At 42.7% G+C, this 144,179-nt stretch overlaps 3 protein-coding genes across 19 annotated transcripts; all 3 read right to left on the bottom strand.

Moving 5' to 3' along the window:
• Positions 1-43,157: 43,157 nt before the first annotated feature.
• LOC143781770 (microtubule-associated serine/threonine-protein kinase 4-like) lies at positions 43,158-105,078 on the bottom strand. Of its 9 annotated transcripts, none has more exons than XM_077268580.1 (26): positions 104,805-105,078; positions 102,980-103,081; positions 102,436-102,529; positions 101,235-101,302; positions 100,793-100,878; positions 100,124-100,332; positions 99,177-99,315; positions 98,944-99,076; positions 98,631-98,796; positions 98,369-98,470; positions 98,009-98,131; positions 97,751-97,860; positions 97,568-97,659; positions 94,252-94,337; positions 93,160-93,240; positions 92,926-93,006; positions 92,692-92,772; positions 92,458-92,538; positions 92,224-92,304; positions 91,293-91,373; positions 91,059-91,139; positions 90,835-90,912; positions 90,440-90,520; positions 44,142-44,222; positions 43,906-43,986; positions 43,158-43,675 (listed from the first exon to the last, which is right to left on the bottom strand). In XM_077268580.1, exons 1-26 carry the CDS (start codon positions 105,030-105,032, stop codon positions 43,578-43,580), a joined length of 2,724 nt encoding a protein of 907 aa, XP_077124695.1. In that variant the 5' UTR covers positions 105,033-105,078; the 3' UTR covers positions 43,158-43,577. The 9 variants fall into 9 exon arrangements, with proteins under 9 accessions (XP_077124695.1, XP_077124694.1, XP_077124698.1 ...); XM_077268579.1 differs by lacking the exon at positions 104,805-105,078 and adding an exon at positions 103,323-103,782; XM_077268581.1 differs by lacking the exons at positions 43,158-43,675; positions 43,906-43,986; positions 44,142-44,222; positions 104,805-105,078 and adding exons at positions 89,227-89,742; positions 89,973-90,053; positions 90,209-90,286; positions 103,323-103,782.
• Positions 50,672-64,065, bottom strand: LOC143783438 (microtubule-associated serine/threonine-protein kinase 3-like). The gene is made up of 11 exons (XM_077271844.1): positions 63,790-64,065; positions 63,447-63,548; positions 62,903-62,996; positions 53,781-53,848; positions 53,339-53,424; positions 52,666-52,874; positions 51,747-51,885; positions 51,514-51,646; positions 51,201-51,366; positions 50,939-51,040; positions 50,672-50,710 (listed from the first exon to the last, which is right to left on the bottom strand). The coding sequence occupies exons 1-10, from the start codon at positions 64,015-64,017 to the stop codon at positions 51,027-51,029; spliced, it is 1,239 nt and encodes a 412-aa protein (XP_077127959.1). The 5' UTR covers positions 64,018-64,065; the 3' UTR covers positions 50,672-50,710; positions 50,939-51,026.
• An 18,721-nt stretch (positions 105,079-123,799) lies between the features above and the next one.
• On the bottom strand, positions 123,800-141,814 carry LOC143781772 (microtubule-associated serine/threonine-protein kinase 4-like). Of its 9 annotated transcripts, none has more exons than XM_077268590.1 (33): positions 141,539-141,814; positions 139,714-139,815; positions 139,170-139,263; positions 137,969-138,036; positions 137,527-137,612; positions 136,858-137,066; positions 135,911-136,049; positions 135,674-135,806; positions 135,361-135,526; positions 135,099-135,200; positions 134,739-134,861; positions 134,481-134,590; positions 134,298-134,389; positions 131,308-131,393; positions 130,219-130,299; positions 129,985-130,065; positions 129,751-129,831; positions 129,517-129,597; positions 129,283-129,363; positions 128,352-128,432; positions 128,118-128,198; positions 127,894-127,971; positions 127,499-127,579; positions 127,265-127,345; positions 127,031-127,111; positions 126,797-126,877; positions 125,866-125,946; positions 125,632-125,712; positions 125,408-125,485; positions 125,013-125,093; positions 124,782-124,859; positions 124,546-124,626; positions 123,800-124,315 (listed from the first exon to the last, which is right to left on the bottom strand). In XM_077268590.1, exons 1-33 carry the CDS (start codon positions 141,764-141,766, stop codon positions 124,218-124,220), a joined length of 3,285 nt encoding a protein of 1,094 aa, XP_077124705.1. In that variant the 5' UTR covers positions 141,767-141,814; the 3' UTR covers positions 123,800-124,217. The 9 variants fall into 9 exon arrangements, with proteins under 9 accessions (XP_077124705.1, XP_077124704.1, XP_077124708.1 ...); XM_077268589.1 differs by lacking the exon at positions 141,539-141,814 and adding an exon at positions 140,057-140,516; XM_077268593.1 differs by lacking the exons at positions 129,517-129,597; positions 141,539-141,814 and adding an exon at positions 140,057-140,516.
• Between the last annotated feature and the right edge of the window lie 2,365 nt (positions 141,815-144,179).

Genomic DNA, 144,179 nt, shown 5'->3' on the forward strand with positions numbered 1-144,179 from the left:
TTACATAAAAATGAAATATTTAGGGAAGCAACAAGAATAAAATAAGAGCAAAATCTGGACACCTTTGACCTGGTGACACGTACCCTTTAAGGACATGTTCTCTAATAATACTGCTTTGTGCACCTTACAGTTGATTACCTGATGTATAGATCCAATTTAATAAAAGCCACTAAGCTGTGTCCTTGTGTGAGCAATTACAAATACATAGTGGCCAGTTGAAACTAAAAGTATAAATGACACAAGGATAGATTAGGTAAATGTTACAGTCCTAGCATTAACAAGATATAAATGGATACCAGTACTTCCTGCAATGGAACATAATTAGGCCACTGAAGAGCGAAGGAGCAATAGGAACTTGATTCAGCATGTGTACTTGTGTGTACAGGCTCATTAAAGCACTGTTCATTCCATAATTGCCAGGATTGGCAATCTAATATATAAGGAGGCAACCAAATATCACATAGAGTCTAAATTTACATAGAGTTTAGGTATGATGGATTTCAACGGTTGTGATCATTAATCCTTCGAAAGGTTAGTGGTGTCTGGCTTATCCTTATCCCTGTTGACAAAAGCATGCACTTTGGCCACGCTGAACGAGCCACATGAGTTTTCTTCTAGCAGCCTGTATATGGCCAACAGTGCTATGAACTAGTCCTGACTGCCCCCAAGTATTCCATCTTAGAATGAGAGTGTTGATTAACGGCCGGTTTTGGAGTTAAGGCCCCGTCTCACATAGCGAGATCGCTAGCGAGATCGCTGCTGAGTCACAAGTTTTGTGACGCAACAGCGACCTTAGTAGCGATCTCGCTATGTTTGACACGTACCAGCGACCAGGCCCCTGCTGTGAGATCGCTGGTCGTGACGGAATGGCCTGGACCTTTTTTTGGTCGTTGAGGTCCCGCTGACATCGCTGAATCGGTGTGTGTGACACGGATTCAGCGATGTCTTCACTGGTAACCAGGGTAAACATCGGGTTACTAAGCGCAGGGCCGCGCTTAGTAACCCGATGTTTACCCTGGTTACCATCGTAAATGTAAAAAAAACCAAACACTACATACTCACATTCTGGTGTCCGTCAGGTCCCTTGCCGTCCGCTTCCCGCACTGACTGATTGCCGGCCGTAAAGTGAAAGTACAGCACAGCGGTGACGTCACCGCTCTGCTGTTAGGGCCGGCGCTCAGTCAGTGCGGGAAGCGGACGCCGGGGGACGCGAAGGTGAGTATGTACTGTTTGTTATTTTACATTTTACACTGGTAACCAGGGTAAACATCGGGTTACTAAGCGCGACCCTGCGCTTAGCAACCCGATGTTTACCCTGGTTACCCGGGGACCTCGGCATCGTTGGTCACTGGAGAGCGGTCTGTGTGACAGCTCCCCAGCGACCACACAGCGACAAAACAGCGACGCTGCAGCGATCAGCATCGTTGTCTGTATCGCTGCAGCGTCGCTGTGTGTGACGGGGCCTTTAAATCCCATTCCCAGCACCCATCAATCAGATGACTGAAAGTGCCACAGTGGGTTGAAAGTGGCACAGCTCGGCACTTATTGTATGACCATTAATGTTACAGCAAAGACTCTCCCATTTATCGGTATGGAGGAGAGCTTTTGCACAGTACATTCATATTAACGGGATTGTCCAGTCAATGCATATTGATGATCTATCACAGGGATAGGTCATCAATGTAAGATCGATGAGGGTCAAAGCTGGTGGCCACTGAAGCAACTAAGCGCCTTCTGGATAGGTCATCAATATGTAGTGACTGGACTCCCCCTCTAAAAGCCTGATAAATGTATTTAAGGGCTTTTGCACATGGCCATATTTTCGACAAAACATCGTATCGCACTAGGACCAATTTTAGTCTAAAGGGCCGTGTACAGATCGATCTTTTTCTTCGGACAGAGCCAGTTTGTGAAAAAATCTCAGGACGTCTGAGTTTGATCCGATATTTGGATTGCACTCAGCCATGCAAGTCAGTGAGTCAGTGGAAACCATCGGATTGCATTCGCACAACATCTGAGTGCAGTCCAATTTCCACAGAATACAGAACATGTAGACATTTTTTCCCCAAGTTCTTCGAATCCGTGCGAATCGGATCACGCTACGCACACACTATGATCAAACTTTGATATATATACACTGTGTGCAGAATTATTAGGCAAGTTGTATTTTGATCACGATACTTTTTATACATGTTGTCCTACTCCAAGCTTTTCAGACTTGAGGGCCAACTACCAATTAAGTAAATCAGGTGATATGCATCTCTGTATTGAGGAGGGGTGTTGTCTAATGATATCAAAACCCTATATAAGGTGTGCTTAATTATTAGGCAACTTCCTTTCTTTTGGCAAAATGGGTCAGAAGAAAGATTTGACGGGCTCTGAAAAGTCCAAAATTGTGAGATGTCTTGAAATTGCCAAACTTTTGAAGTGTGATCACCGAACAATCAAGCGTTTCATGGCAAATAGCCAACAGGGTCGCAAGAAGCGTGTTGGGCAAAAAAGGCGCAAAATAACTGCCCATGAATTGAGGAAAATCAAGCGTGAAGCTGCCAAGATGCCATTTGCCACCAGTTTTGCCATATTTCAGAGCTGCAACGTTACTGGAGTAACAAAAAGCACAAGGTGTGCGATACTCAGGGACATGGCCAAGGTAAGGAAGGCTGAAAAATGACCACCTTGAACAAGAAACATAAGATAAAATGTCAAGACTGGGCCAAGAAATATCTTAAGACTGACTTTTCAAAGGTTTTTTGGACTGATAAAATGAGAGTGACTCTTGATGGGCGAGATGGATGGGCCAGAGGCTGGATCAGTAAAGGGCAGAGAGCTCCACTCCGACTCAGACGCCAGCAAGGTGGAGGTGGGGTACTGGTATGGGCTGGTATTATCAAAGATGAACTTGTGGGACCTTTTCGGGTTGAGGTTGGAGTGAAGCTTCTTCAAGCAGTGGTACAGGAAGAAGTCGGTATCGTTCAAGAAAAATATGATTTTCATGCAGGACAATGCTCCATCACAAGCCTCCAACTACTCCACAGCATGGCTGGCCAGTAAAGGTCTCAAAGAAGAAAAAATAATGACATGGCCCCCTTGTTCACCTGATCTGAACCCCATAGAGAACCTGTAGTCCCTCATAAAATGTGAGATCTACAGGGAAGGAAAACAGTCCACCTTTCGGAGCGGTGTCTGGGAGGCTGTGGTGGCTGCTGCACGCAATGATCGTAAACAGATCAAGCAACTGACAGAATCTATGGATGGAAGGCTGTTGAGTGTCATAAAGAAAGGTGGCTATATTGGTCACTAATTTTGGGGGGTCTTGTTTTTGCATGTCAGAAATGTTTATTTCTAAATTTTGTGCAGTTATATTGGTTTACCTGGTGAAAATAAACAAGTGAGATGGGAATATATTTGGTTTTTATTAAGTTGCCTAATAATTCTGCACAGTAATAGTTACATGTACAAACAGCTATTCTCCTAATTTAGCCAAATCTAAAAAAAAAAAACACTCCAACTTCCAAAAATATTAAGCTTTGATATTTGAGACTTTTGGGTTGATTGAGAACATAGTTGTTGATCAATAATAAAAATAATCCTCTAAAATAGAACTTGCCTAATAATTCTGCACACAGTGTATATATATCTATATATACATATATATACTGTTAAATGTAAAGTAGAATTTAAAAAAATAGACATGAATGCATACCTTCAGTTGTGTCTGAAAATCAGCTGCAGAAAATAATTCTAGATACTGTAAAAAGTGGATTACTGTATGTGCACCATAATTTTAGCTATAACACAAACACAGAACATATTTTCATATGGATACCAAAATACTTGATGATACTCCATGATCATTTCCTTTGTCTGGGGATCTTCTAGATCTAAGTTACAATTGGCAACATTTCAAAAACCCAAAACATGTGCTGGAATGTCACTCCCTAATATGTTCTTACATTATTTGTCAAGTTAACTTCAAGATTTGGGGCCTTGGGTTCAGGCCGATATGACGAATCCTTCTGAAAGGTACTTTCTGGATTCTAGACTCTTATGGCCTATATTAGCAAATCAAGACTGTCCAAATAGCTACAAGCTACATCCCATTCATAAATTGGCAATAAGAGTATGGATGGAAGCTTAAAAAAGTATATAATTACCGGGATATCACATTGGAGACCCCTCTGTGGCATGACCCAGGACTACACCATTTTGAAATACTCCAGAATTTTAAATTGTGGGGGAAGAGGGATGTATCAACAATTAATTACCTACATCAAGAAAATGTCTATCGCTCCTTTACACAATCCTACCACTTGAATCCCATCTATATGTGTCTCTGGTCCTGAATAATAAGTTAATTCAACTATATCTCTTACATCAGAGTTATCTCATATGCTTAGATTGAGGAAGATGGGTAAATCTAGGGATGTCATGTGCCCAAAGTGTGGTTCCCAAAATGCGGATTTTTGGTACATTTTATGGTATTGCCAACTATTAGATCCTTTTGGGATGAAATGCTAGAATTTTATCTCTAATTATAAATATTGATATTTTCATAGAACCTTTGTTATGTTTGTTTGGAATCTTGGATGAGGAAATATGGCCCCATCACTTTCATATGTTTCTCAGAGAGTCTTTATTCCTAGCTAGGAAAACATTAGGTATGCACTGACTGGATAAATAGACGACCTGCAAATTGTTCCATGTGGATACAAATTGTGAACACGGTGTTTTCATATGAATATTTTATACAGTAATGGCCTTTGAAATTTTTCCAGAAAATGAAGTATTTCTCCCAGAAAATTATTGAAATTATACCTGTTTTGTTATGCACACAATTATTTCCTTTGTGTGTATTGAAACAACACAAAAAAAGAGAGCAAAAAATGCACATTGGACATAATTTGACACAAACTCCGCCAAAATGGGCAGGACAAAAAATGATTGGCACCTTTCCAAATTTGTGAGTAAACAACTTTGTTTCAAGCATATGATGCTCATTTAAACTCACCTGTGGCAAGTAACAGGTGTGGGCAATATGAAAATCACACCTGAAACCAGATAAAAAGGGGAGAAGTTGACTCAATCTTTGTATTGTGTGTCTATGGGTGCCACAGTAAGCATGGAGAACAGAAAGAGAAGGGAACTGAATGAGAACTTGAGAACCAAAGTTGTTGAACAACATCAACAATCTCAAAGTTACAAGTCCACCTCCAGAGATCTTGAAGTTCCTTTGTCCATGATGAGCAACATAATCAAAACCTTTACAACTTATGGCACTGTAGCTAATCTCCCTGGATGTGGACGGCAGCGGTGGATAAGCAATCAAGTTGTAAAAATATTCCAGTTGAGTGGTCTAAGAAGTTTGTTGATGGTTATAGGAAGCAATTGATTGCAGTTATTTATTCCAAAGGATGTGCAACCAAATATTAACTTGAGGGTGCCAACAATTTTATCTAGCCCATTTTTGGGGTTTTGAGTGAAATGATGTCCAACTTGCCTTTTTTCCTCTGTTTTGTTTTTGCATTGCTCTAATACAAACAAAGGAAATAAACATGTGTATAACAAAAAATGTGTAATTACAATAATTTCCTGGGAGAAATACTTCATTTTTTGGAAGAATTTAAAAGGTGCCAACACTTTCGGTCATAACTGTATGTAAGAAGAGAAAATGCCCAGAAAAGTTGGAAAACGTGGGGGATATGTGTTAGATCTCCGCAAACTGGAGGAACCCCCCAAAACCCTTATGGCTAATGGTCGAGACCTGATCAAAATGGTGGGATGAGGTTATAACAATAATGATTAATATTAATCAAATTCTGAAATTAGACCCTGAGATAAGTCTTGTTCATGTTTAAGTTGTTTATGTGTCTGTTTTATCTAAATTTCACTCTGAGTGATGTTGTAATTGTATAACTCTTGAAATATGTAATGTATGAAACTTTATTTATCTTCAACATGTTTTTGTTATTTGTTGGAATATCCAGAATTGAATGTTATGATTTAAGATTCTATTATGTTTGTTGCTCTGTGTGATATTACCTTGTCAATAAAACGAGTTTAAAAAAAAACATGAACACAGATTAAAATTCCGTTTTGCCTGACTTGGTCTCCAATCATTGTTTTCTTCCTTTAAGCTCAGTTATAATCAGAGCTGAACAATTGTGATTTGGTTACACTTGAAATTAGATTAGCCCTAAGGAGAACACAAGAGCCACTCTATAGACCAAGCTGCCACTAATGGATTTGACTGTGAACTGTGTTCTGCAGCTTGCTATGTACTGTAAAACATAGGAGCTGCACACTCTAAATGATGCAATGTGTTTAATAAATCAATTACATAAGTGATTTTTTTTTTTTTTAATATACACATTTCATTGAAAATAGGCATTCGAGAGTGTACATAGCCTTTATGGCTCTCACTCAATATGTTATATGCAAATTGCCTCTTCAGAGAGGAAGAGGACTAGAACTCTAGTCAGGGGTGGATTAAGGGTAGCCAGGGCCCCGGGCTGTTCAGACACTGTGGGCCCCCCCTCCGGTCATGTGACGGGGTCATGTGATACCCGAACCGGATTATTCCAGAAAAATGGCCGGGGCCCTACTCTACTGTAACCTATTAAATATTTGTTAAAATCTGCAATACAATTTAGGTATATTTTGACCAATAATATCACATACAAGGAACAAATACCACCGCACCATGACCAGACCACAAATTACAACCACAGTGATCGAATAATATCACATACAAGGAACAAATACCTCTGCACCATGTCAAGACCACATATTACCACCACTTGGTGACCAAATAGCACATTCAAGGGACAAATACCACAACACCATTTCCAGACCACATATTACCACCACATAGTGACTGAATACTACAATACTGATCGGTAATTAAAAAAAAAAAAATACTATCACCATAAGTGCCAGTATTCACAGGAGATCTGTACTTAGTATGCAGTGTCTGTGTAGAGGTAATACAGAGATCACTGGTGACATTATACACAGGAGCTCTGTATATAATGTATAGGTAATACAGTGATCACCGGTGACATTATACACAGGATCTCTGTATATAGTATACAGTGTATAGTGTCAGTGTATAGGTAACACTGACTCACCAGTGACGTCTCTAGGTGAAGTCCTTCATCTTTCATCCAGCACAGACTGCCATCATTTCTTCCAGCCAGGACTCGTTTCTGCAGGAAATAACAGTTATCTCGAGCTCTGCTTGCAGAACACATTACTTAATTTTTCACAATCTCTACATTACACCACATGGAGAAAAAAAGGCGATATAGTGTCACTCTGCACAGTAACAGGACCGCCCCCCCCCATTTAAAACAGTGTCCTCAAAAAATAAAATAAATACATCACTGCAGTAATAATACCCCTTAGTTAGTCCCTATGGTGTCTCATTCCTGGCTCCAGCCATATGTTCTCGCATCCTGCCCTCATGAGTATCCATTCTACACCATATGATCTCCCCATCCTGCCCCATCTGTCTCCATCGTATCCATCCTGCCCCATGATCCAATTCTGCCCCATGTCTTTCATTCTGCCTCGTGTCTCCAATCATGCCCGTGTCTACATTCTGCCCATGCCTCCAGTCCTGCCCCCAGTGTGTCCAGCAATCTGCCCCAGTGTGTCCAGCATATTACCCCCAGTGTGTCCAGCATATTACCCCCAGTGTGTCCAGCAATCTGCCCCAGTATGTCCAGCATATTGCCCCAGTGCCCAGCAATCTGCCCCAGTGTGTCCAGCATTGCCCCAAGACAGTGTCTCCAGCAATCTGCCCCAGTGTCTGACTCCAGCATAATGCCCCCAGTGTGTCCAGCATTGCCCCCAGACAGTGTGTCCAGCAATCTGCCCCAGTGTGTCCAGCATATTACCACCAGTGTGTCCAGCAATCTGCCCCAGTATGTCCAGCATTGCCCCAGTGTGTCCAGCATATTACCACCAGTGTGTCCAGCAATCTGCCCCAGTATGTCCAATTGTCCAGCATTGCCCAGTGTATCCAGCATTGCCCCAGTGTCTCCAGCATTGCCCCAGTGTCTCCAGCATTGCCCCCAGACAGTGTGTTCAACAATCTGCCCCAGTATGTCCAGCATATTGCCCCAGAGTATCCAGCATTGCCCAGTGTCTCCAGCAATCTGCCCCAGTGTGTCCTCCAGCATTGCCCCAGTGTGTCCAGCAATCTGACCCAGTGTCTCCAGCATTGCCCCAGTGTATCCAGCAATCTGCCCCAGTGTCTCCAGCACTGCCCCAGTGTCTCCAGCATTGCCCCAGTGTCTCCAGCATTGCCCCCAGTGTCTCCACCAATCTGCCCCAGTGTCTCCAGCATTGCCCCAGTGTGTACTCCAGCATTGCCCCAGTGTGTCCAGCAATCTGCCCCAGTGTCTCCAGCATTGCCCCAGTGTCTCCATCGATCTGCCCCAGTGTTTCCTCCAGCATTGCCCCAGTGTGTCCAGCAATCTGCCCCAGTGTCTCCAGCATTGCCCCAGTGTCTCCATCAATCTGCCCCAGTGTGTCCTCCAGCATTGCCCCAGTGTGTCCAGCAATCTGCCCCAGTGTCTCCAGCATTGCCCCAGTGTCTCCATCAATCTGCCCCAGTGTGTCCTCCAGCATTGCCCCAGTGTGTCCAGCAATCTGCCCCAGTGTCTCCAGCATTGCCCCAGTGTCTCCATCAATCTGCCCCAGTGTGTCCTCCAGCATTGCCCCAGTGTGTCCAGCAATCTGCCCCAGTGTCTCCAGCATTGCCCCAGTGTCTCCATCAATCTGCCCCAGTGTGTCCTCCAGCATTGCCCCAGTGTGTCCAGCAATCTGACCCAGTGTCTCCAGCATTGCCCCAGTGTCTCCAGCAATCTGCCCCAGTGTCTCCAGCATTGCCCCAGTGTCTCCAGCAATCTGCCCCAGTGTCTCCAGCACTGCCCCAGTGTCTCCAGCAATCTGCCCGTGTCTCCAGCATTGCCCCAGTGTCTCCAGCAATCTGCCCCAGTGTCTCCAGCATTGCCCCAGTGTCTCCAGCAATCTGCCCCAGTGTCTCCAGCATTGCCCCAGTGTCTCCAGCAATCTGCCCCAGTGTCTCCAGCAATCTGCTCCAGTGTCTCAAGCATTGCCCCCAGTGTGTCCAGCAATCTGCCCCAGTGTCTCCAGCATTGCCCCAGTGTCTCCAGCATTGCCCCATTGTGTCCTCCAGCATTGCCCCCAGTGTGTCCACCGTTAGCTTATCTAAAAACAAAACAAAAAAAAACAAACAGAGTCTCCTCACCTGACCAGCGCTCCAGGCGGCGAGCTCCCTCCAGCAGCGCACACTCGCCGGCGAACGACAATGACGTCAGACGCCCTCGACGTGTGCGCTGCGGCCGACTTCAGCTGCCAGCCTCCAATTGGCTGGCGGCTGTTGTTAACTATTGACGTGCGGGCGCGCGCCCGCACGTCAATAGGAAACCGCCGCAGCGCCAGAAGGGGCCCGGTGAGCAGATGAGAAGGGGCCCGATGCGGGCCCCCTCTCTCTGCCCACCGGGTCCGGGGGTACTTAAATGCCGGCGGGCATTCACAGTCACACTCGGGCGGATTATCAGAGGGTCAATCTGTGCGGTAGCCCAGGGCCCCCCCACACCACTGGGCCCTGGGCTACCGCCCATATTGACCCTCTGATAATCCGCCCCTGACTCTAGTGCAACCTTTTGGAAGTAGCAATCCTAACAGTGAATGTCGACCCTTTAACGAGCCTTGTCACATGACTTAGGATAATAGCCAAACCAGAATCTCAATTTGCAGACACTGTGTTTCGGGGTACTGCCCCTCGTCAGTGCAAAGTGGAGATCTGGTTTGGCTATCTATCTATTTTTTTTATAATATAAAGAATTCTATGAAATATTGCATTGATATATGCGCTGTTATAACAAGTTTTCTAATCACAAAAGGGCACAAAGCCTACAAAAAAATCAAACTACACTATAGAATTAAATTTATAAGCAAAATAAGCAGAGCACTTTTGGGAACCAGAGCAAGTAATTACAGTAATTGTAGCAACCATATTAACTTTTCACAAAGACGATAGACTAACCTCTGTGAAATCATTTAATAACAGCCAATAATTGCTATCACCGAAGCAGTGTGTTAGTTTCATTTTGTGAAAAGGTGTAACAAATGGTTAGTCTGACTTGTTGCAATAGTCTTAGTACTTGGTCAATTTAAGAAATGGAGTCTTAAAATTTGAACATCATCATATTTCGCTACAATGGAAAATATGAAGTAACCAGGAAGTCAGGAAGCTATTTAATTTTTTATCTATTTTTTATTTTCCTGATGTCTACGTTTTGAAATACAGTTTAATGGAAAGGTTAATACAGTAATAATAAAGGACGGATAGGTGCTTTTATTGCTGAACATCCTAACATATTTTTTGCAGAGCTCTTAACTTAGCGAGATGGACATTAATAAGAGAGGATATCATTAAAAGAAGCCTGGAATTTAATCAACTAATTTTAAAATTATTAATTAAACCCCCAAAAAATCATTTTAGAGTTTTTAATCACCTTGTGATCTCGCGCTCGTTTTCTGCAGAAAAATTATACCATCGATATTATTTCAATGAAGTAGTACTTTATACTATAAATCCACTTCTGTTTTATTGCAGGAACTGGGTAGATACTTTTCACTTATCAGAAGCGTGTCCTTTATCACACAGCTTCCAATATCCTCACTGCGAATGACTGTACTTACTATGCCGGCACAAAACCTCCAAAGGGTGACATTTAAGGCAAATTGTGTAAGTAGCATGCTAACTGTATATTTATTTACCCGCCAAGGAAAAAATTATCTCAATCTTATATTTCTTCCAATTAAGGCCGGCCACACAAATTAGATGGCTATTGGCCGAACGATGCTTCGATCGATCATTCGGCTATCATCCATCTCAGGAACACCCCCATACACAGGAGCGCTCGGTCAGCCGAAAAAGCCACCGACTGAGGCTAAGTTCACTTCACATGTCCAGTAGTCCTCCATTTGTAACAGATCCAGTAGCAATCCATAGACAAAAAAATACTTATTTCAAGTTGATCCATTTTTTAACATTGAAGCCTATGGCAAACAGATCTGATAAATAGCCATCCAATCTTTTTTCATCTGAAAAGGATGCGTCTTTTGCTTACTAGATGTGGAAAAATAAATACGGTATTTACCATATACTTCCTGACGTGAACTGTCAAGTAATCATCTATTCGAAACTGATCCAGCAATAAAAAAAAACCAGATCCGCTTCAAAGAGAAGAAGAACAAATGGATAATTAACATATTCGTTTAGATTTTAATGTGTAAAAAAAAAAAAACGGATCCAGTAGAAATTAGTTTTTTTAGGCCTCTTTCACACTACCGTCGTGCACTGCGACGTTGCAGCATACTGACGCTAGCTGTGAAAGCGCCACACAACGGTGGCAGCGGATGCAGTTTTCCAACGCATCCGCTGCCCCATTGTGATGTGCGGGGAGGAGGGGGCGGAGTTCCGGCCGCGCATGCGCGGTCGGAAAAGACGCTCACGACGCACCAAAAAACGTTACATGTAACTTTTTTGGTGGCGACGGTCCGACGCAACCGTCGCACGACGGTTGCGACGTGTGGCACTGCGTCGCTAATACAAGTCTATGGAGAAGAAACGCATCCTGCAAGCACTTTTGCAGGATGCATTTTTTCTACAAAACAACGCATAGCGACGTGCAGTGCACGATGCTAGTGTGAAAGTAGCCTTAGCTGGACAAAATAATTGTGTCTGCACAACATTTTTGTCAATGGATTGCTGCTGGATCTGTTTCAGACAGATGATTGCTGGATGTGTAAACTTAAGGTACCTTCACACTGAACGATATCGCTAGCGATCCGTGACGTTGCAGCATCCTGGATAGCGATATTGTTGAGTTTGACAGGAAGCAGCGATCAGGATCCTGCTGTGCCATCGTTGGTCGGAGCAGAAAGGCCAGAACTTTATTTCGTCGCTGGATCACCCGTAGACATCGCTGGATCGGTGTGTGTGACGCCGATTCAGCGATGTCTTCACTGGTAACCAGGGTAAACATCGGGTTACTAAGCGCAGGGCCGCGCTTAGTAACCCGATGTTTACCCTGGTTACCAGCGTAAACGTAAAAAAAAAAAAAACACTACATACTTACATTCCGGTGTCTGTCCCCCGGCGCTGTGCTTCTCTGCACTGTGTAAGCGCCGGCCGGCCAGCAGAGCACAGCGGTGACGTCACCGCTCTGCTTTAGGGCCGGCGCTTACACAGTGCAGAGAAGCACAGCGCCGGGGGACAGACACCGGAATGTAAGTATGTAGTGTTTGGTTTTTTTTACGTTTACGCTGGTAACCAGGGTAAACATCGGGTTACTAAGCGCGGCCCTGCGCTTAGTAACCCGATGTTTACCCTGGTTACCAGGGGACTTCGCATAGTTGGTCGCTGGAGAGCTGTCTGTATGACAGCTCTCCAGCGACCACACAGCGACGCTGCAGCGATCGGCATCGTTGTCTAGATCGCTGCAGCGTCGCTAAATGTGACGGTACCTTTAGCCTCAGTCGGAGGCTTATCTCAGGGAGAACAATCGGAAGTTAGAAATAGGAGATAGCAGGCCATCAGTCAGCACGTGCCACCATAAACATTAGATCATTGGCGAAACCTGTCGATATCAGTGGGTTCACCCTAATGCCTTAAGCATTTGCTTATTTTGTTACCTCTGTGAGGCCATGTGCACACGTTCAGTATTTTTCGCGTTTTTTTCACTATAAAAACGTGATAAAAACGCAAAAAAAATGCTTACATATGCCTCCCATTATTTTCAGTGTATTCCGCATTTCTTGTGCAAATGTTGCATTTTTTTCCGCGAAAAAATCGCATCGCTGAAAAAAAAGCAACATGTTCATTAAATTTGCAGATTCCGCACACCTAGGAATGCATTGATTTGCTTACTTTCCGCATGTGGCTATGCCCACCATGCGGGAAGTAAGCAGATCATGTGCGGTTGGTACCCAGGGTGGAGGAGAGGAGACTCCCCTCCACTGACTGGGCACCATATAATTGGTAAAAAAGAAAAGAATTAAAATAAAAAATAGTCATATACTCACCTTCGATGGCCCCCAGAGTCTTCCCGCCTCTCAGCGGTGCACGCTGCCGCTTCCGTTCCTATAGATGGTGTGTGTGAAGGACCTGCGATGACGTCGCGGTCACGTGACCACGACGTCATCGAAGGTCCTGCACACACACATCATCTATAGGAACGGAAGCCGCTGAGGAGATCGGCTGTCTGCAGGTGAGTATAACCATTTTTTTTTTTTTTTTTTATTATTTTTAAACATTCTATCTTTTACTATTGATGCTGCATAGGCTGCATCTATAGTAAAAAGTTGGTCACACTTGTCAAACACTATGTTTGACAAGTGTGACCAACCTGTCAATCAGTTTTCCAAGCGATGCTACAGATCGCTTGGAAAACGTTAGCATTCTGCAAGCTAATTACGCTTGCAAAATGATAAAAAAACCAGGAAAAAAACACAAAAAAAAAATGCGGATTTCTTGCAGAAAATTTCCGGTTTTCTTCAGGAAATTTCTGCAAGAAATCCTGACGTGTGCACATACCCTAAGGCATAGTTTTATAGGAATATGTTTGGATCCAGACTAGTAGCATTTATACTGTGTTTACACATAACGATTCACGCCATTAAATAACCACTGATCTGCTATGTACAATCATTCGGTGCCCATAGAGTATGATGTTATCGGCATCATCTGTTTACACCGGACGATGTGCTGCCACTAATTACATCATCATTATGTTATATGATCATTATGTTTGTATCTCCATTTTTCTATTTTGAATATTTTTGCTAAAGTGATAACAGGAGGTGCATCTGTATTGGTTGTCAATTTTGAATGAGTTTCTCAGAATTTGATGGTAAAACTATTTCTTGATTATTGATTGAACATGGTGATAAAATGACTGATGTAGTCTCATTGTAGCTAATGCAGTTAACTCAAAAGTGCCAACCAATATGACTGCATTTCTGATCTCTAGAATTGGGTTTTCCTTCCCATTCTACTTGGCCATTCCCACATTTCCCATAGACTTTTATGGAGTGTACTGAATACATTCTTCATCTTTTACTAAAGCCCTGAATTGGTCACTTTAAATTCTTTTAAATTAGTGAGGTGACAGTGATAAGGCGTTTATTTCTTTTGATCCTACTTAGTGACTGACAGCTATCTCTATAGGCACTTTGATTATAGAAAGGCTGTCAATCACTGAGTAGGACCACCCACTGGACTCCTTACCACAGAAAAGATGAGGGCTTAAATAAATACTGTATATAAATCATTTCACTGATCTTATTACAAATATGTACAGTTTGTGAATCTGCTCATTTGATTTTGTCCTAAAATTTGGTGCCTGCAGAATAGACTGGATTTCCAATGTAACAGGTTTGTTTTGAACAAATATACTTCTTTTATGTCTGCGATGAACAGTGTAAAGAAGGAATTGTGAAACTGAGGAATTACTTTTCTTTTTTTAATTACATGCTTGTCATAACACAAAATAGGAAAAATGGAATGTGCAGAATGTCCCCTAAAAAAACCTTATTATGGCACCTCAATGTAAAAATAAAAAATGTAAGTGCTCAATCCTATATAGCACAATACATGTGCCATTATTTCACTTTATGAACCTATCAGTTATCCATATCTGTCTAACTCCAAAACATAGGGGTAGCACTCCAAGATCAGATTGTGAACAAATGGATTTTAATCAGCCCATCCCTGTTGTTACATCCACCTGCAGATCCAGATTTAGTCTGTCCGTCCACCCGGGCCCACAATAAGCTTAATCCCTTTCTGACATTAGACGTACTATCCCGTCGAGGTGGTATGGGCCCGTATGACCACCGACGGGATAGTACGTCTAACGCGATCCGCCGTGCTCACGGGGGAGCGCGGCGCGGTGACTATCACAGCTGACATCCGGCACTATGTGCCAGGAGTTGTCACGGACCACTCCTGGCACATTAACCCCCGGAACACTGCGATCAAACATGATCGCAGCGTTCCGACGGCATAGGGAAGCATCGTGCAGGGAGGGGGCTCCCTGCGTGCTTCCCTGAGATGTGATCACGTTGCTCCGAGCGTTCTCCCCCATGCAGGCCCCGGATCCAAAATGGCCACGGGGCTCCTTCCTGGTCCTGCAGGGAAGTGGCTTGCAAGCCTCCTGCAGTGCCTGTCAGATCGCTGATCTGACACAGTACATTGCAAAGTGTCAAAGTAAAAAAGTTTAAAAAAAAATATTTACATGGGTAAAAAAAAAAAAAAATCCTAAATAAATAAATAAAAAAATATTGTTCCAATAAATACATTTCTCTATGTAAATAAAAAAAACAATAAAAGTACATATATTTAGTATCGCTGCGTCCGTAACGACCCAACCTATAAAACTGTCCCACTAGTTAACCAATTCAGTGAACACCGTAAAAAAAAAAAAACGAGGCAAAAAACAACGCTTTATTATCATACCGCCGAACAAAAAGTGGAATAACACGCAATCAAAAAGACGGATATAAATAACCATGGTACCGCTGAAAACGTCATCTTGTCCCGCAAAAAATGAGCCACCATACAGCATAATCAGATTTTTTATTTTCACGGCTCTGCGTTTCAAGTCTGTATTCCAAACGGCGCTCCTTCCCTTCCGAGCTCTGCCATGCCTCCAAATGGTGGTTCCCCCCACATATGGGGTATCAGCGTACTTTGGCGTACTTTGGACAAAAATAGCAAGTAATTCTGTATATGGATTAGCCACACAGATGTAACCACTAGAACAAATACTGAATACAGCGCAAGTGGAATTAAAACGTAACTTTTACTACCATAATATAAAAGTAGAAATCAACAAAACACCACTCAAAAAAAATGATATAAAACCACATGGGGAAAGGTCTCAACAAAGGGACCTGACAAAAAACCCCTGTAAGGATTCAAAAAACACCGCCTGCAAAGGCGCTTGCGGATTGAAAAGCAGACCAATAAATGATTTATAAGTTGGCTACAAGAAACAAATGCATATGAATCATGAAGCAATAGTACATATGATTGGTTGCATGTAAAATAGAAACCTATTGCACAATGGCAAAAAAATAGCACCTATACCACGGTGTCAGTAGTTAGAGTCATGGTAAAAGAATGGAACAATCTCACCAACTCCAGGATGAATGAGCAGGAGACCCGGAACACCTCTTGTTTAGACCACGGTCCGGAGTTTGAGAAAACGGGAACTGACAATACCCTGTCATTCCCTATGGGGCTAACAGTAGTCTATCCCCAGATACTCCTGCCCTTACAAGGGCAGTCCACAGCTACCCCTGCACAAACATGCCCTGCACTCTCCCTGTAGTCAGTCCCGACGCGTTTCCTCCAAGCCAATCATCAGGGGACCTGCTTGATTATGGAGATAGTGCTCAAAAGGGAGACATAAATTACTACCACCCCCTATGCTATCCTGCAGAGGGTAGGCGGAATATGGGGCTAGTCCTTAAATAGGAAGTGGCCAACAAAAAAATAGCCAATTAATGGGATAGATATAACCTGTGTCACTGTTCCAAGTAACATGTCTGTCCATAGGCACATAAAGACCGCCCACCATCAATATCTGTATCATCATCACAAACAAATAGACAGTATAATGGGCGGTAATACTTGTACTAACCTCTACCATGGCGTCGCACGCTATAACCCACGAGGAGAACAGGCGCCGCAATCAAAAACAATGCACGCCGGCTTCAGCCGACATGCGCAAACAGAACCGGAAACTGAGCGGCTCTCCAAGCAGCGTCACTGACATGCGCACTACAGACATGTAGTTGCTAAGCAACCAGAACGCCGAGATAGTAAAAGAAACTGCGGTTATTGACAAGCATTAACCTGTAAAAGAAAATGCAGTTCTTGACAAGCATTAACGGTGCCGGAAACAATAGTTCACCAGCGCATACAAGGGCGGATGGTATGTAATATATGGTAAACAAGCAGCCATGATTACTAGGCGTATATAACGCACTCAAAGCCGCAACACAACAAACTCATCTCTCCCAAGTGACCCATGCGGAGCCAACATGCCACAATAAACCCCATTACATTATTGCGCTCAACAAGAGGGGAATCAATTACAGCACATGCCCGGCAGGGACAGCGCAGACAAATGACTCGTTATCTAATGAACAGGGGGAATAGCGCAAGGGGGGAATTAAATTAACCCTCCATCAAAAATACCCCACAACACACACAAATGGTAATCCCATGTTTTTTAAAATAACAATTTACATGCAAATCCCTAAAGGATGAGTGGCTGAAAAGGATTTAGGCAAAATTAGATATTAAATAACTGTGTAGTGATCAAAGAGGCTATAAAAAAAAGAGACCAAAAGAGACAAATTCAAATAAAACAACTATAATTAATTTGGTCATTGAGACCATTGGGGGTCACAGTGTTAAGATAAAAGATCCATTTAGCCTCTCTCTGAAGAAGCAACCGATCCCAGTCGCCTCCTCGTATGGGGTTAGTGACCTTCTCAATGGCCATAAATTTGAGGTTCCTGGATTGACCCTCATGCACCAGATTAATGTGACGGGAAATGGGAGTATCCCTCTTATGTTCCACGTCACCCAGATGTTCACCAATTCTTTTTTTAAATTCCCTGATAGTTTTACCAATATACTCAATGCCACAAGAGCATGATGCCCTATAGATAACACCTTTGGTGCTACAGTTCATGAATTGTTTGATATCATATTTCCTGCCAGTGACGTTACTCACGAAACTATTACCTACATTGATATGTTGACAAAATGTACAGTGTCCACATTTATGACACCCCGTGATGTTACTTCTGAGCCAGGTCTCATTTACTGGGCCCGTGAAATGACTGTGAACCAGTCTATCACTTAGTGAGCGTGCTTTTTTGTACGTAATAGTCGGGGTGTCACCCAAAAACCGAGAGATGTCTGAGTCCATCTGTAAGATGGACCAATATTTTTTAAAAATATCTCTTACTCGGGTAGCACCGTTGTCAAATGTGGTAATAAACCGCACCACTTCATCATCCTGTGTCTCACGAGTAGAATTTAGTAGAGAAGTTCTATCTCTACTTTTAGCATCATGGTACGCTCTTTTTAAAACTCTGGGTGGATAGCCCCTATCCTCAAAGTTCCTTCTCAATTCTCTGGCTTGGGACTCAAAGGTTGTCTCATTAGAACAATTTCTCCGGATTCTAAGGTATTGCCCCTTTGGGATCCCCCTCCTGAGATGTTCAGGATGGTGACTATCCCAATGGAGCAATGCGTTGGTGGCCGTAGGTTTTTTAAAATTGGAAGTAACCAACTCACCATCTGAGCCTTTAGAGACAAGGATGTCCAAAAAGGGCAATGACCCAGATTCAATTACAGAAGTAAAAAACAATCCGATAGAGTTGTGGTTAAGCCTATCCACAAAGGCCTTGAAATCATCCCTAGAGCCCGTCCAAATCAAAAAGACGTCATCTATGTAACGTGTCCACATTTCTGTGACACGATACATAGGACAATCTTCAGGGTCATCATTCCAAACCACAGTCTCCTCCCACCAGCCGAGGAAGAGGTTGGCGTAGGCCGGGGCACAGGGACTGCCCATAGCCGTCCCCCTCAGCTGGTGGTAGATGTGGCGGTTGAATGTGAAATAATTGTGGGTTAGACAAAACCGTAGGAGTCTGAGAATGAAATGGTTATGTGCTTGCAAATGCTGACCTCTCATTCGGAGAAAGAATAACACCGCTTCCAACCCCTTTTCGTGTGGTATTGAAGAATAAAGGGCCTCCACATCAATACTTGCAAGGTATGCCTCAGGACTCACAGTGAGGCCATCAAGTCGACGAAGCAAGTCAGGAGTGTCCTTTACAAAGGACTGCAGGGACGATACAAATGGGGACAAAACCCGATCAAGGTAGATGCCTGCGTTTTGACACAAACTCCCTACCCCTGATACAATGGGCCTGCCCTTCAGGGGGTTCAGGCCCTTATGTACCTTGGGGAGGCAGTAAAAAGTGGCTGTAACTGGATGCTGTGGGAGGATGAAATCAAATTCTGTTTTGTTAATAACACCTTCCTCCAAGCCCTCCTGTAGAATTTGTGCCAACTCCTCACGGTATTCCTTAGTTGGATTGCGTGCCAAAATTTCATAAGAGTCTCTATCAGCAAGTATCGACTCACACATCTGTTGATACTGAGTAACGTCAAGGATGACAATATTACCGCCCTTGTCAGAGGACTTGATTATGATTGTATCATCACGTTCTAGACGATTAATTGCCTCTATCTCCTTTCTAGAACAATTGAATTTACAGGGTATACGGGAATGGGACAACTCAGTAAGTTCAGACGTCACCAGATTAGAGAAGATGTCTATCGCAGACAGATCACCCGTAGGAGGAGGCATCCTATGACTTTTTTCCTTTAGTTGTGTGAAAGGACCCTTGCCTCGTTGGTTGGGATCAGTCTCCCCAATACTGTGCAATAATCTAACATCAGACAACATGTCTACTGGAATCCCCAGATCGACACATGTGCGAGAGTCCTGTTTGGAAAAAAACTTCTTCCATCTAATTTTGCGCAGGAAGAGGTTAAGGTCTTTCACAGTTCGAAAAAGATCAAAGTCACTATTAGGGACAAAAGAGAGACCCTTTTGTAATACAGACGCTTCGTCACAGTCAATACTTCTAGTAGAAAGATTGATAATTTGAATGCTTTGTTCAGTCATAGGTTCCGGGAGACAGTTGGAGGATGCCTCCCTCAAAAATCCCTCTCCCATCACTTCCTCACTGGTAACGGTCTGTTGCGTAAGGTGTACACCTGGTCTAAAAAACCAGCCCCTGAATTGTGATCTGATCTCTCAGGGGGTCCCCGTGTACCTTTCCCCCGTCCTCTACCTCGGTTACGCCCCCTAGAGGGCCGGGTTCTGCTCTCAGATTCTGAGAAATCTGTATCCGTAGAGGATAACTCAGTATCCCTATCCAAGGGGGTAGATCTAGGGGTAAGAACCAGGTAAGCCTTATTGTCCTTGAAATCCTGTATATCACGCATATACTGTCGATGCTTCCTTTCTTTTAGATGGTACTGGAACCGTTCAATGTGAGTCTGCAATTTCGTTTCTTTGGCCACAAATTCTGTTTCCGCAGAGAATTTTTTGGTAATGACAATTTGCTCCCTCAATTTATCATTCAAAATGGCCAGGGAAGCCCTCTCCTCCTCAAGCAACAGCTGCATGAAGCGGAGAGAACTCTCCGTTGCCTCCCTTTCCCACCTTTGTATAAAAGTGGGATTTCTGTGTCTATTACCCGCCGTCAGATTAATTCTCAAACCTCGTGGGACTATTTTGGCCTTTAGATAGTTTTCAAGGCTTTGAACCTCCCACCAAGAAGTAATCTGATCACGGTAAATTTGTTGGAGCTCTTTAAAGGCCACATTAAAAGTAGGGAGATATTTTTTTTGGGTAAATGTCTGATCTGAAAAAACCTCTTTAGCTTCCAATAGCCAATTATCAGTGTTAAGGCCCACAGTCAAGAAGCCAGCCATATCCTGATAAGTAAGCACAAAAATAGCAAGTAATTCTGTATATGGATTAGCCACACAGATGTAACCACTAGAACAAATACTGAATACAGCGCAAGTGGAATTAAAACGTAACTTTTACTACCATAATATAAAAGTAGAAATCAACAAAACACCACTCAAAAAAAATGATATAAAACCACATGGGGAAAGGTCTCAACAAAGGGACCTGACAAAAAACCCCTGTAAGGATTCAAAAAACACCGCCTGCAAAGGCGCTTGCGGATTGAAAAGCAGACCAATAAATGATTTATAAGTTGGCTACAAGAAACAAATGCATATGAATCATGAAGCAATAGTACATATGATTGGTTGCATGTAAAATAGAAACCTATTGCACAATGGCAAAAAAATAGCACCTATACCACGGTGTCAGTAGTTAGAGTCATGGTAAAAGAATGGAACAATCTCACCAACTCCAGGATGAATGAGCAGGAGACCCGGAACACCTCTTGTTTAGACCACGGTCCGGAGTTTGAGAAAACGGGAACTGACAATACCCTGTCATTCCCTATGGGGCTAACAGTAGTCTATCCCCAGATACTCCTGCCCTTACAAGGGCAGTCCACAGCTACCCCTGCACAAACATGCCCTGCACTCTCCCTGTAGTCAGTCCCGACGCGTTTCCTCCAAGCCAATCATCAGGGGACCTGCTTGATTATGGAGATAGTGCTCAAAAGGGAGACATAAATTACTACCACCCCCTATGCTATCCTGCAGAGGGTAGGCGGAATATGGGGCTAGTCCTTAAATAGGAAGTGGCCAACAAAAAAATAGCCAATTAATGGGATAGATATAACCTGTGTCACTGTTCCAAGTAACATGTCTGTCCATAGGCACATAAAGACCGCCCACCATCAATATCTGTATCATCATCACAAACAAATAGACAGTATAATGGGCGGTAATACTTGTACTAACCTCTACCATGGCGTCGCACGCCATAACCCACGAGGAGAACAGGCGCCGCAATCAAAAACAATGCACGCCGGCTTCAGCCGACATGCGCAAACAGAACCGGAAACTGAGCGGCTCTCCAAGCAGCGTCACTGACATGCGCACTACAGACATGTAGTTGCTAAGCAACCAGAACGCCGAGATAGTAAAAGAAACTGCGGTTATTGACAAGCATTAACCTGTAAAAGAAAATGCAGTTCTTGACAAGCATTAACGGTGCCGGAAACAATAGTTCACCAGCGCATACAAGGGCGGATGGTATGTAATATATGGTAAACAAGCAGCCATGATTACTAGGCGTATATAACGCACTCAAAGCCGCAACACAACAAACTCATCTCTCCCAAGTGACCCATGCGGAGCCAACATGCCACAATAAACCCCATTACATTATTGCGCTCAACAAGAGGGGAATCAATTACAGCACATGCCCGGCAGGGACAGCGCAGACAAATGACTCGTTATCTAATGAACAGGGGGAATAGCGCAAGGGGGGAATTAAATTAACCCTCCATCAAAAATACCCCACAACACACACAAATGGTAATCCCATGTTTTTTAAAATAACAATTTACATGCAAATCCCTAAAGGATGAGTGGCTGAAAAGGATTTAGGCAAAATTAGATATTAAATAACTGTGTAGTGATCAAAGAGGCTATAAAAAAAAACTTACTTTGGACAACAACTTTTGGGGTCCAGTTTCTTCTGTTACCCTTGGGAAAATACAAAACTGGAGGCTAAAAAATAATTTTTGTGGAAATTTTTTTTTTTATTTTCATCGCTCTGCGTTATAAACTGTAGTGAAACACTTGGGGGTTCAAAGTTCTCACAACACATCTAGATAAGTTCCTTAGGGGATCTTCTTTCCAAAATGGTGTCACTTGTGGGGGGTTTCAATGTTTAGGCCCATCAGGGGCTCTCCAAATGCGACATGGTGTCCTATCTCAATTCCAGTCAATTTTGCATTGAAAAGTCAAACGGCACTTCTTCCATTCCGAGCTCTGCCATGCGCCCTAACAGTGTTTTACCCCCACATATGGGGTATCAGCCTACTCACGACAAATTGAATGACAAATTTTAGGGTCCAATTTCTTCTCTTACCCTTGGGAAAATAAAAAATTGGGGGCGAAAAAATCATTTTGGTGAAACAATATGATTTTTTATTTTTACGGCTCTACATTATAAACTTCTGTGAAGCACTTGGTGGGTCAAAGTGCTCACCACACATCTAGATAAGTTCCATGGGGGGTCTACTTTCCAAAATGGTGTCACTTGTGGGGGGTTTCAATGTTTAGGCACATCAGGGGCTCTCCAAACGCAACATGGTGTCCCATCTCAATTCCAGTCAATTTTGCATTGAAAAGTCAAACAGCGCTCCTTCCCTTCCGAGCTCTGCCATGCGCCCAAACTGTTGTTTACCCCCCACATATGGAGTATCAGCGTACTCAGGACAAATTATACAACAACTTTTGGGGCCCAATTTCTCCTGTTACCCTTGGTAAAATAAAACAAATATGAGCTGAAGTAAATTTTTTGTGAAAAAAAGTTAAATGTTCATTTTTTTTTTTAAACGTTCCAAAAATTCCTGTGAAATACCTGAAGGGTTATTAAATGGTTATTTTCTATCATATAGACCCCTCAAAGTGACTTCAAATGTGATGTTGTAAAAATGAGAAATTGCTGGTCAACTTTTAATCCTTATAACTCCCTAACAAAAAAAAAATGTTCCAAAATTGTGCTGATGTAAAGTAGACGTGGGAAATGTTACTTATTAAGTATTTTGTTTGACATATCTCTGTGATTTAAGGGCATAAAAATTCAAAGTTGGAAAATTGTGATATTTTCAAATTTTTCACCAAATTTCCATTTTTTTCATAAATAAATGCAGGTAATATCAAATAAATTTGACCACTATCATGAAGTACAATATGTCACGAGAAAACAATGTCAGAATCATCAGGATCCGTTCCGGAGTTATAACCTCTTAAAGGGACAGTGGTCAGAATTGTAAAAATTGGCCCGGTCATTAACGTGCAAACCACCCTTGGGGGTAAAGGGGTTAAAGGGTACCTGGAATATGCTAAAATTCTATTAGGGTTAATATATAGATATAGGATTAATTTGAACATAAATTGTTATAAAATGCAAATGAACTTATTTCCTCCTGGTAGCTGCTCTCTTTGAGTTATAGCGGCATGCATGGAGAGTTCTCAGTCACCACTCACTCTACTGTTAGCCATGGCTTGAATCACTACACACACACACACACTGCAGAGTGAGCAGTCAATCAAAATTATCCCAGTGGTTACAGCTGCCACTCAATATATTGTGATTGTAACTCCTGCATGCATCGAGCCAATGAATAAAAGTGAGCGACTCCTGGTAGAATATAAGGTCATTTTCTCCCAGCTACCGTGGTTTCAGTAAAGCAGTTGGGCAGCATTTTAATGCTGCTTACATACAGCTTAACCCCATATCTATAGATTGTAGAGAATTAGGGGGTTTAAACATTTCTCATTTCATAAAGCAGGAATATGCATTGGAACTTTTTTTTATTCTTATTTTATTCCCGCTGTTCCCAAGTATTCCATTTTTTTTAAGTTCCGTCATACGGTTCCAGAGATAAAGGCCTTTTTATTTAATGATAATTTTCATGGACTTTATAAGGGGACATAGTCCACACGATACAACATTGATAGCAACAAACGTAGATGGAATGAAGGCCTTATTACGGAGAGTCAAGATGGAAAGTTCGAACATGGGACTTCTACTCAATACAAAGACAAAAATATTGATTACAGCCAGGTATGAGAATAGCTATAGGCAAATCAAAAATGAAGTCACAAGGTCTTCAAATCGAGGAACATTTCCCTGGCAACAAAGAATTCTCTCAGTGGGAAAAACAAGATAATCTTGTAATCTTGAAACAAGATAGAAGAAGAATCAGTGCCTTCGAAATGTGGTGCTGAAGATGGATGTTATCAATAACATGGATAGCAAGAAGAACAAACAAATCAGTTTTGGAACAAATTATATAAGCGGAAAACACGGCACTTATGAAATTATGGTGGTGCACAAGTAGATAACTAAATACGTCAACTGTAATGTAGAAACACTTGGCACTCATACAGGTGTATTCAAAAGAAATGTATTGAATGTAGAAAATCCAGAAAAAATAAAAGACGTTTCAGTCAAAAAATTACCTTTATGAATCATCTGGATAGAGAAAAACCATGTGAAGTCACACTATGCGAAGGTCTGCGATGTCCACCACTCGGACTGGAAGCAAATCAAGCCAGACTTGTCACTCGAAGCAAGGATCACCAAGTAACGACTTAGCTACTTTGGACACATCATGAGAAGAGAGCAATCAGTGGAGAAGTACATTATGGTCAGAATAGAAGGAACAAGGCGAAGAGGAAAACCAGCAACCCAAAGGCTTGATACAACCAAGACAACAAACAGAAGACCCTGGCGGACCTATTTAGGCTTGCACAAGATCGATCTTCCTACAGTGTTCATCCATCAAGTCGCCATGGCTCAAGATTTAGCCAAAGCTGTTAAATAATAATAAGTTCATAGAGTAAAAATAAAGAACATCCTAAAGACACTCCCCCAGATAACTGTGTGAGCTACTCCCCCTTTGTAAAGTTCTTAAAAATTTGCACTAAATGAAAAGGCTGGAACCATATGGCAGTTTAAAAATAAACTAATAGTGGTGCAATGAGAATACAATAAGAGAAAAAACTGGACATTTTTGGCCTGTTGATAGGTCCTATTTAGACTGAAGGCTGAAGACATAAAATCAGAAGGCATGTAACTGTACATAGAGCATGTACAAAAACATATGAAAGCCACATTAAGTATTCTTTAAAAAAATAAGAATATATTGTGTTAAAGTGCTTCATTTAACAACATTGAATGAGTACTATATCAGAAAAAAATATTAGATTCAGCTATGGAAGCCTGTATAATACAAACTTGAACAAAGTGCAAAAATCAACAATACACAGCCATTGTAAAACAATTATAACAATATTGATGTTAAGCGGGAGATTATTACAAGCCAAAAATTACAATTGCAATGGAGCACCAAAAGAAGAATATCACATCGCTTCCACAACTTGTTCATGCGATGTCTGCATCATTCACTTCAGGAAGGCATCGGGCCCAAAAGCGCAGACTGTCAGCCCACTGATTAAAGTGTCCAGTCTGGCAGTGTGGGTGTGTGATGTCAGCTGAAGTAATCAGCTCCCTACCTTGGCCAATTGAACAGCGCCACACCCCACAAAAGCTCCCAGCTTAATGTTGGAAGCTGTCAGATATATTTCTGCTTGTTTGGTTCACACACCCTGATTTTCTGATGTATTTTCCTGCTTTTAACCTCCTCTTGTTTACTGATCATTCTCTTGCCTTACATTTTTGTACCTTGTCTGCCATCCTGATTTTAACCTGGCTACATGACCATTCCTGCCAGCCCAAGAGTTCCTGTGTAAGACCAGACTCCCATAAAGGGGTTAGAGGTTATAGTCAGGGCAACCCCTGGGATCTGGTATATGAATTGGCTTGCTTTAAACCTGTTCATGCTAGCCATTTTCAGAGCTGCCAGGTGACTACAAACAGTGCCCCCTGTGATAGTATTTATGGATCCTCTCCAAATGGTGGTGGATCAGATGCAAGACCTGGCTCATTTAGTCCAGAATCTTGCAGAGACATTTCAGTATCATGAAACAGGCCCAAGCTCCTCCAGCACCTCCCTTTTCTGGACCCAAGGTTAATCTGCCTGACCGATTTTCAGTTCAATGTAAAATAATTTTTACTTTAAGGAAAGCTGTTGCTGGTATTTCATGCTCTGTCCGCTTTCGGCAAGTTCTGAGTGCCAATATGTGGGGCTCATCATCATTCCCCTGCTGCAGGATGACCTCAAGGCTTGAGCTTTTTCACTTCCTGCTGACTCTCCAGAACCATTCAGAGTCCGCTTGTTTTTGGAGGCCTTAAGATCTTATATGACGACCCTGAATGTGTAGCTTTCGCAGAAAGTGAATTACAGCCCTCCACCAAAGACTGCTTACTGCTGAGGATTCTTCTTCTACGACTAAGGGCTATGGCCAGAAAAGCGTTAGAATGTTGGATTCTTTGTAATCTGTCTGGACAACACCTTTTTCCTTTTTAATGGAATAAAATAAAAAACACATTTTTTTTATATCCAACCTATGGATCCTTTTTTTTCTCTCCTTTTTTCTATCTGTATCCGATGGTCAACGGACTTGGATTCTATCTGCACTATTGAGAAGCAACCAACTATACATCACATGGTGAGGCTTATTTCCTAATTTCTATTTTTTTTCTCTTCCTTTACTGCTGAGGATTACTGTACTGAGTTTCGGTGCTGGGTCATAGACTCACAGTGGAAAGACTAGGCCCCTCGCATTGGTTTTCGAAATACTGAGCACATCAAGGACATGTTAGTACATCTCCTGACTTCCTTCACGCAAATGCAGAGAGGACCGCACTGCTTACTGTACATCTCCACCTAAGCCATGCGTACATATCCCCCTACTGAGGAGCCTATGCAGATTGGGATGACTAAAGGTACCGTCTCACTATACGATTTACCAACGATCACGACCTGCGATACGACCTGGCCGTGATCGTTGGTAAGTCGTTGTGTGGTCGCTGGGGAGCTGTCACACAGACCGCTCTCCAGCGACCAACGATGCCGAGGTTCGCTGGTAACCAGGGTAAACATCGGGTTACTAAGCGCAGGGCCGCGCTTAGTAACCCGATGTTTACCGTGGTTACCAGCGTAAAAGGAAAAAAAAACAAACCGTACATACTCACCATCTGATGTCCGTCAGGTCCCTTGCAGTCTGCTTCCCGCTCTGACTGAGTGCCGCCGTACAGTGAGAGCAGAGTGCAGCGGTGACGTCACCGCTGTGATCTGCTCTCACTTTCCGGCCGGCAATTCGGCTGTAGTGTTGAACAAGCCTTGGTTACATAAACATAACACCGTTACTGACTAGCACCAAGGGGATATTGTAGGCTAGAGCTCTGGGTGTCAGAACAAATGCATTTCTTTATCTGTGAATTTGTCTAAAGCTGCACCCAGTGGTTTACCTAAAATATTTGAAAATTTTGCTGGTGTATTTTCTGTGTCCGAATCAGAAAAATTACCTCAACACAGAGGCAATCCACAACTTCACTGAATTAAAATAACTTTTTTCGCCTGACCCAATATTGAAAAAATGGTGTCACTTGTGGGGGGTTTCAATGTTTAGGCACATCAGGGGCTCTCCAAACGCAACATGGTGTCCCATCTCAATTCCAGTCAATTTTGCATTGAAAAGTCAAACAGCGCTCCTTCCCTTCCGAGCTCTGCCATGCGCCCAAACTGTTGTTTACCCCCCACATATGGAGTATCAGCGTACTCAGGACAAATTATACAACAACTTTTGGGGCCCAATTTCTCCTGTTACCCTTGGTAAAATAAAACAAATATGAGCTGAAGTAAATTTTTTGTGAAAAAAAGTTAAATGTTCATTTTTTTTTTTAAACGTTCCAAAAATTCCTGTGAAATACCTGAAGGGTTATTAAATGGTTATTTTCTATCATATAGACCCCTCAAAGTGACTTCAAATGTGATGTTGTAAAAATGAGAAATTGCTGGTCAACTTTTAATCCTTATAACTCCCTAACAAAAAAAAAATGTTCCAAAATTGTGCTGATGTAAAGTAGACGTGGGAAATGTTACTTATTAAGTATTTTGTTTGACATATCTCTGTGATTTAAGGGCATAAAAATTCAAAGTTGGAAAATTGTGATATTTTCAAATTTTTCACCAAATTTCCATTTTTTTTCATAAATAAATGCAGGTAATATCAAATAAATTTGACCACTATCATGAAGTACAATATGTCACGAGAAAACAATGTCAGAATCATCAGGATCCGTTCCGGAGTTATAACCTCTTAAAGGGACAGTGGTCAGAATTGTAAAAATTGGCCCGGTCATTAACGTGCAAACCACCCTTGGGGGTAAAGGGGTTAAAGGGTACCTGGAATATGCTAAAATTCTATTAGGGTTAATATATAGATATAGGATTAATTTGAACATAAATTGTTATAAAATGCAAATGAACTTATTTCCTCCTGGTAGCTGCTCTCTTTGAGTTATAGCGGCATGCATGGAGAGTTCTCAGTCACCACTCACTCTACTGTTAGCCATGGCTTGAATCACTACACACACACACACACTGCAGAGTGAGCAGTCAATCAAAATTATCCCAGTGGTTACAGCTGCCACTCAATATATTGTGATTGTAACTCCTGCATGCATCGAGCCAATGAATAAAAGTGAGCGACTCCTGGTAGAATATAAGGTCATTTTCTCCCAGCTACCGTGGTTTCAGTAAAGCAGTTGGGCAGCATTTTAATGCTGCTTACATACAGCTTAACCCCATATCTATAGATTGTAGAGAATTAGGGGGTTTAAACATTTCTCATTTCATAAAGCAGGAATATGCATTGGAACTTTTTTTTATTCTTATTTTATTCCCGCTGTTCCCAAGTATTCCATTTTTTTTTAGTTCCGTCATACGGTTCCAGAGATAAAGGCCTTTTTATTTAATGATAATTTTCATGGACTTTATAAGGGGACATAGTCCACACGATACAACATTGATAGCAACAAACGTAGATGGAATGAAGGCCTTATTACGGAGAGTCAAGATGGAAAGTTCGAACATGGGACTTCTACTCAATACAAAGACAAAAATATTGATTACAGCCAGGTATGAGAATAGCTATAGGCAAATCAAAAATGAAGTCACAAGGTCTTCAAATCGAGGAACATTTCCCTGGCAACAAAGAATTCTCTCAGTGGGAAAAACAAGATAATCTTGTAATCTTGTAATCTTGAAACAAGATAGAAGAAGAATCAGTGCCTTCGAAATGTGGTGCTGAAGATGGATGTTATCAATAACATGGATAGCAAGAAGAACAAACAAATCAGTTTTGGAACAAATTATATAAGCGGAAAACACGGCACTTATGAAATTATGGTGGTGCACAAGTAGATAACTAAATACGTCAACTGTAATGTAGAAACACTTGGCACTCATACAGGTGTATTCAAAAGAAATGTATTGAATGTAGAAAATCCAGAAAAAATAAAAGACGTTTCAGTCAAAAAATTACCTTTATGAATCATCTGGATAGAGAAAAACCATGTGAAGTCACACTATGCGAAGGTCTGCGATGTCCACCACTCGGACTGGAAGCAAATCAAGCCAGACTTGTCACTCGAAGCAAGGATCACCAAGTAACGACTTAGCTACTTTGGACACATCATGAGAAGAGAGCAATCAGTGGAGAAGTACATTATGGTCAGAATAGAAGGAACAAGGCGAAGAGGAAAACCAGCAACCCAAAGGCTTGATACAACCAAGACAACAAACAGAAGACCCTGGCGGACCTATTTAGGCTTGCACAAGATCGATCTTCCTACAGTGTTCATCCATCAAGTCGCCATGGCTCAAGATTTAGCCAAAGCTGTTAAATAATAATAAGTTCATAGAGTAAAAATAAAGAACATCCTAAAGACACTCCCCCAGATAACTGTGTGAGCTACTCCCCCTTTGTAAAGTTCTTAAAAATTTGCACTAAATGAAAAGGCTGGAACCATATGGCAGTTTAAAAATAAACTAATAGTGGTGCAATGAGAATACAATAAGAGAAAAAACTGGACATTTTTGGCCTGTTGATAGGTCCTATTTAGACTGAAGGCTGAAGACATAAAATCAGAAGGCATGTAACTGTACATAGAGCATGTACAAAAACATATGAAAGCCACATTAAGTATTCTTTAAAAAAATAAGAATATATTGTGTTAAAGTGCTTCATTTAACAACATTGAATGAGTACTATATCAGAAAAAAATATTAGATTCAGCTATGGAAGCCTGTATAATACAAACTTGAACAAAGTGCAAAAATCAACAATACACAGCCATTGTAAAACAATTATAACAATATTGATGTTAAGCGGGAGATTATTACAAGCCAAAAATTACAATTGCAATGGAGCACCAAAAGAAGAATATCACATCGCTTCCACAACTTGTTCATGCGATGTCTGCATCATTCACTTCAGGAAGGCATCGGGCCCAAAAGCGCAGACTGTCAGCCCACTGATTAAAGTGTCCAGTCTGGCAGTGTGGGTGTGTGATGTCAGCTGAAGTAATCAGCTCCCTACCTTGGCCAATTGAACAGCGCCACACCCCACAAAAGCTCCCAGCTTAATGTTGGAAGCTGTCAGATATATTTCTGCTTGTTTGGTTCACACACCCTGATTTTCTGATGTATTTTCCTGCTTTTAACCTCCTCTTGTTTACTGATCATTCTCTTGCCTTACATTTTTGTACCTTGTCTGCCATCCTGATTTTAACCTGGCTACATGACCATTCCTGCCAGCCCAAGAGTTCCTGTGTAAGACCAGACTCCCATAAAGGGGTTAGAGGTTATAGTCAGGGCAACCCCTGGGATCTGGTATATGAATTGGCTTGCTTTAAACCTGTTCATGCTAGCCATTTTCAGAGCTGCCAGGTGACTACAAACAGTGCCCCCTGTGATAGTATTTATGGATCCTCTCCAAATGGTGGTGGATCAGATGCAAGACCTGGCTCATTTAGTCCAGAATCTTGCAGAGACATTTCAGTATCATGAAACAGGCCCAAGCTCCTCCAGCACCTCCCTTTTCTGGACCCAAGGTTAATCTGCCTGACCGATTTTCAGTTCAATGTAAAATAATTTTTACTTTAAGGAAAGCTGTTGCTGGTATTTCATGCTCTGTCCGCTTTCGGCAAGTTCTGAGTGCCAATATGTGGGGCTCATCATCATTCCCCTGCTGCAGGATGACCTCAAGGCTTGAGCTTTTTCACTTCCTGCTGACTCTCCAGAACCATTCAGAGTCCGCTTGTTTTTGGAGGCCTTAAGATCTTATATGACGACCCTGAATGTGTAGCTTTCGCAGAAAGTGAATTACAGCCCTCCACCAAAGACTGCTTACTGCTGAGGATTCTTCTTCTACGACTAAGGGCTATGGCCAGAAAAGCGTTAGAATGTTGGATTCTTTGTAATCTGTCTGGACAACACCTTTTTCCTTTTTAATGGAATAAAATAAAAAACACATTTTTTTTATATCCAACCTATGGATCCTTTTTTTTCTCTCCTTTTTTCTATCTGTATCCGATGGTCAACGGACTTGGATTCTATCTGCACTATTGAGAAGCAACCAACTATACATCACATGGTGAGGCTTATTTCCTAATTTCTATTTTTTTTCTCTTCCTTTACTGCTGAGGATTACTGTACTGAGTTTCGGTGCTGGGTCATAGACTCACAGTGGAAAGACTAGGCCCCTCGCATTGGTTTTCGAAATACTGAGCACATCAAGGACATGTTAGTACATCTCCTGACTTCCTTCACGCAAATGCAGAGAGGACCGCACTGCTTACTGTACATCTCCACCTAAGCCATGCGTACATATCCCCCTACTGAGGAGCCTATGCAGATTGGGATGACTAAAGGTACCGTCTCACTATACGATTTACCAACGATCACGACCTGCGATACGACCTGGCCGTGATCGTTGGTAAGTCGTTGTGTGGTCGCTGGGGAGCTGTCACACAGACCGCTCTCCAGCGACCAACGATGCCGAGGTTCGCTGGTAACCAGGGTAAACATCGGGTTACTAAGCGCAGGGCCGCGCTTAGTAACCCGATGTTTACCGTGGTTACCAGCGTAAAAGGAAAAAAAAACAAACCGTACATACTCACCATCTGATGTCCGTCAGGTCCCTTGCAGTCTGCTTCCCGCTCTGACTGAGTGCCGCCGTACAGTGAGAGCAGAGTGCAGCGGTGACGTCACCGCTGTGATCTGCTCTCACTTTCCGGCCGGCAATTCGGCTGTAGTGTTGAACAAGCCTTGGTTACATAAACATAACACCGTTACTGACTAGCACCAAGGGGATATTGTAGGCTAGAGCTCTGGGTGTCAGAACAAATGCATTTCTTTATCTGTGAATTTGTCTAAAGCTGCACCCAGTGGTTTACCTAAAATATTTGAAAATTTTGCTGGTGTATTTTCTGTGTCCGAATCAGAAAAATTACCTCAACACAGAGGCAATCCACAACTTCACTGAATTAAAATAACTTTTTTCGCCTGACCCAATATTGATCCAACCCAATATCGAATGCCTCTGAGGTTGGAGTTGGAGCGATACTGTTGCAAGGTACCCAATCTCTCAACTTTGTCCATGCGGTTTTTATTTACGAAAATTTTCAGTTGCCGAAAGAAATTATGACATTGATAATAGTGAATTCTTGGCAATTAAGTGGACCATTGAAGAATGGCTCTACTTCCTTGAAGGTGCCCAACATAAACTCACTGTTATTATGGACCGCAAATATCTTAGTTAGTTTTGGTTAAAAGACACAACTCTATACAAGCTAGATGAGCTTTGTTGTTTTTTAGACTTGATTTTGTTGTAAAATTTCGACCAGTTACTGTCCGACACAGCCTGAGGACTTTGAACTTGTTCCTATTCTCCATGAAGATATAGATTTTTCTTCTGTCTCTTTAAATCGTGTAGATGAGATCTGTGGATCCCAAAAGTTAGCCCCTGACTCTACTACTATTCAAAAATTATTTGTCCCCAGTACTGCAGCTCAGTACCAGGGGTCAAGAGACTGGTAGTAGCAGTCCGAATATACAGGATATTCGGATCAACACAAGTTTAGACACACAGGTGGTCTCAGACACTGGTACTGGCATCGGCTGCACATGGACCATGGCGGGGACCACTCCCTGAGGTCGGGGTGGTGAGTATGCCAGTGTCCCTGCAGGGTGGGAGACTGGGATTCATGCAGGGATGCCAACAGCGGTGTTACAGTCCTCTTTAGGAGTCTCATAATTGTGTTCTTACAGGTCACCCTTGATTAATCAACACCTTCTGACTCGTAGTCAGAAGTTTTTGGTGGTCAACCATTGTTAGTAACAGTAGGGAATGTGCTCTTGCTTGTGAAATTAGTCAAGATGCCCTGTACCTGCCCGGCCAGTATTACCCAGTCCTTACCTGTTTTTATGAGTCCTTTGACTCACCTCTCCATGGACTTTATTGTTAGACTCCCATCCTCAAAAGGGAAGACTGGTATCAGGTCCTACAATATCTGGTGCACTCGAGGGATTATGATCCAGAGGAGAGATCCTGGGTTACAGCAAGTAACATTAATGCCAATAATCTTATCAGGAGACATCTGCAGCCATCACTGGGCATTGCCATATTGATTTTGCTAGCAGTGCCTGTGGAAGACCAGATGCCTATACAGAGGTTAAAAGCGGAGGACCTGGAATCTATTAAGTGAAGTGACTAGCACCAAGTCTGTCCATTGTAGCCATTTTTAGAGCTGCCAGGTGACTACAAACAATGTACCCTGTTTTAAAGAAATACACGAAAGTCCACAATCCCTTAAATGTACAATCATCTCAAATTTATGATCCTGTGGCTCACATCGTATAAACAAATGGTCACAGTCTAAATAGTGGTTTCCATTCATGACCTTTGTCTGTAAGGATGAAAAGGTCTCCAAAATGGGACAGCTCTGGGACAATTGTTGTCCAATGGTATTTAAGTTCTCCAGTTCAGGTTAATAAAAATCCAAATTTTGGTCTTGTTATACTGAGGGATATTTTACTCCTCCTAAAACATAAGCCTTCAACTTTTAGGAATAGGATCACCAAGAACAAGAATGTTCTAATCATCAACCAATGCTTGGTCAAAATTTCCCTAATATTCCTATGTGCATGATTAATGATGGTCACAAAACTGAGTCACAATCATTAGATTTTCATTTCTCAATTTCTGTTTTAACAAAATCTTCCTTTGATACATTCTTAGTCTTCTTAGATGCATCTACAGGAATGGATTTGTCATACCCTTTCTCCACTAATCTATTACATAATATATGGTCAGGGCATACATAGAAAGCATGAAGCCCCATAGCAGAAGTTCTAATTGGGCCCTCTCCCCAACAAAAGTTAAATAGAAGAAGAGCATTTTTCACAACTTTGCAGCTTTTACAAAATAATTTTACTTCTGCTGAAGTCCTAGATTTCTCTTTCATTGTCCCCATAAAGTACGATTCCAACAAAAGTGCCCCCCAAAACACAATATGATACCCCCATGGTGAAGTTCTCTACATTAGCCTCCACATGCTCAATATAATGACCATACTGTACCCCACCTCAACTCCCAAGGTAAAGTATGGTGACCCCAACACAGTATGATCCTCCAACTGTGACCCCCACACTGCCCTCCATGCATTATAATTGGCCTACATACAGTCTAATGGCCCCACACCTCTCCACACTGTCTAATGGCCCATACTAGCCCTCGTTACAATGCAATGGCCTGCACACAGCCCTCCATACAATATGATGGACTTCAGACTGTATAATTGCTTGCATAGATTATAATGGCCACCACATAGCTCTTTAACCCCTTCATGACCTTGGGATTTTCCGTTTTTCCTTGTTCGTTTTTCGCTCCCCTCCTTCCCAGAGCCATAACTTTTTTATTTTTCAATTTGGCCATGTGAGGGCTTTTTTTTTGCGGGACGAGTTGTACTTTTGAACGACATCATTGGTTTTACCATGTCATGTACTAGAAAACGGGAAAAAAATTCCAAGTGCAGTGAAATTGCAAAAAAAGTGCAGTCCCACACTTGTTTTTTGTTTGGCTTTTTTGCTAGGTTCACTAAATGCTAAAACTGACCTGCTACTATGATTCTCCAGGTCAGTACGAGTTCATAGATACCTAACATGACTAGGTTATTTTTTATCCAAGTGCTGAAAAAAATTTCCAAACTTTGCTAAAAAAAAAAAAAAATTGTGCCATTTTCCAATACTCGTAGAATCTCCATATTTCATGATCTGGGGTCAGTTGAGGGCTTATTTTTTGCGTGCCAAAATGGCCTTTTTAATTATTCCATTTCGGTGCAGATACGTTCTTTTGATCGCCCGTTATTGCATTTTAATGCAATGTCGTGGCGACCAAAAAAAACGTAATTCTGGCGTTTCGAATTTTTTGCTCGCTACGCCATTTAGCGATCAGGTTAATGCTTTTTTTTATTGATAGATCGGGCGATTCTGAACGCGGCGATACCAAATATGTGTAGGTTTGATTTTTTTTTATTGATTTATTTTGATTGGGGCGAAAGGGGGGTGATTTAAACTTTTATTTTTTTTATTTTTTTCACTTTTTTTTTTACTTTTTTTTTACTTTTGCCATGCTTCAATAGCCTCCATGGGAGGCTAGAAGCTGGCACAACGCGATCGGCTCTGCTACATAGCAGCGATCTGATGTTCGCTGCTATGTAGCAGAAATGCAGGTTTGCTGCGAGCGCCGACCACAGGGTGGTGCTCACAGCTGCCAGGGATCAGTAACCATAGAGGTCTCAAGGACCTCTATGGTTGCTATTCTGAAGCATCGCCGACCTCCGATCATGTGACGGGGTCGGCGATGCGATAATTTCCGGCCGCACGGCCGGAAGCGGTAGTTAAATGCCACTGTTTGCATTTGATAGCGGCATTTAACTAGTTAATAGGCGCGGGCAGATCGCGATTCTGCCCGCGCCTATTATGGGCACATGTCAGCTGTGCAAAACAGCTGACATGTCCCGGGTTTGATGTGGGCTCACCGCCGGAGCCCGCATCAAAGCGGGGCTTCTGACCTCGGACGTACTATCCCGTTCGAGGTCAGAAAGGAGTTAAATATTATAATGGACCCCACACAGCCCTCCGGATTTTAAATGGTCCCCATATAGTCCTCTATATAGTATAATGGTCCTTCATATAATATGGCCCTCCATAGAATATAATGCTCTCCCAATGGTCTTCCATAAAATATAATGCACTTCCGATGGTCCTCTATAAAATATGATGCTCTTCCCATGGTCCTCCATATAATATAATGCACTTCCAATGGTCCTCTATAAAATATAATGCTTTCCCCATGATCCTCCATATAATGTAATGTTCTCCCCATGATCCTTCATAGAATATAATGCTCTCCCCATGGTCCTCCATAGAATATAATGCTTTCTCCATGGTCATCCAGAGAATATAATGCACTTCCCATGGTCCTCCAAAGAATATAATACACTCCCCATGGTTATCCATAGAATATAATGCACTCCCCACGGTAATCCATAGAATATAATGCACTCCCCATGGTTCTCCATAGAATATAATGCACTCCCTATGGTTTTCCATAGAATCTAATGCACTCCCCATGGTTTTCCATAGAATAGAATGCACCCCCTATGGTTATCCATAGAATATAATGCACTCCCCATGGTTCTCCATAGAATATAATGCACTTCCCATGGTTTTCCATAGAATATAATGCACTCCCCATGGTCCTCCTTAGAATATAATGCACTCCCCGTGGTCCTCCATAAAATGTAATTCTCTCCCCGTGGTCCTCCATGCTCTATTATAGCCACTAGACACTGATTTAAAAAAAAAAACTAAATACAAATTCCAATATTCACCCCTCCTTGTTCCACCCGATGTTTCGGTCTCTTGAGCGTGTAGTTGTCATGATCTGCTTAGCTTGTGGGATTAGGTAGTTCAGAGGTTAATCTGGACGGCCTCACTCTGGGATTCTGGGGGGCTTCTTATAGCCGTATTGTGGGGTCATTCCTTGTCGCTTATACTCTGACCCTTGGCCGAGTGTGTGTGACCCTGTTGTGCCTGTGTCTGTGCTTTGTGCCTGTGCTTTGTGCCTGTGCTACTTTGTTTGTCTGGTTCTGATCTGTTCTGTCCCCGTTAAGAGTTCTGCCTGTCCCTCCTGTACTGCGCTGCTGTCTCCGTGTATGATTCCTTGCCTACGTACTGACTATTCTCTGATCGCCCCTCCTATGCCACTCCGCCCTCTCCGTGTATGACCCCCGATTGTCCGACCTGAGTTCCCCTATCCTCTACTCCCAGGTCCCTGTAGTATCCTGCACTCATCTCCAGCAGCAGGATGCTAAGCCCCGCCCCATGTGGCCACATGATCGCAGGTCCTTCTGTTTTCTGCTATCCTCAGTGTCTCCTCTCACCACGCTGCTCAGGTCCCATCTGCCTGAGCTTTCCCCGTGGCATCTGACCCCGGGCTCTCCCGCAGTGTGGGTGAGTCACCCTGCTCAGCCATGGCAGTTTCCTGATGCTGACAGGATCCTGATAGTGGTGTGAAGCGCCGCACATCTAAGCACAGAGGGAGAGCTATAATGACGTTATTGTGCCAGCTGCATTGAGACGTCAGACAGCAAGGAAGAATGATGTGGGATGAAGCGTCTGCTGACTCTCCCTGTTCCGTCATCATTGCTTGCGATGACAGATGGATGGGGGGGCAAGTGCAGGTCCCAAACCAGTTGTGTGGCCTACCGCTATAGCCACTACGCTACTGTATATGGTATTTATGAATTAAAGCTGTATATGTTCTAAGAGAAATGAAGATTAGGAGTCACAGAACTCCTTACCCATGAACTGCTCACTGTGCCAGTGATAATCCATTCAACATAAGCCTGGAGAATTTTAAAATTCATGCCTGCCAGTGGTTGTTTGCAGTGGTCACTTGCTGTGGATGTGATATCACATCTAAAAGGGAACAGTGGAGAGGCAGCGTTGTAGCAGCAGGGAGGAAATAATGATGATTTTATTATTTTCTAATAGACTAAGTCTTTGGCATATTAAAATTTAAAAGTGGTTACACCAGGGGCGTACATACCATTGGTGCATCCTGTGGAGCCGCACAGGGGCTCAAGAGGTACGAGGCCCATTTTCATCTCCAATGCAGGTGGAATTGTGCATTATGATGAGAAATTGCACTGCAAAAGGCCCTTATATTGCTCTTACACAAGGGGCCAACATCTGCCTGTGTCTGCCAGTGGGTTACACCCCTAGGACACCACTGAGGACTTCCAATATTTAAGAGTGATGTAAGCCCAATGTCCAACTATCAAGTCAAATTTATTGTGGCCCAGAAAACTCTGATATCTTACAAGTTATTCAAACCACTGAGCTGGTGCCTTGTCAGGGACTCTCCATGGTCGAAAATCAGCTTTGCATCCTGCCATATCAGCCTCCCGGGATAGAAGGAGTTTGCACAATGAGGTCAACCCCAGCTAGAACCTGATTTTTTTATTTGGAGAGTTAGGATTTTAATATATATTTTTTTCTACTCAATAAACGAGTTCGATAAACACTATTGCTTTGTTCCAGAAACAAGAACCCCACTTATTCATTGCCTGGGCTTGTGTTACAGCTCATCCCAATATGCTCCAATGGACGTTACTTTTAGCGTATACGACACATATTTTTAAGGACAGGTGGAGATGACCGTATATTCTCTTATCTGAGAGAATTGAGTCCATTATGCAAATCAAATTCTGACTAGCGTGTGAGCATAGTGTGATCCGATTCTCTCCGATGAGGAGAAAATGGAGAAAGGATGCCTTCATCTTCTCCATTCTGTCAGTCATGTCATCCGAGTGAAATCCAATGTTTTCCACTGACTCATTGACTTGCATTGCCAATCCAAATATTGGATGCAACTCGGGCATGCAACTTTTTTTTTACTCGAAACGGCTCAGTCTGAAAAAAAATGTGACATGTGCACAGCCCAACAGAACAATATTGGTTCCGGTGCGATCCGATGTTTTGTCGGATCGCACTTGTACCGAAAATAAAGCCGTGTGCATGAGCTCTAAAGCCTACTACTTACACCCATTATTTACTGCCTTTATTCAATCATCTGACTAGATGGCAGCTCACACCTAGGTCCTGCCGTGATATGTGACTCCAGAGTCATGGCTGCATCGGGACCAAAAGTTTATTTTGCCCTCTTAGCCCTGTATCTCAATACCCTGACCAAGGCAAACTGGCTTGTTGACCATCGTTTCCAAATATGCCGAGTGCCCCCTTTATATACTGCTCCATTCCATTGAGTAACCTGTATTATTAAGTGATAATACACATATCTTTTAGTAAAGGTAAAAAAAAGGTTTATTGATCTCTGAAAATGACTATAATATAATTTACTTAGAAAATGAAAACACATAAAAATCATTTTCCTGATGTAAATCCTGACAGTTTCCATGATTTACATGTTCTAATAGTTTATCTCTCAGGTCTTAGTTAAGAGCAGCACTTGAATGTGAATGCTTGATGGCTGATTTAGTACGTTATTGCTTGCTGACACATGAGTTAGGCAGTATATGGTGTAATGAAAAACGTCTGTCACACTACTGCATATAAATTAGTGTATTTCAGTGATTTCATCGTGCGGGCCTGGAGATTACACTAAACGAATCATGTTCTGCACATATTTATCTGCGATAACATAGGAATGCCCCGACAATACAGATGTTCTGCGGAGAAGCTCTATAGCAAAGTCACATATTGTTTTTTTTCTAATATAGGGTGAAGTTTTGCCAGATTCAGCTCCAGGTGAAGGGTATGTGAACATGTTGCGTTTTTGTTCGTTTTTTTTCTGTGTAGATTTGTCACAAAACCTAGAGGATTTCCTAGTACCAGCAAAGAGAATGAGATTCCTGAAGTCTCATGCGCACGTTGCTTATTCTTTCCTTGCAGATTTACATCAATTATTTCAGTTTTTGCTGCATATTTTCATACTAATGAGTGAGCAAAATTCTACAACTAAAATGCTAATATTTTAAGCAGCGTTTTTCCTGCCCAGAGATGCAGAAAATACATAACGTGTACACAGGGTTTTTCCAGGAATGCACCTAAGTTCATATGTCCATCAGTGTGACCACCATACACAATAGCGTAAACTTTATCAGAGTGGACGAGTTCATAGACATCATCACTGTCCGCATTGGGTCTCACAATTTGAATTCCCAATCAGTATGTGTTTGTGGGAGGAAACTGGAGAACCTGGAGGAAACCCACACAAACATGGGGAGAACATACAAACTCCTTCCAGATCTTTTCCTTGTTGGGATTTGAACCCAGGACCCCAGCGCTGCAAAGCAACAGTGTTAACCACTGAGCCACCGTGCTGCCCAATTATCACTTCATAATTAAACTCAGATTTTGAAGACAAAAAATATGTAGAAATAGTTTGGTACAGATACACTACAGTATTGACCACTGAGCCAGTAGATACAGGAGGAATCCAGCTCACGGACAAGCAATGTCAGGTGAATATGGTCCAGAGGATTTACGATAAAACCTTCATGTTAGCAATTTTATTTTGAAATATTATTATTGTACTGTAATTTGGGTAGAACTCTAAGTGATGCTGACTGGAGACTTTTTTGGTCAAGAGCAGCTATTATGGCATCTTGTATCACTTACAAAGAGAACCAATATAAGAGCATTTCTGGTACCATACTCCAGAGTTTATACATAAACTAGACCCAACTATTTCTCCCATGTGTTGGAGATGTGCCTCGTTGAGAGGAGGAGGAGTGGGGTGATGCTGCAGGCCTCAGAGTGGGATGAGGGGGAGTCCAGTGCTGTGGGTGTCCCCGGCATTGCTGCTGCCTGGGGAGTCTGCCGCTGCTGCTACCCAGGGTGTCTGCCGCTGCGGGGGGCTCTGCCGACATTTTGTGAAAGGCCAGAGCCCCTCGCAGGTCTGTGGTTTCCTCCTGTGAACTGCGGGGGGGCTCTGGCCTTTCACAAAATGTCGGCAGAGCCCCCGGTGGACACCGCGTCGGTCACACCATCCCCGCACGGGCTTTGCCTAGTCAGCCGTTTACAGATTAATACTCTGCATCTTCATGGAAACTATCAATTATTTGCCTACATGGGCACTCTTTTCTCCAAACCTCTGCATAGCACGTAACTGAGGAAGGTCCAGTTTGAGACCGAAACGTTTTTGTTGCTGACAATAAAATAAATCTGCAGATAAAATAAGTTGAGTGCCAGGTTTATTTATATATGGCAGAGCCCCCGCAGCAGCAGACACCCTGGGCAGCAACAATGACAGAGGCGGACACCCCAGGCAGCAACAGCGGCTGGAACTCCCTCATCCCAGCCTGCAGCAACGGTACCGGTAAGGTATATAAGCATTATAAGATGCACCCCCATTTCCACCCGAAATTTTGGGGGGAAAATATGCGTCTTATAATGCGTAAAATACGATATTTAGTATTTGTATCCACATATACATTTAGTTACTTACTTGACTAGCCATATTGTTATACCAAACTCGCAGTGTCTTTATGTAAAATTACATTTGTACCTACTTTACTATTCATATATTTTCAATACACTGTTGACAGCGTTATGCAGCACGTCTCCCTACCTAACCTTGACATACGTCACTTTTGCTAAATACAACTATGTTATGTGCCCTTTTTCTTATATTTGTGTTTCTCCCACACCTTTTATTCTTGACAAATGTAATATAATTTTTTTATTTTCATACATTGTTCTATTGACTTTTTTATCAGTTCTCTGGTGTTTTGCTCCCTTTAATGATCAGATTAGTCTTTCTTCGGAATTCATATCCTAGACGTATGCACACACATACTTCCTATATTTATACAATTACATAATTTATAACCTTGTGTACCAATGTGCATATATATTCATCTAGTCTCCTGCGACTCCTCTTAATTTATGTAATTATATATTGTATGTGCAAATCCTCTTATAACTCGTGAGGGGTTGTATAAGAAGACATGTACTTTACAGCTGAGCCCCTAATCTTTTAGGACCCTAGCAACACCTCTGGTCTGTAGTGTAGTGTGTGTTGTATATTCACCTACCACCGAGTTCTCTGATATCTAGTGCCTTTCTCTCCTCTTCTGAGTGATGTCACCGCTCACCAGACAGACCGGGTCACACTGCGCTCTAGGTAACCCGGATGTGGATTTATTAATGTAAGCCTATGGAGCGTCAGAACAAGGTCCCATAGGTTTGCATTATAGAAGAGACTTCTGGCCCACACCGAGAGCGTAGAGTGAGCCGAAGTGTCTGAAGAGCGATGACAGGAGATTCCAACAGCTAAATAGGAAAGGGTTATTTACAGTTAGAGCAGTCAGACTGTGGAATGCCCAACCACAAGAACTAGTAATGGCAGACACTACAACAGCTTTTGAAAAGGGCTGGATGATTTCCTCAATAGACATAACATTGTGGGTTAAATTTAATTTAGTGACAAAATGTACAATTGGTGTAGAAAGTTAAACTTGATGGACCTAGGTCTTTTCTCAACCTGTGTATGTAACTATGTAGCTACGACATCACACAAAAGAGGAGCGGAACAGAGCTTAATCCCAGAGAAGACGGCAGTAGGGAAGTATATTACCCCACCACACTACAGTACATACACGTTTAGTAAAAAAACAAAACTTCATGAGGGTGCTTCAAACATGTGCGACGTACAGTATTGGTATGCCTTATATTTCAGAAATATTCTATTACAAAGGAACATTAATTAATTCAGAATGTTTATTTAAATTTTTTTAAATTAGGAACTGCATGGAAGAATGATGTGATGTGCTTGAAGGTGCCTTCATATTCTGCAGATGCTTTTTGCTGGTCAGAAGGCCACAGGCAGATGTTAGAAATCTTTCCGCACAGGTATTATTTATTACGTGTATTTGTGCGCCATCATATTCCACAGAAAATTCCCTATCTGTATGTCTTTGGAGTGTGGGAGGAAACCGGAGAACCCGGAGGAAACCCACGCAAACACGGGGAGAACATACAAACTCCTTGCAGATGTTTTCCTTAGTGACATTTAAACCCAGGATCCCAGTGCTGCAAAGCAACAGTGCTAACCACTGAGCCACCGTGCTGCCCAAGTACAGCTTTAATGATGGACTTGCTGTACTTTCTTCAGGGCACTAGATGTATATGGTGCCCTAACGACAGATTGGAAAAATGCATCTTTTTCTGATGCTGCGAGCAGCCCTGGATAATCCACGCCGGCAGGATGATATAATCCGGCGGAAGATGGAACCTATGGGAAGAGATATAAAACAAATGTAAGTAATAGGACTCCATATTAGAAGATACTGCTTTGGTGTCATTATGGCAGGACAGTAGAGAAATCTTATCTGTGCAGAGGAACAGGATCATTGTCAGTCATCATACATGTGACAATCCCACCACTGACAGATAACATCTTCTTCACATGAATTATTCTCACTGGCCAACATCAAACAACATAGACCTTATGATCACACTTACGTCTTCTAGGTTCTCGGTCTGTTACTGTTTTGGCATTTTGCTCTTCAACCAGTTTTATTGCAGACTTATTATTCTTCTCAACTAGAAATTCATATAAAAAGTAAAAAAAACAAGTCAATGATCATTGTCAGTCATCATACATGTGGCAATCGTACCACTGGGAGTTAACGTCTCCTCCTCGTGAACAATTCTCAATCGCCGACATCAGACAACATAGACCTTATTGTCACACTTACCTCTGCTAGGTTCTGCCTCTGCTACTATTTCTGGGTCTTGCTCTTCTCCCAGTTTTATTGCAGATGTATTTTTTGTCTCAACTGGAAATTCATGTAAAAAAGTAAGAAAGACAAGTCAATGATCATTGTTAGTCATAGATGTGACAATCCCACCATTGACATATAATATATCCTCCTCGTGAAATATTCTCAGTCGCCGACATCAGACAACATAGACCTTATTGTCACACTTACCTCTGCTAGGCTCTGTCTCTGCTACTATTTCTGGGTCTTGATCTTCTCCCAGTTTTATTGCAGATGTATTTTTTGTCTCAACTGGAAATTCATGTAAAAATGTAAGAAAAACAAGTCAATAATCATTGTTAGTCATAGATGTGAAAATCCCACCATTGACATATAATATATTCTCCTCGTGAAATATTCTGAGTCGCCAACATCGGACAACATAGACCTTATTGTCACACTTACCTCTGCTAGGTTCAGTCTCTGCTACTATTTCTGGGTTTTGCTCTTCTCCCAGGTTCAATACAGATTTATTTTTCTTCTCAACTGGAAATTCATATAAAAAAGTAAGAAAAACAAGTCAATGATAAACTCCTGTAAGATTAGATTTATATCTTCATCTAGTAGAGTTATTTTATTTTTGTACCTTATAGTACTGGGATTCTGGCATTGCACCATAAGGCTATGGTCACTAGCAGCTTTTTGCAGTGTTTTTGCATGTAAATTGTAAGCTACTTTTTACAGTGATAGCAAAAGCTGTGAGATGTCAGAAATCTCATGCAGACATTTTTTTTTCCTAGCTAGATCTGAGAGTCTCAGTGTTTTTGAAATCTGAATCATGTCAGTTCTTTCAGCATTTTTGCAGTGTTTTTTCAACCACAGGAAGAATAAATGGGGAAGGGCCAAAGAGCGCCGGCTCATGCACACTACAGTATTTTGATCTGCCTTCAGCAGGGCACAGAGAAGTGTGCCTGCGCAGGAACATGATGGGGGAACACTATGTGGATGACATAGGACCCATCACCCACACGAAGCAGAGGAGAACGGCATCACAAGAAGAGAGGAGGCTCTGGATTAAGACCAGTGATGCCCATTTGTGAGTATAATAAAATGTCTTTTTTTTTTTTTGCATGGCGTCTTGGAGACTTATATACAGAAATACCAGAATGCTGTAGCACAGAGCTGAAAGGTGGTGGTCTTAGGTTATATGATAAAAATCTGCTGACAGGATCTCTTTAATATGACATTAGTTGCAGCAGTGTTATCATATAGTCCATTACTTAAAACATCTGTGTCACATTAATGGTACATATAGGGTTAGTTTGAGGCCTGTTCGAGCCATAGGCACAGTATTCATGATCAGTATCAGGCACCAGACTGTATGGCCCCTTATATCTTTTAATGCACAGCACGAGAGCGTGAGAATTTTATACATTGAAGTGTTGGATTGTTGATTATTTTAAAGGCACAAAAAAGCAGTGATTTTCTGAGCCCTCATGTAACATTCACATTACACTTTTTGATCATTCGCTATAACAAGATGTCGTATAGACCTGCACATACCTGACAATATCGGAGAGGGTGACTTGCTGTTAGCAGTGAAATACTCACTATCACCATCACTTGTAGTAGAAGAAGATTCTTTCTGCCTGTTTGGGAGAAGAAAAATAAATAAATCACAAGTGAAAGCAATTAAAAATAAAAAGTCTCCTTTCTGTATGGGCAATTAGGACACTTGGACAAAATGGAGGGGATACCTTGCACAGGACTGCCTTCTATCAGCAAGAATGAATAATAACTAGTGATAAAGGGCTTTAATGAACTGGAAATGAAAGGCTGGTCACAATGATCAACTGTTATCACCAGCGTTCAGGGCCGTCATCAGGGCATTACTGTCCTGACTGGCGTATGGGGCCCAGTGGCAGAGGGGGCCCGCATCAGGCCCAGTCTCTTCTGCTCATCAGGCCCGGGCCCCAGCGGCAGGCTTCTATCGGTAACAGAACCTGCGTCCAAGACGCAGGTTCAGTTACTCTATTGCAGCCTTGAGGGCCCGTGTGGGCGCTGAAACGCCGGCAGGGATCTTCGCTTCGCCGCAGGAGCGCGGCCAGGTAAGGAGACATTTTTTTCTATTTTTTTTAATAGAAAGCACCAAGCCGCAATGTGGACCATGTGTCTCCATCTAGCCCGGCACAGAAGGGAGACAGGGAGCAGAATGAAGATAAGGGGGCAGAATGGAGACAAGGGGGCAGAAAGGGGGCAGAATGGAGACAAGGGGGCAGAATGGAGACAAAGGGGGCAGAATGGAGACAAGGGTGCAGAATAGAGACAAATGGGGCAGAATGGAGACACAGGGTGAAGAATAGAGACAAAGGGGCAGAATGGAGACAAGGGGGCAGAATGGAGACACAGAAAGCAGAATGTAGACAAGGGGGCAGAATGGAGACAAAGGGGGAAGAATGGAGACAAAGAGGGTAGAATGGAGACAAGGGGGCAGAATGGAGACAAGGGGCAGAATGGAGACATGGGGCAGAATAGACAAGGGGGCAGAATGGAGACAAGGGGCAGATTGGCGACAAACGGGGGAAGAATGGAGACACGGGGTAGAATGGAGACAAGGGGCAGCATGGAGACAAAAAGGGCAGAATGGAGACAAGGGGCAGAATGGAGACAAAGGGGGCAGAATGGAGACACGGGGCAGAATGGAGACAAGGGGCAGCATGGAGACAAAGGGGGCAGAATGGAGACAAGGGGCAGAATGGAGACAAAGGGGGCAGAATGGAGACAAGGGGGCAGAATGGAGACACGGAGCAGAATGGAGACAAGGGGGCAGAATGGAGGCAAAGGGGGCAGAATGGAGACAAGGGGCAGAATGGGGACATGGGACAGAATGGAGACAAGGGGGAACAATGGTGACAAGGGGTCAGAATGGAGACAAGGGGGCAGAATGAGACAAGTGGGCAGAATGGAGACAAAGGGGGCAGAATGGAGACAAAGGGGGCAGAATGGAGCCACAGGGGGCAGAATGGAGACAAGGGGGCAGAATGGAGGCAAGGGAGCAGAATGGAGACAAGGGGCAGAATGGAGACAAGGGGGCAGAATGGAGACAAGGGGGCAGAATAGAGACAAGGGGCAGATTGGAGACACAGGGGGCAGAATGGAGACACGGGGCAGAATAAAGACAAGGGGGTAGAATGGAGGCATGGGAGCAGAATGGAGACAAGGGGGCAGAACGGAGACAAGGGGCAGAATGGAGACAAGGGGCAGAATGGAAACAAGGCAGAATGGAGACAAGGGGGCGGATGGGAGACACAAGGGCAGATGGGAGACACGGGGTGCAGGATAGAGACATGGTGCAGGATGGAACAGATGGGGCAGGATGGAGACAGATAGGTGCAGGATGATGGGGCAGGTTGGAAATAGATGGTGTAGGATCATGGGGTAGGATGGATACGATGGAGACAGATGGGGTAGAATCATGGGACAGATGGGCAGGATTATGGGACAGATGAGGCAGGATCATGGGACAGGATGGAGAGGTCATATGGGGCAGGATTGGACCTCACATGGGGCAGGATAGGAGAACATATGGCTGGACCCAAGAATGAGATACACGGGGCCAGGATGGGGGATATTGTTACCATTAAGGGATATTATTACTGCAGTGATGTTTTTGAGGATACGGTTTTAAATGGGGGGGTGGTCCTGTTACTGTGCAGCCTAACACTGTCGTTTTTTTTCTTCATCTGTTGTAGTTTAGAATTTGGGAAAAAAAATAAGTAATGTGTTCTGCAAGCGGTGCTCTAGATAACTGTTATTTCCTGCAGAAACGAGCCCTGACTGGATGAAGTGACGGCGGTATGTGCTGGATGAAGATTAATAGCAAAGATGAAAGACTTCACCTAGAGACATCACTGGTGAGTCAGCGTGTTACCTGTACACTGATGCTATACACTGTATACTATATACAGCAGTCTGGTGTACAATGTCACCAGTGATCACTGTATTACCTTTACATTGTACACTATATACAGAGCTCCTGTGTATAATGTCACCGGTGATCACTGTATTAGCTGTGCACAGACACTGCATACTAAGTACAGATCTCCTGTGTTTAACCCCTTCATGACCTTGGGATTTTCCGTTTTTCCGTGATCGTTTTTTGCTCCCCTTCTTCCCAGAGCCATAACTTTTTTATTTTTCCATCAATATGGCCATGTGAGGGCTTATTTTTTGCGAAACAAGTTCTACTTTTGAACTACATCATTGGTTTTAGCATGTCGTGTACTAGAAAACGGGAAAAAAATTCCAAGTGCGGTGAAATTGCAAAAAAAGTGCAATCCCACACTTGTTTTTTGATTGGCTTTTTTACTAGGTTCACTAAATAGTAAAAATGACCTGCCAGTATGATTCTCCAGGTCATTACGAGTTCATAGACACAAACATGTCTAGGTTCTCTTTTATCTAAGTGGTGAAAAAAAATTCCAAACTTTGCTAAAAAAAAACAATTGCGCCATTTTCTGAAACCCGTAGCGTCACTATTTTTCATGATCTGGGGTAGGGTGAGGGCTTATTTTTTGCGAGCTGAGCTGGCGGTTTTAATGATAGCATTTTGGTGCAGATACGTTCTTTTGATCGCCCGTTATTGCATTTTAATGCAATGTCGCGGCTACCAAAAAAGCGTAATTCTGTCGTTTCTAATTTTTTCTCGCTACGCCATTTAGCGATCAGGTTAATCCTTTTATTTTATCGATAGATCGGGCGATTCTGAACGCTGCGATACCAAATATGTGTAGGTTTGATTTTTTTATTGATTTATTTTGAATGGGCCGGAAGGGGGGTGATTTAAACTTTTATATTTTTTTCACATTTTTTTTTACTTTTCTTTTACTTTGCCATGGTTCAATAGCCTCCATGAGAGGCTAGAAGCTGGCACAACTCGATCGCCTCTGCTACATAGCAGCGATCATCAGATCACTGCTATGCAGCAGAAATGCAGGTGTGCTATGAGCGCTGACCACAGGGGGGCGCTCACAGCTATCCGGGATCAGTAACCATAGAGGTCTCAAGGACCTCTATGGTTACCATTCTGACGCATCGCTGACCCCCGATCATGTGACGGGGTCGGCGATGCGCTCATTTCCAGCCGCCCGGCCGGAAGCGCCGGTTAAACTAGTTTTAACTAGTTGATAGCGATGGGTGAATCACGATTTCACCCACCGCTATTATGGGCACATGTCAGCTGTACAAAACAACTGACATGTCCCGGCTTTGATGCGGGCTCACCGCCGGAGCCCTGCATCGAAGCGCGGTATCTGACCTCGGACGTACTATCCCGTCTGAGGTCAGAAAGAGGTTTATGGCACTTATGGTGATATTAGTATTGTGTTTATTTTATTACTGATCACTATTGTAGTATTCAGTCACTATGTGGTGGTAATATGTTGCCCGGCCATTGTGTGACGGTATTTGTTCCTTGTATGCGCTATTATTGGTGATCATATTGTGGTAATATGTGGTCTGGACATGTTGTGGTGGTATTTGTTCCTTGTATGTGCTATGATTTGGTCACTATGTGGTGGTAATATGGTGTCTGGTCATGGTGCCATGGTATTTGTCCCCTGAATGTGGTATTTGTCATTTTAAAAATAAATAAAAATATACCTAAATTGTATTGGATATTTTAACAAATGTTTAGTAGGGTAGGGTAGGGCCCGACCTTGTCATGGTGGCGGCTTTAAAAATCTTTTGACTGTGGACAGTTCGAGGGAAAGAGGCGGGGCTGGGGTGGAGCCTGGGTGGAGTCTCAAGGGGGACCCAAAAATTTTGCCAGTATGGGGCCCCGAAATTCCTAGTGGCAGCCCTGCCAGCGTTATCACAAGCCAGACCCCACGGTGATGATCAATCATAGGGTGGTGGGTTCTGGATTTAGTATTGTGTAGTATGTGTCTTGTATTTGGTATTCTGAAGACATGTCAGTACTATACCCCATAATAATAATCTACTCACACGTCTGAGTGTTTTGTGCTGGTCTCTAAAGAACAATCTGGAGATGGCTTGTGATCTTCATTGCTCATCATCCTGGTATTGGTTGCATATAGCTAAAATACACAGAGTAAAATTAAATATATATACAGTAGTTTAAAACTATTTTTAGTTATAGTTTTGTTGATTTACTGATCACATACCTTAGAAAGTCTTTGAGAAGATGATACATAGTTTAAGCTTTCTGGCCAGTTACTGACCTCACTTGTGTCACCCTCATCTGAATCCATATGTTTGGGTCTCCAAAAGCCAGCTACAAATTATAAGTATTATCAGAGATTATTAATATTATCACAAACAGTCACCATGTTATTACTAATAATATTGGGAACATATTGTCACATAAAATGAAAGACAAGACAAATGGCAGCTTTAACCAGATGACGTCTCATTCTACTTACTGTCAAAGTAGCGGGTGTCCTCCTCTGACTCAAGAGTTGGACGATACAGTATATACTGATTTTGAAGGTTCTCAAAATTTAACCCACTCAGGAATGGATGACTCTTGATCTCATTTGCTCCTCCTGGAAAAGGAAGACAAGAAAAAAGTGATCCAGACAATGAAAGGAAGACTGTACATGTTATTTTAATCTAAACTGAAGACATAGCAGAGCCAAAATATACTATAAGTCATAGCAAGAAGAATGGGGAATAGACAAGAAGGTAAAGCAGAGACCTCTGTGCTGATCCTTATGGATTTGTCAGGTCACAGAGGAGTTGTAAGTCATTATTAATACTACTATATACATTACCTGTCCCGAGTCTATGTTTTGGATCTTTTCTGAGCAGCTGAGTCATGAAGTCTTGAGCATCAGGATAATCAGTGGAATTTTGAATTTTCTAAGTGATTTCATCTGTTGTATAAAAAGTAAATTTTACAGAAAAGAAAGTCTCTAGATTTTCTATCATTTTAAAGAAATTATCAAAAACAGCAAGTAACTAAACCAAAGAATGAACCTAACAACTGAACCAAATTACTATGGCATCACACAGCATTCAGATTATTTTACTTACCCTTGATGATGCTCTTGAAAATATCTTTTTTGCATCTTCCGTTAAATGGCACTTGGCCGGTTAGAAATTTATATAAGATGATCCCTATTGCCCACCAGTCAATGGGTCTTCCATAGCCCTTCTTTAAGATGACTTCTGGGGCTGTATAATGATAGGTGCCAGTTATCTGGAAACCAACAGAACAATGAGAAGATGAACAATGAAAATAACTGTGACAAATAATATCAGTGGAAAAGTTTTCTATGTGAGAAAATATCAGAGAAGCAGAAATAGATCAGATCTGTAAAGAATAAGTTTTTTATGTATAGCTAACCCCATCATCACGGAACTCTCTGGTGATGTCTTTAGTTGGAGCCTTGTAAATGTCTGATGTTGGTCTCATGAGTCCGAGTCTTGAAAGCCCAAAATCGGTGACTTTGATATGTCCAGTTGATGATAGAATGAGGCTGTGAAAGAAAAGATATTGTCAGCCATAAGTAATAACCCATAGACTGTATACCAAACTATAACTGTCTTTCCCTTTATTATACTGCTGTATTCACTTACTTTAAAGGCTTCAGGTCTCGGTGAACCACACCATAGCTGTGCAGATATTCCACAGCAAGAACCGTTTCTGCAATGTATATGCGTGCCAAGGCGAGGGGAAAAGGACCATAAGACTGTATGAGCCTTTCACAGTCTCCTCCTAGATCAGAAAGCAAATATGACAGGTGAGGGTTTGTTACAATGTAAATTACACATGATGAGTGTGAATGAGAAATAAGCTGACATTGGGGCAGGGAGTCAATCATAGAGACACACTGTGTGATGTAGAGCGTATACTGTATACTGCAGAGTAGTCCTATACAGAAAGAGAGCTCAGATCTGCCCCCTGCTGGTAACCTCTTACATTGCACTGTCAATCTCGGACATTGGCATTTACAGCAGGTGACCTGGAGGCGAGCTGCTCTATGCTCTCATCGCCCCCATTCCATGTTAGTGGTTTGCTATGGCTGCTGAGTGTCTGCGGAGACTACTATCCTTGCCATTATGGTACTTCTGTGAAGGTCAGTGTGTAGCTTGGCTTCATAGGGGACCAAGATTTTCACCATATTCTGCAATACCCATGTTGCAGTACATAGTAAATATGATTATATAATTGCAAATTCAGGTCCCTTATGGAGACTAAAAAATAAAATAATAATAAAAATATTGGGGGAAAGAAAATTAAGTATAAAAATCACTTTTTTTCATTCAAAACAAATAATAATAAAAAAATAAGCTCAGATGGAATTGTAGTGTTTTTGTTGCCCCGACATCATAAAAGAATGCAGTAAGAAGCAATGAAAATGATTATCTGTCAGAAAGATGTAATCCTCCTAAACTGTTCTTATGAGCATGTAGAGTAATGAAACATAAATACATTGGGACCTTTATATATTTAAGCAGATATGGGCTGGATATAGATACAATGGATAGGTCTTACCTGCTTCAAAGTCCATGACCATACACAGATGGTGTTTAGTTGGGAAGGAACAAAACGTGGAGACAACAAAGGGACAATCGGAGAATATTGCGATATCCCTTTCCAGATAGGCCATTTCAAGATAGAATGGATGATCCAGTTCGCTCCTGGCTTGTTTCTTCATGGCGAATACCTTCTTTGTGTCTTTATGACGCACTAAGTGGACGGCCCTGTAGAGGAGAAAAATCCATAGTTTATACTGAATTCTTACTAACAGTCTGTCTATATGTCAAAAGATCTTCTGTACTAATAGTTAATAGTAGATGTACGGCCGTCACTAGAAATCAATGTCTGGAAATGCACAAAATAACTCAACATGAATGATCACTTATGGGAGGTTATCATCCATGTCACATCCTAACTGAGCTGAATAGTGTTCACTAGATGTGGACTAGATGACTAGATGTAGATTAGATCTAGTGCACAGTGGTGTCTATAACAACAACAAATCACCAAACAAAAAATAAGCCCTGACAAATCTCTAACGGACAAAAAAATGTCACAGGTCCTGGAAAACAGTAACATTGACAGTAGATGTGGACTCATATACAGGAATTTCCCTAAGGCAGGACATATAGACAGAGGCATCATCAGAAGGAATTTGGGAAGAATGTAGATTATACATAAAGCTCACCCATAAGATCCACTGCTGATCTCTTTGATCTGGGTATAGTCGCTCTTACTTGGTTTTCTCATAGGGTTCAATGATCTGATCACGGCCTAGAAGAATAAGAAATGACAATAAGACATAAAAGTTGCAGGAAAATAAAAGCTGCAGATGCAGGAACTTCTCTCCATTATGTCCCTGCTGATTACACTGCAGCAGATGTAGAGGACATGATACAAGCAGGACGCTCCCCAGACACTATTATATTATAGGGATATCCTCCATACACATATATCATTGTACTGGAGGGGATGGTAGGGGACATCACACAGAGGAGACAGGAATAATAATAATAGGTCCAATCTACATTAAGAATAGAGGTAACCCGCTGTCCTATGGGGTGTAACATGTGATGTGTAATTCATACCCCGTTATCGGATGATATACAGATGTTGTCTCTGATACTTACACTGGCAGATTCGGGGATCTCTGGTATCTCAGGTATTCCACCGTCAGCAGTTGCCGGCTCAGTTGTCTCTAAAATAATGATAAAATAATGAGACATCATGTATTAGATTATATCAATACTTAATATATAACACATCGATATAAGGAAGGAAAGACAAGTAAATGGTATAATACTAGTTATATGGATATTCTGCACATACTGCATATAATTATGGCACATCCATAGATAGATATACTCTACCATAAATGTGTGATTGTTCAGGATCTGACAAGGACTTGAATGGAGACCCTGTGAGGTTCTTTGTGCATTTTGGGGCTGAGAAGATCCCAGAAGAGAGAACCAGAGGGGTTTTCAGAATTGCATGAGCCCTCTCCATTATAGTCTATAGGAGGTCCAGGAGCCGTCTCCGGCCTCATACAGAGGGTGAAGAGTAAATTTATATATTATATAATAGCTAGGAGGATACCCCTGTATTAAAACTTAGCTTTTAATAATGACATCTAAAACAATAAATTTAACTGACGCAAACCAAAAACAAGTGCTCATGTGAACCAGTGCTCAAACAGTAAAATTGGTTGGATCTCACCAATGGTAGCAGAGCGGAATGCCTCTCCAATAGTAGTAGACGTATGGTCACCATAGATAATCTCCCAGGATCTTTAACTGGAGGTCCGTAGTCCACGTATAGGGATGGGTGTGGGGTAATATCTCTCTTCCCTGTAAAACCCGTTCAAGCTCCTGTCCTGACAAGGACAGGCCTCAAGTGGTCCCTATCTATGGACTCCACCAACACTTGGACCATAGCGTATTTCTCCCAACGCGTTTCATAACCAATAACGGAGACTCATCAGGGGAGCAGATATGCTAGTACTCAGCTGGCCAATAGTCCAATGAATGTGCAATAATAGTCTTTCTCAAAGCTGGGACCTGCAGTGGCTAGGTACCCATGGGTCCACAGTGGACCCAGATGTCAGCATGGGTACCTAGCCACTGCAGGTCCCAGCTTTGAGAAAGACTATTATTGCACATTCATTGGACTATTGGCCAGCTGAGTACTGGCATACCTGCTCTTCTGATGAGTCGCCATTATTGGTTATGAAACGCGTTGGGAGAAATACGGTACGGTCCAAGTGTTGGTGGAGTCCATAGATAGGGACCACTTGAGGCCTGTCCTTGTCAGGACAGGAGCTTGAACGGGTTTTACAGGGAAGAGAGATATTACCCCACACCCATCCCTATATGTGGACTACGGACCTCCAGTTAAAGATACTGGGAGATTATCTATGGTGACCATACGTCTACTACTATTGGTGAGGCATTCCGCTCTGCTACCATTGGTGAGATCCAACCAATTTTACTGTTTGAGCACTGGTTCACATGAGCACTTGTTTTTGGTTTGCGTAGGTTGAGTTTATTGTTTTAGATGTCATTATTAAAAGCTAAGTTTTAATACAGGGGTATCCTCCTAGCTATTATATATTGTTGACCCTGAGGGTGGAATAATAGTGGTGACTAATTCACACTATAGCTAATTATATAATAAATCTATATATTCTCTGGTGTCTCCATAATATTAACCCCTTCACCCCCAAGGGTGGTTTGCACGTTAATGACCGGGCCAATTTTTACAATTCTGACCACTGTCCCTTTATGAGGCTATAACTCTGGAACGCTTTGACGGATCTTGGCGATTCTGACATTGTTTTCTCGTGACATATTGTACTTCATGTTAAAGGTAAAATTTATTCGATATAACTTGCGTTTATTTGTGAAAAAAATGGAAATTTGGCGAAAATTTTGAAAATTTTGCAATTTTCCAACTTTGAATTTTTGTGCCCTTAAATCACAGACATATGTCACGCAAAATACTTAATAAGTAACATTTCCCACATGTCTACTTTACATCAGTACAATTTTGGAACCAAAATTTTTTTTTGTGACGGAGTTATAAGGGTTAAAAGTTGACCAGCAATTTCTCATTTTTACAACACCATTTTTTTTTAGGGACCACATCTCATTTGAAGTCATTTTGAGGGGTCTATATGATAGAAAATACCCAAGTGTGACACCATTCTAAAAACTGCACCCCTCAAGGTGCTCAAAACCACATTCAAGAAGTTTATTAACCCTTCAGGTGTTTCACAGGAATTTTTGGAATGTTTAAATAAAAATGAACATTTAACTTTTTTTCACACAAAATTTATTTCAGCTCCAATTTGTTTTATTTTACCAAGGGTAACAGGAGAAAATGGACCCCCAAAGTTGTTGTACAATTTGTCCTGAGTACGATGATACCCCATATGTGGGTGTAAACCATTGTTTAGGCGCATGGCAGAGCTTGGAAGGGAAGGAGCGCCATTTGACTTTTCAATGCAAAATTGACTGGAATTGAGATGGGACGCCATGTTGCGTTTGGAGAGCCCCTGATGTGCCTAAACATTGAAACTCCCTACAAGTGACACCATTTTGGAAAGTAGACCCCCTAAGGAACTTATCTAGATGTGTGGTGAGCACTTTGACCCACCAAGTGCTTCACAGAAGTTTATAATGCAGAGCCGTAAAAATAAAAAATCATATTTTTTCACAAAAATGATCTTTTCGCCCCCAATTTTTTATTTTCCCAAGGGTAAGAGAAGAAATTGGACCCCAAAAAATGTTGTGCAATTTATCCTGAGTACGCTGATACCCCATATGTGGGTGTAAACCATTGTTTGGGCGCATGGCAGAGCTTGGAAGGGAAGGAGCGCCATTTGACTTTTCAATGCAAAATTGACTGGAATTGAGATGGGACGCCATGTTGCGTTTGGAGAGCCCCTGATGTGCCTAAACATTGAAACTCCCTACAAGTGACACCATTTTGGAAAGTAGACCCCCTAAGGAACTTATCTAGATGTGTGGTGAGCACTTTGACCCACCAAGTGCTTCACAGAAGTTTATAATGCAGAGCCGTAAAAATAAAAAATCATATTTTTTCACAAAAATGATCTTTTCGCCCCCAATTTTTTATTTTCCCAAGGGTAAGAGAAGAAATTGGACCCCAAAAAATGTTGTGCAATTTGTCCTGAGTACGCTGATACCCCATATGTGGGTGTAAACCATTGTTTGGGCGCATGGCAGAGCTTGGAAGGGAAGGAGCGCCATTTGACTTTTCAATGCAAAATTGACTGGAATTGAGATGGGACGCCATGTTGCGTTTGGAGAGCCCCTGATGTGCCTAAACATTGAAACTCCCTACAAGTGACACCATTTTGGAAAGTAGACCCCCTAAGGAACTTATCTAGATGTGTGTTGCGCACTTTGACCCACCAAGTGCTTCACAGAAGTTTATAATGCAGAGCCGTAAAAATAAAAAATCATATTTTTTCAAAAAAATGATCTTTTTGCCCCCAATTTTTTATTTTCCCAAGGGTAAGAGAAGAAATTGGACCCCAAAAAATGTTGTGCAATTTGTCCTGAGTACGCTGATACCCCATATGTGGGTGTAAACCATTGTTTGGGCGCATGGCAGAGCTTGGAAGGGAAGGAGCGCCATTTGACTTTTCAATGCAAAATTGACTGGAATTGAGATGGGACGCCATGTTGCGTTTGGAGAGCCATAGAAAAAAGAAATATATATCGGAAAGGAATATCTAGTGACAAATATATATAAATTCCCTTAAAAGACTCAATTTATTGATTAAATATTTAAAAATACCACTTCCCAGTGAGAACAGACAAAATATATAAATATATAGGAAATATCAGTATAGGTGCACCTGCCTAGATAAATAACCCTACAATGGCCTACTGCCCCTGCCTGACAGTGGAGGTTGGCACCCTGATAGCAGTTTTGGCGCCCCCACTCCGCGACGGCTGTCCCCTGCTGGTCCTTTTAATACCCTGCCAGCTGAAAAGGGGGGAAAACAATAAGCAATAAAAAGAGATGAAGGAAGAACAAATAGGTAAGTATTCAGGTGCACACTATAACAATTAACCAGCTCCCTGTTTTTAATTTCCAATGAGGACACTCTACCAAGATGACAAAGTCACTTGTGGATCTTTAGGTACAATTGTCCTTGTGCATACTTGCAACACATCAACAAAAATCAAAGAATGTGACCTCAACAGGGAGATGGAAACAGATATAGATGACCTAATTCAGTCCGGATATAAAATTTTAGCATGCCAACACTGTCTGGCAAAGGATATTTCGATTGACCACCACTGCATATGAGATAAAGTGCATATAGTGCATATGGAGTAAAGTGCACAAGATGAACAAACACTATACAATAAATGTCTACTGGAAGCAGCGTTTCCCCGTCAGCAGGTCTGCTCCACTATTAGGGCACCTGCATCATTGACTATCGGTCCAGCATATCTGTGTCTGCTCCCTGAGGAACCGTATGACGGGGAAACGCGTCGGGGCGTTATACGGACAGCTAAGTGTCTCCCTAGTGGAGAATATTTTTTTCACTGGCTGCCTGTGCTAGTACCTTAAATGAATTGTTTGGTCTAGCACATTGTGTATTTATACCAACACTGATCAATGGCTATCAACTATGATTTGCACCTGCATGTGATTTTATATATATAGGTGTCACTACATCGCTGCTTCCAGTAGACATTTATTGTATAGTGTTTGTTCATCTTGTGCACTTTACTCCATATGCACTATATGCACTTTATCTCATATGCAGTGGTGGTCAATCGAAATATCCTTTGCCAGACAGTGTTGGCATGCTAAAATTTTATATCCGGACTGAATTAGGTCATCTATATCTGTTTCCATCTCCCTGTTGAGGTCACATTCTTTGATTTTTGTTGATGTGTTGCAAGTATGCACAAGGACAATTGTACCTAAAGATCCACAAGTGACTTTGTCATCTTGGTAGAGTGTCCTCATTGGAAATTAAAAACAGGGAGCTGGTTAATTGTTATAGTGTGCACCTGAATACTTACCTATTTGTTCTTCCTTCATCTCTTTTTATTGCTTATTGTTTTCCCCCCTTTTCAGCTGGCAGGGTATTAAAAGGGCCAGCAGGGGACAGCCGTCGCGGAGTGGGGGCGCCAAAACTGCTATCAGGGTGCCAACCTCCACTGTCAGGCAGGGGCAGTAGGCCATTGTAGGGTTATTTATCTAGGCAGGTGCACCTATACTGATATTTCCTATATATTTATATATTTTGTCTGTTCTCACTGGGAAGTGGTATTTTTAAATATTTAATCAATAAATTGAGTCTTTTAAGGGAATTTATATGCGTTTGGAGAGCCCCTGATGTGCCTAAACATTGAAACTCCCTACAAGTGACACCATTTTGGAAAGTAGACCCCCTAAGGAACTTATCTAGATGTGTTTTGAGAGCTTTGAACCCCCAAGTGTTTCACTACAGATTATAACGCAGAGCCGTGAAAATAATTTTTTTTTTTTTTCTCAAAAATGATTTTTTAGCCCCCAGCTTTGTATTTTTACAAGGGTAACAGAATAAATTGGACCCCAAAATTTGTTTTCCAATTTGTCCTGAGTACGCTGATACCCCATATGTGGGGGGGAACCACTGTTTGGGCGCATGACAGAGCTCGGAAGGGAAGGAGCGCCATTTGGAATGCAGACTTAAATGGATTGGTCAGCAGCCGTCACGTTGCATTTGCAGAGCCCCTGATGTACCCAAACAGTACAAACCCCCCACAAGTGACCCCATATTGGAAACTAGACCTCCCAAGGAACTTATCTAGATGTGTTTTGAGAACTTTGAACCCCCAAGTGTTTCACTAAAGTTTATAGCGCAAAGCCGTGAAAATAAAAATTCTTTTTTTTTTTTCACAAAAATGATTTTTTAGCCCCCAGTTTTGTATTTTCACAAGGGTAACAGGATAAATTAGACCCCAAAAGTTGTTGTCCAATTTGTCCTGAGTACGCTGATACCCCATATGTCGGGGGGAACCACTGTTTGGGCGCATGACAGAGCTCGGAAGGGAAGGAGCGCCATTTGGAATGCAGCCTTAAATGGATTGGTCTGCAGGCGTCACGTTGCATTTGCAGAGCCCCTGATGTACCCAAACAGTACAAACCCCCCACAAGTGACCCCATATTGGAAACTAGACCTCCCAAGGAACTTATCTAGATGTGTTGTGAGAACTTTGAACCCCCAAGTGTTTCACTACAGTTTATAATGCAGAGCCGTGAAAATAAAACATCTTTTTTTTCCCACAAAAATGATTTTTAGCCCCCCAAATTTTTATTTTCCTAAGGATAACAAGAGAACTTGGACCCCAGAAGTTGTTGTTCAATTTGTCCCGAGTACGCTGATAACACATATGTTGGGGTAAACCCCTTTTTGGGCGCACGGGAGAGCTCGGAAGGGAAGGAGCACTGTTTTACTTTTTCAACGCAGAATTGGCTGGAATTGAGATTGGACGCCATGTCGCGCTTGGAGAGCCCCTGATGTGCCTGGACAGTGGAAACCCCCCAATTCTACCTGAAACCCTAACCCAAACACACCCCTAACCCTAATCCCAACGGTAACCCTAACCACACCCCTAGCCCTGACACACCCATAATTCTAATCCCAACCCTAATCCAAACGTAAATGTAATCCAAACCCTAACCCTAACTTTAGCCCCAACCCTAACTTTACCTCCAACCCTAGCCCTAACCCTAACCCTACCCCTAACCCTAACCCTAAACGTGACTGAAATACGTGGCACTGAAATACGTGATACGTGGCACTGAAATACGTGATATGTGGCACTTAAATACGTGGCACTGAAATACGTGGCACTGAAATACGTGGCACTGAAATACGTGGCACTGAAATACGTGGCACTGAAATACGTGGCACTTAAATAAGTGGCACTGAAATATGTGATATGTGGCACTGAAATACGTGGCACTGAAATACGTGGCACTGAAATACGTGGCACTGAAATACGTGGCACTGAAATACGTGATACGTGGCACTTAAATACGTGGCACTGAAATACGTGGCACTGAAATACGTGGCACTGAAATACGTGGCACTGAAATACGTGGCACTTAAATAAGTGGCACTGAAATGTGTGATATGTGGCACTTAAATACGTGGCACTGAAATACGTGGCACTGAAATACGTGGCACTGAAATACGTGGCACTGAAATATGTGATACGTGGCACTTAAATACGTGGCACTGAAACACGTGGCACTGAAATACGTGATACGTGGCACTGAAATACGTGGCACTGAAATACGTGCAACTGAAATACGTGGTACTAAAATATGTGGCACTGAAATACGTGATACGTGGCACTGAAATACGTGGCACTGAAACACGTGGCACTGAAATACGTGATACGTGGCACTGAAATACATGGCACTGAAATACGTGGCACTGAAATACGTGGCACTGAAATACGTGGCACTATGACTGTCAGAAAATGTTCATTAAACGGTTAGGGGTGAGGTTAGGGGTAGAGTTAGGGTTAGGGTTTGGATCCCTTTATCACGTTGATGGTGGTGGGTGGCTTTTCAGTGTGTTTTCTGTTTTTTTCGATAAAAATGCATGCGTTTTTAACGCAAACAAACGCATGTGCTTAAAAACGCAAGAAAATACTGCAGGTTGTATTTCTGAAAATGAACGCATGCAGAAAAAAACCGCATGCGTTTGAAAACGCGACCAAACGCGTACAAAAAAACCGCATGCGTTTTCAATGTTAAATATAGGGAAAAAATGCATGCGTTTTTTGTGCAAAAAACGCTGCAGACAAAAACGGAAGTGTGAAACCAGCGACGCTTTTTATAGCAAAAAAGTTTTTGCGTCTCCACATTTTGAGACCTATAATTTTTCCACATTTGCTCCACAGAGTCATGTGAGGTCTTGTTTTTTGCGGGACGAGTTGACGTTTTTATTGGTAACATTTTCGGACACGTGACCGTTTTTGATCGCTTTTTATTCCGATTTTTGTGAGGCAGAATGACCAAAAACCTGCTATTCATGAATTTCTTTTGGGAGAGGCGTTTATACCGTTCCGGGTTTGTTAAAATTGATAAAGCAGTTTTATTCGTCGGGTCAGTACGATTACAGCGATATCTCATTTATATCATTTTTTTTATGTTTTGGCGCTTTTATACGATAAAAACTATTTTATAGAAAAAATAATTATTTTGGTATCGCTTTATTATCAGGACTATAACTTTTTTATTTTTTTGCTGATGATGCTGTATGGCGGCTTGTTTTTTGCGGGACAAGATGACGTTTTCAGCGGTACCATGGATATTTATATCAGTCTTTTTGATCGCGTGTTATTCCACTTTTTGTTCGGCGGTATGGTAATAAAGCGTTGTTTTTTGCCTCGTTTTTTTTTTTTTTTTCTTACGGTGTTTACTGAAGGGGTTAACTAGTGTGGCAGTTTTATAGGTTGGGTCGTTACGGACGTGGCGATACTAAATATGTGTACTTTTATTGTTTTGTTTTTTTAATTTAGATAAAGAAATGTATTTATGGGAATAATATTTTTTTTTTTTTTCATTATTTTGGAATATTTTTTTTTATTTTTTTTTTACACATTTGGAAATTTTTTTTTTTACTTTTTTACTTTGCCCCAGGGGGGGACAATACAGATCGGTGATCTGCCAGTTTGCATAGCACTCTGACAGATCACCGATCTGATTGAAGTACAGGCTGCTTCACAGTGCCTGCTCTGAGCAGGCGTCTGTGAAGCCACCTCCCTCCCTGCAGGACCCGGATCCGCGGCCATCTTGGATCCGGGTCTGGAGCAGGCAGGGAGGGAGGTAAGACCCTCGCAGCAACGCGATCACATCGCGTTGCTGCGGGGGGCTCAGGGAAGCCCGCAGGGAGCCCTCTCCCTGCGCGATGCTTCCCTGCATCGCCGGCACATCGCGATCATGTTTGATCGCGGTGTGCCGGGGGTTAATGTGCCGGGGGCGGTCCGTGACCGCTCCTGGCACATAGTGCCGGATGTCAGCTGCGATATGCAGCCGACACCCGGCCGCGATCGGCCGCGCTCCCCCCGTGAGCGCGGCCGATCGGCTATGACGTACTATCCCGTCGGCGGTCATACGGGCCCACCCCACCTCGACGGGATAGTACGTCAAATGTCGGGAAGGGGTTAATGTTTGTAGGAATATGAGATGATCAGCTTACCTTCAATCAGATCAGTTTTTAGCCCTGGCTCACTGGTATTGGGGTCAGCGATATTTCGGTGTTGCCCCTCTTTGGAGTCACCGTCCGGTGTTTCCTGATGGATATAATACGTACAATTAGTATAACTTTCACAAATACTAAATTACAGTACACAAAAGACAGAAAGGACTAAACCTGGATTTACATAATTGTGGAATTGCATGGACTATATACAGCCGCTCCGTCCAGTAAATCCACATTAATGTATAAGGGACTTGTATGTACAACAGTTCTCCAATAACATCTATTACCAGAACTGCAGCATTTACAAGAAGGAAGATAAAGCGAGACAGATGTGATATGAAAGGTCCGCACCATTGAGTACAGCACAGACTGTCACCACAGAGGATGGAGTAGAGACAGGCGGCCATAAAATATCCTGTACCTGCCTGGAGCGGACAAGGAGGCTTCTAAAATGAGAAATATGACAATCTGCTATATGACTAGTAATCTGGAGAAGATCAGACAAGAAAGACATGAGATATAGAAGATGACGGATTCTTACCAAATGCTTCAGTGAGCGGGCTATATACTCTAGTACACACAGGAACTTTTGGGCCAGTTGTTTAAAAAAGGCCAGATCTCCACTCTGGGATCTTTCTTCCGCCTATAAAAATGGAAAAAGACAAAAAAGGAAAATCATGAGAGAAAGTAGAGAATATAGGACACTATTTATGTCACTATTTTACTCCTGCAATCTACAGCTACAATTAATACATATATGGATATTTCGTATAAGCGATAAATTGCTCTTGGCCAAAATACATATTTCATGTAAATAAACTTGTATTTTATAAATATTATTCTTTATTATTTTATGTGCTTTGCCCAGATTGTCTGTTACTTACCTGTTGTACTAATGTCCTGATGTTCATCTGTAAATGCTCAAGATATTCTGAGCTTATACGACCTCGTTGGTATTTGGTCAGGCAGTCGCTCACTAGCTTCATAACCAGCCGGTAAGTGAAGCTGAGGACGCCATCGGGTAGTGGTAGCACAATGTCAAGGGCATAGGTGGTACGAATCTCCTTGAATAGTGCCAACACCTCACGTTTTTTTGAAGAAATTCGAAACATTTCTAACAAATCCAAGCGCAGTCAGTATATCACCAGCTTCGCAGCCAATCACTGACAACACTGACACCTGGGCAGTAAGCACTTGGATAAATAGTGGCGGTGCATTGTGATGTCATAATAACGGAATCTTGTGGGGTATTAACATGTCATCAGTGATGTCATCAAGGAATCTGGTGATGCAATCTTAAAGGGACATCTCACCATAAAAGGAAGTTGCCTAGCAATAATTAACGTGGCAACACCATAGACTGAGCATCTGTTTCATACTCAGGCATGGAGGGAAGAACCTTGGATTTGATCAGTGAGGCCGGCTTTTAGGGTATGTGCACACGTCAGGAATTCTTGCAGAAATTTTCCTGACAAAAACCGGACATTTCTGCCAGAAAACCACATGTGTTTTTTTCGCGTTTTTGACGCGTTTTTTGTGCGTTTTTTTCCAAATGCATAGAATTGCGGGAAAAACGCGGAAAATCCGCAAACTTAATGAACATGCTGCTTTTTTTACCGCAATGCATTTTTTTTAGCGGTAAGTAACGCACCATGTGCACAAAACATGCAGAATGCATTCTAAATGATAGGATGCATAATGTATGCGTTTTTAATGAGTTTTTATAGCGTTTTTATCACGAAAAAAATGCGAAAAAACCTGAATGTGTGCACATAGCCTCACATCTGTCTTTCCCCCCATAAAATATGTTAAACAGAGTTTGGATGCTAAATGTTTTTCACTTGTGTAAACATTTACTTTTTCTGGATATTGAGACTTTTGGATGGACTGGGACTAAAATCCAGTCCTGGTGTTTCAAGCACATGCTGTCGCCTCCCCCTTCCCTAGATTGAGGTCTCTAATACTAATTTTATCTTACCTGGAGGAAATCAATAATTTACTATTATCTATATTGCCAATATAAGATTTCATAATAATAATATTACAGTATATGGTTAAGTTCTCACATTGAGTATTTTCACTGCGTCTTCTTACGCATCTTCTTACAGTCCCAACAAAGTGGATGGGATTTATAGAAATCTCGTGCCCACTGTGATTTTTTATACCCTGTATAAAATGACCTGCGGTGCATGTGTGTTTGAAATCCACAAAATACAGGATACATTTTTCTTGCGATTACGCTGAGATTTATTTGCAAGATTTTGTCCGTAGAATTGTATTAGATGAGGAAAATATGCAGGTAAAAAACACAAAAAGCATAAAATCCACACATGACTCTATCAATAAAGCTTTGTTGAAGCCAAGTACCAGGAAGTATCAAAAATAAAGCAGATTTATTCAACACATAACATAGCAAATAAACAAAAAAACACAGAGTCAAAAAGATACAAAAATGTAATAAAAACTCAAGTAGCCTAATTTACCTTATAGGTGGAAAAATGCAGCAGAAAATCTGCAACATCAAAAACTCACCAACTGCTCATCACGAGAACTTAGCCTAGCAAACAAATAGCACCAGAGCAGATCAAAATATTACCAGCATATACAGTAGTTATAATACTGCCATACGGATCATTAGCTAAAACCAATGTACTAGTACTGATATCACCCCCATACAGTGTCCACATAATGGTACTATCAGTTTTACACAAGTGCACTGCGGACTGTATATGTGTGTACTGTGCAGGGTCTCACCAAAGACGTTCTCAATAATCGCAGTCATTCATTTTTCCTTTCATTTTCCATTCAGGCCAAACAGCATGATCACTTCTTCAATCCATAACTCGTCCCTGCAGAATGTAACACAGAGACTTCTTTGACTTACAGCTTTTACCCTCCATAGATTCCCCCATTCCTGTACATACCATGTAGTGCAATAATAAGTAATCTAGACAGTAATATTGCCCCACTGTGTCGTGTATGGTAATCCTAGCCTCTTTTTGTGTCCCCCACAATAACAGTGCCTCCTCCATGCCCCTACACAGTAATAATGTTCCATCTCTACACACTTAAAGTAATAATGCCACCGTATGCTTCCTTATATCTAAGTAGAGCAGCATATAGAAATAATGCCCCCATGCCTCCTTATAATGATTCTCCTTCACCCTTTACAATAATAATATTGACCCTGTACCTTCTTACCCCTGTGATTGCTTATAATAATATGTCTCCTGTTCTCTCCCTGTAATGATACTGATTTTGCAGTCTGCCTCCTGATAGTAATGCCCCTGAGCAGGAGCATACATAGAAATCACTGGAACACCAAAAAATAATAATAATAATCTTTATTTATATAGCGCCAACATATTCCGCGGCGCTTTACAGTTTAACAGTTTCAAACACAATAGTCATGGGTAACAATGTTAACAATACAGTAATACAGCAAAATAAGACAAAATAAGACGACCCTGCTCGTGAGAGCTTACAATCTACAATGAGGTGGGGGAGATACAAAGTACAGGGGTGTATTTACAAAGAATTGATCAATTGTTTGCTAAATGTCTCATATTTGAAATACAGTTAGAATTCAGTTTGTGCATGTGCACTTTAATTGTTGCGTTCTGACCATAAGCAGTGCTGGCTTCTCCCCTTTTTTTTTCTGCTGGTGTATTTACAATGATGGTCCAGCCATCTTCAGGGAGTGGGGGGGTAGATGGAGATAGTGAATGGGCTACACACACACACACATAAAATGAGTTTGATTAGGGAACGTGATAGGCCACTCTGAACAAATGAGTTTTGAGCTAGCGCCTAAAACTATGCAAGTTGTGGATGGTTCTAATATCTTGGGGTAGATCATTCCAGCATTCCAAACTAAAAGTCTTATTATTAGTTATTGTTATTATGGTTCAAGCAACGTATTGTAATCTGATTTCTTATATTTTATTATTACTAGCTAAAGAGCCCGGCGTTGCCTGGGCATAGTAAATATCTGTGGTTAGTTATAACACCTGACTTCTTTTATTTTCCCATCACGCCTCTCATTTACCCCCTCACATCTTTCATTTCCCCCTTCACATCTCTCATTTTCTCCCTCACACTTCTCATTTCCCCCTCACTCTTATTTTCCCCCTCACTCCTCTCATTCCCCCTCACTCCTCTCATTCCCCCTAACACTTGTCATTTCGACCTCACATCTGTCATTTTCCGATCACTCCGCTATTTTCCCTCACTCCTTTCATTTTGCACTAACACTTTTTCATTTTCACCTCACACCTCTCATTTTCACATCACACCTCTCATTTTCCCCTCAGTATATACATGTTTGTCATCTCTCTTATATATAGTATACACCTGTATGTCATCTCCTGTATATAGTATATACCTGTATGTCATCTCCCCTGTATATAGTATATACCTGTGTGTCATCTCCTCCTGTATATAGTATATACCTGTGTGTCATCTCCTGTATATAGTATATACCTGTATGTCATCTCCTTCTGTATATAGTATGTACCTGTATGTCATCTCCTCCTGTATTAGACCTCGTTCACATGTTATTTGGTCAGTATTTTTACCTCAGTATTTGTAAGCTAAATTGGCAGCCTGATAAATCCCCAGCCAACAGTAAGCCCACCCCCTGGCAGTATACTGTATATTAGCTCACATATACACATAATAGACAGGTCATGTGACTGACAGCTGCCGGATTCCTATATGGTACACTTGTTGCTCTTGTAGTTTGTCTGCTTATTAATCAGATTTTTATTTTTGAAGGATGATACCAGACTTGTGTGTGTTTTAGGGCGAGTTTCATGTGTCAAGTTGTGTGTGTTGAGTTGCGTGTGGCGACATGCATGTAGCGACTTTTGTGAGATGAGTTTTGTGTGGCGACATGCGTGTAGCAACTTTTTGTGTGTCGAGTTGCATGTGACAGGTTAGTGTAGCAAGTTGTGTGCAGCAACTTTTGCGCATGGCGAGTTTTTCGCGTGGCGAGTTTTATGTGTGGTGCGTTTTGAGTATGTTCAAGTTTTGTGTGAGGCAACTTTTGCATGTGTTGCAATTTTTGTGCATGTGGCAATTTTTCCACGTGTGCAAGTTTTGCGTGTGGCGAGTTTTCCATGAGGTGAGTTTTGCTTGTGTAGCTAGTTTTGCGTGAGCCTAGTTTTGCATGTGGCGAATTTTGCGCTTGGCGAGTTTTGAGCGGTGACTTTTGTGTTTCGACTTTTATATGGCGAGGTTGGTGTATGTGTGGTGAAATGTGTGCTGAGGGTGGTATATGTGTGTGGCGCATTTTGTGTGTGTGTTCATATCCCCGTGTGTGGTGAGTATCCCATGTCGGGGCCCCACCTTAGCAACTGCATGGTATATACTCTTTGGCGCCATTGCTCTCATTCTTTAAGTCCCCCTTGTTCACATCTGGCAGCTGTCAATTTGCCTCCAACACTTTTCCTTTCACTTTTTCCCCATTATATAGATAGGGGCAAAATTGTTTGGTGAATTGGAAAGCGCGGGGTTAAAATTTCGCCTCACAACATAGCCTATGACGCTCTCGGGGTCCAGACGTGTGACTGTGCAAAATTTTGTAGCTGTAGCTGCGACGGTGCAGATGCCAATCCCGGACATACATACACACACACACATTCAGCTTTATATATTAGACTAGATGGTAGCCCGATTCTAGCGCATCGGGTATTCTAGAATATGTATGTAGTTTATTTATGAAGATTTTAGAATAATACATTGAATATACAGGATTCGGCTTGCCACGACCAATTAGCGAAGCGTGGTTCAAATCCTGTGCAAATTCGCAGCCGGACTGCGCCTGTCGCTGATTGTTTGCGGCTGGCCATGTAGTATATAACAGGCCATGTAGTATATTGCCCAGCCACGTAGTATATAGCACAGCCCACGGAGTATATAGCACAGCCCACGGAGTACATAGCTGTTATGGACCTGATGGTTAGGAGCACCTGGAATGACCTGATAGTCAAACTGCAAAACAGGACGAGCTCTGGGAAGTGGGAGCTCTGCTGACCGCAACCCTAATCCTATTATCACACACACTAGAATTAGCCGTGGATCGTACCTGACTCTGCCTAGACGACTCTTCACAGCCTGAGAGGTAACTACCCCTAAAGGGAAACAAAGCTTCACTTGCCTCAGAGAAATTCCCCAAAGGAAAAGGCAGCCCCCACATATATTAACTGTGAGTTAAGAGGAAGGTACAAACATAGAGATGAAAAACAGGTTTCAGCAAAAGAGGCCAGTCTTACTAAATAGACAGAGTATAGATAAAGGGATCTTTGCGGTCAACACAAAAATCTACAAAAGCCACACAGAGAGAGCAAAAAGACCCCCGCACCGACTCACGGTGCGGTGGTGCCCCTCTGCAACCCAGAGCTTCCAGCTAGCAAAACTAAATCATGATAGCAAGCTGGACTAAAACATAACAGGTACTAAGGAATATATTCAGTACACAAATGAACAACAAATGAGCTTAGCAGGGACTTAGCTTCTGTTGAAGTACACAGGACATCAGAAAGATCCAAGAGAGATCTGAACCAGTACTGATACATTGACAGCCGGCATCAAGTAATGATCTGAGCGGAGTTAAATAGAGGAACCAGCCCAGTCCTAAACGATGCAGCTGAGGGAGCCACTTCCAGACCAGCAGCTCCACTTTCAGCCACCAGAGGGAGTCCACCGATAGAACTCACAGAAGTACCATTCCTGACCACAGGAGGGAGTTTGAAAACGGAGTTCACAACAGTACCCCCCCCCCCTTGAGGAGGGGTCACCGAATCCTCACCAGAACCCCCAGGCCGATCAGGACGAGCCAAATGAAAGGCATGAACCAAATCGGCAGCATGGACATCGGAGGCAAGAACCCAGGAATTATCCTCCTGGCCATAGCCCTTCTACTTGACCAGATATTGAAGTTTCCGTCTCGAGATACGAGAATCTAAAATCTTCTCCACCACATACTCCAATTCTCCCTCGACCAACACCGGAGCAGGAGGGTCAACGGAAGGAACCATAGGCGCCACATATCTCCGCAACAATGACCTATGGAACACATTATGGATGGCAAAAGACGCTGGAAGGTCCAAACGAAATGACACAGGATTGAGGATTTCAGAAATCTTATAAGGCCCAATAAAACGAGGCTTAAACTTAGGAGAAGAAACCTTCATAGGTACATTACGAGACGACAACCAAACCAGATCCCCAACACGAAGTCGGGGACCAACACGGCGACGGCGGTTAGCGAAACGTTGAGCCTTCTCCTGTGACAATGTCAAATTGTCCACTACATGAGTCCAAATTTGCTGCAACCTGTCCACCACAGAATCCACACCAGGACAGTCCGAAGGCTCAACCTGCCCTGAAGAAAAACGAGGATGGAAATCGGAATTACAATAAAAAGGTGAAACCAAAGTAGCCGAACTGGCCCGATTATTAAGAGCGAACTCAGCCAATGGCAAGAAGGTCACCCAATCATCCTGATCAGCAGAAACAAAGCATCTCAGATAGGTCTCCAAAGTCTGATTGGTTCGTTCAGTTTGCCCATTTGTCTGAGGATGGACAGCCGAAGAAAAAGACAAATCAATGCCCATCTTAGCACAAAAGGACCGCCAAAACCTCGAAACAAACTGGGAACCTCTGTCTGACACAATGTTCTCTGGAATGCCATGCAAACGAACCACATGCTGGAAAAACAACGGAACCAAATCAGAGGATGAAGGCAATTTAGGTAAGGGCACCAAATGGACCATTTTAGAGAAGCGATCACAAACCACCCAGATGACCGACATCCTTTGAGAGACGGAGATCTGAAATAAAATCCATGGAAACATGCGTCCAGGGCCTCTTCGGGACCGGCAAGGGCAAAAGCAACCCACTGGCACGAGAACAGCAGGGCTTCGCCCGAGCACAAATCCCACAGGACTGCACAAAAGAACGCACATCCCGTGACAAGGAAGGCCACCAAAAGGTCCTAGCCACCAAATCTCTGGTACCAAAAATTCCCGGATGACCAGCCAACACCGAACAATGAACCTCCGAGATAACCCTACTAGTCCATCTATCAGGGACAAACAGTCTCTCTGCTGGACAGCGGTCAGGTCTATCCGCCTGAAACTCCTGTAGAGCCCGCCGCAAATCAGGGGAGATGGCAGACAAAATCACCCCCTCTTTGAGAATACCAGCCGGCTCAGAAACTCCCGGAGAATCAGGCACAAAACTCCTTGAAAGGGCATCAGCCTTCACATTCTTAGAACCCGGAAGGTATGAAACCACGAAATCGAAACGGGAAAAAAACAGCGACCATCGAGCCTGTCTAGGATTCAACCGCTTGGCAGACTCGAGATAAGTCAGATTCTTGTGATCCGTCAAGACCACCACGCGATGTCTGGCGCCCTCAAGCCAATGTCGCCACTCCTCGAATGCCCACTTCATGGCCAACAACTCCCGATTGCCAACATCATAATTACGCTCAGCAGGCGAAAACTTTCTAGAAAAGAAAGCACATGGCTTCATCACAGAGCCATCCGAACTTCTCTGAGACAAAACAGCCCCTGCTCCAATCTCAGAAGCATCGACCTCGACCTGAATAGGGAGCGAAACATCTGGCTGACACAACACAGGGGCCGAAGAGAAACAACGTTTCAGTTCCTGAAACGCCTCAACGGCTGCAGAGGACCAATTCACCACATCCGCACCTTTCTTGGTCAAATCAGTCAGTTGTTTAACAACACTAGAAAAATTAACGATAAAGCGACGGTAAAAATTCGCAAAGCCCAGGAATTTCTGAAGGCTCTTTACAGATGTAGGCCGAGTCCAATCATAAATGGCCTGGACTTTAACTGGGTCCATCTCGATAGTAGAAGGGGAAAAAATGAAGCCCAAAAAGGAAACCTTCTGAACTCCGAAGAGACATTTAGACCCCTTCACAAACAAGGAATTAGCACGAAGGACTTGAAACACCATTCTGACCTGCTTCACATGAGACTCCCAATCATCCGAAAAGACCAAAATATCATCCAAATATACTATCATGAATCTATCCAGATACTTTCGGAAGATGTCATGCATAAAGGACTGGAACACAGATGGCGCATTAGAAAGCCAGAATGGCATCACCAGATACTCAAAATGGCCCTCGGGCGTATTAATCGCGGTTTTCCATTCATCGCCCCGCTTAATACGCACAAGATTATACGCCCCTCGAAGATCTATCTTGGTAAACCAACTAGCCCCCTTAATCCGAGCAAACAAATCAGACAATAGAGGCAAAGGGTACTGAAATTTGACCGTGATTTTATTAAGAAGGCGGTAATCTATACAAGGTCTCAGAGAACCATCCTTCTTGGCCACAAAAAAGAACCCTGCTCCTAACGGTGATGACGACGTGCGAATATGCCCTTTCTCCAAGGACTCCTTTATATAACTCCGCATAGCGGTGTGTTCTGGCACAGATAAATTGAAAAGTCGGCCCTTAGGAAACTTACTACCAGGAATCAAATTAATAGCACAATCACAATCCCTATGAGGAGGCAGGGCACTGGACTTGGGCTCATCAAATACATCCTGGTAATCCGACAAAAACTCGGGTACTTCAGAAGGAGTGGAAGACAAAATTGATAACAATGGAACATCACCATGGACCCCTTGACAACCCCAACTGGACACAGACATTGATTTCCAGTCCAATACTGGATTATGGACCTGTAGCCATGGCAAACCCAACACGACCACATCATGCAAATTATGCAGCACCAAAAAGCGAATATCTTCCCGATGTGCAGGAGCCATGCACATGGTCAACTGGGTCCAGTGCTGAGGCTTATTCTTGGCCAAAGGCGTGGCATCAATTTCCCTTAATGGAATAGGATGCTGCAAGGGCTCCAAGAAAAAACCACAGCGCCTGGCATACTCCAAGTCCATCAAATTCAGGGCTGCGCCTGAATCCACAAACGCCATAACAGAATAAGATGACAAAGAGCAAATCAGAGTAACGGATAACAGAAATTTAGGCTGTATAGTACCAATGGTGACAGACTTAGCGGACCGCTTAGTGCGCTTAGGACAATCTGAGATAGTATGAGTAGAGTCACCACAGTAAAAACACAGCCCATTCTGACGTCTGTGTTCCTGCCATTCAGCTCTGGTCAAAGTCCTATTACAATGCATAGGCTCAGGCCTCCGCTCAGAGGACCCCGCCATATAGTGCACAATCTTACGCTCCCGCAAACGCCGATCGATCTGAATGGCCAAGGACATCGACTCATTCAAACCAGCAGGCGTGGGGAACCCCACCATAACATCCTTAAGGCCCTCAGAAAGACCCTTTCTGAAAATTGCTGCCAGGGCACACTCATTCCACTGAGTAAGCACAGACCACTTTCTAAACTTCTGACAATACATTTCAGCATCATCCTGACCCTGACATAGAGCCAGCAAGATTTTCTCTGCCTGATCCACAGAATTTGGTTCGTCATAGAGCAATCCAAGCGCCAGAAAAAACGCATCTACATTAAGCAATGCAGGATCTCCTGGCGCAAGGGAGAATGCCCAGTCTTGAGGGTCGCCCCGCAACAAGGAAATAATGATTTTTACTTGCTGACTAGGGTCAGCAGAGGAGCGAGGTTTCAGAGCAAGAAACAAAAAACAGAAAACAAATCAGGAATTGGTATTCTAGGCTCTAACATAGGATTCTGAACTACATAATCCTGAATGCTTTGTACCTGTGCAGTGAGATGATCCACACAAGAGGACAGAGCTTGAATGTCCATATCTACACCTGAGTCCTGAACCACCCAGGGGTTAAGGGGAAAAGAAAGACAAAACACACTACAGGAAAAAAAATGGTCTCAGAACTTCTCTTATCCCTCTATTGAGAAGCATTAACACTTTCAGGCCGGCTGTACTGTTATGGACCTGGTGGTTAGGAGCACCTGGAATGACCTGATAGTCAAACTGCAAAACAGGACGAGCTCTGGGAAGTGGGAGCTCTGCTGACCGCAACCCTAAACCTATTATCACACACACTAGAATTAGCCGTGGATCGTACCTGACTCTGCCTAGACGACTCTTCACAGCCTGAGAGGTAACTACCCCTAAAGGGAAACAAAGCCTCACTTGCCTCAGAGAAATTCCCCAAAGGAAAAGGCAGCCCCCACATATATTAACTGTGAGTTAAGAGGAAGGTACAAACATAGAAATGAAAAACAGGTTTCAGCAAAAGAGGCCAGTCTTACTAAATAGACAGAGTATAGATAAAGGGATCTTTGCGGTCAGCACAAAAATCTACAAAAGCCACACAGAGAGAGCCAAAAGACCCCCGCACCGACTCACGGTGCGGTGGTGCCCCTCTGCAACCCAGAGCTTCCAGCTAGCAAAACTAAATCATGATAGCAAGCTGGACTAAAACATAACAGGTACTAAGGAATATATTCAGTACACAAATGAACAACAAATGAGCTTAGCAGGGACTTAGCTTCTGTTGAAGTACACAGGACATCAGAAAGATCCAAGAGAGATCTGGACCAGTACTGATACATTGACAGCCGGCATCAAGTAATGATCTGAGCGGAGTTAAATAGAGGAACCAGCCCAGTCCTAAACGATGCAGCTGAGGGAGCCACTTCCAGACCAGCAGCTCCACTTTCAGCCACCAGAGGGAGTCCACGGACAGAACTCACAGAAGTACCATTCCTGACCACAGGAGGGAGTTCGAAAACGGAGTTCACAACACATAGCACAGCCACTTAGTATATAACACAGCCCATGGAGTATATAGCACAGCCACGTAGTTTATAGCACAGCCCACGGAGTGTATAACAGCCCACATAGCATATAACACAGCCACGTAGTTTATAACAGCCCACGTAGCATATAACACAGCTCACGTAATACATAACAGCCAACGCATGCAGTATATAACACAGCCCACGTAGTGTATAACACAGCCCACGTAGTGTATAACACAGCCCACGTAGTGTATAACACAGCCCATGTAGTGTATAGCACAGGCCACGTAGTGTATAACACATGCCACGTAGTGTATAACACATCCCATGTGGTGTACAACACAGGCCATATAGTGTATAGCACAGGCCACATAGTGAATAGCACAGCCCATGTAGTATATTGCACAGCCCACGTATTATATTGCACAGCCCACGCAGTACATTGCACAGCCCACGTAGTACATTGCTCAGCCCACGTAGCATATTGCACAGCCCACGTAGTATATTGCACAGCCCATGTAGTATATAGCAGCCCACGTATTATATTGCACAGCCCACGTAGTATATTGCACAGCCCATGTAGTATATAGCAGCCCACGTATTATATTGCACAGCTCACGTAGTATATAGCACAGCCCACGCAGTACATTGCACAGCCCACATAGTATATTGCACAACCCACATAGTATATTGCACAGCCCACGTAGTATATAGCAGCCCACGTATTATATTGCACAGCCCACGTATTTTGCACAGCCCATGTATTATTTTGCACAGCCCACGTATTATATTGCACAGCCCATGTAGTATATAGCACAGCCCACGTAGTACATTGCACAGTCCACGTAGTACATTGCACAGCCCACGTAGTATATTGCACAGCCCACGTAGTATATAGCACAGCCCACGTAGTACATTGCACAGCCCACGTAGTATATTGCACAGCCCACGTAGTATATTGCACAGCCCACGTAGTATATAGCAGCGCCCACGTATTATATTGCACAGCCCACATATTATTTTGCACAGCCCACGTATTATATTGCACAACCAACGTAGTATATAGCACAGCCCACATAGTACATTGCACAGCCCACGTAGTGCATTGCACAGCCCACGTAGTATATTGCACAGCCCACGTATTATATTGCACAGCCCACGTATTATTTTGCACAGCCCACGTATTATATAGCACAGCCCACGCAGTACATTGCACAGCCCGTGTAGTATATTGCACAGCCCACGTAGTATATAGCAGCCAACATATTATATTGCACAGCCCACATATTATATTGCACAGCCCACGTAGTATATAGCACAGCCCACGCAGTATATAGCAATGTGGGCATCATATCCCTGTTGAAAAAAAGAATTAAAATAAAAAATAGTTATATACTCACCTTCCGTTGGCCCAGGATCCAGGCGAAGCGGTTACCGACACTCCTCGTGCGCTCCGGTCCCAAGAGTGCATTGCTGTCTCGCGAGATGATGAAGTAACGGTCTCGCGAGAAGGCTATGTCATCATCTCGCGAGACCGCAATGCATGGAGCGGTCACCGGAGCGTCGCGAGGAGCGGGAAAGGCCTGTTCCTGATCCGGGGGCCGACGGACGGTGAGTATATAACAATTTTTTATTTTTTTAATTATTTTTAACATTAGATCTTTTAACTATTGATGCCGCAGAGGCAGCATCAATAGTAAAAAGTTGGTCACACAGGGTTAATAGCAGCGGAACGGAGTGCATTACACCGTGGCATAACGCGGTCCGTTACCGCTGCCATTAACCCTGTGTGAGCGCTGACTGGAGGGGAGTATGGAGCGGGCACTGACTGCGGGGAATAAGGAGCGGCCATTTTGCCGCCGGACTGTGCCCGTCGCTGATTGGTCGTGGCCATTTTGCCGCAACCAATCAGCGACTTGGATTTCCATGACAGACAGAGGCCGCGACCAATGAATATCCGTGACGGACAGACAGAAAGACAGACAGAAAGACGGAAGTGACCCTTAGACAATTATATAGTAGACTAGATGGTGGCCCGATTCTAACGCATCGGGTATTCTAGAATATGCATGTCCACGTAGTATATTGCTCAGTGACGTAGTATATTGCCCAGCCATGTAGTATATTGCCCAGCCACGTAGTATATTGCCCAGCCACGTAGTATATTGCACAGCCCACGTAGTATATTGCCCAGTCACGTAGTGTATTGCCCAGTCACGTAGTATATTGCCCAGCCACGTAGTATATTGCCCAGCCACGTAGTATATTGCCCAGTCACGTAGGATATTGCCCAGCCACGTAGTATATTGCCCAGTCACGTAGTATATTGCCCAGCCACGTAGTATATTGCGCAGCCCACGTAGTATATTGCGCAGCCACGTAGTATATTGCCCAGCTACATAGTATATTGCCTAGTCACATAGTATATTGCCCAGTCACGTAGTATATTGCCCAGTCACATAGTATATTGCACAGCGACGGAGTATACAGCACAGAGCCACTTAGTATACAGAGTTAAAATAAAAAATAAACATATACTCACCCTCTGTAGGCCCGTTGAAGTCCTAGCCCTGTGCGCGGTGCAGGCGTCAGCTTCCGGTCCCAAGGTGTGATGACGTCGCGGTCACATGACCGTGACGTCATGGCAGGTCCTTCTCGCGCAGGACCTGTGATGACGTCGCAGTCACATGACCGTGACGACCGCAGGCGGCAGCTTCTGGTCCCAGGATGGCATGCCAGAAGGACCTTCCATGACGTCACGGTCATGTGACAGCGACGCCATGGAAGGTCCTTCTCGCAGGGTTTGTGATCACGTCGCGGTCACATGACCGTGACGTCATGGAAGGTCCTTCAGGCATACCATCCTGGGACCGGAAGCTGCCGCTTGCATGGAGCGGTCACCGTAGCGACGCTAGGAGCGCGAAAGGTGGCAGATGGTGAGTATAGCAGGTTTTTTTTATTATTATTATTTTTAACATGACATATTTTTACTATTGATTCTGCATAGGCAGCGTCAGTAGTAAATAGTTAGGGACACACAGGGTTAATAGCAGCGGTAATGGAGTGCGCTACACCGCGGCCCGTTACCGCTGCCATTAACCCTGTGTGAGCGGAGACTGGAGGGGAAGGGGATTATGGAGTGGGCGCCGGGCAGTGATTGCTGGGGAGTAGGGGAGGGACTAATCGGACTGTGCCCGTCGCTGATTGGTCGCGGCAGCCATGACAGGCAGCTGCCGAGACCAATCAGCGACTTGGATTCCATGACAGACAGAGGCCTTGACTAATGATTATCCAGGACAGACAGACGGAAGTACCCCTTAGACAATCATATATATATAGATTATTCTACTTCTTCTCCACGTTTTCCGCAATTACTGCAGCCCGAACCGCTCAGCGCAGAGACCCCGTTCAGGCGGCATTTCCAAGCCCTCGGTGGGGACAGGTGTGCTATGTATTTTTGGAGTCGATCCGATTTGTAGTTTTAAAAAAAATCGCATTTAAAAAAAATAAAAATCCATAGGAATTAATGGCGACCTTTCCATGACCCTCAACTGACATGAATTGAAGCCACAGCGCAGGTGCACTGACCTTACAAAGATGGCAGCTATGCAAATGTACGGTGTCTGTATATATGCAAAGGGGAAGGCCATGAAGCCAGAAAAAAATGACTAAAATAGTCTATATAGATAATAATATGAAAATTCTTTATTAAGACAATGAATAGGACAACAAGAGATACAGGCTTAAAAAATGGTGCGCATGGAAAACAACCATTGTACAAAGGTACAAAAACAAGCAAGTGTGAGCGAGCACAGGGAACCACCTAACACCTGATAGCTACCACATGAAGTGGATGTGGCTTCACCAATGTGGGGTACTTTTTTTAAAAATACACTAGTGCCATTGCAGGCCCCTTGCCCAAAATTCACCGGACTATAACAGTACAGAGCATGTTCACCCTGTTGATCTAGTAGCAGTTAAAGGACACATTGCAGGAGACCGAGTTAAGAAGTAGCAAAAAAAACAATTAGAATATTCAACCAAGGTCCAAAAAACTAAGCAAAACCAAAAAAAACCTTGTATCTTATCAGATCATAGATGAAACCAAATCTTTATTTCTCACTTTAAAACATTAAACAGACAATCAACATGCAAGCAACCGTGCTGGGCTAAAGCTGCCCCTCACACTATTGATACTAAATGACCCTGCCTTGCAGCGGAGGTTGGCACCCTACAAATATATACGAGATAGGCACCCCCGCTCAACGGTGGCTGTCCCTATGACTCCTGTTTGTCAACTATAAATAATGTGATACATTTAAACCATCATTCTGACATGAGAGGAAAAAATGAATAAAGTTTGCCAATCGATAACTAGTTCGTTAGCGGCAACCATAGAACAGTGTGAAAAGGGTGAATAACAAAATAACATAAAGTGCAAAAAGTGCTTAATACACACTGGGTACCTCACTATAACAGCTCCCTGCTGATATGCATCCTGCCTGTCTGTGGGGGTTGGCACCCTACTGTTCAGCGGATATGGTTCCCCCACTCAACGTCGGCTTACCCTAAAAGCAAGCCCTACAGATTACACTAATCCCTACAAAGGTATCACATCAATGGCCCCAAATATTATGGCCATACACCTTAAAATCCAGGCAGGCTACATGGGTACAGTACTGATACACAACTGTGATCCCATTCTGCAATAAGTGTATATAGCAGTTATAACAACGGGGTACTTATCGTTCCTGATGTATTCATAGACAAACGCATCAATGCGTTTCACCAATGTGGCTCATCAGGAGGCTGAGATAGACTGATGCTGCTGCTGGGCGTTGGCTGGGTATTACCGCTTGCGTTCAAAAGACTGGGTTATAGACAACTGAAGGCTTTGCTGGGACAAGGACGTGGACGAGCTTGCTGATGGTGCTGCTTGACTGTGGGCCACAACAGGTGCAGGGCTAGAGGCATCTTCACATGCACGGTGTACTGGGGATTGGCTTCTACGCAAAACAGTGGAAGAAGCAGTGGTGTGACCAGCAGGCAGTGGTCCTGGAGCCTGGGGTTCGGCCCACAAAGTCGGGTGCTTTGCTTGCATGTGCCTGATCATGCTGGTGGTGGTCAGGCTGGTTGTTTTGCTACCCCTGCTGATGTGGGCATGGCAGATGCTGCAAATGGCCTGTTTGGGGTTATCGGCAGAGTGTTTAAAAATAACCAGACTCCGGAAGATCTAACAGTTGGAATGCCAACTTCCCTCAAGTTGGTGTTACTGGGTACGGACGCACGTCTTCTGTCTGTGGACACCACACTGCTTCTTCCTACCTGTTGGGGGGATATGCCTCCTTCCCCATTTCTTCTGCTGTCCTCGCTATGCATGTCCTCCTGCCAGGTTGGGTCAGTCACTATGTCATCCACCACCTTGTCTTCCACATACGCACCCTGCTCCTCCTCCTGACTTTTTGGCAATTTTGTCTCATCATCGTCCACCTCTTGTGACCCTATCCCACCATCGCCTTCGTGTGACCGGAGCTGGTCAAAGCTTTGGGCAGCTCTACATGCGATTTCATCTTTCCCCTCTTCAACTTGACCCGCAGAGATTTCAGAATCTTGAAATGGAAAACTGAACAGCTCTTCAGAGTGTCCAAGTGTGGGATCAGTTGTCTCAGGGCACTCGGCATGGCGGGAGGAAGGAAGATCAGGGTGAGGAATATCCTAGCCACAATCACAGCTACTCAGACTTGACTGTGTTGAAGACAAGGTGGTGGTGGTGGCTAAGTGACTGGAAGCATTATCCGCTATCCAACCAACAACCGTTTCACACTGCTCTGGCTTCAATAGTGGTGTGCTGCGGTCCCCTAGAAACTGGAACAGGAAGGTCGAGCGAGAAGATGTGGGTCTTTGTTGTTGCCCACTTTCACCTTGCCCACGGCTTCGTCCTCTGGATGCACCATCAGCATCACGTCCACTTACCCGTCCCTTGCCCCTTGCCTTAACCATTTTAAATGAACTACTGCACTATTTCAAATGCTCAACACAAATGTCTTTATTAGTAGTGAAATAATATGTGATCAGTATGACTGCAAAATCTACAATTTTTCAAACCAAAACACCAGGCAGGCCTCAGCCTGACCTAACAGACTGTATTAAAATTTTGGGGCTTTTTTTTAAGTTAATTTATGATAAAGCTGTATAGAATTTGAGTATCACACAGCCAAAAAATAAGTACACCGGCGTCCAATGCCCAAACTTGGAGCAGAGATATATGAGGGCTCTCACAGAAATACAACACTGGCAAATCTGTGGCCTTTCAATTTTTTTTTAGGCTAAATAGCGCTGTATAGAATTTGAGTATCACACAGCCACAAAGTAAGTACACCGGCCTCCAATGCCCAAACAGAGCACAGAGATCTATGACCGCTGTAATGGAAATACCACACTGGGAAATCTGTGGCCTTTCAATTTTTTTTTTAGGCTAAATAGCGCTGTATAGAATTTGAGTATCACACAGCCACAAAGTAAGTACACCGGCCTCCAATGCCAAAACTTGGAGCAGAGATATATGACGGCTGTAACAGAAATACCACACTGGCAAATCTGTGGCCTTTCAATTTTTTGGGAGGCTAAAAAAACACACGTGTTTTTTCATAGATTTCACAAGCCATTATGCTATTCACATTTCACGTATCACACATTTCCTTGCTTTAGTACAGTAAAATTGAGTGCAGCCATTGATCTATTTACTATATGTCTTTTTTTTGGTTATGCACCAGTTCAGACTATATTGCTGTTCAGTCAGTTTTCCTATATTTACTACAAACTTAGAGCACAGACATATATGACGGTTGACGGCTGTAACAGAAATACCACACTGACAAATCTGTGGCCTTTCAATTTTTTTTTAGGCTAAGTAGCGCTGTATAGAATTTGAGTATCACACAGCCACAAAGTAAGTACATCGGCCTCCAATACCAAAACTTGGAGCAGAGATATATGACAGCTGTAACAGTAATACCACACTGGCAAATCTGTGGGCTTGCAATTTTTTTTAAGCAAAATAGTGCTGTATAGAATCAGACAGCCAAAAAATATACACAGGCCTCCAATGAACAAACTGGGAGCACGCAGATACATGAGGCCTTCTTCTGTGAATTTAAAACACCAAAAAAAAAGGCACAAGGGTAGCACACACAACTATGCTATGTATGCCTGACAAACTATAATTTTTCAACAGGCCTCTGTCGGATAGAACAGACTGTATTTTTTTTTTAGGGGGGGGAATTTTTTGGGGAAAAAAGGTATATAGACAGTAAATAAGCTGCAGCAGGCAGTTATAGAGTTTTGGGAATGGACGCACATACAGTGCCTGCAGGCCTTGCACTGATGTGGATATGCTGTGCCCTGCCTACCTAGCGCTGCAATATCGGGACCCACGAATTAGCCTTCAAAAGGACTTTTGGTTTCTGAGGAGTTGTGGATGTAAGAGTTGCAGACCTACACTAACTCTAAAACCACGATTCTGACCCTATCTTGGCAGCAGCTCTCCCTACTCTCGCTGAAAAAGGAACAGAATGCGGAGAACAGGGTGGTGCCAGGTCTCTTATACTCGGGATCTCGGGATGATGCTGTGCGGCCAAGCCAATCACTGCACGACCACAACAAAGATGGCTGCGACGTTTCATGGCCTGGCAGACAATCCCTGCACCGTGATTGGGTCTCAAAAGTCCACCAAAACTGCTGGGTGGAGACTGCAGTTACCACCGAATAATCCCGGAAATGCTTGCTGCTCGCCGAGTATGCCGAGCATAGCGATACTCGTGTGAGTAACGAGTATTGGCAAGCACGTTCGCTCATCACTAGTCTTTAACCAAATTATTGTCTTTTTGTTTTCCCAGTCCAGGAGAACTGGATTTAATGAGGGGGGAATGGTTGTTACAGTGGCATTGCTTTCCTCATGGGGAGAGTGATGTCACACTTGGAAGCGAGGAAGGATCTCTTTATCAGGTATCACATTCATGCAACATGTTCATACTCCAGGCCAGGAGGGGGAGCTCTGATCCAGCTTGTGGGTGACTCCCCTATATATATTCTGGCTGGAAGGAAAGTAGTGAGTCAGTCTGAGAGAGATACAGAGGAAAGAGAGGCCATGCAGCCACGTGAGGTGCTGCAGTTCCTGAAAGGAAAGAAATGAAAGCAGAATAAGTTGTAGAGAGCGTAAAGGAGGAAAAGAAGAAAAGGTGAAGTGAAGAGCTGGGGAGAAGCTGCGACTGAGCTTCTTCCATGCTAAAGCTCATGAAACCGGTAGCCGGAAGACCGAGGTTGTGGGGGTATCTTTTTGCCCCACAGCAGAAACCGACGGACAGCAGATCGCAAGTTACCTGTCCACCATAAACACCTGAAGACACATTAACTCATACAGCCTGGGTCGTGATAGAGATCCTGTAAAAAGGCTCGAGTTACCTGTCATGCAGGTTAGTGTTCTACCTAAAGGGGGACAGAGAGAACGAGATGACCTTGTGAGAGGCCTAAGACAGCAAGGGACTACAACACAGTGCTAGGACGGCTTCCAACCCCACCTTATTAGGGGGATTCCAGAATCGCTTCCAAGCCGGCCAGACCATACCAGCATCTGTGATCCGGTACCCTGGACTGTGGATGCCTGAACCCTTCAGTAAAGAGGTAAAGAGACTGCAACCCTGTGTCCTCTGTTTCTTGCTATACCACCTACCATCTGTCCCTTCTACACTGGGAGCCCTGGAGACCCTACTTCACCTGTGGGAAGCCATATCATCCCTGCTGCCACATCATCCCGGAGGACCCTTTTAAGCTGCGTCGGTCACCCCTGACCGAATACCTCGGGTGGCGTCACAAACAAACTTTATTTCCCATTTCAAAACCCCTTTTACATGGGCGCCTAGGGCCATGGACCGGGTCGCCGCTGCTGTGACAAATCCCTTTAAGTATCGGACCCGATACAGAGTACCCAACAGCCCTGGCGGGCATTCCATGTATATGCATTGTAAGACGCACCCCCATTTCCCCAAAAAAAATTTTGGGGAAAAAGTGCGTCTTATAATGCGTAAAATACAGTATTTAGTATTTGTATCCATATATACATTTATTCACGTTCTTGACTAACCATATTGTTATACCAAACTCGCAGTCTTCATGTAAAATTACATTTGTACCTACTTGATACTATTCATATATTTTCAATACATTGTTGACAGCGTAATTCAGCACGTCTCCCTACCTAACCTTGACATACGTCACTTTTACTAAATACATCTGTTATGCCCCCTTTTTCTTATATTTGTGTTTCTCCCACACCTTTTATACTTGGCAAATGTAATATAATTTTTATATTTTCATACATTGTTCTACTGACTTTTTTTATCAGTTCTCTGGTGTTTTTCTCACTTTAATGCTCAGATTAGTCTTTCTTCGGAATTCATATCCTAGACGTACGTATGCACACACATACTTCCTGTATTTATACAGTTATATAATTTATAACCTTGTGTACCTATGTGCATATATATTCATCTAGACTCCTGCCACTCCTCTTAATTTATGTAATTATATACTGTATGTGCAAATCCTCTTATAAGTCGTGAGGGGTCATATAAGAAGACATGTACTTTGGAGCTGAGCCCCTAATCTTTTAGGACCCTAGCAACACCTTTGCTCTGTAGTGTAGTGTGTGTTAATATATTCACCTACCACCAAGTTCTCTGGTATTTAGCGCCGTTCGCTCCTCTTCTGAGTGATGTCACCGCTCTCCAGACAGACCGGGTCACACTGCGCTCTATGTAACCCGGATGTGTCTTTAACCCCTTAACGACCGCCGATACGCCTTTTAACGGCGGCAGTTAAGGGTACTTAGACGTGAAAAAGTGAATAGCGTGAAAAAGTGAATAGCGCCCCCCAGAGTCGGATTTTCTCGGGGTCAGCCGAGACCCCAGAGAACATGATTCGGGGCGGTTTTACCGACCCCGAGTTGCGATCACCGGTAATTAACCGTTTACCGGCGGTCGCAAAAAAAAAAAAAAACCGCGATTTCCCATCTGTCCTTCGATGTGATCGCACATCAGAGGACAGAGAAACGGGTCCCCGATCACCCCCGATAGCCCCCCGATACTCACCTGTCTCCCCCGGTGCTCCTCGTGGCTCCCGATGGGCGCCGCCATCTTATTCTGGCCAAAATTATTATAATATTTATTAATATTATTGCGGGCGCATGCGCAGTGCGCCCGCCGGCCGGCATCCGGAAGATCTTTGGGGTCTCTGCTGCTGGGGGGTAGCCAAGACCCCAAAGAACATGATCGGGGTCGGTTTTTACCGACCCCGTTTGCGATCGCTGGTAATTAACTGTTTACCGGCGACCGCAAAAAAAAAAGCGATGTGTAATTCTCTGTCCTCTGATGTGATCGCACATCATAGGACAGAGAAATAGGGGGATTTGGGGACCATGTCATACTTACCGGTGTCCCTGGGTCCTCCTGTGTCCTCTCCTGGCCACCGGCTTCTTCGTCCAGTAAGAAAATGGCGGGCGCATGCGCAGTGCGCCCGCCATGATCTGCTGGCCGGCAGCTAGAGGAGTTGGGGCTAAAATTAGGGTTAAGGTTGGGGCTAAAGTTAGGGTTAGGGTTGGGGCTAAATTTACTGTTAGGGTTAGGGTCGGGGCTACAGTTAGGGTTAGGGTTGGGGCTAAATTTAGGGTTAGGGTTGGGGATAAATTTAGGGTTGGGGATAAATTTAGGGTTGGGGCTAAATTTAGGGTTAGGGTTGGGGCTAAAGTCAGGGTTAGGGTTGGGGCTAGGGTTAGGGTTGGGGCTAAATTTAGGGTTAGGGTTGGGGCTACAGTTAGGGATGGGGCTAAAGTTAGGTTTAGAGTTGGGATTAGGGTTAGGGTTTGGATTAGGGTTGGCATTAGGGTTACGTTTGGGATTAGGGTTAGGTTTGGGATTAGGGTTAAGATTAGGGTTGGGATTAGGGTTAGGGGTGTATTGGGATTAGGGTTAGGATTGAGATTAGGGTTGAGATTAGGATTAGGGGTGTGTTTAGGATTTAGGGTTCTGATTAGAGTTATGGTTGTTTTGGGGTTAGGGTTGTGATTAGGATCATGGATCGGGTTGGGATTAGGGTTAGGGGTGTGTTGGCGTTAAGGTTGGAGTTAGAATTGGGGGGTTTCCACTGTTTAGGTACATCAGGGGGTCTCTAAACGCCACAGCCAATTTTGCGCTCAAAAAGTCAAATGGTGCTCCCTCCCTTCTGAGCTCTGCCGTGCACCCAAACAGTGGTTTACCCCCACATATGGGGCATCAGCGTACTCGGGATAAATTGGACAACAACTTTTGGGGTCCAATTTCTCCTGTTACCCTTGTGAAAATAAAAACTTGGGGGCTAAAAAATCTTTTTTGGGGGAAAAAAAAATTATTTTCACGACTCTGCATTATAAATTTCTGTGAAGCACTTGGGCATTCAAAGTTCTCACCACACATCTAGATAAGTTCCTTGGGGGGTCTAGTTTCCAAAATGGGGTGACTTGTGGGGGGTTTCTACTGTTTAGGTACATCAGGGGCTCTGCAAATGCAACATAACGCCCGCAGACCATTCTATCAAAGTCTGCATTCCAAAACGGTGCTCCTTCCCTTCCGAGCTCTGCCATGTGCCCAAACATTGGTCCCCCCCACACATGGGGTATCAGTGTACTCAGGACAAATTGGACAACAACTTTTGGGGTCCAGTTTCTCTTGTCACCCTTGTGAAAATATAAATATGGGGGCTTAAAAAATCTTTTTTGTGGAAATTTTTTTTTTTTTTTCACGACTCTGCATTATAAACTTCTGTGAAGCACTTGGGCATTCAAAGTTCTCACCACACATCTAGATAAGTTCCTTGGGGGGTCTAGTTTCCAAAATGGGCTCACTTGTGGGGGTTTCTACTGGTTAGGTACATCAGTGGCTCTGCAAACGCAACATAGTGCCCAAAGACCATTCTATCAAAGTCTGCATTCCAAAACGGCACTCCTTCTCTTTCGAGCTCTGCCATGCGCCCAAACAGTAGTTTACCCCCACATATGGGGTATCAGCCTACTCAGCATAAATTGCACAATAATTTTAGGGTCCAATTTCTCCTGTTACCCTTGTGAAAGTAAAAATTTGGGGGTGAAAAGATCATTTTTGTGGAAAAAAAATGATTTTTTTTATTTTCATGACTCTACATTATAAACTTCTGTGAAGAAGTTGGGGGTTCATAGTGCTCACCACACATCTACATAAGCTCTTTGTGGGGTCTAGTTTCCAAAATGGTGTCACTTGTGGGGGTTTCTACTGTTTAGGTACATCAGGAGCTCTGCAAATGCAGCATGACGCCCGCAGACCATCCCATCAAAGTCTCCATTCCAAGCGGTGCTCCTTCCCTACCGAGCCCCGATGAGTGCCCAAACAGTGCCACCCCCACATATGGGGTATCAGCGTACTCAGGACAAACTGTTCAACAGATTTTGGGGTCCAATGTCTCCTGTTACCCTTGAGAAAATAAAAATTTGCAGGCTAAAAAATCATTTTTGAGGGAAAAAAAGGATTTTTTATTTTCACGGCTCTACGTTATAAATTTCTGTGAAGCACTTGGGGTTTCAAGTGCTCACCACACATCTAGATAAGTTCCTTAAGGGGTCTTGTTTCCAAAATGGTGTCACATGTGGGGGTTTCCACTGTTTAGGCACATCAGGGGCTCTCCAAACGCGACAAGGTGTCCGATCTCAATTCCAGCCAATTCTGCATTGAAAAAGTAAAACGGCACTAATTCTACATTGAAAAAGTAAAACGGCACTCCTTCTCTTCCAAGCTCTGCGATGCGCCCAAACAGTGGTTTACCCCCACATATGGGGTATCGACGTACTCAGGAGAAATTGCACAAAAACTGTTGTGGTCTAAATTCTCCTGTTACCCTTGTGAAAATAAGAATTTGTGGTCGAAAAGATCATTTTTGTGTAAACAAATGCGATTTTTTATTTTCACGGCTCTACTTTATAAACTTCTGTGAAGCACTTGGGGGCTCAAAGTGCTCACCACACATCTAGATAAGTTCCTTAAGGGGTCTAGTTTCCAAAATGGTGTCACTTGTGGAGCGTTTCCACTGTTTAGGCACATCAGGGGATCAGGGGCTCTCCAAATGGCGTCCGATCTCAATTCCAGCCAATTCTGCATTGAAAAAGTCAAACGGCGCTCCTTCTCTTCCAAGCTCTGCGGTGCGCCCAAACAGTGGTTTACCCCCACATATGGGGTATCGGCGTATTCAGGAGAAATTGCACAACAAAATTTATGGTTAAATTTCTGTTTTTACGCTTGTGAAAATAAAAAAAAATGGTTCTGAAGTAAAATGTTTGCAAAAAAAAAGTAAAATGTTCATTTTTTCCTTCCACATTGTTTCAGTTCCTGTGAAGTACGTAAAGGGTTAATAAACTTCCTGAATGTGGTTTCGAGCACCTTGAGGGGTGCAGTTTTTAGAATGGTGCCACACTTGGGTATTTTCTATCATATAGACCCCTCAAAATGACTTCAAATGTGATGTGGTCCCTAAAAAAAACATGATGTTGTAAAAATGAGAAATTGCTGGTCAACTTTTAACCCTTATAACTCCCTAACAAAAAAAAAATTTGTTTCCAAAATTGTGCTGATGTAAAGTAGACATGTGGGAAATGTTATTTATTAACTATTTTTTGTGACATATCTCTCTGATTTAAGGGCATAAAAATACAAAGTTTGAAAATTGCAAAATTTTAAAAATTTTCGCCATATTTCCGTTTTTTTCATAAACAATCGCAAGTAATATCGAAGAAATGTTACCACTAACATGAAGTACAATATGTCACGAAAAAACAATCTCTCAGAATCAGCAGGATCTGTTAAAGGATTCCAGAGTTATAACCTCATAAAGTGACAGTGGTCAGAATTGTAAAAATTGGCTCGGTCATTAAGTACCAAATTGGCTCTGTCACTAAGGGGTTAACATTATAAGCCTATGGAGCGACAGAACAAGGCCCCATAGGCTTGCATTATAGAAGAGACTTCTGGCTCACACCGAGAGCATAGAGTGAGCGATGACAGGAGATTCCGACAGCTAAATAGGAAAGGGTTATTTACAGTTAGAGCAGTCAGACTGTGGAATGCCCAACCACAAGAACTAGTAATGGCAGACACTACAACAGCCTTTAAAAAGGGCTGGATGATTTTCTTAATACACATAACATTGTGGGTTAAATTTAATGTAGTGACAAAATGGACAATTGCTGGAGACAGGTTAAACTTGATGGACCTAGGTCTTTTTTCAGCCTATGTATGTAACTATGTAGCTACGACATCACACAAAAGAGGAGCCGGACAGAGCTTGATCCCAGAGAAGACGGCAGTAGGGAAGTATATCACCCCACCACACTACAGTACATACACGTTTAGTGAAAAAACAAAACTTCATAAGGTGCTTCAAACATGTACGACGTACAGTATTGGTATGCCATATATTTCAGAAATATTCTATTACAAAGGAACATTAATTCAGAATGTTTATTTAATTTTTTTTAAATTAGGAACTACATGGAAGAATGATGTGATGTGCTTGAAGGAGCCTTCATCTTCTGCAGATGCTTTTTGCTGGTCAGAAGGCCACAGGCAGATGTTAGAAATCTTTCCGCACAGGTATTATTTATTACGTGTATTTGTGCGCCATCATATTCCACGGAAAATTCCCTATCAGTATGTCTTTGGAGTGTGGGAGGAAACCGGAGAACCCGGAGGAAACCCACGCAAACACGGGGAGAACATACAAACTCCTTGCAGATGTTTTCCTTAGTGACATTTAAACCCAGGATCCCAGTGCTGCAGAGCAACAGTGCTAACCACTGAGCCACCGTGCTGCCCAAGTACAGCTTTGATGATGGACTTGCTGTACTTTCTTCAGGGCACTAGATGTATGTGGTGCCCTAACAACAGATTGGAAAAATGCATCTTTTTCTGATGCTGCGAGCAGCCCTAGATAATCCACGCCGGCAGGATGATATAATCCGGCGGAAGATGGAACCTATGGGAAGAGATATAAAACTAATGTAAGTAATGGGACTCCATATTAGAAGATACTGCTTTGGTGTCATTATGGCAGGACGGTAGAGAAATCTTATCTGTGCAGAGGAACAGGATCATTCTCAGTCATCATACATGTGACAATCCCACCACTGACAGATAACATCTTCTCCACATGAATTATTCTCACTGGCCAACATCAAACAACATAGACCTAATTATCACACTTACGTCTTCTAGGTTCTCGCTCTTCTTTTATTTTGGCATTTTGCTCTTCTACCAGTTTTATTGCAGACTTATTTTTCTTCTCAACTAGAAATTCATATAAAAAGTAAAAAAAACAAGTCAATGATCATTGTCAGTCATCATACATGTGGCAATCGTACCACTGGGAGTTAACATCTCCTCCTCGTGAATAATTCTCATTCGCCGACATCAGACAACATAGACCTTATTGTCACACTTACCTCTGCTGGGTTCTGCCTCTGCTACTATTTCTGGGTCTTGCTCTCCCAGTTTTAATGCAGATATATTTTTTGTCTCAACTGAAAATTCATGTAAAAAAGTAAGAAAAACAAGTCAATGATCATTGTCAGTCATAGATGTGACAATCCCACCATAGACATATAATATATCCTCCTCTTGAATAATTCTCAATTGCCGTCATCAGACAGCATAGACCTTATTGTCACACTTACCTCTGCTAGGTTCTGTCTCTGCTACTATTTCTGGGTCTTGATCTTCACCCAGTTTTAATGCAGATGTATTTTTTGTCTCAACTAGAAATTCATGTGAAAATGTAAGAAAAACAAGTCAATAATCATTGTTAGTCATAGATGTGAAAATCCCACCATTTATTATTATTATTATTATTATTTATTTATATAGCACCATTAATTCCATGGTGCTGTACATGAGAAAGGGGTTACATACAGGGTTATTGATATCATTTACCGTAAACAGGTTTACAGTGACACACTGGTACAGAGGGGAGAGGACCCTGTCCTTGCGGACTTACATTCTAACATCTCCTCCTCGTGAACAATTCTCAATCGCCGACATCAGACAACATGGACCTTATTGTCACACTTACCTCTGCTAGGTTCTGTCTCTGCTACTATTTCTGGGTCTTGCTCTCCCAGTTTTAATGCAGATATATTTTTTGTCTCAACTGGAAATTCATGTAAAAAAGTAAGAAAGACAAGTCAATGATCATTGTCAGTCATAGATGTGAAAATCCCACCATTGACATATCCTCCTCGTGAAATATTCTCAGTCGCCAACATCAGACAACATAGACCTTATTGTCACACTTACCTCTGCAAGGTTCAGTCTCTGGGACTATTTCTGGGTCTTGATCTTCTCCCAGTTTTATTGCAGATGTATTTTTTGTCTCAACTGGAAATTCATGTAAAAATGTAAGAAAAACAAGTCAATAATCATTGTTAGTCATAGATGTGACAATCCCACAATTGACCTATAATATATCCTCCTCGTGAATTATTCTCAGTCGCCGACATCAGACAACATAGACCTTGTTGTCACACTTACCTCTGCTAGCTTCTGTCTCTGCGACTATTTCTGGGTTTTGCTCTTCTCCCAGGTTCAATACAGATTTATTTTTTGTCTCAACTGGAAATTCATATAAAAAAGTAAGAAAAACAAGTCAATGATCATTGTTAAGGTACCGTCACACTAAGCAACGTCGCCAGCGATCTGTGACGTTGCAGCGTCCTAGGGAGCGATATCGCTGTATTTGACACGCAGCAGCGATCAGAATCCCGCTGTGAAATTGCTGGTCGCTGCTAGAAGGTCTGCACATTATTTGGTCGCTAGGTCGCCGTGTATCGCCGTGTTTGACGGCAAAAGCAACCATACCAGCGATATTTTACACTGGTAACCAGGGTAAACATCGGGTTACTAAGCGCAGGGCCGCGCTTAGTAACCCGATGTTTACCCTGGTTACCAGCGTAAAATGTAAAAAAAAACAAACAGTACATACTCACATGCTTCCCCCGGCGTCCGCTTCCCACACTGACTGAGCGCCGCAAATTGAAAGTGAAAGCACAGCACAGCGGTGACGTCACCGCTGTGCCCTGCTACTGCCGGCGCTCAGTCATTACAGGAAGCGGACGCCGGGGGACGCATGTAAGTATGTACTTATATTTTACGCTGGTAACCAGGGTAAACATCGGGTTACTAAGCGCGGCCCTGCGCTTAGCAACCCGATGTTTACCCTGGTTACCCGGGGACCTCGGCATCGTTGGTCGCTGGAGAGCGGTCTGTGTGACAGCTCTCCAGCGACCACACAGCGACGCTGCAGCGATCGGCATTGCTGTCGCTATCGCTGCAGCGTCGCTTAGTGTGACGGTACCCTTAGTCTTAGATGTGAAAATCCCACCATTGAGATATAACATATCCTCCTCGTGAAATATTCTCAGTCGCCAACATCAGACAACATAGACCTTATTGTCACACTTACCTCTGCAAGGTTCAGTCTCTGGGACTATTTCTGGGTCTTGATCTTCTCCCAATTTTATTGCAGATGTATTTTTTGTCTCAACTGGAAATTCATGTAAAAATGTAAGAAAAACAAGTCAATAATCATTGTTAGTCATAGATGTGAAAATCCCACCATTGACATATAATATATTCTCCTCGTGAAATATTCTGAGTCACCAACATCAGACAACATAGACCTTATTGTCACACTTACCTCTGCTAGGTTCAGTCTCCGCGACTCTTTCTGGGTCTTGATCTTCTGCCAGTTTTAATGCAGATGCATTTTTTGTCTCAACTGGAAATTCATGTAAAAATGTAAGAAAAACAAGTCAATAATCATTGTTAGTCATAGATGTGAAAATCCCACCATTGACATATAATATATTCTCCTCGTGAAATATTCTGAGTTGCCAACATCGGACAACATAGACCTTGTTGTCACACTTACCTCTGCTAGGTTCAGTCTCTGGGACTATTTCTGGGTCTTGCTCTTCTCCCAGGTTCAATACAGATTTATTTTTTGTCTCAACTGGAAATTCATATAAAAAAGTAAGAAAAACAAGTCAATGATCATTGTCAGTCATAGATGTGAAACTCCCACCATTGTCATATAATATATCCTCCTCGTGAATTATTCTCAATCGCCGACATCAGACAACATAGACCTTATTGTCACACTTACCTCTGCTAGGTTCTGTCTCTGCGACTATTTCTGGGTCTTGATCTTCACCCAGTTTTATTGCAGATGTATTTTTTGTCTCAACTAGAAATTCATGTAAAAATGTAAGAAAAACAAGTCAATAATCATTGTTAGTCATAGATGTGAAAATCCCACCATTGACATATAATATATTCTCCTCGTGAAATATTCTGAGTCGCCAACATCGGACAACATAGACCTTATTGTCACACTTACCCCTGATAGGTTCAGTCTCTGGGACTATTTCTGGATCTTGCTCTTCTCCCAGGTTCAATACAGATTTATTTTTCATCTCAACTGGAAATTCATATAAAAAAGTAAGAAAAACAAGTCAATGATAAACTCCTATAAGATAAGATTTATATCTTCATCTAGTAGAGTTATTTTATTTTTGTACCTTACAGTACTGGGATTCTGGCATTGCACCTTAAGGCTATGGTCACTAGCAGTTTTTTGCATGTAAATTATAAGCTACTTTTTACAGTGATAGCAAAAGCTATGAGATGTCAGAAATCTCATGCAGACATTTGTTTTTTTTCCTAGCTAGATCTGAGAGTCTCAGTGTTTTTGAAATCTGAATCATGTCAGTTCTTTCAGCATTTTTGCAGTGTTTTTTCAACCACAGGAAGAATACATGGGGAAGGGCCAAAGAGCGCCGGCTCATGCACACTACAGTATTTTGATCTGCCTTCAGCAGGGCAGAGAGAAGTGTGCCTGCGCAGGAACATGATGGGGGAACACTATGTGGATGACATAGGACCCATCACCCACACGAAGCAGAGAAGGAGAATGGCATCACCAGAAGAGAGGAGGCTCTGGATTAAGACCAGTGATGCCCATTTGTGAGTATAATAAAATGTATTTTTTTTTTTTGCATGGCGTCTTGGAGACTTATATACAGAAATTCCAGAATGCTGTAACACAGAGCTGAAAGGTGGTGGTCTTAGGTTATATGATAAAAATCTGGTGACAGGATCTCTTTAATATGACATTAGTTGCAGCAGTGTTATCATATAGTCCATTACTTAAAACATCTGTGTCACATTAATGGTACATATAGGGTTAGTTTGGGGCCTGTTCGAGCCATAGGCACAGTATTCATGATCAGTATCAGGCACCAGACTGTATGGCCCCTTGTATCTTTTAATGCACAGCACGAGAGCGTGAGAATTTTATACATTGAAGTGTTGGATTGTTGATTATTTTAAAGGCACAAAAAAGCAGTGATTTTCTGAGCCCTCAGGTAACATTCACATTGCACTTTTGGATTATTGGCTATAACAAGATGTCGTATAGACCTGCACATACCTGACAATATCGGAGAGGGTGACTTGTTTTCAGTAGTGAAACACTGATTATCACCGTCATTTCTAGTAGGAGAAGATTCTTTCTGCCTGTTTGGTAGAAGAATAATAAATAAATCACAAGTGAAAGCAATTAAAAATAAAAAGACTTCTTTCTGTATGGTCACTTGGGAAACTTGGACAAAATGGAGGGGATACCTTGCACAGGACTGCCTTCTATCAGCAAGAATGAATAATAACTAGTGATAAAGGGCTTTAATGAACTGGAAATGAAAGGCTGGTCACAATGATCAACTGTTATCATCAGCGTTCACGGGCCGCCATCAGCGCATTACTGTCCTGACTGGCGTATGGGGCCCAGTGGCAGAGGGGGCCCGCATCAGGCCCAGTCTCTTCTGCTCATCAGGCCCGGGCCCCAGCGGCAGGCTTCTATCGGTAACAGAACCTGCGTCCAAGACGCAGGTTCAGTTACTCTATTGCAGCCTTGAGGGCCCGTGTGGGCGCTGAAATGCCGGCAGGGATCTTCGCTTCGCCGCAGGAGCGCGGCCAGGTAAGGAGACATTTTTTCTATTTTTTTTTAATTGAAAGCACAAGCCGCAATGTGGACCATGTGTCTCCATCTAGCCCGGCACAGAAGGGAGACAGGGAGCAGAATGGAGATAAGGGGGCAGAATGGAGACAAGGGGGCAGAAAGGGGGCAGAATGGAGACAAGGGGGCAGAATGGAGACAAGGGGGCAGAATGGAGACAAAGGGGGCACAATGGAGACACAGGGAGCAGAATAGAGACAAAGTGGGCAGAATGGAGACAAGGGGGCAGAATGGAGACACAGGGAGCAGAATGTAGACAAGGGGGCAGAATGGAGACAAAGGGGGCAGAATGGAGACACAGGGGGCAGAATGGAGACAAGGGGGCAGAGTGAAGACAAGGGGCAGAATGGAGACATGGGGGCAGAATGGAGACAAGGGGCAGATTGGCGACAAAGGGTGCAGAATGGAGACACTGGGGAGAATGGAGACAAGGCGCAGCATGGAGACAAAGGGGGCAGAATGGAGACAAGGCGGCAGAATGGAGACCATGGGGGCAGAATGGAGACATGGGGGCAGAATGGAGACACAGGGAGCAGAATGGAGACACAGGGGGCAGAATGGAGGCAAAGGGGGCAGAATGGCGACACAGGGGGCAGAATGGAGACAAGGGGCAGAATGGAGACAAGGGGGCAGAATGGAGACAAGGGGGCAGAATGGAGACAAGGGGGCAAAATGGAGACAAGGGGGTAGAATGGAGACAAAGGGGGCACAATGGAGACACAGGGAGCAGAATAGAGACAAGGGGGCAGAATGGAAACAAGGGGCAGATTGGAGACACAGGGGGCAGAATGAAGACAAGGGGGCAGAATGGAGGCATGGGAGCTGAATGGAGACAAGGGGGCAGAATGGAGACACAGGGGGCAGAATGAAGACAAGGGGCAGAATGGAAACATGGGGGCAGAATGGAGACAAGGGGCAGATTGACGACAAAGGGGGCCAAATGGAGACAAGGGGGCAGAATGGAGACAAGGGGGCAGAATGGAGACAAGGGGGCAAAATGGAGACAAGGGGGTAGAATGGAGACAAAGGGGGCACAATGGAGACACAGGGAGCAGAATAGAGACAAGGGGGCAGAATGGAAACAAGGGGCAGATTGGAGACACAGGGGGCAGAATGAAGACAAGGGGGCAGAATGGAGGCATGGGAGCTGAATGGAGACAAGGGGGCAGAATGGAGACACAGGGGGCAGAATGAAGACAAGGGGCAGAATGGAAACATGGGGGCAGAATGGAGACAAGGGGCAGATTGACGACAAAGGGGGCAGAATGGAGACACAGGGGGCAGAATGGAGACAAGGCGCAGCATGGAGACAAAGGGGGCAGAATGGAGACAAGGGGCAGAATGGAGACAAAGGGGGCAGAATGGAGACAAGGGGGCAGAATAGAGACCATGGGGACAGAATGGAGACATGGGGCAGAATGGAGACACAGGGAGCAGAATGGAGACACGGGGCAGAATGGAGACAAGGGGGCAGAATGGAGGTAAAGGGGGCAGAATGGAGACAAGGCAGAATGGAGACAAGGGGCAGAATGGAGATATGGGGCAGAATGGAGACGGGGGAAGAATGGTGACAAGGGGGCAGAATGGAGACAAGGGGGCAAAATGAGACAAGTGGGCAGAATGAAAACAAAGGGGGCAGAATGGAGACAAAGGGGGCAGAATGGAAACACAGGGGGCAGAATGTAGACAAGGGGCAGAATGGAGACACAGGGGGCAGAATGTAGACAAGGGGGCAGAATGGAGACAAGGGGCAGAATGGAGACAAGGGGCAGATTGGAGACACAGGGGGCAGAATGAAGACAAGGGGGCAGAATGGAGGCATGGGAGCAGAATGGAGACAAGGGGGCAGAATGGAGACAAGGGGCAGAATGGAGACAAGGGGGCAGATGGGAGACCCAAGGGCAGATGGGAGACACGGGGTGCAGGATAGAGACATGGTGCAGAATGGAACAGATGGGGCAGGAATATGGGGCAGGATGGGGACAGATGGTGCAGGATCATGGGACAGATGGGGCAGGATGGAGATAGATTGTGTTTATTTTATTACTGATCACTATTGTAGTATTCAGTCACTATGTGGTGGTAATATGTTGTCCGGCCATTGTGTGATGGTATTTGTTCCTTGTATGTGCTATTATTTGGTCACTATGGTGGTAATATGTGATCTGGTCATGGTGTGGTGGTATTTGTTCCTTGTATGTGCTATTATTGGTGATCATATTGTGGTAATATGTGGTCCGGACATGTTGTGGTGGTATTTGTTCCTTGTATGTGCTATTATTTGGTCACTATGTGGTGGTAATATGGTGTCTGGTCATGGTGCCATGGTATTTGTCCCCTGAATGTGGTATTTGTCATTTTAAAAATAAATAAAAATATACCTAAATTGTATTGGATATTTTAACAAATGTTTAGTAGGTTAGAGTAGGGTAGGGCCCGACCTTGTCATGGTGGCGTCTTTAAAAATCTTTTGACTGTGGACAGTTCGAGGGGTGGAGGCAGGGCTGGGGTGGAGCCTGGGCAGAGTCTCAAGGGGGCCCCGAAAATTTTGCCAGTATGGGGCCCCGAAATTCCTAGTGGCAGCCCTGCCAGCATTATCACAAGCCAGACCCCACAGTGATGATCAATCATAGGGTGGTGGGTTCTGGATTTAGTATTGTGTAGTATGTGTCTTGTATTTGGTGTTCGGAAGAAATGTCAGTACTATACCCCATAATAATAATCTACTCACACGTCTGAGTGTTTTGTGCTGGTCTCTAAAGAACAATCTGGAGATGGCTCGTGATCTTCATTGCTCATCATCCTGGTATTGGTTGCATATACCTAAAATACACAGAGTAAAATTAAATGTATATACAGTAGTTTAAAACTATTTTTAGTTATAGTTTTGTGGATTTACTGATCACATACTTACCTTAGAAAGTCTTTCAGAAGATGATACATAGTTTAAGCTTTCTGGCCAATCACTGACTTCACTTGTGTCACCCTCATCTGAATCCATATGTTTGGGTCGCCAAAAGCCAGCTACAAAGTATAAGTATTATCAGAGATTATTAATATTATCACAAACAGTCACCATGTTATTAATAATAATATTGGGAACATATTGTCACATAAAATGAAAGACAAGACAAATGGCAGCTTTAACCAGATGTCGTATCATTCTACTTACTGTCAAAGTAGCGGGTGTCCTCCTCTGACTCAAGAGTTGGACAATACAGTATATACTGATTTTGAAGGTTCTCAAAATTTAACCCACTCAGGAATGGATGACTCTTGATCTTATTTGCTCCTCCTGGAAAAGGAAGACAAGAAAAAAGTGATCCAGACAATGAAAGGAAGACTGTACATGTTATTCTAATCTAAACTGAAGACATAGCAGAGCCAAAATATACTATAAGTCATAGCAAGAAGAATGGGGAATAGACAAGAAGGTAAAGCAGAGACCTTGGTGCTGATCCTTATGGAAATTATCCATTTGTCAGGTCACAGAGGAGTTGTAAGTCATTATTAATACTACTATATACATTACCTGTCCCGAGTCTATGTGTTGGATCTTTTCTGAGCAGCTGAGTCATGAAGTCTTGAGCATCAGGATAATCAGTGGAATTTTGAATTTTCGAAGTGATGTCATCTGTTGTATAAAAAGTAAATATTACAGAAAAGAAAGTCTCTAGCTTTTCTATCATTTTAAAGAAATTATTAAAAACAGCAAGTAACTAAACCAAAGAATGAACCTAACAACTGAACCAAATTACTATGGCATTACACAGCATTCAGATTATTTTACTTACCCTTGATGATGCTCTTGAAAATATCTTTTTTGCATCTTCCGTTAAATGGCACTTGGCCGGTTAGAAATTTATATAAGATGATCCCTATTGCCCACCAGTCAATGGGTCTTCCATAGCCCTCCTGTAAGATGACTTCTGGGGCTACATATTGATAGGTGCCAGTTATCTGGAAACCAACAGAACAAGGAGAAGATGATCAATGAAAATAACTGTGACAAATAATATCAGTGGAAGAGTTTTCTATGTGAGAAAATATCAGAGAAGCAGAAATAGATCAGATCTGTAAAGAGTAAGTTTTTTATGTATAGCTAACCCCATCATCATGGAACTCTCTGGTGATGTCTTTAGTTGGAGCCTTGTAAATGTCTGATGTTGGTCTCATGAGTCCGAGTCTTGAAAGCCCAAAATCGGTGACTTTGATATGTCCAGTTGATGATAGAATGAGGCTGTGAAAGAAAAGATATTGTCAGCCCTAAGTAATAACCCATAGACTGTATACCAAACTATAACTGTCTTTCCCTTTATTATACTGCTGTATTCACTTACTTTAAAGGCTTCAGGTCTCGATGAACCACACCATAGCTGTGCAGATATTCCACAGCAAGAACCGTTTCTGCAATGTAGATGCGTGCCAAGGCGAGGGGAAAAGGACCATAAGACTTTATGAGCCTTTCACAGTCTCCTCCTAGAGCAGAAAGCAAATATGACAGGTGAGGGTTTGTTACAATGTAAATTACACATGATGAGTGTGAATGAGAAATAAGCTGAGACATTGGGGCAGGGAGTCAATCATAGAGATACACTGTGTGATGTAGAGCGTATACTGTATACTGCAGAGTAGTCCTATACAGAAAGAGAGCTCAGATCTGCCCCCTGCTGGTAACCTCTTACATTGCACTGTCAATCTCGGACATTGGCATTTACAGCAGGTGACCTGGAGGCGAGCTGCTCTATGCTCTCATCGCCCCCATTCCATGTTAGTGGTTTGCTATGGCTGCTGAGTGTCTGCGGAGACTACGTACTATCCTTGCCATTATGGTACTTCTGTGAAGGTCAGTGTGTAGCTTGGCTTCATAGGGGACCAAGATTTTCACCATATTCTGCAATACCCATGTTGCAGTACATAGTAAATATGATTATATTAATAATTATAATAATATAATATATAATATATTCAGGTCCCTTATGGAGACTAAAAAATAAAATAATAATAAAAATATTGGGGGAAAGAAAATTAAGTATAAAAATCACTTTTTTTCATTCAAAACAAATAATAATAAAAAAATAAGCTCAGATGGAATTGTAGTGTTTTTGTTGCCCCGACATCATAAAAGAATGCAGTAAGAAGCAATGAAAATGATTATCTGTCAGAAAGATGTAATCCTCCTAAACTGTTCTTATGAGCATGTAGAGTAATGAAACATAAATACATTGGGACCTTTATATATTTAAGCAGATATGGGCCGGATATAGATACAATGGATAGGTCTTACCTGCTTCAAAGTCCATGACCATACACAGATGGTGTTTAGTTGGGAAGGAACAAAACGTGGAGACAACAAAGGGACAATCGGAGAATATTGCGATATCCCTTTCCAGATAGGCCATTTCAAGATAGAATGGATGATCCAGTTCGCTCCTGGCTTGTTTCTTCATGGCGAATACCTTGTTTGTGTCTTTATGACGCACTAAGTGGACGGCCCTGTAGAGGAGAAAAATCCATAATTTATACTGAATTCTTACAGTCTGTCTATATGTCAAAAGATCTTCTGTACTAATAGTTAATAGTAGATGTACGGCCGTCACTAGAAATCAATGTCTGGAAATGCACAAAATAACTCAACATGAATGATCACTTATGGGAGGTTCTCATCCATATCACATCCTAACTGAGCTGAATAGTGTTCACTAGATGTGGACTAGATGACTAGATGTAGATTAGATCTAGTGCACAGTGGTGTCTATAACAACAACAGATCACCAAACAAAAAATAAGCCCTAACAAAGCTCTAACGGACAAAAAAATGTCACAGGTCCTGGAAAACAGTAACATTGACAGTAGATGTGGACTCATATACAGGAACTTCTCTAAGGCAGGACATATAGACAGAGGCATCATCAGAAGGAATTTGGGAAGAATGTAGGTTATACATAAAGCTCACCCATAAGATCCACTGCTGATCTCTTTGATCTGGGTATAGTCGCTCTTACTTGGTTTTCTCATAGGGTTCAATGATCTGATCACGGCCTAGAAGAATAAGAAATGACAATGAGACATAAAAGTTGCAGGAAAATAAAAGCTGCAGATGCAGGAACTTCTCTCCATTATGTCCCTGCTGATTACACTGTAGCAGATGTAGAGGACATGATACAAGCAGGACACTCCCCAGACACTATTATATTATAGGGATATCCTCCATACACATATATCATTGTACTGCAGGGGATGGTAAGGGACATCACACAGAGGAGACAGGAATAATAATAATAGGTCCAATCTACATTAAGAATAGAGGTAACCCGCTGTCCTATGGGGTGTAACATGTGATGTGTAATTCATACCCCGTTATCGGATGATATACAGATGTTGTCTCTGATACTTACACTGGCAGATTCGGGGATCTCTGGTATCTCAGGTATTCCACCGTCAGCAGTTGCCGGCTCAGTTGTCTCTAAAATAATGATAAAATAATGAGACATCATGTATTAGATGATATCAATACTTAATACATAACACATCGATATAAGGAAGGAAAGACAAGTAAATGGTATAATACTAGTTATATGGATATTCTGCACATACTGCATATAATTATGGCACACCCATTGATAGATATACTCTACCATAAATGTGTGATTGTTCGGGATCTGACAAGGACTTGAATGGAGACCCTGTGAGGTTCTTTGTGCATTTTGGGGCTGAGAAGATCCCAGAAGAGAGAACCAGAGGGGTTTTCAGAATTGCATGAGCCCTCTCCATTATAGTCTATAGGAGGTCCAGGAGCCGTCTCCGGCCTCATACAGAGGGTGAAGAGTAAATTTATATATTATATAATAGCTAGGAGGATACCCCTGTATTAAAACTTAGCTTTTAATAATGACATCTAAAACAATAAATTTAACTGACGCAAACCAAAAACAAGTGCTCATGTGAACCAGTGCTCAAACAGTAAAATTGGTTGGATCTCACCAATGGTAGCAGAGCGGAATGCCTCTCCAATAGTAGTAGACGTATGGTCACCATAGATAATCTCCCAGGATCTTTACCTGGAGGTCCGTAGTCCACATATAGGGATGGGTGTGGGGTAATATCTTTCTTCCCTGTAAAACCCGTTCAAGCTCCTGTCCTGACAAGGACAGGCCTCAAGTGGTCCCTATCTATGGACTCCACCAACACTTGGACCATAGCGTATTTCTCCCAACGCGTTTCATAACCAATAACGGAGACTCATCAGGGGAGCAGATATGCTAGTACTCAGCTGGCCAATAGTCCAATGAATGTGCAATAATAGTCTTTCTCAAAGCTGGGACCTGCAGTGGCTAGGTACCCATGGGTACCTAGCCACTGGTTCACATGAGCACTTGTTTTTGGTTTGCGTCGGTTGAGTTTATTGTTTTAGATGTCATTATTAAAAGCTAAGTTTTAATACAGGGGTATCCTCCTAGCTATTATATATTGTTGACCCTGAGGGTGGAATAATAGTGGTGACTAATTCACACTATAGCTAATTATATAATACATTTATATATTCTCTGGTGTCTCCATAATATTAATGTTTGTAAGAATACGAGATGATCAGCTTACCTTCAATCAGATCAGTTTTTAGCCCTGGCTCACTGGTATTGGGGTCAGCGATATTTCGTTGTTGCCCCTTTTTGGAGTCACCGTCCGGTGTTTCCTAATGGATATAATACGTACAATTAATATAACTTTCACAAATACTAAATTACCGTACACAAAAGACAGAAAGGACTAAATCTGGATTTACATAATTGTGGAATTGCGTGGACTATATACAGCCGCTCCGTCCAGTAAATCCACATTAATATATAAGGGACTTGTATATACAACAGTTCACCAATAACATCTATTACCAGAACTGCAGCATTTACAAGAAGGAAGATAAAGCGAGACAGATGTGATATGAAAGGTCCGCACCACTGAGTACAGCTCAGACTGTCACCACAGAGGATGGAGCAGAGACAGGCGGCCATAAAATATCCTGTACCTGCCTGGAGCGGACAGGGAGGCTTCTAAAATGAGAAATGTGACAATCTGCTATATGACTAGTAATCTGGAGAAGATCAGACAAGAAAGACATGAGATATAGAAGATGACGGATTCTTACCAAATGCTTCAGTGAGCGGGCTATATACTCTAGTACATCCAGGAACTTTTGGGCCAGTTGTTTAAAAAAGGCCAGATCTCCACTCTGGGATCTTTCTTCTGCCTATAAAAATGGAAAAAGACAAAAAAGGAAAATCATGAGAGAAAGTAGAGAATATAGGACATTATTTAAGTCACCATTTTACTCCTGCAATCTACAGCTACAATTAATACATATATGGATATTTCGTATAAGCGATAAATTGCTTTTGGCCAAAATACATATTTCATGTAAAGAAACTTGTATTTTATAAATATTATTCTTTATTATTTTATGTGCTTTGCCCAGACTGTCTGTTACTTACCTGTTGTACTAATGTCCTGATGTTCATCTGTAAATGCTCAAGATATTCTGAGCTTATACGACCTCGGTGGTATTTGGTCAGGCAGTCGCTCACTAGCACCATAACCAGCCGGTAAGTGAAGCTGAGGACGCCATCGGGTAGTGGTAGCACAATGTCAACGGCATAGGTGGTAAGAATCCCCTGGAGTAGTGCCAACACCTCACGTTTATCTGAAGAAATTCCAGACATTTCTAACAAATCCAAGCGCAGTCAGTATATCACCAGCTTCGCAGCCAATCACTGACAACACTGACACCTGGGCAGTAAGCACTCGGGTAAGTAGTGGCAGCACATTATGATGTCATCATGGAATCTCATGGTGGAATGTTAACATTTCATCAGTGACATCATCATGGAATCCGGGGATGGAATCTTAACTCATTTACAACTTTGAAAGTATAGGTACATCCAAGGTCGTGTCCCTGTCTTTTTTAGGCAGCTCCAGAGCCTGCATCTCTACCCGCACATGACAGTTGATGTGATCAGCTGTCATGTCCTGCAAACAGATACAGATGGATTTCAGCTGTCAACTACTAAATGCCGCTGTCAATAACTGACAACAGCATTTAAGACGTGCTGATCGAAACCGTGTCACAAGTCTCGCTCCTCAGTGCCCTTGTCACATGATTCTGGGGTTGCGATGGGTGGTCATGACAGCCGGGGGTCTGCAGAAGACCAGTGTGTCTGTCCATTGATCATCTTTTATGAACACCGACTCATGCCCGGCGTTCAGATTTTTTTTCCACCACTTAAGTAAAAAGAACCTATACATGTTTGGTATCTGCATTCTCGTACTGACCTGTAGAATCATATCACCAGGTCAGTTTTAGCATTTAGTGAACATTTTAAATAAAACAAAATTGTGGAATTGCACTTTTTTTGCAATTTCACCGCACTTTAATTTTTTTCCCATTTTCCAGTACAATATATATAATCTATGGTTTCATTTAAAACTACAACTCGGCCTGCAAAAAACAAGCCCTCATAGGCTATATTGATGATAAAACAATGTTATGGCTCTGAGAAGGGGAGAAAAAAAACAAAAGCACAAAGGTGGTGAAGGGGTTAAAGAGGCGTCTCACCATAAAAGGAAGTTGCCTAGCAACATTCTAGTAACAATTAAGGTGGCAACATTATGGGCTGAGCATCAGAACCATAATCAGAGAAAGAGGGAAAACCATGGCTTTACTCTTCTGATCAGGATTTTATATCCGTCTCCCCCCAAAAAATTATTTTAAACAGGATTTGGATACTAAATATTCTTTACATGTGTAAACATTTACTTTTTTTTTTACATATTGTGACCAGGGTGGACTGGGAGTAAAATTCAGCCCTGGCATTTTAGAGCACGCAGGCCCACGCTATCACCGCCCCTTCCCCAGCTTGTATTTTATGAATATTATTCATTATTATTTTATGTGCTTTGCCCAGTTTGTTACTTACCTGTTGTACTAATGTCCTGATGTTCATCTGTAAATGCTCAAGATATTCTGAGCTTATACGACCTCGTTGGTATTTGGTCAGGCAGTCGCTCACTAGCTTCATAACCAGCCGGTAAGTGAAGCTGAGGACGCCATCGGGTAGTGGTAGCACACTGTCAAGGGCATAGGTGGTACGAATCTCCTTGAATAGTGCCAACACCTCACGTTTTTCTGAAGAAATTCGAAACATTTCTAACAAATCCAAGCGCAGTCAGTATATCACCAGCTTCGCAGCCAATCACTGACAACACTGACACCTGGGCAGTAAGCACTTGGATAAATAGTGGCGGTGCATTATGATGTCATAATAACGGAATCTTGTGGAGGAACGTTAACATGTCATCAGTGATGTCATCAAGGAATCTGGTGATGCAATCTTAAAGGGACATCTCACCATAAAAGGAAGTTGCCTAGCAATAATTAACGTGGCAACACCATAGGCTGAGCATCTGTTTCAAACTCAGGCATAGAGGGAAGAACCATGGATTTGATCAGTGAGGCCGGCTTTTAGGGTATGTGCACACGTCAGGAATTCTTGCAGAAATTTTCCTGACAAAAACCGGACATTTCTGCCAGAAAACCGCATGCTTTTTTTTTCACGTTTTTGAGGCGTTTTTTGTGCATTTTTTTCCAAATGCATAGAATTGTGGGAAAAACGTGTAAAATCCGCAAAATTAATGAACATGCTGCTTTTTTTACCACAATGCTTTTTTTTGCGGAAAATAACGCACCATGTGCACAAAACATGCAGAATGCATTCTAAATGATAGGATGCATAATGTATGCGTTTTTAATGAGTTTTTATAGCGTATTTATCGCAAAAAAAATGTGAAAAAACCTGAATGTGTGCACATAGCCTCACATCTGTCTTTTCCCCCATAAAATATGTTAAACAGAGTTTGGATGCTAAATGTTCTTCACTTGTGTAAACATTTACTTTTTCTGGATATTGTGACTTTTGGGTGGACTGGAACTACAATCCAGTCCTGGTGTTTGAAACCCATGCAGTCGCCTCCCCCTTCCCTAGATTGAGGTCTCTAATACTAATTTTATCTTACCTGGAGGAAATCAATAATTTACTATTATCTATATTGCCAATATAAGATTTCATAATAATAATATTACAGTATATGGTTAAGTTCTCACATTGAGTATTTTCACTGCGTCTTCTTACGCATCTTCTTACAGTCCCAACAAAGTGGATGGGATTTATAGAAATCTCGTGCCCACTGTGATTTTTTATACCCTGTATGAAATGGCCTGCGGTGCATGTGTGTTTGAAATCCACAAAATACAGGATACATTTTTCTTGCGATTACGCTGAGATTTATTTGCAAGATTTTGTCTGTAGAATTGTATTAGATGAGGAAAATATGCAGGTAAAAAACACAAAAAGCATAAAATCCACACATGACTCTATCAATAAAGCTTTGTTGAAGCCAAGTACCAGGAAGTATCAAAAATAAAGCAGATTTATTAAACACATAACATAGCAAATAAACAAAAAAACACAGAGTCAAAAAGATACAAAAAGGTAATAAAACCGCAAGTAGCCTAATTTACGTAATAGGTGGAAAAATGCAGCAGAAAATCTGCAACATCAAAAACTCACTAACTGCTCATCATGGGAACTTAGCCTAGCAAACAAATAGCACCAGAGCAGATCAAAATATTACCAGCATACACAGTAGTGATAATACCGCCATACGGATCATTAGCTAAAACCAATGTGCTAGTACTGATATCACCATCATACAGTGTCCATATAATGGTACTATCAGTTTTACACAAGTGCACTGCGGACTTGTATATGACACTGTATATGTGTGTACTGTGCAGGGTCTCACCAAAGACGTTCTCAATAATCGCAGTCATTCATTTTTCCCTTCATTTTCCATTCAGGCCAAAACAGCATGATCACTTCTTCAATCCATAGCTCATCCCTGCAGAATGTAACACAGAGACTTCTTTGACTTACAGCTTTTACCCTCCATAGATTCCCCCATTCCTGTACATACCATAGTAACATAGTAACATAGTAACATAGTTAGTAAAGCCGAAAAAAGACATTTGTCCATCCAGTTCAGCCTATATTCCTATATTCCATCATAATAAATCCCCAGATCTACGTCCTTCTACAGAACCTAATAATTGTATGATACAATATTGTTCTGCTCCAGGAAGACATCCAGGCCTCTCTTGAACCCCTCGACTGAGTTCGCCATCACCACCTCCTCAGGCAAGCAATTCCAGATTCTCACTGCCCTAACAGTAAAGAATCCTCTTCTATGTTGGTGGAAAAACCTTCTCTCCTCCAGACGCAAAGAATGCCCCCTTGTGCCCGTCACCTTCCTTGGTATAAACAGATCCTCAGCGAGATATTTGTATTGTCCCCTTATATACTTATACATGGTTATTAGATCGCCCCTCAGTCGTCTTTTTTCTAGACTAAATAATCCGAATTTCGCTAATCTATCTGGGTATTGTAGTTCTCCCATCCCCTTTATTAACTTTGTTGCCCTCCTTTGTACTCTCTCTAGTTCCATTATATCCTTCCTGAGCACCGGTGCCCAAAACTGGACACAGTACTCCATGTGCGGTCTAACTAGGGATTTGTACAGAGGCAGTATAATGCTCTCATCATGTGTATCCAGACCTCTTTTAATGCACCCCATGATCCTGTTTGCCTTGGCAGCTGCTGTCTGGCACTGGCTGCTCCAGGTAAGTTTATCATTAACTAGGATCCCCAAGTCCTTCTCCATGTCAGATTTACCCAGTGGTTTCCCGTTCAGTGTGTAATGGTGATATTGATTCCTTCTTCCCATGTGTATAACCTTACATTTATCATTGTTAAACCTCATCTGCCACCTTTCAGCCCAAGTTTCCAACTTATCCAGATCCATCTGTAGCAGAATACTATCTTCTCTTGTATTAACTGCTTTACATAGTTTTGTATCATCTGCAAATATCAATATTTTACTGTGTAAACCTTCTACCAGATCATTAATGAATATGTTGAAGAGAACAGGTCCCAATACCGACCCCTGCGGTACCCCACTGGACACAGCGACCCAGTTAGAGACTGTACCATTTATAACCACCCTCTGCTTTCTATCACTAAGCCAGTTACTAACCCATTTACACACATTTTCCCCCAGACCAAGCATTCTCATTTTGTGTACCAACCTCTTGTGCGGCACGGTATCAAACGCTTTGGAAAAATCGAGATATACCACGTCCAATGACTCACCGTGGTCCAGCCTATAGCTTACCTCTTCATAAAAACTGATTAGATTGGTTTGACAGGATCGATTTCTCATAAACCCATGCTGATATGGAGTTAAACAGTTATTCTCATTGAGATAATCCAGAATAACATCCTTCAGAAACCCTTCAAATATTTTACCAACAGTAGAGGTTAGACTTACTGGCCTATAATTTCCAGGTTTTTGAATATTGGCACCACATTTGCTATGCGCCAGTCCTGCGGAACAGACCCCGTCGCTATAGAGTCCCTAAAAATAAGAAATAATGGTTTATCTATTACATTACTTAGTTCTCTTAGTACTCGTGGGTGTATGCCTTGGGATTTCACCTAGCATTTCATTTTCCATCGTGAATACCGTGGAGAAGAAGGTGTTTAATATGTTAGCCTTTTCCTCGTCATCTACAACCATTCTTTCCTCACTATTTTTTAAGGGGCCTACATTTTCAGTTTTTATTCTTTTACTATTGATATAGTTGAAGAACAGTTTGGGATTAGTTTTACTCTCCTTAGCAATGTGCCTCTCTGTTTGCTTTTTGGCAGCTTTAATTAGTTTTTTAGATAAAGTATTTTTCTCCCTATAGTTTTTTAGAGCTTCAATGGTGCCATCCTGCTTTAGTAGTGCAAATGCTTTCTTTTTACTGTTAATTGCCTGTCTTACTTCTTTGTTTAGCCACATTGGGTTTTTCCTATTTCTAGTCCTTTTATTCCCACAAGGTATAAACCGCTTACAGTGCCTATTTAGGATGTTCTTAAACATTTTCCATTTATTATCTGTATTCTTATTTCTGAGGATATTGTCCCAGTCTACCAGATTAAGGGCATCTCTAAGCTGGTCAAACTTTGCCTTCCTAAAGTTCAGTGTTTTTGTGACTCCCTGACAAGTCCCCCTAGTGAAAGACAGGTGAAACTGTACAATATTGTGGTCGCTATTTCCTAGATGCCCGACCACCTGCAGATTTGTTATTCTGTCAGGTCTATTAGATAGCATTAGGTCTAAAAGTGCTGCTCCTCTGGTTGGATTCTGCACCAATTGTGAAAGATAATTTTTCTTGGTTATTAGCAGAAACCTGTTGCCTTTATGGGTTTCACAGGTTTCTGTTTCCCAGTTAATATCCGGGTAGTTAAAGTCCCCCATAACCAGGACCTCATTATGGGTTGCAGCTTCATCTATCTGCTTTAGAAGTAGACTTTCCATGATTTCTGTTATATTTGGGGGTTTGTAACAGACCCCAATAAGAATTTTGTTACCATTTTTCCCTCCATGAATTTCGACCCATATGGACTCGACATCCTCATTCCCTTCGCTAATATCCTCCCTTAAAGTGGACTTTAGACAAGACTTTACATAGAGACAAACCCCTCCTCCTCTCCGATTTTTACGATCCTTTCTAAACAGACTGTAACCCTGTAAGTTAACTGCCCAGTCATAGCTTTCATCTAACCATGTCTCGGTTATTCCCACTATGTCAAAGTTACCTGTAGATATTTCTGCTTCTAGTTCTTCCATCTTGTTTGTCAGGCTTCTGGCATTTGCGAGCATGCAGTTTAGAGGATTTTGTTTTGTTCCAATCTCCTCGCTGTGGATTGTTTTAGAAATGTTCTTACCTCCCTTCTGAGTATGTTTTCCTGGGTCTTCTTTGTTCGATGTAGTGCAATAATAAGTAATCTAGACAGTAATATTGCCCCTCTGTGTCGTGTATGGTAATCCTAGCCTCTTTTTGTGTCCCCCACAATAACAGGCCTCCTCCATGCCCCTACACAGTAATAATGTTCCCTCTTTACACACTTGTAATAATGCCCCCGTATGCTTCCTTATATCTAAGTAAAGCAGCATATAGAAATAATGCCCCCATGCCTCCTTATAATGATTCTCCTTCACCCTTTACAATAATAATATAATAATATTGACCCTGTACCTTCTTACCCCTGTGATTGCTTATAATAATATGTCTCCTGTTCTCTCCCTGTAATGATACTGATTTTGCAGTCTGCCTCCTGATAGTAATGCCCCTGAGCAGGAGCATACATAGAAATCACTGGAACGCCAAACTAAAAGTCTTATTATTAGTTATTGTTATTATGGTTCAAGCAACGTATTGTAATCTGATTTCTTATATTTTATTATTACTAGCTAAAGAGCCCGGCGTTGCCTGGGCATAGTAAATATCTGTGGTTAGTTATAGCACCTCACTTCTCTTATTTTCCCATCACGCCTCTCATTTTCCCCCCTCACATCTTTCATTAACCCCTCACATCTCTCATTTTCCCCCTCACTCTTATTTTCCCCCTCACTCCTCTCATTCCCCCTCACTCCTCTCATTCCCCCTAACACTTGTCATTTCGACCTCACATCTGTCATTTTCCGATCACTCCGCTATTTTCCCTCACTTCTTTCATTTTGCACTAACACTTTTTCATTTTCACCTCACACCTCTCATTTTCCTCTCAGTATATACATGTTTGTCATCTCCCTTATATATAGTATACACCTGTATGTCATCTCCTGTATATAGTTTATACCTGTATGTCATCTCCCCTGTATATAGTATATACATGTATGTCATCTCCCCTGTAAATAGTATATACCTGCTGTATGTCATCTCCTGTATATTGTATATAGTTATGTGTCATCTCCTCCTGTATATAGTATATACCTGTATGTCATCTCTTATGTATATAGTATATACCTGTGTCATCTCCTCATGTATATAGTATATATTTGTGTGTCATCTCCCCTGTATATAGTATATACCTGTATTTCATCTCCTCCTGTATATAGTATGTACCTGTATGTCATCTCCTCCTGTATAAGACCTCGTTCACACGTTATTTGGTCAGTATTTTTACCTCAGTATTTGTAAGCTAAATTGGCAGCCTGATAAATCCCCAGCCAACAGTAAGCCCACCCCTGGCAGTATATATTAGCTCACACATACACATAATAGACAGGTCATGTGACTGACAGCTGCCGTATTTCCTATATGGTACATTTGTTGCTCTTGTAGTTTGTCTGCTTATTAATCAGATTTTTATTTTTGAAGGATGATACCAGACTTGTGTGTGTTTTAGGGCGAGTTTCGTGTGTCAAGTTGTGTGTGTTGAGTTGCATGTGGCGACATGCATGTAGCGACTTTTGTGAGATGAGTTTTGTGTGGCGACATGCATGTAGCAACTTTTTGTGTGTCGAGTTGCATGTGACAGGTTAGTGTAGCAAGTTGTGTGCAGTAACTTTTGCGCATGGCGAGTTTTTCGCGTGGCGAGTTTTATGTGTGGTGCGTTTTGAGTATGTGCAAGTTTTGTGTGAGGCAACTTTTGCATGTGTTGCAACTTTTGTGAATGTGGCAATTTTTCCACGTGTGCAAGTTTTGCGTGTGGCGAGTTTTCCATGAGGTGAGTTTTGCTTGTGTAGCCTAGTTTTGCATGTGGCGAATTTTGCGCTTGGCGAGTTTTGAGCGGAGACTTTTGTGTTTCGACTTTTATATGGCGAGGTTGGTGTATGTGTGGTGAAATGTGTGCTGAGGGTGGTATATGTGTGTGGCGCATTTTGTGTGTGTGTTCATATCCCCGTGTGTGGTGAGTATCCCATGTCGGGGCCCCACCTTAGCAACTGTACGGTATATACTCTTTGGCGCCATCGCTCTCATTCTTTAAGTCCCCCTTGTTCACATCTGGCAGCTGTCAATTTGCCTCCATCACTTTTCCTTTCACTTTTTCCCCATTATGTAGATAGGGGCAAAATTGTTTGGTGAATTGGAAAGCGCGGGGTTAAAATTTTGCCTCACAACATAGCCTATGACGCTCTCGGGGTCCAGACGTGTGACTGTGCAAAATTTTACTCACCTTCCGTTGGCCCCGGATCCAGGCAAAGCGGTTACCGACGCTCCTCGCGCGCTCCGGTCCCAAGAGTGCATTGCGGTCTCGCGAGATGATGAAGTAACGGTCTCGCGAGACCGCTATGTCATCATCTCGCGAGACCGCAATGCATGGAGCGGTCACCGGAGCGTCGCGAGGAGCGGGAAAGGCCTGTTCCTGATCCGGGGGCCGAAGGACGGTGAGTATATAACGATTTTTTATTTTTTAAATTATTTTTAACATTAGATCTTTTAACTATCGATGCCGCATAGGCAGCATCAATAGTAAAAAGTTGGTCACACAGGGTTAATAGCAGCGGTAACGGAGTGCATTACACCGCGGCATAACGCGGTCCGTTACCGCTGCCATTAACCCTGTGTGAGCGCTGACTGGAGGGGAGTATGGAGCGGGCACTGACTGCGGGGAGTAAGGAGCGGCCATTTTGCCGCCGGACTGTGCCCGTCACTGATTGGTCGTGGCCGTTTTGCCGCAACCAATCAGCGACTTGGATTTCCATGACAGACAGAGGCCGCAACCAATGAATATCTGTGACAGACCGAAAGACAGACAGAAAGACGGAAGTGACCCTTAGACAATTATATAGTAGATTATTCTACTTCTTCTCCGTGTTTTCCGCAATTACTGCAGCCCGAACCGCTCAGCGCAGAGACCCCGTTCAGGCGGCATTTCCAAGCCCTCGGTGGGGAAAGGTGTGCTATGTATTTTTGGAGTCAATCCGATTTGTAGTTTTAAAAAAAAATCGCATTTAAAAAAAAAAAATTCCCATAGGAATTAATGGCGACCTTTCCATGACCCCCAACTGACATGAATTGAAGCCACAGCGCAGGTGCACTGACCTTACAAAGATGGCAGCTATGCAAATGTACGGTGTCTGTATATATGCAAAGGGGAAGGCCATGAAGCCAGAAAAAAATGACTAAAATAGTCCATATAGATAATAATATGAAAATTCTTTATTAAGACAATGTATAGGACAACAAGAGATACAGGCTTAAAAAATGGTGCGCATGGAAAACAACCATTGTACAAAGGTACAAAAACAAGCAAGTGTGAGCGAGCACAGGGAACCACCTAACACCTGATAGCTACCACATGAAGTGGATGTGGCTTCACCAATGTGGGGTACTTTTTTTAAAAATACACTAGTGCCATTGCAGGCCCCTTGCCCAAAATTCACCGGACTATAACAGTACAGAGCATGTTCACCCTGTTGATCTAGTAGCAGTTAAAGGACACATTGCAGGAGACCGAGTTAAGAAGTAGCAAAAAAAACAATTAGAATATTCAACCAAGGTCCAAAAAACTAAGCAAAACCAAAAAAAACCTTGTATCTTATCAGATCATAGATGAAACCAAATCTTTATTTCTCACTTTAAAACATTAAACAGACAATCAACATGCAAGCAACCGTGCTGGGCTAAAGCTGCCCCTCACACTATTGATACTAAATGACCCTGCCTTGCAGCGGAGGTTGGCACCCTACAAATATATACGAGATAGGCACCCCCGCTCAACGGTGGCTGTCCCTATGACTCCTGTTTGTCAACTATAAATAATGTGATACATTTAAACCATCATTCTGACATGAGAGGAAAAAATGAATAAAGTTTGCCAATCGATAACTAGTTCGTTAGCGGCAACCATAGAACAGTGTGAAAAGGGTGAATAACAAAATAACATAAAGTGCAAAAAGTGCTTAATACACACTGGGTACCTCACTATAACAGCTCCCTGCTGATATGCATCCTGCCTGTCTGTGGGGGTTGGCACCCTACTGTTCAGCGGATATGGTTCCCCCACTCAACGTCGGCTTACCCTAAAAGCAAGCCCTACAGATTACACTAATCCCTACAAAGGTATCACATCAATGGCCCCAAATATTATGGCCATACACCTTAAAATCCAGGCAGGCTACATGGGTACAGTACTGATACACAACTGTGATCCCATTCTGCAATAAGTGTATATAGCAGTTATAACAACGGGGTACTTATCGTTCCTGATGTATTCATAGACAAACGCATCAATGCGTTTCACCAATGTGGCTCATCAGGAGGCTGAGATAGACTGATGCTGCTGCTGGGCGTTGGCTGGGTATTACCGCTTGCGTTCAAAAGACTGGGTTATAGACAACTGAAGGCTTTGCTGGGACAAGGACGTGGACGAGCTTGCTGATGGTGCTGCTTGACTGTGGGCCACAACAGGTGCAGGGCTAGAGGCATCTTCACATGCACGGTGTACTGGGGATTGGCTTCTACGCAAAACAGTGGAAGAAGCAGTGGTGTGACCAGCAGGCAGTGGTCCTGGAGCCTGGGGTTCGGCCCACAAAGTCGGGTGCTTTGCTTGCATGTGCCTGATCATGCTGGTGGTGGTCAGGCTGGTTGTTTTGCTACCCCTGCTGATGTGGGCATGGCAGATGCTGCAAATGGCCTGTTTGGGGTTATCGGCAGAGTGTTTAAAAATAACCAGACTCCGGAAGATCTAACAGTTGGAATGCCAACTTCCCTCAAGTTGGTGTTACTGGGTACGGACGCACGTCTTCTGTCTGTGGACACCACACTGCTTCTTCCTACCTGTTGGGGGGATATGCCTCCTTCCCCATTTCTTCTGCTGTCCTCGCTATGCATGTCCTCCTGCCAGGTTGGGTCAGTCACTATGTCATCCACCACCTTGTCTTCCACATACGCACCCTGCTCCTCCTCCTGACTTTTTGGCAATTTTGTCTCATCATCGTCCACCTCTTGTGACCCTATCCCACCATCGCCTTCGTGTGACCGGAGCTGGTCAAAGCTTTGGGCAGCTCTACATGCGATTTCATCTTTCCCCTCTTCAACTTGACCCGCAGAGATTTCAGAATCTTGAAATGGAAAACTGAACAGCTCTTCAGAGTGTCCAAGTGTGGGATCAGTTGTCTCAGGGCACTCGGCATGGCGGGAGGAAGGAAGATCAGGGTGAGGAATATCCTAGCCACAATCACAGCTACTCAGACTTGACTGTGTTGAAGACAAGGTGGTGGTGGTGGCTAAGTGACTGGAAGCATTATCCGCTATCCAACCAACAACCGTTTCACACTGCTCTGGCTTCAATAGTGGTGTGCTGCGGTCCCCTAGAAACTGGAACAGGAAGGTCGAGCGAGAAGATGTGGGTCTTTGTTGTTGCCCACTTTCACCTTGCCCACGGCTTCGTCCTCTGGATGCACCATCAGCATCACGTCCACTTACCCGTCCCTTGCCCCTTGCCTTAACCATTTTAAATGAACTACTGCACTATTTCAAATGCTCAACACAAATGTCTTTATTAGTAGTGAAATAATATGTGATCAGTATGACTGCAAAATCTACAATTTTTCAAACCAAAACACCAGGCAGGCCTCAGCCTGACCTAACAGACTGTATTAAAATTTTGGGGCTTTTTTTTAAGTTAATTTATGATAAAGCTGTATAGAATTTGAGTATCACACAGCCAAAAAATAAGTACACCGGCGTCCAATGCCCAAACTTGGAGCAGAGATATATGAGGGCTCTCACAGAAATACAACACTGGCAAATCTGTGGCCTTTCAATTTTTTTTTAGGCTAAATAGCGCTGTATAGAATTTGAGTATCACACAGCCACAAAGTAAGTACACCGGCCTCCAATGCCCAAACAGAGCACAGAGATCTATGACCGCTGTAATGGAAATACCACACTGGGAAATCTGTGGCCTTTCAATTTTTTTTTTAGGCTAAATAGCGCTGTATAGAATTTGAGTATCACACAGCCACAAAGTAAGTACACCGGCCTCCAATGCCAAAACTTGGAGCAGAGATATATGACGGCTGTAACAGAAATACCACACTGGCAAATCTGTGGCCTTTCAATTTTTTGGGAGGCTAAAAAAACACACGTGTTTTTTCATAGATTTCACAAGCCATTATGCTATTCACATTTCACGTATCACACATTTCCTTGCTTTAGTACAGTAAAATTGAGTGCAGCCATTGATCTATTTACTATATGTCTTTTTTTTGGTTATGCACCAGTTCAGACTATATTGCTGTTCAGTCAGTTTTCCTATATTTACTACAAACTTAGAGCACAGACATATATGACGGTTGACGGCTGTAACAGAAATACCACACTGACAAATCTGTGGCCTTTCAATTTTTTTTTAGGCTAAGTAGCGCTGTATAGAATTTGAGTATCACACAGCCACAAAGTAAGTACATCGGCCTCCAATACCAAAACTTGGAGCAGAGATATATGACAGCTGTAACAGTAATACCACACTGGCAAATCTGTGGGCTTGCAATTTTTTTTAAGCAAAATAGTGCTGTATAGAATCAGACAGCCAAAAAATATACACAGGCCTCCAATGAACAAACTGGGAGCACGCAGATACATGAGGCCTTCTTCTGTGAATTTAAAACACCAAAAAAAAAGGCACAAGGGTAGCACACACAACTATGCTATGTATGCCTGACAAACTATAATTTTTCAACAGGCCTCTGTCGGATAGAACAGACTGTATTTTTTTTTTAGGGGGGGGAATTTTTTGGGGAAAAAAGGTATATAGACAGTAAATAAGCTGCAGCAGGCAGTTATAGAGTTTTGGGAATGGACGCACATACAGTGCCTGCAGGCCTTGCACTGATGTGGATATGCTGTGCCCTGCCTACCTAGCGCTGCAATATCGGGACCCACGAATTAGCCTTCAAAAGGACTTTTGGTTTCTGAGGAGTTGTGGATGTAAGAGTTGCAGACCTACACTAACTCTAAAACCACGATTCTGACCCTATCTTGGCAGCAGCTCTCCCTACTCTCGCTGAAAAAGGAACAGAATGCGGAGAACAGGGTGGTGCCAGGTCTCTTATACTCGGGATCTCGGGATGATGCTGTGCGGCCAAGCCAATCACTGCACGACCACAACAAAGATGGCTGCGACGTTTCATGGCCTGGCAGACAATCCCTGCACCGTGATTGGGTCTCAAAAGTCCACCAAAACTGCTGGGTGGAGACTGCAGTTACCACCGAATAATCCCGGAAATGCTTGCTGCTCGCCGAGTATGCCGAGCATAGCGATACTCGTGTGAGTAACGAGTATTGGCAAGCACGTTCGCTCATCACTAGTCTTTAACCAAATTATTGTCTTTTTGTTTTCCCAGTCCAGGAGAACTGGATTTAATGAGGGGGGAATGGTTGTTACAGTGGCATTGCTTTCCTCATGGGGAGAGTGATGTCACACTTGGAAGCGAGGAAGGATCTCTTTATCAGGTATCACATTCATGCAACATGTTCATACTCCAGGCCAGGAGGGGGAGCTCTGATCCAGCTTGTGGGTGACTCCCCTATATATATTCTGGCTGGAAGGAAAGTAGTGAGTCAGTCTGAGAGAGATACAGAGGAAAGAGAGGCCATGCAGCCACGTGAGGTGCTGCAGTTCCTGAAAGGAAAGAAATGAAAGCAGAATAAGTTGTAGAGAGCGTAAAGGAGGAAAAGAAGAAAAGGTGAAGTGAAGAGCTGGGGAGAAGCTGCGACTGAGCTTCTTCCATGCTAAAGCTCATGAAACCGGTAGCCGGAAGACCGAGGTTGTGGGGGTATCTTTTTGCCCCACAGCAGAAACCGACGGACAGCAGATCGCAAGTTACCTGTCCACCATAAACACCTGAAGACACATTAACTCATACAGCCTGGGTCGTGATAGAGATCCTGTAAAAAGGCTCGAGTTACCTGTCATGCAGGTTAGTGTTCTACCTAAAGGGGGACAGAGAGAACGAGATGACCTTGTGAGAGGCCTAAGACAGCAAGGGACTACAACACAGTGCTAGGACGGCTTCCAACCCCACCTTATTAGGGGGATTCCAGAATCGCTTCCAAGCCGGCCAGACCATACCAGCATCTGTGATCCGGTACCCTGGACTGTGGATGCCTGAACCCTTCAGTAAAGAGGTAAAGAGACTGCAACCCTGTGTCCTCTGTTTCTTGCTATACCACCTACCATCTGTCCCTTCTACACTGGGAGCCCTGGAGACCCTACTTCACCTATGGGAAGCCATATCATCCCTGCTGCCACATCATCCCGGAGGACCCTTTTAAGCTGCGTCGGTCACCCCTGACCGAATACCTCGGGTGGCGTCACAAACAAACTTTATTTCCCATTTCAAAACCCCTTTTACATGGGCGCCTAGGGCCATGGACCGGGTCGCCGCTGCTGTGACAAATCCCTTTAAGTATCGGACCCGATACAGAGTACCCAACAGCCCTGGCGGGCATTCCATGTATATGCATTGTAAGACGCACCCCCATTTCCCCAAAAAAAATTTTGGGGAAAAAGTGCGTCTTATAATGCGTAAAATACAGTATTTAGTATTTGTATCCATATATACATTTATTCACGTTCTTGACTAACCATATTGTTATACCAAACTCGCAGTCTTCATGTAAAATTACATTTGTACCTACTTGATACTATTCATATATTTTCAATACATTGTTGACAGCGTAATTCAGCACGTCTCCCTACCTAACCTTGACATACGTCACTTTTACTAAATACATCTGTTATGCCCCCTTTTTCTTATATTTGTGTTTCTCCCACACCTTTTATACTTGGCAAATGTAATATAATTTTTATATTTTCATACATTGTTCTACTGACTTTTTTTATCAGTTCTCTGGTGTTTTTCTCACTTTAATGCTCAGATTAGTCTTTCTTCGGAATTCATATCCTAGACGTACGTATGCACACACATACTTCCTGTATTTATACAGTTATATAATTTATAACCTTGTGTACCTATGTGCATATATATTCATCTAGACTCCTGCCACTCCTCTTAATTTATGTAATTATATACTGTATGTGCAAATCCTCTTATAAGTCGTGAGGGGTCATATAAGAAGACATGTACTTTGGAGCTGAGCCCCTAATCTTTTAGGACCCTAGCAACACCTTTGCTCTGTAGTGTAGTGTGTGTTAATATATTCACCTACCACCAAGTTCTCTGGTATTTAGCGCCGTTCGCTCCTCTTCTGAGTGATGTCACCGCTCTCCAGACAGACCGGGTCACACTGCGCTCTATGTAACCCGGATGTGTCTTTAACCCCTTAACGACCGCCGATACGCCTTTTAACGGCGGCAGTTAAGGGTACTTAGACGTGAAAAAGTGAATAGCGTGAAAAAGTGAATAGCGCCCCCCAGAGTCGGATTTTCTCGGGGTCAGCCGAGACCCCAGAGAACATGATTCGGGGCGGTTTTACCGACCCCGAGTTGCGATCACCGGTAATTAACCGTTTACCGGCGGTCGCAAAAAAAAACAAAAACCGCGATTTCCCATCTGTCCTTCGATGTGATCGCACATCAGAGGACAGAGAAACGGGTCCCCGATCACCCCCGATAGCCCCCCGATACTCACCTGTCTCCCCCGGTGCTCCTCGTGGCTCCCGATGGGCGCCGCCATCTTATTCTGGCCAAAATTATTATAATATTTATTAATATTATTGCGGGCGCATGCGCAGTGCGCCCGCCGGCCGGCATCCGGAAGATCTTTGGGGTCTCTGCTGCTGGGGGGTAGCCAAGACCCCAAAGAACATGATCGGGGTCGGTTTTTACCGACCCCGTTTGCGATCGCTGGTAATTAACTGTTTACCGGCGACCGCAAAAAAAAAAGCGATGTGTAATTCTCTGTCCTCTGATGTGATCGCACATCATAGGACAGAGAAATAGGGGGATTTGGGGACCATGTCATACTTACCGGTGTCCCTGGGTCCTCCTGTGTCCTCTCCTGGCCACCGGCTTCTTCGTCCAGTAAGAAAATGGCGGGCGCATGCGCAGTGCGCCCGCCATGATCTGCTGGCCGGCAGCTAGAGGAGTTGGGGCTAAAATTAGGGTTAAGGTTGGGGCTAAAGTTAGGGTTAGGGTTGGGGCTAAATTTACTGTTAGGGTTAGGGTCGGGGCTACAGTTAGGGTTAGGGTTGGGGCTAAATTTAGGGTTAGGGTTGGGGATAAATTTAGGGTTGGGGATAAATTTAGGGTTGGGGCTAAATTTAGGGTTAGGGTTGGGGCTAAAGTCAGGGTTAGGGTTGGGGCTAGGGTTAGGGTTGGGGCTAAATTTAGGGTTAGGGTTGGGGCTACAGTTAGGGATGGGGCTAAAGTTAGGTTTAGAGTTGGGATTAGGGTTAGGGTTTGGATTAGGGTTGGCATTAGGGTTACGTTTGGGATTAGGGTTAGGTTTGGGATTAGGGTTAAGATTAGGGTTGGGATTAGGGTTAGGGGTGTATTGGGATTAGGGTTAGGATTGAGATTAGGGTTGAGATTAGGATTAGGGGTGTGTTTAGGATTTAGGGTTCTGATTAGAGTTATGGTTGTTTTGGGGTTAGGGTTGTGATTAGGATCATGGATCGGGTTGGGATTAGGGTTAGGGGTGTGTTGGCGTTAAGGTTGGAGTTAGAATTGGGGGGTTTCCACTGTTTAGGTACATCAGGGGGTCTCTAAACGCCACAGCCAATTTTGCGCTCAAAAAGTCAAATGGTGCTCCCTCCCTTCTGAGCTCTGCCGTGCACCCAAACAGTGGTTTACCCCCACATATGGGGCATCAGCGTACTCGGGATAAATTGGACAACAACTTTTGGGGTCCAATTTCTCCTGTTACCCTTGTGAAAATAAAAACTTGGGGGCTAAAAAATCTTTTTTGGGGGAAAAAAAAATTATTTTCACGACTCTGCATTATAAATTTCTGTGAAGCACTTGGGCATTCAAAGTTCTCACCACACATCTAGATAAGTTCCTTGGGGGGTCTAGTTTCCAAAATGGGGTGACTTGTGGGGGGTTTCTACTGTTTAGGTACATCAGGGGCTCTGCAAATGCAACATAACGCCCGCAGACCATTCTATCAAAGTCTGCATTCCAAAACGGTGCTCCTTCCCTTCCGAGCTCTGCCATGTGCCCAAACATTGGTCCCCCCCACACATGGGGTATCAGTGTACTCAGGACAAATTGGACAACAACTTTTGGGGTCCAGTTTCTCTTGTCACCCTTGTGAAAATATAAATATGGGGGCTTAAAAAATCTTTTTTGTGGAAATTTTTTTTTTTTTTTCACGACTCTGCATTATAAACTTCTGTGAAGCACTTGGGCATTCAAAGTTCTCACCACACATCTAGATAAGTTCCTTGGGGGGTCTAGTTTCCAAAATGGGCTCACTTGTGGGGGTTTCTACTGGTTAGGTACATCAGTGGCTCTGCAAACGCAACATAGTGCCCAAAGACCATTCTATCAAAGTCTGCATTCCAAAACGGCACTCCTTCTCTTTCGAGCTCTGCCATGCGCCCAAACAGTAGTTTACCCCCACATATGGGGTATCAGCCTACTCAGCATAAATTGCACAATAATTTTAGGGTCCAATTTCTCCTGTTACCCTTGTGAAAGTAAAAATTTGGGGGTGAAAAGATCATTTTTGTGGAAAAAAAATGATTTTTTTTATTTTCATGACTCTACATTATAAACTTCTGTGAAGAAGTTGGGGGTTCATAGTGCTCACCACACATCTACATAAGCTCTTTGTGGGGTCTAGTTTCCAAAATGGTGTCACTTGTGGGGGTTTCTACTGTTTAGGTACATCAGGAGCTCTGCAAATGCAGCATGACGCCCGCAGACCATCCCATCAAAGTCTCCATTCCAAGCGGTGCTCCTTCCCTACCGAGCCCCGATGAGTGCCCAAACAGTGCCACCCCCACATATGGGGTATCAGCGTACTCAGGACAAACTGTTCAACAGATTTTGGGGTCCAATGTCTCCTGTTACCCTTGAGAAAATAAAAATTTGCAGGCTAAAAAATCATTTTTGAGGGAAAAAAAGGATTTTTTATTTTCACGGCTCTACGTTATAAATTTCTGTGAAGCACTTGGGGTTTCAAGTGCTCACCACACATCTAGATAAGTTCCTTAAGGGGTCTTGTTTCCAAAATGGTGTCACATGTGGGGGTTTCCACTGTTTAGGCACATCAGGGGCTCTCCAAACGCGACAAGGTGTCCGATCTCAATTCCAGCCAATTCTGCATTGAAAAAGTAAAACGGCACTAATTCTACATTGAAAAAGTAAAACGGCACTCCTTCTCTTCCAAGCTCTGCGATGCGCCCAAACAGTGGTTTACCCCCACATATGGGGTATCGACGTACTCAGGAGAAATTGCACAAAAACTGTTGTGGTCTAAATTCTCCTGTTACCCTTGTGAAAATAAGAATTTGTGGTCGAAAAGATCATTTTTGTGTAAACAAATGCGATTTTTTATTTTCACGGCTCTACTTTATAAACTTCTGTGAAGCACTTGGGGGCTCAAAGTGCTCACCACACATCTAGATAAGTTCCTTAAGGGGTCTAGTTTCCAAAATGGTGTCACTTGTGGAGCGTTTCCACTGTTTAGGCACATCAGGGGATCAGGGGCTCTCCAAATGGCGTCCGATCTCAATTCCAGCCAATTCTGCATTGAAAAAGTCAAACGGCGCTCCTTCTCTTCCAAGCTCTGCGGTGCGCCCAAACAGTGGTTTACCCCCACATATGGGGTATCGGCGTATTCAGGAGAAATTGCACAACAAAATTTATGGTTAAATTTCTGTTTTTACGCTTGTGAAAATAAAAAAAAATGGTTCTGAAGTAAAATGTTTGCAAAAAAAAAGTTAAATGTTCATTTTTTCCTTCCACATTGTTTCAGTTCCTGTGAAGTACGTAAAGGGTTAATAAACTTCCTGAATGTGGTTTCGAGCACCTTGAGGGGTGCAGTTTTTAGAATGGTGCCACACTTGGGTATTTTCTATCATATAGACCCCTCAAAATGACTTCAAATGTGATGTGGTCCCTAAAAAAAACATGGTGTTGTAAAAATGAGAAATTGCTGGTCAACTTTTAACCCTTATAACTCCCTAACAAAAAAAAAATTTGTTTCCAAAATTGTGCTGATGTAAAGTAGACATGTGGGAAATGTTATTTATTAACTATTTTTTGTGACATATCTCTCTGATTTAAGGGCATAAAAATACAAAGTTTGAAAATTGCAAAATTTTAAAAATTTTCGCCATATTTCCGTTTTTTTCATAAACAATCGCAAGTAATATCGAAGAAATGTTACCACTAACATGAAGTACAATATGTCACGAAAAAACAATCTCTCAGAATCAGCAGGATCTGTTAAAGGATTCCAGAGTTATAACCTCATAAAGTGACAGTGGTCAGAATTGTAAAAATTGGCTCGGTCATTAAGTACCAAATTGGCTCTGTCACTAAGGGGTTAACATTATAAGCCTATGGAGCGACAGAACAAGGCCCCATAGGCTTGCATTATAGAAGAGACTTCTGGCTCACACCGAGAGCATAGAGTGAGCGATGACAGGAGATTCCGACAGCTAAATAGGAAAGGGTTATTTACAGTTAGAGCAGTCAGACTGTGGAATGCCCAACCACAAGAACTAGTAATGGCAGACACTACAACAGCCTTTAAAAAGGGCTGGATGATTTTCTTAATACACATAACATTGTGGGTTAAATTTAATGTAGTGACAAAATGGACAATTGCTGGAGACAGGTTAAACTTGATGGACCTAGGTCTTTTTTCAGCCTATGTATGTAACTATGTAGCTACGACATCACACAAAAGAGGAGCCGGACAGAGCTTGATCCCAGAGAAGACGGCAGTAGGGAAGTATATCACCCCACCACACTACAGTACATACACGTTTAGTGAAAAAACAAAACTTCATAAGGTGCTTCAAACATGTACGACGTACAGTATTGGTATGCCATATATTTCAGAAATATTCTATTACAAAGGAACATTAATTCAGAATGTTTATTTAATTTTTTTTAAATTAGGAACTACATGGAAGAATGATGTGATGTGCTTGAAGGAGCCTTCATCTTCTGCAGATGCTTTTTGCTGGTCAGAAGGCCACAGGCAGATGTTAGAAATCTTTCCGCACAGGTATTATTTATTACGTGTATTTGTGCGCCATCATATTCCACGGAAAATTCCCTATCAGTATGTCTTTGGAGTGTGGGAGGAAACCGGAGAACCCGGAGGAAACCCACGCAAACACGGGGAGAACATACAAACTCCTTGCAGATGTTTTCCTTAGTGACATTTAAACCCAGGATCCCAGTGCTGCAGAGCAACAGTGCTAACCACTGAGCCACCGTGCTGCCCAAGTACAGCTTTGATGATGGACTTGCTGTACTTTCTTCAGGGCACTAGATGTATGTGGTGCCCTAACAACAGATTGGAAAAATGCATCTTTTTCTGATGCTGCGAGCAGCCCTAGATAATCCACGCCGGCAGGATGATATAATCCGGCGGAAGATGGAACCTATGGGAAGAGATATAAAACTAATGTAAGTAATGGGACTCCATATTAGAAGATACTGCTTTGGTGTCATTATGGCAGGACGGTAGAGAAATCTTATCTGTGCAGAGGAACAGGATCATTCTCAGTCATCATACATGTGACAATCCCACCACTGACAGATAACATCTTCTCCACATGAATTATTCTCACTGGCCAACATCAAACAACATAGACCTAATTATCACACTTACGTCTTCTAGGTTCTCGCTCTTCTTTTATTTTGGCATTTTGCTCTTCTACCAGTTTTATTGCAGACTTATTTTTCTTCTCAACTAGAAATTCATATAAAAAGTAAAAAAAACAAGTCAATGATCATTGTCAGTCATCATACATGTGGCAATCGTACCACTGGGAGTTAACATCTCCTCCTCGTGAATAATTCTCATTCGCCGACATCAGACAACATAGACCTTATTGTCACACTTACCTCTGCTGGGTTCTGCCTCTGCTACTATTTCTGGGTCTTGCTCTCCCAGTTTTAATGCAGATATATTTTTTGTCTCAACTGAAAATTCATGTAAAAAAGTAAGAAAAACAAGTCAATGATCATTGTCAGTCATAGATGTGACAATCCCACCATAGACATATAATATATCCTCCTCTTGAATAATTCTCAATTGCCGTCATCAGACAGCATAGACCTTATTGTCACACTTACCTCTGCTAGGTTCTGTCTCTGCTACTATTTCTGGGTCTTGATCTTCACCCAGTTTTAATGCAGATGTATTTTTTGTCTCAACTAGAAATTCATGTGAAAATGTAAGAAAAACAAGTCAATAATCATTGTTAGTCATAGATGTGAAAATCCCACCATTTATTATTATTATTATTATTATTTATTTATATAGCACCATTAATTCCATGGTGCTGTACATGAGAAAGGGGTTACATACAGGGTTATTGATATCATTTACCGTAAACAGGTTTACAGTGACACACTGGTACAGAGGGGAGAGGACCCTGTCCTTGCGGACTTACATTCTAACATCTCCTCCTCGTGAACAATTCTCAATCGCCGACATCAGACAACATGGACCTTATTGTCACACTTACCTCTGCTAGGTTCTGTCTCTGCTACTATTTCTGGGTCTTGCTCTCCCAGTTTTAATGCAGATATATTTTTTGTCTCAACTGGAAATTCATGTAAAAAAGTAAGAAAGACAAGTCAATGATCATTGTCAGTCATAGATGTGAAAATCCCACCATTGACATATCCTCCTCGTGAAATATTCTCAGTCGCCAACATCAGACAACATAGACCTTATTGTCACACTTACCTCTGCAAGGTTCAGTCTCTGGGACTATTTCTGGGTCTTGATCTTCTCCCAGTTTTATTGCAGATGTATTTTTTGTCTCAACTGGAAATTCATGTAAAAATGTAAGAAAAACAAGTCAATAATCATTGTTAGTCATAGATGTGACAATCCCACAATTGACCTATAATATATCCTCCTCGTGAATTATTCTCAGTCGCCGACATCAGACAACATAGACCTTGTTGTCACACTTACCTCTGCTAGCTTCTGTCTCTGCGACTATTTCTGGGTTTTGCTCTTCTCCCAGGTTCAATACAGATTTATTTTTTGTCTCAACTGGAAATTCATATAAAAAAGTAAGAAAAACAAGTCAATGATCATTGTTAAGGTACCGTCACACTAAGCAACGTCGCCAGCGATCTGTGACGTTGCAGCGTCCTAGGGAGCGATATCGCTGTATTTGACACGCAGCAGCGATCAGAATCCCGCTGTGAAATTGCTGGTCGCTGCTAGAAGGTCTGCACATTATTTGGTCGCTAGGTCGCCGTGTATCGCCGTGTTTGACGGCAAAAGCAACCATACCAGCGATATTTTACACTGGTAACCAGGGTAAACATCGGGTTACTAAGCGCAGGGCCGCGCTTAGTAACCCGATGTTTACCCTGGTTACCAGCGTAAAATGTAAAAAAAAACAAACAGTACATACTCACATGCTTCCCCCGGCGTCCGCTTCCCACACTGACTGAGCGCCGCAAATTGAAAGTGAAAGCACAGCACAGCGGTGACGTCACCGCTGTGCCCTGCTACTGCCGGCGCTCAGTCATTACAGGAAGCGGACGCCGGGGGACGCATGTAAGTATGTACTTATATTTTACGCTGGTAACCAGGGTAAACATCGGGTTACTAAGCGCGGCCCTGCGCTTAGCAACCCGATGTTTACCCTGGTTACCCGGGGACCTCGGCATCGTTGGTCGCTGGAGAGCGGTCTGTGTGACAGCTCTCCAGCGACCACACAGCGACGCTGCAGCGATCGGCATTGCTGTCGCTATCGCTGCAGCGTCGCTTAGTGTGACGGTACCCTTAGTCTTAGATGTGAAAATCCCACCATTGAGATATAACATATCCTCCTCGTGAAATATTCTCAGTCGCCAACATCAGACAACATAGACCTTATTGTCACACTTACCTCTGCAAGGTTCAGTCTCTGGGACTATTTCTGGGTCTTGATCTTCTCCCAATTTTATTGCAGATGTATTTTTTGTCTCAACTGGAAATTCATGTAAAAATGTAAGAAAAACAAGTCAATAATCATTGTTAGTCATAGATGTGAAAATCCCACCATTGACATATAATATATTCTCCTCGTGAAATATTCTGAGTCACCAACATCAGACAACATAGACCTTATTGTCACACTTACCTCTGCTAGGTTCAGTCTCCGCGACTCTTTCTGGGTCTTGATCTTCTGCCAGTTTTAATGCAGATGCATTTTTTGTCTCAACTGGAAATTCATGTAAAAATGTAAGAAAAACAAGTCAATAATCATTGTTAGTCATAGATGTGAAAATCCCACCATTGACATATAATATATTCTCCTCGTGAAATATTCTGAGTTGCCAACATCGGACAACATAGACCTTGTTGTCACACTTACCTCTGCTAGGTTCAGTCTCTGGGACTATTTCTGGGTCTTGCTCTTCTCCCAGGTTCAATACAGATTTATTTTTTGTCTCAACTGGAAATTCATATAAAAAAGTAAGAAAAACAAGTCAATGATCATTGTCAGTCATAGATGTGAAACTCCCACCATTGTCATATAATATATCCTCCTCTTGAATAATTCTCAATTGCCGTCATCAGACAGCATAGACCTTATTGTCACACTTACCTCTGCTAGGTTCTGTCTCTGCGACTATTTCTGGGTCTTGATCTTCACCCAGTTTTAATGCAGATGTATTTTTTGTCTCAACTAGAAATTCATGTGAAAATGTAAGAAAAACAAGTCAATAATCATTGTTAGTCATAGATGTGAAAATCCCACCATTTATTATTATTATTATTATTATTTATTTATATAGCACCATTAATTCCATGGTGCTGTACATGAGAAAGGGGTTACATACAGGGTTATTGATATCATTTACCGTAAACAGGTTTACAGTGACACACTGGTACAGAGGGGAGAGGACCCTGTCCTTGCGGACTTACATTCTAACATCTCCTCCTCGTGAACAATTCTCAATCGCCGACATCAGACAACATGGACCTTATTGTCACACTTACCTCTGCTAGGTTCTGTCTCTGCTACTATTTCTGGGTCTTGCTCTCCCAGTTTTAATGCAGATATATTTTTTGTCTCAACTGGAAATTCATGTAAAAAAGTAAGAAAGACAAGTCAATGATCATTGTCAGTCATAGATGTGAAAATCCCACCATTGACATATCCTCCTCGTGAAATATTCTCAGTCGCCAACATCAGACAACATAGACCTTATTGTCACACTTACCTCTGCAAGGTTCAGTCTCTGGGACTATTTCTGGGTCTTGATCTTCTCCCAGTTTTATTGCAGATGTATTTTTTGTCTCAACTGGAAATTCATGTAAAAATGTAAGAAAAACAAGTCAATAATCATTGTTAGTCATAGATGTGACAATCCCACAATTGACCTATAATATATCCTCCTCGTGAATTATTCTCAGTCGCCGACATCAGACAACATAGACCTTGTTGTCACACTTACCTCTGCTAGCTTCTGTCTCTGCGACTATTTCTGGGTTTTGCTCTTCTCCCAGGTTCAATACAGATTTATTTTTTGTCTCAACTGGAAATTCATATAAAAAAGTAAGAAAAACAAGTCAATGATCATTGTTAAGGTACCGTCACACTAAGCAACGTCGCCAGCGATCTGTGACGTTGCAGCGTCCTAGGGAGCGATATCGCTGTATTTGACACGCAGCAGCGATCAGAATCCCGCTGTGAAATTGCTGGTCGCTGCTAGAAGGTCTGCACATTATTTGGTCGCTAGGTCGCCGTGTATCGCCGTGTTTGACGGCAAAAGCAACCATACCAGCGATATTTTACACTGGTAACCAGGGTAAACATCGGGTTACTAAGCGCAGGGCCGCGCTTAGTAACCCGATGTTTACCCTGGTTACCAGCGTAAAATGTAAAAAAAAACAAACAGTACATACTCACATGCTTCCCCCGGCGTCCGCTTCCCACACTGACTGAGCGCCGCAAATTGAAAGTGAAAGCACAGCACAGCGGTGACGTCACCGCTGTGCCCTGCTACTGCCGGCGCTCAGTCATTACAGGAAGCGGACGCCGGGGGACGCATGTAAGTATGTACTTATATTTTACGCTGGTAACCAGGGTAAACATCGGGTTACTAAGCGCGGCCCTGCGCTTAGCAACCCGATGTTTACCCTGGTTACCCGGGGACCTCGGCATCGTTGGTCGCTGGAGAGCGGTCTGTGTGACAGCTCTCCAGCGACCACACAGCGACGCTGCAGCGATCGGCATTGCTGTCGCTATCGCTGCAGCGTCGCTTAGTGTGACGGTACCCTTAGTCTTAGATGTGAAAATCCCACCATTGAGATATAACATATCCTCCTCGTGAAATATTCTCAGTCGCCAACATCAGACAACATAGACCTTATTGTCACACTTACCTCTGCAAGGTTCAGTCTCTGGGACTATTTCTGGGTCTTGATCTTCTCCCAATTTTATTGCAGATGTATTTTTTGTCTCAACTGGAAATTCATGTAAAAATGTAAGAAAAACAAGTCAATAATCATTGTTAGTCATAGATGTGAAAATCCCACCATTGACATATAATATATTCTCCTCGTGAAATATTCTGAGTCACCAACATCAGACAACATAGACCTTATTGTCACACTTACCTCTGCTAGGTTCAGTCTCCGCGACTCTTTCTGGGTCTTGATCTTCTGCCAGTTTTAATGCAGATGCATTTTTTGTCTCAACTGGAAATTCATGTAAAAATGTAAGAAAAACAAGTCAATAATCATTGTTAGTCATAGATGTGAAAATCCCACCATTGACATATAATATATTCTCCTCGTGAAATATTCTGAGTTGCCAACATCGGACAACATAGACCTTGTTGTCACACTTACCTCTGCTAGGTTCAGTCTCTGGGACTATTTCTGGGTCTTGCTCTTCTCCCAGGTTCAATACAGATTTATTTTTTGTCTCAACTGGAAATTCATATAAAAAAGTAAGAAAAACAAGTCAATGATCATTGTCAGTCATAGATGTGAAACTCCCACCATTGTCATATAATATATCCTCCTCGTGAATTATTCTCAATCGCCGACATCAGACAACATAGACCTTATTGTCACACTTACCTCTGCTAGGTTCTGTCTCTGCGACTATTTCTGGGTCTTGATCTTCACCCAGTTTTATTGCAGATGTATTTTTTGTCTCAACTAGAAATTCATGTAAAAATGTAAGAAAAACAAGTCAATAATCATTGTTAGTCATAGATGTGAAAATCCCACCATTGACATATAATATATTCTCCTCGTGAAATATTCTGAGTCGCCAACATCGGACAACATAGACCTTATTGTCACACTTACCCCTGATAGGTTCAGTCTCTGGGACTATTTCTGGATCTTGCTCTTCTCCCAGGTTCAATACAGATTTATTTTTCATCTCAACTGGAAATTCATATAAAAAAGTAAGAAAAACAAGTCAATGATAAACTCCTATAAGATAAGATTTATATCTTCATCTAGTAGAGTTATTTTATTTTTGTACCTTACAGTACTGGGATTCTGGCATTGCACCTTAAGGCTATGGTCACTAGCAGTTTTTTGCATGTAAATTATAAGCTACTTTTTACAGTGATAGCAAAAGCTATGAGATGTCAGAAATCTCATGCAGACATTTGTTTTTTTTCCTAGCTAGATCTGAGAGTCTCAGTGTTTTTGAAATCTGAATCATGTCAGTTCTTTCAGCATTTTTGCAGTGTTTTTTCAACCACAGGAAGAATACATGGGGAAGGGCCAAAGAGCGCCGGCTCATGCACACTACAGTATTTTGATCTGCCTTCAGCAGGGCAGAGAGAAGTGTGCCTGCGCAGGAACATGATGGGGGAACACTATGTGGATGACATAGGACCCATCACCCACACGAAGCAGAGGAGAACGGCATCACCAGAAGAGAGGAGGCTCTGGATTAAGACCAGTGATGCCCATTTGTGAGTATAATAAAATGTATTTTTTTTTTTTGCATGGCGTCTTGGAGACTTATATACAGAAATTCCAGAATGCTGTAACACAGAGCTGAAAGGTGGTGGTCTTAGGTTATATGATAAAAATCTGGTGACAGGATCTCTTTAATATGACATTAGTTGCAGCAGTGTTATCATATAGTCCATTACTTAAAACATCTGTGTCACATTAATGGTACATATAGGGTTAGTTTGGGGCCTGTTCGAGCCATAGGCACAGTATTCATGATCAGTATCAGGCACCAGACTGTATGGCCCCTTGTATCTTTTAATGCACAGCACGAGAGCGTGAGAATTTTATACATTGAAGTGTTGGATTGTTGATTATTTTAAAGGCACAAAAAAGCAGTGATTTTCTGAGCCCTCAGGTAACATTCACATTGCACTTTTGGATTATTGGCTATAACAAGATGTCGTATAGACCTGCACATACCTGACAATATCGGAGAGGGTGTCTTGTTTTCAGTAGTGAAACACTGATTATCACCGTCATTTCTAGTAGGAGAAGATTCTTTCTGCCTGTTTGGTAGAAGAATAATAAATAAATCACAAGTGAAAGCAATTAAAAATAAAAAGACTTCTTTCTGTATGGTCACTTGGGAAACTTGGACAAAATGGAGGGGATACCTTGCACAGGACTGCCTTCTATCAGCAAGAATGAATAATAACTAGTGATAAAGGGCTTTAATGAACTGGAAATGAAAGGCTGGTCACAATGATCAACTGTTATCATCAGCGTTCACGGGCCGCCATCAGCGCATTACTGTCCTGACTGGCGTATGGGGCCCAGTGGCAGAGGGGGCCCGCATCAGGCCCAGTCTCTTCTGCTCATCAGGCCCGGGCCCCAGCGGCAGGCTTCTATCGGTAACAGAACCTGCGTCCAAGACGCAGGTTCAGTTACTCTATTGCAGCCTTGAGGGCCCGTGTGGGCGCTGAAATGCCGGCAGGGATCTTCGCTTCGCCGCAGGAGCGCGGCCAGGTAAGGAGACATTTTTTCTATTTTTTTTTAATTGAAAGCACAAGCCGCAATGTGGACCATGTGTCTCCATCTAGCCCGGCACAGAAGGGAGACAGGGAGCAGAATGGAGATAAGGGGGCAGAATGGAGACAAGGGGGCAGAAAGGGGGCAGAATGGAGACAAGGGGGCAGAATGGAGACAAGGGGGCAGAATGGAGACAAAGGGGGCACAATGGAGACACAGGGAGCAGAATAGAGACAAAGTGGGCAGAATGGAGACAAGGGGGCAGAATGGAGACACAGGGAGCAGAATGTAGACAAGGGGGCAGAATGGAGACAAAGGGGGCAGAATGGAGACACAGGGGGCAGAATGGAGACAAGGGGGCAGAGTGAAGACAAGGGGCAGAATGGAGACATGGGGGCAGAATGGAGACAAGGGGCAGATTGGCGACAAAGGGTGCAGAATGGAGACACTGGGGAGAATGGAGACAAGGCGCAGCATGGAGACAAAGGGGGCAGAATGGAGACAAGGCGGCAGAATGGAGACCATGGGGGCAGAATGGAGACATGGGGGCAGAATGGAGACACAGGGAGCAGAATGGAGACACAGGGGGCAGAATGGAGGCAAAGGGGGCAGAATGGCGACACAGGGGGCAGAATGGAGACAAGGGGCAGAATGGAGACAAGGGGGCAGAATGGAGACAAGGGGGCAGAATGGAGACAAGGGGGCAAAATGGAGACAAGGGGGTAGAATGGAGACAAAGGGGGCACAATGGAGACACAGGGAGCAGAATAGAGACAAGGGGGCAGAATGGAAACAAGGGGCAGATTGGAGACACAGGGGGCAGAATGAAGACAAGGGGGCAGAATGGAGGCATGGGAGCTGAATGGAGACAAGGGGGCAGAATGGAGACACAGGGGGCAGAATGAAGACAAGGGGCAGAATGGAAACATGGGGGCAGAATGGAGACAAGGGGCAGATTGACGACAAAGGGGGCAGAATGGAGACACAGGGGGCAGAATGGAGACAAGGCGCAGCATGGAGACAAAGGGGGCAGAATGGAGACAAGGGGCAGAATGGAGACAAAGGGGGCAGAATGGAGACAAGGGGGCAGAATAGAGACCATGGGGACAGAATGGAGACATGGGGCAGAATGGAGACACAGGGAGCAGAATGGAGACACGGGGCAGAATGGAGACAAGGGGGCAGAATGGAGGTAAAGGGGGCAGAATGGAGACAAGGCAGAATGGAGACAAGGGGCAGAATGGAGATATGGGGCAGAATGGAGACGGGGGAAGAATGGTGACAAGGGGGCAGAATGGAGACAAGGGGGCAAAATGAGACAAGTGGGCAGAATGAAAACAAAGGGGGCAGAATGGAGACAAAGGGGGCAGAATGGAAACACAGGGGGCAGAATGTAGACAAGGGGCAGAATGGAGACACAGGGGGCAGAATGTAGACAAGGGGGCAGAATGGAGACAAGAGCAGAATGGAGACAAGGGGCAGATTGGAGACACAGGGGGCAGAATGAAGACAAGGGGGCAGAATGGAGGCATGGGAGCAGAATGGAGACAAGGGGGCAGAATGGAGACAAGGGGCAGAATGGAGACAAGGGGGCAGATGGGAGACCCAAGGGCAGATGGGAGACACGGGGTGCAGGATAGAGACATGGTGCAGAATGGAACAGATGGGGCAGGAATATGGGGCAGGATGGGGACAGATGGTGCAGGATCATGGGACAGATGGGGCAGGATGGAGATAGATTGTGTTTATTTTATTACTGATCACTATTGTAGTATTCAGTCACTATGTGGTGGTAATATGTTGTCCGGCCATTGTGTGATGGTATTTGTTCCTTGTATGTGCTATTATTTGGTCACTATGGTGGTAATATGTGATCTGGTCATGGTGTGGTGGTATTTGTTCCTTGTATGTGCTATTATTGGTGATCATATTGTGGTAATATGTGGTCCGGACATGTTGTGGTGGTATTTGTTCCTTGTATGTGCTATTATTTGGTCACTATGTGGTGGTAATATGGTGTCTGGTCATGGTGCCATGGTATTTGTCCCCTGAATGTGGTATTTGTCATTTTAAAAATAAATAAAAATATACCTAAATTGTATTGGATATTTTAACAAATGTTTAGTAGGTTAGAGTAGGGTAGGGCCCGACCTTGTCATGGTGGCGTCTTTAAAAATCTTTTGACTGTGGACAGTTCGAGGGGTGGAGGCAGGGCTGGGGTGGAGCCTGGGCAGAGTCTCAAGGGGGCCCCGAAAATTTTGCCAGTATGGGGCCCCGAAATTCCTAGTGGCAGCCCTGCCAGCATTATCACAAGCCAGACCCCACAGTGATGATCAATCATAGGGTGGTGGGTTCTGGATTTAGTATTGTGTAGTATGTGTCTTGTATTTGGTGTTCGGAAGAAATGTCAGTACTATACCCCATAATAATAATCTACTCACACGTCTGAGTGTTTTGTGCTGGTCTCTAAAGAACAATCTGGAGATGGCTCGTGATCTTCATTGCTCATCATCCTGGTATTGGTTGCATATACCTAAAATACACAGAGTAAAATTAAATGTATATACAGTAGTTTAAAACTATTTTTAGTTATAGTTTTGTGGATTTACTGATCACATACTTACCTTAGAAAGTCTTTCAGAAGATGATACATAGTTTAAGCTTTCTGGCCAATCACTGACTTCACTTGTGTCACCCTCATCTGAATCCATATGTTTGGGTCGCCAAAAGCCAGCTACAAAGTATAAGTATTATCAGAGATTATTAATATTATCACAAACAGTCACCATGTTATTAATAATAATATTGGGAACATATTGTCACATAAAATGAAAGACAAGACAAATGGCAGCTTTAACCAGATGTCGTATCATTCTACTTACTGTCAAAGTAGCGGGTGTCCTCCTCTGACTCAAGAGTTGGACGATACAGTATATACTGATTTTGAAGGTTCTCAAAATTTAACCCACTCAGGAATGGATGACTCTTGATCTTATTTGCTCCTCCTGGAAAAGGAAGACAAGAAAAAAGTGATCCAGACAATGAAAGGAAGACTGTACATGTTATTCTAATCTAAACTGAAGACATAGCAGAGCCAAAATATACTATAAGTCATAGCAAGAAGAATGGGGAATAGACAAGAAGGTAAAGCAGAGACCTTGGTGCTGATCCTTATGGAAATTATCCATTTGTCAGGTCACAGAGGAGTTGTAAGTCATTATTAATACTACTATATACATTACCTGTCCCGAGTCTATGTGTTGGATCTTTTCTGAGCAGCTGAGTCATGAAGTCTTGAGCATCAGGATAATCAGTGGAATTTTGAATTTTCGAAGTGATGTCATCTGTTGTATAAAAAGTAAATATTACAGAAAAGAAAGTCTCTAGCTTTTCTATCATTTTAAAGAAATTATTAAAAACAGCAAGTAACTAAACCAAAGAATGAACCTAACAACTGAACCAAATTACTATGGCATTACACAGCATTCAGATTATTTTACTTACCCTTGATGATGCTCTTGAAAATATCTTTTTTGCATCTTCCATTAAATGGCACTTGGCCGGTTAGAAATTTATATAAGATGATCCCTATTGCCCACCAGTCAATGGGTCTTCCATAGCCCTCCTGTAAGATGACTTCTGGGGCTACATATTGATAGGTGCCAGTTATCTGGAAACCAACAGAACAAGGAGAAGATGATCAATGAAAATAACTGTGACAAATAATATCAGTGGAAGAGTTTTCTATGTGAGAAAATATCAGAGAAGCAGAAATAGATCAGATCTGTAAAGAGTAAGTTTTTTATGTATAGCTAACCCCATCATCATGGAACTCTCTGGTGATGTCTTTAGTTGGAGCCTTGTAAATGTCTGATGTTGGTCTCATGAGTCCGAGTCTTGAAAGCCCAAAATCGGTGACTTTGATATGTCCAGTTGATGATAGAATGAGGCTGTGAAAGAAAAGATATTGTTTGTCAGCCCTAAGTAATAACCCATAGACTGTATACCAAACTAAAACTGTCTTTCCCTTTATTATACTGCTGTATTCACTTACTTTAAAGGCTTCAGGTCTCGATGAACCACACCATAGCTGTGCAGATATTCCACAGCAAGAACCGTTTCTGCAATGTAGATGCGTGCCAAGGCGAGGGGAAAAGGACCATAAGACTTTATGAGCCTTTCACAGTCTCCTCCTAGAGCAGAAAGCAAATATGACAGGTGAGGGTTTGTTACAATGTAAATTACACATGATGAGTGTGAATGAGAAATAAGCTGAGACATTGGGGCAGGGAGTCAATCATAGAGATACACTGTGTGATGTAGAGCGTATACTGTATACTGCAGAGTAGTCCTATACAGAAAGAGAGCTCAGATCTGCCCCCTGCTGGTAACCTCTTACATTGCACTGTCAATCTCGGACATTGGCATTTACAGCAGGTGACCTGGAGGCGAGCTGCTCTATGCTCTCATCGCCCCCATTCCATGTTAGTGGTTTGCTATGGCTGCTGAGTGTCTGCGGAGACTACGTACTATCCTTGCCATTATGGTACTTCTGTGAAGGTCAGTGTGTAGCTTGGCTTCATAGGGGACCAAGATTTTCACCATATTCTGCAATACCCATGTTGCAGTACATAGTAAATATGATTATATTAATAATTATAATAATATAATATATAATATATTCAGGTCCCTTATGGAGACTAAAAAATAAAATAATAATAAAAATATTGGGGGAAAGAAAATTAAGTATAAAAATCACTTTTTTTCATTCAAAACAAATAATAATAAAAAAATAAGCTCAGATGGAATTGTAGTGTTTTTGTTGCCCCGACATCATAAAAGAATGCAGTAAGAAGCAATGAAAATGATTATCTGTCAGAAAGATGTAATCCTCCTAAACTGTTCTTATGAGCATGTAGAGTAATGAAACATAAATACATTGGGACCTTTATATATTTAAGCAGATATGGGCCGGATATAGATACAATGGATAGGTCTTACCTGCTTCAAAGTCCATGACCATACACAGATGGTGTTTAGTTGGGAAGGAACAAAACGTGGAGACAACAAAGGGACAATCGGAGAATATTGCGATATCCCTTTCCAGATAGGCCATTTCAAGATAGAATGGATGATCCAGTTCGCTCCTGGCTTGTTTCTTCATGGCGAATACCTTGTTTGTGTCTTTATGACGCACTAAGTGGACGGCCCTGTAGAGGAGAAAAATCCATAATTTATACTGAATTCTTACAGTCTGTCTATATGTCAAAAGATCTTCTGTACTAATAGTTAATAGTAGATGTACGGCCGTCACTAGAAATCAATGTCTGGAAATGCACAAAATAACTCAACATGAATGATCACTTATGGGAGGTTCTCATCCATATCACATCCTAACTGAGCTGAATAGTGTTCACTAGATGTGGACTAGATGACTAGATGTAGATTAGATCTAGTGCACAGTGGTGTCTATAACAACAACAGATCACCAAACAAAAAATAAGCCCTAACAAAGCTCTAACGGACAAAAAAATGTCACAGGTCCTGGAAAACAGTAACATTGACAGTAGATGTGGACTCATATACAGGAACTTCTCTAAGGCAGGACATATAGACAGAGGCATCATCAGAAGGAATTTGGGAAGAATGTAGGTTATACATAAAGCTCACCCATAAGATCCACTGCTGATCTCTTTGATCTGGGTATAGTCGCTCTTACTTGGTTTTCTCATAGGGTTCAATGATCTGATCACGGCCTAGAAGAATAAGAAATGACAATGAGACATAAAAGTTGCAGGAAAATAAAAGCTGCAGATGCAGGAACTTCTCTCCATTATGTCCCTGCTGATTACACTGTAGCAGATGTAGAGGACATGATACAAGCAGGACACTCCCCAGACACTATTATATTATAGGGATATCCTCCATACACATATATCATTGTACTGCAGGGGATGGTAAGGGACATCACACAGAGGAGACAGGAATAATAATAATAGGTCCAATCTACATTAAGAATAGAGGTAACCCGCTGTCCTATGGGGTGTAACATGTGATGTGTAATTCATACCCCGTTATCGGATGATATACAGATGTTGTCTCTGATACTTACACTGGCAGATTCGGGGATCTCTGGTATCTCAGGTATTCCACCGTCAGCAGTTGCCGGCTCAGTTGTCTCTAAAATAATGATAAAATAATGAGACATCATGTATTAGATGATATCAATACTTAATACATAACACATCGATATAAGGAAGGAAAGACAAGTAAATGGTATAATACTAGTTATATGGATATTCTGCACATACTGCATATAATTATGGCACACCCATTGATAGATATACTCTACCATAAATGTGTGATTGTTCGGGATCTGACAAGGACTTGAATGGAGACCCTGTGAGGTTCTTTGTGCATTTTGGGGCTGAGAAGATCCCAGAAGAGAGAACCAGAGGGGTTTTCAGAATTGCATGAGCCCTCTCCATTATAGTCTATAGGAGGTCCAGGAGCCGTCTCCGGCCTCATACAGAGGGTGAAGAGTAAATTTATATATTATATAATAGCTAGGAGGATACCCCTGTATTAAAACTTAGCTTTTAATAATGACATCTAAAACAATAAATTTAACTGACGCAAACCAAAAACAAGTGCTCATGTGAACCAGTGCTCAAACAGTAAAATTGGTTGGATCTCACCAATGGTAGCAGAGCGGAATGCCTCTCCAATAGTAGTAGACGTATGGTCACCATAGATAATCTCCCAGGATCTTTACCTGGAGGTCCGTAGTCCACATATAGGGATGGGTGTGGGGTAATATCTTTCTTCCCTGTAAAACCCGTTCAAGCTCCTGTCCTGACAAGGACAGGCCTCAAGTGGTCCCTATCTATGGACTCCACCAACACTTGGACCATAGCGTATTTCTCCCAACGCGTTTCATAACCAATAACGGAGACTCATCAGGGGAGCAGATATGCTAGTACTCAGCTGGCCAATAGTCCAATGAATGTGCAATAATAGTCTTTCTCAAAGCTGGGACCTGCAGTGGCTAGGTACCCATGGGTACCTAGCCACTGGTTCACATGAGCACTTGTTTTTGGTTTGCGTCGGTTGAGTTTATTGTTTTAGATGTCATTATTAAAAGCTAAGTTTTAATACAGGGGTATCCTCCTAGCTATTATATATTGTTGACCCTGAGGGTGGAATAATAGTGGTGACTAATTCACACTATAGCTAATTATATAATACATTTATATATTCTCTGGTGTCTCCATAATATTAATGTTTGTAAGAATACGAGATGATCAGCTTACCTTCAATCAGATCAGTTTTTAGCCCTGGCTCACTGGTATTGGGGTCAGCGATATTTCGTTGTTGCCCCTTTTTGGAGTCACCGTCCGGTGTTTCCTAATGGATATAATACGTACAATTAATATAACTTTCACAAATACTAAATTACCGTACACAAAAGACAGAAAGGACTAAATCTGGATTTACATAATTGTGGAATTGCGTGGACTATATACAGCCGCTCCGTCCAGTAAATCCACATTAATATATAAGGGACTTGTATATGCAACAGTTCACCAATAACATCTATTACCAGAACTGCAGCATTTACAAGAAGGAAGATAAAGCGAGACAGATGTGATATGAAAGGTCCGCACCACTGAGTACAGCTCAGACTGTCACCACAGAGGATGGAGCAGAGACAGGCGGCCATAAAATATCCTGTACCTGCCTGGAGCGGACAGGGAGGCTTCTAAAATGAGAAATGTGACAATCTGCTATATGACTAGTAATCTGGAGAAGATCAGACAAGAAAGACATGAGATATAGAAGATGACGGATTCTTACCAAATGCTTCAGTGAGCGGGCTATATACTCTAGTACATCCAGGAACTTTTGGGCCAGTTGTTTAAAAAAGGCCAGATCTCCACTCTGGGATCTTTCTTCTGCCTATAAAAATGGAAAAAGACAAAAAAGGAAAATCATGAGAGAAAGTAGAGAATATAGGACATTATTTAAGTCACCATTTTACTCCTGCAATCTACAGCTACAATTAATACATATATGGATATTTCGTATAAGCGATAAATTGCTTTTGGCCAAAATACATATTTCATGTAAAGAAACTTGTATTTTATAAATATTATTCTTTATTATTTTATGTGCTTTGCCCAGACTGTCTGTTACTTACCTGTTGTACTAATGTCCTGATGTTCATCTGTAAATGCTCAAGATATTCTGAGCTTATACGACCTCGGTGGTATTTGGTCAGGCAGTCGCTCACTAGCACCATAACCAGCCGGTAAGTGAAGCTGAGGACGCCATCGGGTAGTGGTAGCACAATGTCAACGGCATAGGTGGTAAGAATCCCCTGGAGTAGTGCCAACACCTCACGTTTATCTGAAGAAATTCCAGACATTTCTAACAAATCCAAGCGCAGTCAGTATATCACCAGCTTCGCAGCCAATCACTGACAACACTGACACCTGGGCAGTAAGCACTCGGGTAAGTAGTGGCAGCACATTATGATGTCATCATGGAATCTCATGGTGGAATGTTAACATTTCATCAGTGACATCATCATGGAATCCGGGGATGGAATCTTAACTCATTTACAACTTTGAAAGTATAGGTACATCCAAGGTCGTGTCCCTGTCTTTTTTAGGCAGCTCCAGAGCCTGCATCTCTACCCGCACATGACAGTTGATGTGATCAGCTGTCATGTCCTGCAAACAGATACAGATGGATTTCAGCTGTCAACTACTAAATGCCGCTGTCAATAACTGACAACAGCATTTAAGACGTGCTGATCGAAACCGTGTCACAAGTCTCGCTCCTCAGTGCCCTTGTCACATGATTCTGGGGTTGCGATGGGTGGTCATGACAGCCGGGGGTCTGCAGAAGACCAGTGTGTCTGTCCATTGATCATCTTTTATGAACACCGACTCATGCCCGGCGTTCAGATTTTTTTTCCACCACTTAAGTAAAAAGAACCTATACATGTTTGGTATCTGCATTCTCGTACTGACCTGTAGAATCATATCACCAGGTCAGTTTTAGCATTTAGTGAACATTTTAAATAAAACAAAATTGTGGAATTGCACTTTTTTTGCAATTTCACCGCACTTTAATTTTTTTCCCATTTTCCAGTACAATATATATAATCTATGGTTTCATTTAAAACTACAACTCGGCCTGCAAAAAACAAGCCCTCATAGGCTATATTGATGATAAAACAATGTTATGGCTCTGAGAAGGGGAGAAAAAAAACAAAAGCACAAAGGTGGTGAAGGGGTTAAAGAGGCGTCTCACCATAAAAGGAAGTTGCCTAGCAACATTCTAGTAACAATTAAGGTGGCAACATTATGGGCTGAGCATCAGAACCATAATCAGAGAAAGAGGGAAAACCATGGCTTTACTCTTCTGATCAGGATTTTATATCCGTCTCCCCCCAAAAAATTATTTTAAACAGGATTTGGATACTAAATATTCTTTACATGTGTAAACATTTACTTTTTTTTTTACATATTGTGACCAGGGTGGACTGGGAGTAAAATTCAGCCCTGGCATTTTAGAGCACGCAGGCCCACGCTATCACCGCCCCTTCCCCAGCTTGTATTTTATGAATATTATTCATTATTATTTTATGTGCTTTGCCCAGTTTGTTACTTACCTGTTGTACTAATGTCCTGATGTTCATCTGTAAATGCTCAAGATATTCTGAGCTTATACGACCTCGTTGGTATTTGGTCAGGCAGTCGCTCACTAGCTTCATAACCAGCCGGTAAGTGAAGCTGAGGACGCCATCGGGTAGTGGTAGCACACTGTCAAGGGCATAGGTGGTACGAATCTCCTTGAATAGTGCCAACACCTCACGTTTTTCTGAAGAAATTCGAAACATTTCTAACAAATCCAAGCGCAGTCAGTATATCACCAGCTTCGCAGCCAATCACTGACAACACTGACACCTGGGCAGTAAGCACTTGGATAAATAGTGGCGGTGCATTATGATGTCATAATAACGGAATCTTGTGGAGGAACGTTAACATGTCATCAGTGATGTCATCAAGGAATCTGGTGATGCAATCTTAAAGGGACATCTCACCATAAAAGGAAGTTGCCTAGCAATAATTAACGTGGCAACACCATAGGCTGAGCATCTGTTTCAAACTCAGGCATAGAGGGAAGAACCATGGATTTGATCAGTGAGGCCGGCTTTTAGGGTATGTGCACACGTCAGGAATTCTTGCAGAAATTTTCCTGACAAAAACCGGACATTTCTGCCAGAAAACCGCATGCTTTTTTTTTCACGTTTTTGAGGCGTTTTTTGTGCATTTTTTTCCAAATGCATAGAATTGTGGGAAAAACGTGTAAAATCCGCAAAATTAATGAACATGCTGCTTTTTTTACCACAATGCTTTTTTTTGCGGAAAATAACGCACCATGTGCACAAAACATGCAGAATGCATTCTAAATGATAGGATGCATAATGTATGCGTTTTTAATGAGTTTTTATAGCGTATTTATCGCGAAAAAAATGTGAAAAAACCTGAATGTGTGCACATAGCCTCACATCTGTCTTTTCCCCCATAAAATATGTTAAACAGAGTTTGGATGCTAAATGTTCTTCACTTGTGTAAACATTTACTTTTTCTGGATATTGTGACTTTTGGGTGGACTGGAACTACAATCCAGTCCTGGTGTTTGAAACCCATGCAGTCGCCTCCCCCTTCCCTAGATTGAGGTCTCTAATACTAATTTTATCTTACCTGGAGGAAATCAATAATTTACTATTATCTATATTGCCAATATAAGATTTCATAATAATAATATTACAGTATATGGTTAAGTTCTCACATTGAGTATTTTCACTGCGTCTTCTTACGCATCTTCTTACAGTCCCAACAAAGTGGATGGGATTTATAGAAATCTCGTGCCCACTGTGATTTTTTATACCCTGTATGAAATGGCCTGCGGTGCATGTGTGTTTGAAATCCACAAAATACAGGATACATTTTTCTTGCGATTACGCTGAGATTTATTTGCAAGATTTTGTCTGTAGAATTGTATTAGATGAGGAAAATATGCAGGTAAAAAACACAAAAAGCATAAAATCCACACATGACTCTATCAATAAAGCTTTGTTGAAGCCAAGTACCAGGAAGTATCAAAAATAAAGCAGATTTATTAAACACATAACATAGCAAATAAACAAAAAAACACAGAGTCAAAAAGATACAAAAAGGTAATAAAACCGCAAGTAGCCTAATTTACGTAATAGGTGGAAAAATGCAGCAGAAAATCTGCAACATCAAAAACTCACTAACTGCTCATCATGGGAACTTAGCCTAGCAAACAAATAGCACCAGAGCAGATCAAAATATTACCAGCATACACAGTAGTGATAATACCGCCATACGGATCATTAGCTAAAACCAATGTGCTAGTACTGATATCACCATCATACAGTGTCCATATAATGGTACTATCAGTTTTACACAAGTGCACTGCGGACTTGTATATGACACTGTATATGTGTGTACTGTGCAGGGTCTCACCAAAGACGTTCTCAATAATCGCAGTCATTCATTTTTCCCTTCATTTTCCATTCAGGCCAAAACAGCATGATCACTTCTTCAATCCATAGCTCATCCCTGCAGAATGTAACACAGAGACTTCTTTGACTTACAGCTTTTACCCTCCATAGATTCCCCCATTCCTGTACATACCATAGTAACATAGTAACATAGTAACATAGTTAGTAAAGCCGAAAAAAGACATTTGTCCATCCAGTTCAGCCTATATTCCTATATTCCATCATAATAAATCCCCAGATCTACGTCCTTCTACAGAACCTAATAATTGTATGATACAATATTGTTCTGCTCCAGGAAGACATCCAGGCCTCTCTTGAACCCCTCGACTGAGTTCGCCATCACCACCTCCTCAGGCAAGCAATTCCAGATTCTCACTGCCCTAACAGTAAAGAATCCTCTTCTATGTTGGTGGAAAAACCTTCTCTCCTCCAGACGCAAAGAATGCCCCCTTGTGCCCGTCACCTTCCTTGGTATAAACAGATCCTCAGCGAGATATTTGTATTGTCCCCTTATATACTTATACATGGTTATTAGATCGCCCCTCAGTCGTCTTTTTTCTAGACTAAATAATCCGAATTTCGCTAATCTATCTGGGTATTGTAGTTCTCCCATCCCCTTTATTAACTTTGTTGCCCTCCTTTGTACTCTCTCTAGTTCCATTATATCCTTCCTGAGCACCGGTGCCCAAAACTGGACACAGTACTCCATGTGCGGTCT

This window comes from Ranitomeya variabilis, chromosome 6, assembly GCF_051348905.1.
Source record: "Ranitomeya variabilis isolate aRanVar5 chromosome 6, aRanVar5.hap1, whole genome shotgun sequence".
Classification (NCBI taxonomy): domain Eukaryota; kingdom Metazoa; phylum Chordata; class Amphibia; order Anura; family Dendrobatidae; genus Ranitomeya; species Ranitomeya variabilis.

Bases quoted from the DNA above. Each gene is read 5' to 3' on its own strand.
- LOC143781772 (XM_077268590.1), bottom strand. From the start codon at position 141,766: ATGTTTCGAATTTCTTCAGAAAAACGTGAGGTGTTGGCACTATTCAAG. The intron at 130,300-131,307 runs GTATGTGCAGGT...ATGAATTTCCAG, and splicing joins ACCCTCTCCGATATTGTCAG to TTGAGATGAAAAATAAATCT. The intron at 124,627-124,781 runs GTAAGTGTGACA...ATGAATTTCTAG, and splicing joins AGAGGCAGAACCCAGCAGAG to TTGAGAAGAAAAATAAGTCT.
- LOC143783438 (XM_077271844.1), bottom strand. From the start codon at position 64,017: ATGTTTCGAATTTCTTCAAAAAAACGTGAGGTGTTGGCACTATTCAAG. The intron at 53,849-62,902 runs GTAAGCTGATCA...TCATTATTTTAG, and splicing joins AAAAACTGATCTGATTGAAG to AGACAACTGAGCCGGCAACT. The intron at 51,367-51,513 runs GTTAGCTATACA...GTTGGTTTCCAG, and splicing joins GAGAGTTCCGTGATGATGGG to ATAACTGGCACCTATCATTA.
- LOC143781770 (XM_077268580.1), bottom strand. From the start codon at position 105,032: ATGTTTCGAATTTCTTCAGAAAAACGTGAGGTGTTGGCACTATTCAAG. The intron at 90,913-91,058 runs GTAAGTGTGACA...ATGAATTTCCAG, and splicing joins AGAGACTGAACCTTGCAGAG to TTGAGACAAAAAATATATCT. The intron at 43,676-43,905 runs GTAAGTGTGATC...CTCTTCCCATAG, and splicing joins AGACCGAGAACCTAGAAGAC to GTTCCATCTTCCGCCGGATT.